The 115,159-nt window shown below is 39.3% G+C and overlaps 2 protein-coding genes and 1 long non-coding RNA gene across 4 annotated transcripts; 2 read left to right on the forward strand and 1 right to left on the reverse strand.

The window, feature by feature from the left end:
* Nucleotides 1-34,964: 34,964 nt before the first annotated feature.
* On the reverse strand, nt 34,965-97,265 carry LOC311068744 (uncharacterized protein). The gene is made up of 24 exons (XM_084091373.1): nt 97,188-97,265; nt 54,508-54,839; nt 52,780-52,898; nt 52,577-52,661; nt 52,237-52,369; nt 50,506-50,624; nt 48,585-48,703; nt 48,374-48,458; nt 48,055-48,166; nt 46,282-46,429; nt 44,869-44,924; nt 44,621-44,770; nt 43,551-43,617; nt 43,346-43,463; nt 42,594-42,733; nt 41,459-41,543; nt 41,140-41,251; nt 39,367-39,514; nt 37,964-38,019; nt 37,716-37,865; nt 36,646-36,712; nt 36,441-36,558; nt 35,689-35,828; nt 34,965-35,227 (listed from the first exon to the last, which is right to left on the reverse strand). Exons 2-24 carry the CDS (start codon nt 54,810-54,812, stop codon nt 35,097-35,099), a joined length of 2,763 nt encoding a protein of 920 aa, XP_083947499.1. The 5' UTR covers nt 54,813-54,839; nt 97,188-97,265; the 3' UTR covers nt 34,965-35,096.
* Nucleotides 87,021-92,875, forward strand: LOC311069180. Its single transcript, XR_014603490.1, has 6 exons — nt 87,021-87,066; nt 91,290-91,385; nt 91,481-91,816; nt 91,988-92,121; nt 92,271-92,350; nt 92,488-92,875. It is a non-coding gene; the product is annotated as an uncharacterized lncRNA (long non-coding RNA).
* gopc (golgi-associated PDZ and coiled-coil motif containing) lies at nt 97,246-114,364 on the forward strand. Of its 2 annotated transcripts, XM_084091374.1 has the most exons (9): nt 97,270-97,750; nt 101,193-101,357; nt 106,319-106,342; nt 108,670-108,845; nt 108,966-109,131; nt 109,603-109,698; nt 109,809-109,973; nt 110,822-110,996; nt 111,974-114,364. In XM_084091374.1, exons 1-9 carry the CDS (start codon nt 97,469-97,471, stop codon nt 112,090-112,092), a joined length of 1,368 nt encoding a protein of 455 aa, XP_083947500.1. In that variant the 5' UTR covers nt 97,270-97,468; the 3' UTR covers nt 112,093-114,364. The 2 variants fall into 2 exon arrangements, with proteins under 2 accessions (XP_083947501.1, XP_083947500.1); XM_084091375.1 differs by lacking the exon at nt 106,319-106,342 and having other exon boundaries at nt 97,246-97,750.
* Nucleotides 114,365-115,159: the final 795 nt, after the last annotated feature.

Here is a 115,159-nt window from a genome sequence, read left to right on the forward strand (position 1 = left end):
TTACATATAAAAAAAACTGTGTTATCCATCACCACAGATCGTCCGAAAACACAAATCTCCCCTCGGCCCACCGTCTAATGGTTGTTTAAGAAATGGAAAGCTAAACACTCCATCAATTAGAGTTAGAAGAACTGTGGCCAAACATATAACATGCTAGAAACAAAATAATCACTGCAATAATGATCCAATCAATGACTCTTTAAACTATTTAAATCCAAACAGTGACTTTTTTTATTTATTTTTTGGCAGGACAGTGTATTTTACCAGAAGAAGAAAAAGTGATAGGCTATGTAGGCTACATTTTTTGTGAATTGTATATGCAGTTCCGACTATGACCACCAGGGGACACACACTCACCATAATCCAAAGCTTCTGTGGAAAAGCTGTCTAAAGTTTGGGTAGTTCATTTTCTTCCGTCTTTAAAGCAAAATGCAAAGCTACACTTACACAACAGGCAGAGGAAGACCTAAACGTTTGCCGTGTCAGTCTCACTCTCTGCTCTGCCAGTAAATGCAAAGGAGGAGCACAAAAAAGTGTCAGAGGCTTCTTTCAGAGGCTTACCATCTGATTAGCCTTTAGCTTCATTTATTTCGCTGCTTTGCCGATCAATGGGAGATTGATTGAGCTTTTTGTGCTCTTCGTGTTACAATTATCTGAAATTGGAGCCAGACAGGTTAATACCAGGAAATAAAAGACTTCAGACAGTTCGGGGATTGAAAATGGACCGCTTTTTACCCTAATCTCATCATTACAGCTTCTTACACATATTGTTTAGAACTTTTCATTTACTTTGCATAGCCTACATTATCAGATAGTAGACTGCATTCAGTTTACTGCACACCGAGACCAAAAGCTCCATATACACCACTATTATAATTGTTTTATATCAGTAACACTTTACAATAAATATAGAAATTAAATTGAATTGTGATTCAGAAATGCTATAGTCTATAATATTGTTCATTGAGAGTTCATGTTATCTTGTAGTTAACTAATATCAACAAATGAAACCTTAATTGCAATGTGTTCGCCTTGCATTGATAAGATCAGTTATATTAATATAATTTGTAGGGATGTCCCGATACCACTTTTTGCAGAACGAGTCCGATACCGATACTGTAATTTTTGGTACTCGCCGATACCGATACCGTAACCGATACCTGAATTTTCACTGCATTTGTAATTTTTAAATGTATTAGTAGATAAACCAAAAGATTATAAATCATATTAGTTGGCTTAATTTGTTCATCAAATATATATATTTCTTTCAGTTATTTTCATGCTTAATTAAGCCTGCTAAAATGCATTGTATGAGCTTCTGTACTGTACTTCTGTACTGTCATTGTTCATTCTATTGCTCTATCATATTTTATCTTTCATTTAATAGCACAGCACATATTTAGAGCTGCTTCAGCAGGGCTCAGTGCTGAGGACTGGGTCAGCGGTTCAAATGTTTGTCAAAACCAGTGAAATATCAATTATTTAATCCAATTTTGAGACTACAACAAAAACTAGCAGCCTAATTAATGTGAATTTAAAACAAGTAAGCAGTCAGTAACAAAATAAAAACAATCAATCGAATTACAAATAGGATAAATATATACAATACAACAAAGAAAGGCTACAAATGAAATAAACAGTGTTTTTAGAGTTTTTTCAGGTAGATCTAACAGGTACAGACATTTGAATAAAGTAATCAAATGTGAAAAAAGCATATTCATTACTGTATAAATTATATATAGATGGATATTTTTGTAAAGTTGAAAAGGGTAGCCTATTTAGTCAAGAGCAGTGAGTATTTCTTTGTCCTTTGTTTGATTAACATTAAAACACAGAAGCAGGTTTATCAAACTGCTGCCCCTTTAAGACCGAGCGCACCAGAGCTCATTTGAACATGCTACGTTCATTTGAGATATAACCGACTTTGTTTACTATAGGATACTCACCAAGACGGGCGTTATTACATAGTTGTGTGTGAATTCGTCCGTACAAGCGCAAGACGTGAAAGACAATTTAATTCAGCATTCGCGCGCTGAGACGCTGGTTTGTGAGGCGCGCGCTTCGGATGTTTGCGTTCATGAAACTTCTTAACCTGCACACGTCCTGTAATTATGTAGGGAACCACTCGTTATACTTCAGTCAGGTAACAGTTCATGTTTTACTTTACTTACATATACGATTTAGTTTTCATCCAAATAACATGTGCTGAGTCGATCAGCAAAGAGCATTCAACAAAAGTGCGCTTCTCGCTCTCTCTCTCTCTCTGTCTCTCTCTCGTCAGTTAACGTCAATAATAAGCTAAAGCTACATGCCTCGTTTAATTTCTTTGCCATTGACATCCGACTGAACAAACTTTCCACTAATGTCTGTTTAAACTAAGGGATGTGCTCGACCAGCTCGTGCGTCTTTGACTCAGTTCACCTCGACAAAGCACTTGCGGCGGCCAGTTTCGTTTCGCAAAATGTACGTGGTATCGGTGCGTGGTATCGGCGAATTTTTATGAGTACGAGTACGAGTATATGAGGGCAGTATCGACCCGATACCCGATGCCAGTATCGGTATCGGGCCATCCCTAATAATTTGCTATTTACAAGTTGGCACAGTCTAGCCTACACATTGTGAAAGAAAATGATATCAGCCTCCTAACCATTTCCCTTCAGGTCTCTAACCACCACAGTCCCTCAGTAGCAGTAAATCTGAGATGCAGTAGGCCCTACGCTGGTTCTGCCTCACTGGGAATCTGATGGATCACCTCCACCCTGCATATAAGCCATGATCAAGAACGCTAGCCCACACAACTCCCTGGAATACTGATAGGATTACATTCAGATTTCAAAACTTTAGTTTCTGCAAAACTTCTTACACTTTATTCACTTGCAAAAAGCACCAAAACATGGTAGGGCTCCTATTGTAAACTTGCATACATAATAATAATAATAATAATAATAAATATAGCTGCGAGCAGCGATTGCGGGCCCAAGCCGGTGGCACCGCCACCCTGGTGCCTTTAGTTACACTAAAGCCACCGGGGTGGCGGTGTCACCAGCTTGGGCCCTCCATCGCTGCTCGCAGCTATATATATATATATATATATATATATATATATATATGCCAGTTGGTGGCGCTATAACTTTGACTCACAATAGTTACATCCATCTGTTCGGCCTCTTACCACGAACACACTGCTGAAGTTTCATCAAGATCAGTTAACGTATGCAGAAGTTATATTACTTCGTGTTTCTCTTTTCTCGCCATTGTTTCCTCGCCACGGCCAAACCGTTCGAGATATCAAAAATCCGTCCGGAATTTATCATCCTCAATGTCTTGACTTCATGCTGACCGAGTTTGGAGGCGATTGGATGAATTCTCTAGGATGAGTACATTAAATTCCACAGCATGCGTTTTTCAAACAACCCATAATAGCCGACTTCCTGTTGGGCGGAGCTAATAACTTAGAGTGCGGAAGTTGTTCGGCCCGATGAGATCTGTATGTGTACCGAGTTTCATATTAATTCATGCAAGCGTGTTTGATATATGGACCAAGTTTTCAGACCGTGTCCAAGGGGGCTCTGTTGAGCCCCCCTGCCACGCCCGGGTACCAGCTTCAGCCCGGCTCTGATGACCGTGGGTTCTGACCTGTGTGGAAAGTTTCAAGAGTTTTTGAGCACGTTAAGGGCCCCAAAAGCCCCTGAAACCTTGAAAAACAAAAATTAAATGGAATAGACAAATCCCCCCCCCCCCCCCCCACACACACACACAGAGAGAGAGAGAAAATTCTCCAGAAAATCCACATTCAAACCAAAATATCTGACTTCCTGTGGGTCTGAGGTTATGACTGTAAATTAGAAAGGTGTCCTGCTTGATGAGAACAATACACCTACCAAGTTTTGTGATTCTAGGAAAAACTAAGCCCCCATTTTTGACTAAAGGTGGCGCTACTGAGCCATTCCACCACGCCCATTTCTGAAACTTTGCACGTCTACTGGATAATAAATGTGATGTGTCTGTCGAGTTTCATGCATTTTCAAGCATGTGAAGAGTCTCAAAAGCATCCGAAAAGAATATTAAAGTTTGATGCGTTGCCACGGCAACAGTATCTAAGATATCAATAATCCTTTCACAGGTCTACATCTGCCCTGTGTCTACATTATACACATAAAGTTTTAAGCAAATCGGGTAAAAATAAGAAAGTGATTTCAAAGCATTTTGAAAGTGACACACTTCCTGTTGCCAGTTGGTGGCGCTATAACTTTGACTCACAAAGGTCACATCCATGTGATCGGCCTCTTACAACGAATACACTGCTGAAGTTTCATCAAGATCAGTTAATGTATGCAGAAGTTATAACACACTTCCTGTGTCCCATTATTCGCCATAAATTCGTTTCCTCGCCACGGCCAAACCGTTCGAGATATCAACAATCTGTTCGCAAGAATTCATCCTCAATGTCTTGACTTCATTCACACTGAGTTTGGCGGCGATCGGATGAATTCCCTAGGAGGAGTATTTCACATTCCATTGTATGCGTTTTCCAAACAACGTATAATAACCGACTTCCTGTTGGGCTTTTGTAAAACTTAGAGCACGAAAGTTGTGCGGCCCGATGAGATCTATATGTGTACTGAGTTTCATATTATTACATGCAAGCGTGTTTGATATATGGACCAAGATTTCGGACCCCATTCCAGGGGGCGCTGTCGAGCCCCCCTGCCACGCCCGGGTACCAGCTTCAGTCCGGCCCTGATGGCCGCGGGTTCTGACCTGTGTGCAAAGTTTCAAGAGTTTTTGAGCATGTTAAGGGCCCCAAAAGTGGCAAAAAGGCAAAAAAAAAAAAAATCCTTACGAAAACAATAGGGCCTCCGCCCTTTCAGGGCTTGGGCCCTAATAATACCAAAAAAATGTTTCAAAACATTTTAGAATAGGCTACTGTAAGACTGTTTAGACGACATGACATGTAAAGGGTTGGAATCTGATAATGTCTGTTTCTTTTTGTGTTTTATGTAACAAAATATTGTATTTCTATTTGGATTTAAATAGGCAAATGCTTAAGAGTCTATGACTGGATCATTATTGCAGTGATTGTTTCTATCATGTTATATGTTCGGCAACAGTTCTTCTAACCCTTACTGCAGCTTTTCATTTCTTAAACAACCATGTAGGAAGACACATTATGCTCATATTCCAGGATGAAAATGTCAAGATTCATCAGGCTCAAATTGTGAAAGAATGGTTGGGAGGGAACATGAATAATCATTTCTCTCATGAATTGTCACCAGACCTTAAACTCATTGAAAGTCTTTGGGATGTGCTGGAGTAGACTATATTCATAATCAAAACATCAGTTTGTATGTCCGCTGAGGAAAGTGATATCTTTGTCCTTTAAACACTTAAGGGGATTTCCCATGACAGCGCTTTTCAATGCATTGTCAACTGTAAGTTGCATCTTATTGTTTACAAGTCCCCCTTGTTTCAGTCCATTTCAATATAAAAGTCTTCGCTACTGACTCACTCATAAAGACAGTCTTTGCTGCCATCTAATGGTGTAATAATGTAGCTAACTTTCACTGAAGTCGAAATCACAATCACTCACCAACCAATACCAATTACTCAATACCAAATGAAATGGTGATACTGGTAGATTATCGCATGGCTGGAAAAGGCTGTCAGCCAATCAGATTCGAGAACCAGAAAGAACTTGTATACATATTTTATATCAATTATTAAAGACAAATGTGAGTGAGTCAAAAATGTGAAAAGGATAGACATTGATCGAGTGGAGAATGTGTGTGTGTGTTGGCATGGTTAGTGGGAGGATGGGAATCCAAGGCTATTTTGCGAGTGGAGAGATTCTGTATTAATAATGCAATGTTGTGATTGGATGCACTCAAGCCCCATTACTCATCGCTGAGCTGATATAACTCGCCAGTAGTGTGAAGGTCACTTCACATAATGTGCTGGCTACTTTTGGTGATAAAATGTGCTGTTTTGTCACCTATGGCCAAACTGCATCTTCTTTTTCTCCTGGGGCCTATACCAAGAAACCGGTTTAGGTGGATGATAGATAGCTATGTGTCAGTTTAGTTTGCGCCAACCCTGGTTTTCATGTACCAGGAAATTGGCTTAGCTTTTAGCAGTGTTCATCGTGCAACTTACAGTCCACGGCTAACCTTCTCCGGGGCAGGTTATGTTCTGTGTAAGAAATCTCAAACCCAAATTGAACCAATCAGCTGTGAGCAAAGTGACACATCTCTGATGCAATAAAGTCACTCCCCCAGTTACTCTTGCTCCAAATTACTTATGTTGGGTTTTCATGTTTTATGGGCTTTCCATAGACAGTGATTTTTATACTGTACAAACTGTATATTCTATCTCCTAACTCGGTACCTGTCTCTGAAAACTTTCTGCATTTTTGCATTTAAAAAAAAAAAAGATTTATAAGCTGTTTTCCACATGGGGACCAAAAAAATGTCAACACAAGCTCAAAGATTTGTCGTGTTGCCATCTTTGTGGGGACATTTTGTCATTTACACACACACACACACACACACACACACACACACACACACACACACACACACACACGCACGCACACACACACACACACACACACACACACACACACACACACACACACTCACTCTCACTCTTCTGATTTTTAAATCTCAAAACTGACAATAAAATTGGTAATTTTTGTTTAGAAGGAAGCACTATATTCAGTCACGTAATATATGCAATGACTCCTAGATAGAGTCATGGCATATTAAAACTGCGGCAAATAATTTCCTCACATGCAGGTTCAAATAATGTTGGGAGTGGAAAATGAAATGTATAAGAGCTGAAGTGTTTTATGACACTTTTTAAAAAAATGGATGAAAATGCTTCAGGCCTCCTTTTTAAGAGACTCCAATACTGTAGCCTATATAAAATGATTTTTGCTCTGGAAGATAAAGTAGAATAATTTAGAATTACTTACACAGTAGCGTTTTATAATCTTCAGATATGTATTGTAGATCAAGGCTCATTTTTTGACGTATGCATATACGCATAAGCTTTGATTTGAATTATACAATAGAAACATGTATATATAACAACTGTGTATATTACAATGGCGACATTAGTCACCATCAAATCAAAATGGGCAATTCTTTTTTTATGCAGTTGCAGTATTTATTATAAGTTACTTATCCCTGCACATCATTACTATTATTTTTAATTCATCTGTCTTTGTAATTTTTAATCAAAATAACTTCCCCTCCCTCTTGCAGCATTGGTTTCAGACATCTCTTCTCTGATGGCCTGTTTACTGGCGTGAGGGCGGGACAACCTGTCACTCATATGACATCATAGCAGTAGCAAACCCCAACCATCTAATCAGTTCCTGATGGACAAAATCAAAAACAAACAAACATTTTTTTCTTGTTCCATCACAATAGGAAATAAAAGACTATCACAACTCCCGTTTAATGCCTCACTTTAAAGTGTCTCTATTCCTGTATTAAAGTATGCATAGTTCTCTACAACACAATCAGCTGGGAATATATTTATTTTCCTTACCTGCACACCTATAATACTTCACTAAATACATCACAGACTTTGAAAGTATGATGATAATTTATGTGTATTTAGGCATAGTCCCCTTTGAGATTGCAGCTGTGCAGAGCAGTGTCTCTCTCCCATCCGCTCCATTCAGCTGCTTTGAATCATATCATTAGAAACCATTAGAGAGGAAAATCTGTGTCCATAGACCATTTCAGCAGTTCAGTCCCTCTGGCTTCTCCTGAACTGATATGCATCACTATACTGTTCTCCACTCATACAGAATATCCTCATCTCTTCAGTCCACTGCAGGATTTCATGATTTATTACTCTCACAGCTTCAATGCTAATTCCCTGGTGCTTCGCCACTGAAGCTCTTCATATTCTTCTTCCATACACATCCCTTGTAGCAGCTCTGGTCCTCTGTGTTTTATGATGATAAGCCAGACTTTGACTGCAGGAATAAAAGAGAAATTTTGAATGAATCTGATGAACGAAATACTTTATCTAAACTACAGTACATTACTACATATAAATCTACAGGATCTAAATGTCTGAGACCACATCGAAAATCTGGGATGCAAAATCGAATTTAAAACTTAAAAATTTGACACAATTTAAAGCTGCAGTCCGTAGCTTTTTTGGGTTAAAAATTATCCACAATAATTTTTTGAGCAAGTACATAACCATTGGTGCAGCCAGTGTTCAAAACCATCTGCTTGCCATAGCTCGATTCTAAACGGTAAGCTTGTAATAATGTTTTTAATTCCAGTGGTACTGGTGGATTTCCGCGGGAAATTCGAGCATGTCTTTGCGTCATTACGTCACATCTGTACACATAAAGAAGGTGTCTCGGCTCGTAGGCTATACTGCGTGTGAGGATGTTGGTGGTGGAGTGACAACTGGAGATTCACCCGTTGTAAAAAAAAAAAAAAAAAAAAAAAAAAGAGACTGCAACCGGGCCCATGCGAAAACAAGGATAAATATCAGAAGGGCATTAAATGTAGTCACGCAATGCTTATGTTGTTAACATTAACAATTTGAGAACAAAGTATAATTTGCACGGTATGACGTGATATGATCGGCGCGATTTACTGAAATGCTTTTTTCCCATTAGTTGGTCAGAACAAAAGTGGATATTACTTACTTGTTCAGACGACATTTTCTGTTGACAATTCTTATGTTGGTCATACTTCCAAAAAGTAGAATCTGTGATTGCGAATGACAGTATCCACACCGGCGCGGCGATTGACAGCCGCACATTCTCCTCAAAACATTGGATTCATCCGCGCTGTGCCATGCCGAGGTACAACGCACGTACAGTTGATAATTCCGCGAATAACTGCAATTGCAGATTTCGAACAGAGATGGCGACAAAGAGGAAAAACTGCGGACTGCAGCTTTAAAGGCACAATATGTAACTTTTTTGCTTTAAAAATAGCAAAAATCACTATATCTATGTTATATTTTTTTTTTAGTTGTGTACTTACATTATCCTGACTGTTTCCAACAACTTTCAAACCAGGAGAAATTTGTAATTTAATTCGAAGACACGTCCCGTTTCTTTATTTCTTTATTTTGTCGCCGTCAATGGCGTCATATCCGCGTTGTCCCTGGTTTCCGCTCGTACTGCCATAGCAACCAGAGCCCTCTGATAGTAACCAAGGCGACTGACGTGGACAACTGTGTAGTTCGCAATGTCTATTTGCACGCTGTTGTTGTTTCATTCAAACATTATGGACCATGGCAAGCAGACTTTGGATAAAAAAGGAGAACTAAAACGAGAATCAATACATGGATTTCTCAGCGACGTCATCACTGCTTGCGCACGCAACCAAGAGGCAAAAGACCCGCGGTCTTCGTACCGGAGTAAAGGGTTTAGGCTAGTAACAAAGTGGTGGTGTTGTCGCTAAGTCAAAATGCCAAGGAGTTGTTGCGTAATTTATTTACACGCAGGCCTATCTGTTGTGTTTTATCTGCTCATTTAAATTATACGTGTTGTAAGTAATTCCAAATCTAGGCGAATGGAAGAGTGGGACAGAAGGAGGAAGTTGTATATTATATTCTTTCTATTCATAATTTGACGAGCTGCACATGACCGACCACATAGCGTAGTTATATGCATCAAGGGATTTGTACGCTCTAATCATTTCTCTTGTATACACACTTGGTGTCTGAATAAGATAATTATATATATCAGGCCATGCATTTGCTGGCCACTTCTTGTCATCCACAATCCAAAGATCGTCATGTATTGCGTAGGGATCCGGCAAGATCTCACCACTGCTGAGAGTAAGTTTTTTAATATAATCGCCACGGTCGGAGGTACTAATGGCTTCCCACATAATCCATCGTCAAATCTTTGATTTACAGTAAAGTAATGTTATATGTGTCATGAAATGTTGCAGGTCGTAAAGTAACGTAAACAAGGTTAACTTATATAAAAGCAAATTCGGGCTAAAATAGATGCTGCACTGCTAACATTGGCTATTACATTACTAACTTAGTCTAACATGATAATTCATACATGCATCACAGTATGTCCGGATTTTGATTCGTAAACAGTTGGACGTTTTACATAATGTTATATTAATATGAGACACAAACAAACAGATCCAACTCTGAAATTGCAGTTTATTATTGAGTCAACAAGAAATTACAAACAATGCGAAATCTACGTTAATTACAATGTTCTTTTACAGAACTCGGCATAACAGCTAGCGGTTTTCTGCCTCCTGGATGCGCGCGCATCCGGTATTGTTTGTATACAAGAAACCCGTGTATATCAGCGCGGTGTTTTCGAGATGCCGAGAGCTCCCATAGACAGTATATAAACGAGAGCTCCACGTCCGAGACTTCGACCGCTCCTACATGTACTTTATTAAACAGGTGAGCACATTTACATAAAACTAATCAATGTTATATAGGTCAACAATGATACAATTTTAGAATATGATCTGTATGTTATTCTAATGTTGATCTAGCTCACTGCTAGTCTCATACAGACAAACTAACACATACATTTCAACACATTCAAATGCAGTTTAGTGTGATAGTGTAATGTTAGACCAAGTGAAACAGCGCTGCGTTACCTCACAAGTTTAATTTGTCTAATAAACTGACCTGTGAGTTGTAATTCTGCATTTGTGTGTAGTTCGGTAGAATGAAATGTCCTTATTTCTTTTATATCCGCGGGACTCGCGTCGCGTGTGGAGCTGATAGCTGTCTCTTAGCAATCCCGACCTGCTTCATATCACAGTCATGATAAAAGCATCTATGTATTCAGTCATCCATAAACATTATTAGATCGGTCGGCTTGACGTTGACGACAAGATCCATAATTCTTAGCAAATGCTGCGTCATCAAACTACGCCTTTGTTATTGTAAGAGGTTAGCGACCCCTAGCGGCGAAAAATTCCATATGGTACGTTTAAGCAAAGAACATGAAATAAAATTATTAAGAAATGAGTAAGATTCTGCAGTATTACATGGTCTCTATGCCACATTCACACTGTCAGTTTTTGGGATTGACAACCGCATTTACTCGAAGGTGTGAGTCTCGAAATGTCCTGTTTACACAGCAACTTAAAGTAGTGTCTCAAATACTGTCTGTATAGACATGCAACAGGAGTCAAGCCTGTATTCTTTTATTTTTTTAAAGGGCTCTTAACAAAAGTTCATCCGTCAAATCTTCATTAAAGAAACACGCCGACTTTTTGGGACTTTAGCTTATTCGCCGTATGCCCCAGAGTTAGATAAGTCCAGACATACCCTTTTCATCTCCGTGCGTGCCGTAAATCTGTCTGACGCACCCACCGCTAGCCTAGCTTAGCACAAAGACTGAAGGTAAACGGCTCCAGCTAGCATACTGCTCCCAGTGACAAAATAACGCCAACATTTTCCTATTTACAATTTTTGTGCTTTGTATAGTCACAGCGTGTACAAATAATAAGGTCGCATGAGACACAGCCATCTTCTAACCGTATACATACTGGGAACTATATTCTCAGAAGGCGAAGCACTGCTACTTCTGCGGAGCTCTCTCGCACTGTGTGATGTGACAGACAACTAGTTTTGTTCACACAGCACACGTTTTTCAACACACGTAAGACCTGAAAACGGGTGTGAGTTCGGTTATAAAATGTGGTTGTCACTCCTGTAAATAACCAAATTGTGTGTGAACGTAACTGTATTAAGGATTAAATCCAGGACTGACAACCGTATTCTGTTGCTGTGTAAATGTGGCCTTAAAACAAGTTAAAGTGTGATGTTCTTGCTTCCAGTGAAGCAGAAGATTCTCTTTGGGACATTCTCAGATCATGCTGGAGAATATGATCATCATTTTGTTTATGAAGCTGAAATGCTGTTGTTATTAATTAAAAGGGGAACAAAATAAATACTAAAACATTTTGAAATTCATGTCAAATTGTTATGCTGATAATATAATCAGAAATTATGTTTTATTAACAAAGTTCAGGAGGAACACGTTCCAATTATCCATCCAATCAGCAACAATATGCAGCCTTGGTGAATATAATTCTTTCAAAAACATTTAAAAAGCCACAAATTTGTAATGGTATCTTATTTTCATTTCTGGGTGAATTTCTCTCAGGTCCAAAATCAACCATATTTGAATGCATAATGTCTATCAAAGCTATAACAAAACAACCTTTACACAAACAATTAGGAATTTACTTCAACAGAAAGACATTTTAGTTGCTCAAGGGAAGAGAGAGTAAGGTTGAATGGGCCTCATTCACGAAACATCACATTCAATTAGTGTAAAAATGGTTTTGTGAAAGATTTAGACTGAAATCCATTCTGCTCGTGCTTCATGACCGAGGCCAAATTAACATAAAAAGTCCCACAAAACTTAATGGCCCACATGCAGGGTTTTCAACCAAGGATCTGTAGAGGTACATAAAACATGAATTGTCTTAAACTTGCATGAAATTTGTATCTATTTGATTGAACATTATCTAATGTACCAATAAGCATTATTTAAGGCAATTATTTTAGTGTCTGTTTTTAATGAACATTATAACACGCTACAGTGAAAAAATCTAGATTTTTTAATATTATAAAATAAAGGTTGAAAACCCCAGCTCACATCATTGCATCTATATGAGAATGTCAGTCAGTACTAAAATGCATCAGAAATCATCATCATCTCCACACTGATTTTCTATCATCTTTTCTCATTTTATGCTGCCATGCAGATGTGACAGTGCAAAAGCTACAGTTTTCAAAGCATCTCTATAGATTTCAGAGTTCTGTTCATTTATTCATCAGCACTGCTGGGACTCACTTCACAGAAGCAAATCACTGCTGGAGGAGGACATGTGAAGACTCTTTTTCAAAGTGTACCGATCGGGTGCACCAATGGTCCTATCTTAGATGCTTTTTAAAAGAGATTCTAAACTTTCTTATTATGATTATTTTTTATTTTTTTTTCACACAATTTCAGGATCATTTGTAAATTATAGATTTCACATCTGGAAGAGAATCACGTGTACGCACATTTGAGAAATGATCTTAGATCAAATGTAGGATGGTTTCTATGCACCTTTTTATAAATATATACATTTTATAAATACACCTATGCAAACCCGACAAGACTTTGTCTCCTCACAAACATCTGCAAGCGAGAACGAGAAAGGTGTGCGGGTGTTACAGCAGCAGACAACTGTGACAATTGACTTACATTATGGAGTTGTACAGTATGTGAGCATATATGAGTGTGTGTGTTCCTTTGAAATATTATAATCAAAACAATTCTTCCAATAAAATACTTAAGTACTTTGAAATTGAAAACAGAGAGAGAGAGAGAGATCTCAGAGGAGGTTTGTGGAAATCTGAGCAACAGAGAAAGAGCAAATGAGAACTGATTCTCTGTCTCATTCTGTTTTGAAGTTGTGTTCCTTCTATAATTGTTCATTCCTCCTCATCATCCACGTTTGACATTGCTTTTAACTTGTCTCTTATGTAGTTAATTTTTTTTTAATATATAGAGTATATCTCCACTGAACAAACCCTCTTCCAGCTACTACTTATTTGATGAAAAAAAGCACTTTTCATTTATACAGCACCATCACATCTAAAGTCAAATTATATGGTATCAAATGAATTTGAACAAGGGCAGTTTGAGCTGTGGGAAAGTTTAGAAGGCGTGTAAGAAGGCTTTTGACATCGAATAGGTTTTGGTGAGGGGAAAGATAGCAGTTTCTTAGATACGCTTGATTGAATCTTAAAAATGGATTAATAGTGAAAGAAATGGAATTTCCCTTCACTATAATAAAACTAAAATCTTTGCTGAGCAGTAAAAGTCTTTTTTAATGGACCAAAGGTGGGGGAAAAAAATTGAATATTGAAGACCTTGAGAAGTGGTACATTCTCTAGGCGATATCTTTTTATTTTATTTCAAGGGATATAAATGTTGTGGAGTGATGTCAAGATTTCATTCCCCTGTTGAATTAAATGTTGCACCCGTGCACCTGTTACCGTTGCCATGAGCAACGACATTAAAGATAGTTTTGCGGTTTGATATTCTTTATTCTTTTGGCTATGGTACCGTCGTGCGGTGTCGTAGACATGCAAATAATATCTCATTTCGTTATTCATGATTTGTGAATTTGTGTGACGCGGTCCTCCGGTCTATTTTTTTTATACTGACTTTAATTTTTAAATTGCGTATAGCTCCAAAAGTCGGTCACTTAGAAGACTGAACCCAGCTTCATCTTGACCTGCTTGATTTGTGAATTTTTTCACAGCAAAGCTCATGTCCATAAGCGGTTTGGTATGTCCACTAGACAGGAAGTTGGAAAATAGCCATTCTTTCATGTTTAACATCAATTTATTGTAAACACACAGACCGCTGGTTTACAAAAACACTTGTTTTATATTGAGCTTGATTTGTGAAAACATTTACAGTGCAGTTTGGGCCAGTTAACCCTTCCCTTAGTGTTTAAATGGCCCACTCTGATTTGTGAAAGGTTCCACAGTGCAGTTTGGGTCAGTTAACCCTTCCCTGAGTGTTTAAAATAACCATTCCGATTTGTGAAAGGTTCCACAGGTCAGTTTGGCTCAGTTAACCCTTCCCTGGGTGTTTAAAATAACCATTCTGATTTGTGAAAGGTTCCACAGTGCAGTTTGGCCCAGTTAACCCTTCCCTGGGTGTTTAAAATAACCATTCTGATTTGTGAAAGGTTCCACAGGTCAGTTTGGGTCAGTTAACCCTTCCCTGAGTGTTTAAAATAACCATTCTGATTTGTGAAAGGTTCCACATGTCAGTTTGGCTCAGTTAACCCTTCCCTGGGTGTTTAAAATAACCATTCTGATTTGTGAAAGGTTCCACAGGTCAGTTTGGGTCAGTTAACCTTTCCCTGGGTGTTTAAAATAACCATTCTGATTTGTGAAAGGTTCCACATGTCAGTTTGGGTCATTTAACCCTTCCCTGAGTGTTTAAAATAACCATTCTGATTTGTGAAAGGTTCCACAGTGCAGTTTGGACCAGTTAACCCTTCCCTGAGTGTTTAAAATAACCATTCTGATTTGTGAAAGGTTCCACAGGTCAGTTTGGGTCAGCTAACCTTCCCTGGGTGTTTAAAATAACCATTCTGATTTGTGAAAGGTTTCACAGTTCAGTTTGGGTCAGTTAACCCTTCCCTAAATATTTAAAATAACCATTCTGATTTGTGAAAGGTTCCACAGGTCAGAATGGGTCAGTTAACCCTTCCCTGAGTGTTTAAAATAACCATTCTGATTTGTGAAAGGTTCCACAGGTCAGTTTGGGTCAGTTAACCCTTCCCTGAGTGTTTAAAATAACCATTCTGATTTGTGAAAGGTTCCACAGGTCAGTTTGGGTCAGTTAACCCTTCCCTGGGTGTTTAAAATAACCATTCCGATTTGTGAAAGGTTCCACAGGTCAGTTTGGCTCAGTTAACCCTTCCCTGGGTGTTTAAAATAACCATTCTGATTTGTGAAAGATTCCACAGTTCAGTTTGGGTCAGTTAACCCTTCCCTGAGTGTTTAAAATAACCATTTTGATTTGTGAAAGGTTCCACAGTGCAGTTTGGCGCAGTTAACCCTTCCCTGAGTGTTTAAATTAACCATTCTGATTTGTGAAAACTTTCACAGTTTAGTTTGGGTCCCTGAGTGTTTAAATGGCCCACTCTGATTTGTGAAAGGTTCCACAGTTCAGTTTGGGCCAGTTAACCCTTCCCTGAGTGTTTAAAATAACCATTCTGATTTGTGAAAGGTTTAAACACTTAAACACATTTAAACACTCAGGGAAGGGTTAACTGGAACCTTGCACAAATCAGAATGGCTAATTTAAACACTCAGGGAAGGGTTAACTGACCCAAACTGAACTGTGGAACCTTTCACAAATCAGAGTGGTTATTTTAAACACTCAGGGAAGGGTTAACTGACCCAAACTGACGTGTGGGACCTTTCACAGATCAGAATGGTTCATTTAAACACTCAGGAAAGGGTTAACTGGCCCAAACTGCACCGTGGAACCTTTCACAAATCAGAATGACTAATTTAAACACTCAGGGAAGGGTTAACTGACCCAAACTAAACTGTGAAAACTTTCACAAATCAGAATGGTTCATTTAAACACTTGGGGATGGGTTACCTGCTGACCAAAACTGAACTGTGGAACCTTTCACAGATCAGAATGGTTCATTTAAACACCCAGGAAAGGGTTAACTGGCCCAAACTGCACCGTGGAACCTTTCACAAATCAGAATGACTAATTTAAACACTCAGGGAAGGGTTAACTGACCCAAACTAAACTGTGAAACCTTTCACAAATCAGAATGGTTCATTTAAACACTTGGGGATGGGTTACCTGCTGACCAAAACTGAACTGTGAAAGTTTTCACAAATCAGAATGGTTCATTTAAACACTCAGGGAAAGGTTAACTGACCTAATCTGACCTGTGGAACCTTTCACAAATCAGAATGGTTATTTTAAACACTCAGGGAAGGGTTAACTGACCCTAACTGCACTGTGGAACCTTTCACAAATCAGAATGGGACATCTAAACACTCAGGGAAGGGTTAACTGGCCCAAACTGACCTGTGGAACCTTTCACAAATCAGAATGGTTCATTTAAACACTCGGGGATGGGGTAACTGACCCAAACTGAACTGTGGAACCTTTCACAAATCAGAATGGTTATTTTAAACACTCAGGGAAGGGTTAACTGACCCAAACTGCACTGTGGAACCTTTCACAAATCAGAGTGGGCCATTTAAACACTAAGGGAAGGGTTAACTGACCCAAACTGACCTGTGGAACCTTTCACAAATCAGAATGGTTATTTTAAACACCCAGGGAAGGGTTAACTGGGCCAAACTGCACTGTGGAACCTTTCACAAATCAGAATGGTTCATTTAAACACTTGGGGAAGGGTTAACTGAGCCAAACTGACCTGTGGAACCTTTCACAAATCAGAGTGGGCCATTTAAACACTCAGGGAAGGGTTAACTGACCCAAACTGAACTGTGAAACCTTTCACACACCAGAATGGTTATTTTAAACACTCAGGGAAGGGTTAACTGGTCCAAACTGCACTGTGGAACCTTTCACAAATCAGAATGGTTATTTTAAACACTCAGGGAAGGGTTAACTGACCCAAACTGACCTGTGGAACCTTTCACAAATCAGAATGGTTATTTTAAACACCCAGGGAAGGGTTAACTGAGCCAAACTGACATGTGGAACCTTTCACAAATCAGAATGGTTATTTTAAACACTCAGGGAAGGGTTAACTGACACAAACTGACCTGTGGAACCTTTCACAAATCAGAATGGTTATTTTAAACACCCAGGGAAGGGTTAACTGGGCCAAAGGGTTACCTGCTGACCAAAACTGAACTGTGAAAGTTTTCACAAATCAGAATGGTTCATTTAAACACTCAGGGAAAGGTTAACTGACCTAATCTGACCTGTGGAACCTTTCACAAATCAGAATGGTTATTTTAAACACTCAGGGAAGGGTTAACTGACCCTAACTGCACTGTGGAACCTTTCACAAATCAGAATGGGACATCTAAACACTCAGGGAAGGGTTAACTGGCCCAAACTGACCTGTGGAACCTTTCACAAATCAGAATGGTTCATTTAAACACTCGGGGATGGGGTAACTGACCCAAACTGAACTGTGGAACCTTTCACAAATCAGAATGGTTATTTTAAACACTCAGGGAAGGGTTAACTGACCCAAACTGCACTGTGGAACCTTTCACAAATCAGAGTGGGCCATTTAAACACTAAGGGAAGGGTTAACTGACCCAAACTGACCTGTGGAACCTTTCACAAATCAGAATGGTTATTTTAAACACCCAGGGAAGGGTTAACTGGGCCAAACTGCACTGTGGAACCTTTCACAAATCAGAATGGTTCATTTAAACACTTGGGGAAGGGTTAACTGAGCCAAACTGACCTGTGGAACCTTTCACAAATCAGAGTGGGCCATTTAAACACTCAGGGAAGGGTTAACTGACCCAAACTGAACTGTGAAACCTTTCACACACCAGAATGGTTATTTTAAACACTCAGGGAAGGGTTAACTGGTCCAAACTGCACTGTGGAACCTTTCACAAATCAGAATGGTTATTTTAAACACTCAGGGAAGGGTTAACTGACCCAAACTGACCTGTGGAACCTTTCACAAATCAGAATGGTTATTTTAAACACCCAGGGAAGGGTTAACTGAGCCAAACTGACATGTGGAACCTTTCACAAATCAGAATGGTTATTTTAAACACTCAGGGAAGGGTTAACTGACCCAAACTGACCTGTGGAACCTTTCACAAATCAGAATGGTTATTTTAAACACCCAGGGAAGGGTTAACTGGGCCAAACTGCACTGTGGAACCTTTCACAAATCAGAATGGTTATTTTAAACACCCAGGGAAGGGTTAACTGAGCCAAACTGACCTGTGGAACCTTTCACAAATCGGAATGGTTATTTTAAACACTCAAGGAAGGGTTAACTGACACAAACTGACCTGTGGAACCTTTCACAAATCAGAATGGTTATTTTAAACACTCAGGGAAGGGTTAACTGACCCAAACTGCACTGTGGAGCCTTTCACAAATCAGAGTGGGCCATTTAAACACTAAGGGAAGGGTTAACTGGCCCAAACTGCACTGTAAATGTTTTCACAAATCAAGCTCAATATAAAACAAGTGTTTTTGTAAACCAGCGGTCTGTGTGTTTATTATAAATTGATGTTAAACGTGAAAGAATGGCTATTTTCCAACTTCCTGTCTAGTGGACATACCAAACCGCTTATGGACATGAGCTTTGCTGTGAAAAAAATCACAAATCAAGCAGGTCAAGATGAAGCTGGGTTCAGTCTTCTAAGTGACCGACTTTTGGAGCTATACGCAATTTAAAAATAAAAGTCAGTATAAAAAAAATAGACCGGAGGACCGCGTCACACAAATTCACAAATCATGAATAACGAAATGAGATATTATTTGCATGTCTACGACACCGCACGGCGGTACCATAGCCAAAAGAATAAAGAATATCAAACCGCAAAACTATCTTTACTAGTGCTTTACCGCGAGCTTAAAAGAGCGCGAGCGTCATTAATGTGCCCAGATGAATTTGCATCGAAATTTCATTTGCATTTCGTCAACATAATGTGCCCGCTTTGAATTTGCGCGTACAATGAATAACATCGCGTCGGGAGCTGACTAGTAAAAAAGCTACAAAAGTAAAAGACAAGATGTTTGTATTCAAAGTTAAAAAGCCAATTCACTACAACATTTTTAAATGTTTCAAATAAAGGATCTCATATCTATGGGTCTATCTTCTAAATGCTGCTGATGATTAGATTATACCCTGACATCATCATAGCCTACTTACAATAATATCAGTCTAGAATTTATTTTTTCTGCTCAGTGGCGATCGTGTCTTTCTCTTCCACTTGATTTGTGTATGGCATATTTAAGGTAACAATGCAATACATAATATCATATTACTGATATTAATAATATGACAATATCTGCAGTCAATATTGATTAAATGGGAGGGAAAAATCCTGCCCAAACCGCAGAAAAAATTATGAAAGCACTTATGTTCATTTACTGAAGTGGTATTCTGGAACTGTGAATAAATTGAATAAAACAGAAAAATAACAACAACAACAACAATAACATCTTCATTAAACAAAAAAGCATTTATTTGATCAAAAATACAGAAAAAAAAACAGGAATATTCAGCAAGGATGTGTTAACCCTCTGGGCTTCTTCGTAAAATAGTCACACTTAGCTTCCTCCCGCCCGAAAACGGTCGAAGCCTTAAAATTTTACTTTACTTTTTCCCAGGATAACCAATCAAATATATTTTTGGTCTATAATGTTTTCTGATTATTATTTTGAATTTTTTGAATTTTTTATGATACTTTGCATTAATTATATCATTTTTATGAGCTATTTTTTTCCATTAGAATTAATATATATATATTTATTTTATTTTATTTTTCAATAAATGCAACATTTCACATCAAAATAGAGTGCAGGCCTAAAAAAAAAAAATATTCAAGTGAGAAGAGCGCCATCTAGTGGCTTCAAAATGTATTAATTTGTGTCATGTCCTATAACCGCCTATAGGCGGCCTATAGCTTTTTTATTTATTTATTTGATTTATTCCCATTTGGAAAGAAAAAAATGTATTACTAAGCAACCACTGAATGGAACAACACAAATTATATATCATTTTAAAGCTTAGGATCTCAGCTTTTTAATGCATCTAATTACATTTATTAACTCCTAACGAGTGCTGAGTAATCCCTCTAAAACCGAGTGTACCGCCAGCAGGCGCCACCTAGCTGCGAAAATATTCATTACCATATTTAAAAAAAATCTTGCCTTGATTAACACAAAGTTGATGTCATTTGAAAGCTTAGAGTCTGAACTTTACAGTGAATGTATCCACTTTGAAAAACTCTTTAAGTATTGCTGAGTTATTTGCTGATAAATAGAATTTCTTTTTTTTCATAATCTATAAAATAATGTACTGCAATGTGTCAAAAACATCATACAGCTCATGAAACATTCTCAGATAATTGAAAATGGCATTTCATTTTTTACAGCATATTATTACAATTAAAATGAGCCCAAAATTAACATAATCTATTGCTTTTATGACAAGATATTCTTCATGGAGAAAAAATTGCCCATGAGGGGGTGTCAAAGACTGTACAAAAAGGCTATCTCTTTTCCAAATGCTGTAACTTTTGATTCCTTTATCCAAAATTTATTTTTTTTTAATCCAGATGCAGCTAACATGTAAAAAAGAATTTTCCTCCTACCTTATTTCCTTCCTGAGTTATTACATGACAAATAAGAAAGATATGCAAAATCATAATAAAAATTATATATATATATATTGTCTTTTATCCGCTGTTTCTTGGCAGGACAATGTCCAAATGTAATGTAATTTATATTTTCAAAAAATTTAAAAAGAGTTCTTTCAAACGATACCTACCTTTTGACTCTCCTTGCTATAGTTTTGGAGTTATTATGATTATATAATTTTTATATAGTTTGGGGCAAAATTTGCTGTTTCAGTCTTACCAGTTCATTTCTCTCTGTGTGTGTGTGTGTTTGTGTGTGTGTGGGGGGGGGGTGTCTTATTTGCACTCTTGATGTTTTAGAGTGTCACCCCTTCATTGCTGTACACTTTTTTTCAGCACAGTGGCTGATCTGTAGCTTGTACCACCAAAAGTTTCTCTGAGTTTTCCTATTTTTTCGTATTTCCCATTCATTTCCTATGTCGCCCGTTTTCGGGCGGGAGGAAGCTAAGTGTGACTTTTTTTTTACGACCCTTTAACATATCAGAATCATCTCCTTGATTTTTTTTGTGTGTTCATATAGGTAATAAAACAAAAGTCACCAAGTTTCACCCCCATCCGATGAAGCAAAAAAATTCAACAATTCGAAACATTCAAGTTTTCGCCCGTTTTCGGGCGAAGAAGCCCAGAGGGTTAAATATATAAAAAGTGATAGTGAAGACTTTAAAAAAAAAAGTTTTTAATAATCAAAAAATCCTGAAACAAAGTATCACAGGTTATAAAATAAATATTAAGCACCATTTCTAACATTTGATAATAAATCAGAATATTATAAAGTTTTCTGAAGGATCACGTGACACTAAATTCAGCTTTGCATCACAGAAATATATTTTAAAATAATATATAGTAAAATAGAAAACCATTATTTTAAATTTTAATAATATTTCACTATATTATTTTTCTGTATTTTTGATCAAATAAATCCAGGCTTGATGAGCATAAGAGACTTCTTTCAAAAACATTAAAAATAGTAATGTGTCCAAACTTATGTACTGTGTAAGTAAAAATATACTAAATTCAAAATGAAATGTTGTATAAATAAAAAGGCTGAACGTCTGCATATATGTCACACAAAATAGGAAACACTTTGGGGAGTTGTCAACTAATTGGTTCTTTAACGTTCCGCCTTGAAACAAAGCCGTTGTGGAGCCAAACCCCCTTATGGAAGAAGAAAGCCGGCGATGTGTTTCGGAAATGAGCATTCATTTGGTCAAAATAGTGTAGAATTAAAATGTTTATCGTTTATCGGTTATCAGCAATAACATAGAATTATCCGTATCATCCAGAATTTTAATAACAATGCATCCTCTGTCACACTTTTCATCAACCTACTAATGGTGTACTTCTATTTCAGTTTAATATGCATAAACTACAAACTATAAGAAAGTATTTTGACATCAAACAGATGACTATTTCTAATATTGTGTTGATTATGTGATCATGAACACACAGAAGCATACTTGCTGTTATTGTTACTACACCTACTGGTGTGCACATTAATCGCTTACTCATGAGTCACGTGTTCCATGACTCGTGAGCCTTTCAGTATCATTCCATGCAGGAAGCATTTTACACATGGTGGTTCAAGCTCACATATTGCCTTCACAGAACTGCCAGCCCTTCCCTGTCAACCAGTTTGACAAGACGTTTATTCAGCACAGCTCCACTGCACTATCACAAGTCGGATATCAGCATTGTCATTCAAGTCACGCCCAGAGAGAGTTGCAAAACTGAGACGAGTCAGTCCCCTCATCAATACTTTCTCTGTCCGGGGCTGTGATGGAAAGATTCACTAATTTAACTACCAGAGTGTCATTTGACATTTAGCCAACTGCATTTCTATGGAGTACAAGCTCAAATTTGCCATTTAAAAACATACACTATTTTAAGGCCAGTAATGTTTCTTAGTCTTTAATGGAGGTTGTGATCTTGTCCCTCCTCTACATGGCCAGCTTTGTGGTCACAGGACTCTGTGCATAAGCTTTACTACCATCATGTGACAGACACATGTTCAAGTCACTGTGATATTTAGATAACTTGAGTAACAGAAAATATAGTGCCATTGCCATATAGGCAAAGTGAAAGCACAGTAATTTAAAGAGGCTGTATTATTTTCATTATTTTACTTTATAGGTTTAGTTTTCTTTTTTTCCTGGAGATCCACTTGTCATGTTTGTCTAGGGTTTTATTCCAGCAATCATTAGTTAATTCACTTCATGATCATTTTCCAAAAGAAAAGAAAGTGGCAAGCCTTGTAGGTGACTCTAAATTGAAATGAGAGCACAGGCATGTAAAGGGGACATTTATTTTATTTTAACGTTTAAATTCTATATTTTATATTAATTTTGTATTTTTATCTTATTTATTTATTTATTTTTTTTATGTTATTTCTGTGTCTTTAAGACTTCTATATAGACTGTAAACACCCTCTTTGAAATTTGTGATGGCGCTTTGCTGCTCACATACTCGCTACAGGTTTGCTATAGGCTTCCCATTGTTTAATAACAGCCTCTTTGCAATGAATTCCACACTTAAATGTGCCAAATGAACTTTTAAAGTCAGACTAAAATGATCAGTTCTCTTGTTAAAAACTTTACCCACTTGTTTCTAACATTGGGATCCTTTAAAAGTAGATGCAGAGCTGTAGGTGCTACACCTAGTCAGGAACGGCACCAGACATTTCTACTTTTTATTGTAATTATTAGTTCTTCTGGTGTAATAGTACAACCCCAATTCCAGAAACGTTGGCACATTTTGTAAAATGCAATAAAATCAAGAATCTGTGATTTGTTAATTTTCTTGAACCTTCATTTAGCTGACAAAAGTCTATGTTTTCACTGGCCAAATTAATTGTATTTGGTAAATATACACAATTTGAGATAAAAGTGAAAAGGATTTACAGAATATCCAATTTAATCTGTTTTGAAACAGTCCACAATAAGCAGGTGAATTAGTAATAGGTGTGGGTATAAAAGGAGCATCTCAGTTATGGCTCACCACTTTGTGCCAAATTTCATTAGAGAATTGTATAACAATTCAAAAATCATATTTCTCAATGCAAGATAGCAAAGTATAGGTCCACAGGGAATCCATAGAAATCTCAGTCCATGTAGGGCAAGGCAGGAAACCTCTGTTGAATGTGTGTGACTTTCAAGCCCTCAGATGGCATTGCATGAGAAACCATGCAGGTTTATCTCATACATGCTGAAATGTACTTCAGAAAACCGTTTCCACTTAACAGTCTTTAACTGCATCAAAAAAATGCAACTCAAATCTCTGTTACGCAAGGAGAAAGCTATACATCAATCAATTCTATGCAGAGATGCCGCCAAGTCTTCTGAGTCCAGGCTCATCTCAGATGGTCTAAAAGAAATCTGTGCTGCGGTTTCAGCTAGTTTTGGGGAAAAACAGACCCAAAGATGAAAGGGACCATCCAGACTTTCATCAGCGACAGGTGCAAAAGCAAACATCTGTCATGGTATGCAGGTGCATCGGTGCTTATGTGTAAAGGTACCACCGCTTCCACTCTCTTTACCCACAAATGAGGTGCCCTTGAGCAAGGCACCTAACCCCCAATCGCTCCACGGGCGCTGCAGCAAAAATGGTTGCACTTTGTTCTGGGTGTGTGTTCAATACTCACTGCTGTGCGTGTGCACTTGGATGGGTGAAATGCAGAGCTCAAATTCCAAGTATGGGACACCATATTTGGTGTCACGTCACTTTCATTTTACTCTTATACTGCCATTAAGATGACATCTTTTCTGGGACGCAGGACAATGCCAGGCCTCATTCTGCACATGCTAAAACTGAGTGGTTTCTTGGCCACTACACCAGAGAAGGGATGCAATCCTGTCTCTTATTGAAAATGTATGGCACATCATGAAAAGGAGAATCCGACAACAATGACCACAGGCTGTTGAGCAGCTGTCTTGTATCAGGCAAGATTGTGCAAAACTGCAACAATTAGTATCCTCAATTCCCAAATGATTCAAAAGTGTATATATTTAATGTTGGCAAGTTGTACAGTTTCTCTCACCATTCCATTTCGAGCTAAAATTAGTGATGAAAAGAAAGATGATCGGTTCGCGCTCGCTTTACTTGCAGTTTGAACTAAAGCGGTTAGAGATGTCACATTAAAGAGCGATACGTTTAAATTTGCCATTTTGAAAGCGAGGTGTACTATCACAAATAACAAATTAAATTGTGACCTTTTTTGCTATAGTCTAATTTCTCCACAAACGACGCATTTTGAGCCGTTTGAAAATGACGGAATGATTCCAGCATGTATTTCACAATAGTCAAGAAATACAGGCTGGAAAACGCTACACTATTTTTAAAGTCACCATGAAATAAAAATAGACAGTTCCTTTTTGTAATGGAATATTCCACCATTTGTGCTTTTTAATTCACTGTGCCCTCGTAATCAAAATAATTTCCGCTCCCTCTTGCAGTCTACAGACATCTCTTCTCTGATGATGTGTTTACTGGTATGAGGGCGGGGCAACCACATCCTATCGACAAAACAAGAGTACAGTCATTCAGTGCAGAGTCTTTGTGGATGCATTCAATAAAAAAAAAATACTAGCTCCGTTCCAAAACCTGATGGAAGGCTTCTAAAGAGTAGGCAGGCTTCAAAGATACCTTGTTTTAACCAAATTCTAAGGCAGACTGCACATATTCTTTAGCAGAGAAGACAATCGCTAGTAGTAGAGATTAACAAACAAAAAACTTGCTTGTGTAAACCGTATTTAAACAAATTAATATTAAATTATTAAAGTATCAATATACTATTTTACACAATATTTGTGTGCCATGTTTTTATTTTTTTTATTAGAGGATTACTCCAATGGAATCAACTGTGAGTCGAGATGATACAAAGTTTTGGAACAACGCTAATGACTTTGCCTCGGTCAAGTGAGGATGTAGTTGTGCACAACAAGGGTCTCTTACACCAGACACGTATGCCTTCCTAACTGCCGGTCTCGCTCTCTGGTCACGCCTGGATTGGAGATGGAATGAATCGCCACTGGGGTCTGTGTACAAACAACTGATTATACTGTTATACCAGAAAATACTGGTTATTTACAGCCGACAAACGTTCGGCAACAGCAGGCTCTGCAGTCCTTCCTCTCTCTCGAGATTCTCTCTAGCTCAAACATGCACGATTCAAGCAATCAAAGCTTGGTAATTGAAACTGAGCAAATGAAAAGGCATTTAATGAATGAGACCGAGACTGTTTTGGGAACTCATTTACAAGGTGACTGCTGATCTCTCTGGGGCGCTGCTGTGAAGACAGGCATTAGTCAGTCTCTCTTCTGTCTGGTGTTCATAGCTGTCACACTAGCTGTCATCCGTCTCTGGTGGCAGTGACAGCAGCTGCTCAAACTGACACACACACACCCCTATACTTCCCACAGACGCCTATTGTTTCTAAATTATGTTAATCGATACGCCTCAACTCTAATGTACCCCTTAAGTGTTTTTTAAATTACATATCACATTATATTACTAAAGCTAAATGGTCAAATAAAAAATGATCTAAAGAACTAAATATCACAATAATGTGATTTTTGACAGGCATTGAGGTAGGATACAATTTGCATGGGGAATAGGATCTTGCATATTATTGAGACTGTTGCAGACAACCAATGTAACTCAACTTATGTGTTGAAGCCCTGGCGAGATTTCATATCAGTTTCTGAAGACCTTTTTGGAAGTATGGGCTTTACAAATATATCAAAATAATTAATGGCAGAATGTTAGTATACTTATGTATGACGTCCTTTCTTCACACAAAAGAGATTTTGAAGAATGTTGTTTACCAAACATTTTTGGTTACCATTGACTTGCATTCTCTCAAAACTATTTCTTTTATATTGAAAAAGGAAAAAGTCATGCAGGCTTGGAACCACACGAGGGTCAGTATTTTTTGAGTAATCTTACCCTTTATGTATATATGCTGGTGGGTGTAATTTAAATGTAATCTAGAAGTCTAAACTTCAGGTGAAAAAGCATTTGTGTCACGCTGGTGAATAAAACGCTTCTCTCCGTTTTTTCATTTTAGAGGAACTTACAAATAAAGACGCTCTCTGAGTCTAATGGCAAGCGTCTGCCTGGATCCTCTGCAGAATTCAGCCTCTGGGGTGATAAACACATCAATAAAGACGTCAAGTCAATAGCCAGAACCGTCAGACAGTGCTAACGGAGAGGCTCAGAAAAAAAACACCAAAAAAAGTAGACCTTTTCGTACATACCTGCTTATGATGCTGCTGTCCTGAAGACACCACATCAGAGTAATCTGCCCAGGGGAATACAGGTATGAGTTCACAATTTCTTTTAGATTTAATTAAAAAAATGTATATCAATATATTCAGTAAATGCTAAAAACATATATGTAATGTCACTTTTGATCAATTTAAAGCTGCAGTCCGTAGCTTTTTTGGGTTTAAAATTATCCAAAATAAATTTGTGAGCAAGTATATAACCAGCCAGTGTTCAAAACTATCTGCTTGCCTTAGCTCGATTCAAAATGGTAAGCTTGTAATAATGTTTTTAATTCCAGTGGTACTGGTGGATTTCCGCGGGAAATTCGAGCATGTCTTTGCGTCATTACGTCACATCTGTACACGTAAAGTAGGTGTCTCGGCTAGTAGGCTATGAGTGTGAGGATGTTGGTGGTGGATATTTATTGCCTTTTCTCGCAGCACTTGATACAATTAAACTTGTCAATTTGATGGCGGATCCAGAAAGGTTCAAACGACAATCACCAGTGACAACTGGAGATTCACCCGTTGTAAAACACGAAAGACTTCGGACTTTGGAGAAAAAAGAGACTGCAACCGGGCCCATGCGAAAACAAGGATAAATATCTTGAGAGCATTAAATGTAGCAATGCTGATGTTGTTAACATTAACAATTTGAGAACAAAGTATAATTTGCATGGTTTGACATGATATGATAAGCGATCGTTAGATTTAATCAGCGCGATTTACTGCTATGCTTTTTTCCCCTTAGTTGGTCAGAACAAAAGTGGATGTTACTTACTTGTTCAGACGACATTTTCCGGTAAAAATTCTTATGTTGGTCATACTTTCAAAAAGTAGAATCTGTGATTGCGAATGACAGTATCCACACCACCAGCGCGGTGATTGACAGCCGCACATTCTCCTCAAAACATTGGATTCATCCGCGCTGTGCCATGCCGAGGCACAACGCACGTAAAGTTGATAATTCCGCGAATAACTGCAATTGCAGATTTCGAACAGAGATAGCGACAAAGAGGAAAACTGCAGACTGCAGCTTTAATGCATCCTTGCTGAATAAAAGTATTAATTCCTGACCCAAAGATTTTGATCAGTAGTATATATATATATATATATATATATATATATATTATACATTTCTGAATGAATCTGCGTTTTGAACGAATTAATCAGGTGAACCAATGATTCAATGGTGCATTCATAAAGAGAGCAACTGACTCAAATGTACTCTTAATTCTTGAATGAATCAGCTGTTTGAATGAATCGAATTAATTAATGACTCAATGACTTAGTCATTAAAACATTTACCGCCACCTACCGGCAGTTTTAGTTTCTTATTTAGAGTATCACTTCATTTAAACGTACAGTATGTAATTTTTTCCGCCGCTAGGGGTCGCTAACCTCTTACAATAACAAAGGCGTAGTTTGATGACGCAACATTTTCTAAGAATTATGGATCTTGTCGTCAACGTCAAGCCGATCGATCTAATAATGTTTATGGATGAGTGAATACATTGATGTTTTTATCACGACTGTGATATGAAGCAGGTCGGGATTGCTTAGAGACAGCTATCAGCTCCACACGCGACGCGAGTCCCGCGGATATAAAAGGAATATGGACATTTCATTCTACCGAACTACACGCGAGTGCAAAATTACTACTCACAGGTCAGTTTATTAGACAAATTAAACTTGTGAGGTAATGCAGCGCTGTTTCACTTAGTCTAACATTACACTATCACACTAAACTGCATTTAAATGTGTTGAAATTTGTGTTAGTTTGTCTGTATGAGACTAGCAGTAAGCTAGATCAACATTAGAATAACATACAGATCATATTCTAACATTTTATCATTGTTGAACTATATAACATTGATTAGTTTTATGTAAATGTGCTCACCTGTTTAATAAAGTACATGTAGGAGTGGTCGAAGTCTCGGACGTGGAGCTCTCGTTTATACACTGACTATGGGAGCTCTAGGCATCTCGAAAACTGATATTGATTCTCGGTTTAGTTCTCCTTTTTTATCCAAAGTCTGCTTGCCATGGTCCATAATGTTTGAACGAAACAACAACAGCGTGCAAATAGACATTGCGAACTAACAGTCGTCCACGTCTGTCGCCTTGGTTACTGTCAGCGGGCTCTGGTTACTATGGCAGTACGAGCGGAAACCAGGGACAACGCGGATATGACGACATTGACGGCGACAAAACGGAAATAAAGAAACGGGACGTGTCTTCGAATTAAATTACAAATTTCTCCTGGTTTGAAAGTTGTTGGAAACAGTCGGGATAATGTAAGTACACAACAAAAAAATAATAATAACTTAGATATAGTGATTTTTACTATTTTTAAAGCAAAAAAGTGTCACGGTTCATGAATTCACTGTTTTCTTCGTGTCTCGTGTTTTTGTTGTTATGTGTGTGTGGGTGTGTGTGAGTGGGCGTGACTGCTCGTTCCTGCTGATCAGCGTGCCAGCTGATCTCATTCCCCGCACCAGCTGCTGCCTATTCAGATCTATTCAGATATACTCTCTTTGTCAGATCGTTGTTTTGGTGTCCTCAGTGTGTGTCATCGTGTGCCGTCTCCAGTCCTGTTCCTGATTTGAGTTCCTGTTCGGTGTCTTCGTGGTGTTCATCTCTTCTCGTCTGGATGTTCACCTTCACTGGATTCACCGTCACCTGTCTTCACCAGCACGCTGACCATCTAGTCCCTGCGCCACCAGCCCACCCGAGTTCCCGCATAATTTTGTGTCTTTTGACCCCACAATAAAGAGTTACTTGCATCTTTGCTTCCGTGTGATTCATCATGACAGAACGATCTGACCAACCGATGGAAGCAGCAAGCGGATCCACTTCTCCTCTGGAGGAATTCATCAAGTCCAGCATTTCACGGATGGATGCCCAGGAGAGGAACATGAACGAGTCGGGTCGGGCTATTCAAGCTCTTGTGGCGCAGGTGTCCGAGCTCACCCAGCAGTTACAACATCTACGAGTTCCCACTGCGCCACCCACACCGGCCGCTCCCCCTGTACCACCAGAGAGCGTCTCCCAGTCAGAGCCCCGCCTACCTGTTCCCGAGCCATACAGCGGTGAGCCAAACTTTTGCAGAGCATTCCTAACACTCTGTTCAATGCACTTTTCTCTGCAGCCCAGGACCTTCGCTACTGAGAGAAGCAAGGTGGCGTTTGTGCTCACGCTACTGACTGGGAAGGCAGCTTTATGGGGGACTGCGGTGTGGGAGAACCAAGATCCATGCTGTGCCTCGTTCCAGACACTCGCCACCGAGATGAAGAAGGTCTTCGACCGCGCGGTAGCGGGAAGAGAAGCGGCACGGATTCTTGCGGACCTCAAGCAAGGCGAAAGATCTGTATCTGATTACTCTATTGAGTTCCGGACCTTGGCGGCAGAGTGTCAGTGGAACGAGGAGGCGCAGTGGGATATGTTCCTGCATGGGCTGGCTGACCGCGTCCAGAGGGAGATTTATGCCCTGGACTTACCCACTTCTCTTCATGGATTGATCGAACTGGCGCTTCGTGTAGATTCCCGTCTCTCCCGAGTTGAACGGCTGAGACTGCCCGCTCGGGTCTCTGGACCGACTGAGACGACGCGAGCCAGCGGCGGGGACGCGGTCAGCCCCGTCTACGATCACGAGCCCATGCAGGTCGGGCGAGCTCGGCTTTCCCGGGAGGAGAAGGAAAGGCGGAGATCCCAGGGCCTTTGCCTTTACTGTGGGACTGCAGGACACTTTGCGTACAACTGCCCGGTAAAAGGGCAAGCCCGGCAGTAAATCTGAGGCTACTGTCGGGTGGGATCTCCGCTGAGAAGACCTCATCAACATCTACACTCCTCCCGGTAAGACTAAGATGGTCAGCCAACACTCACGACTGTCGAGCACTGTTGGACTCCGGGGCAGAAGGTAACTTCATGGACTGCACATTTGCACACAAGATTCAGATTCCCCTGTTACCTCTCACCCGCACCATTGCAGTTCACGCCCTTAACGGTCAAGCTCTTCCTACCATTTCATTCACCACTGGACCCATTACACTCACAGTATCCGGCAACCACACAGAGACTACTTCATTTTACATTCTGGACTCCCCCCTTGCACCCATTGTTCTCGGACACCCCTGGCTCATCAGACACAACCCCAAGATAGACTGGCAGCAGAGATCAGTGTTGGAGTGGAGCAGTAAATGTCATGAGTCCTGTCTTGTGTCTGCTTGTTCGTCTGTTTCTGTTTCTGCGTTTCAGGAGGAAACAGTGGATTTGTCTAACGTGCCCACGGAGTATCAGGACCTGAAGGAAGTGTTCAGTAAGTCTCGGGCTGCTTCTCTTCCTCCGCATCGTCCCTATGACTGTGCCATAGATCTACTGCCAGGTACGTCTCCGCCCAAGGGCAAGCTTTACTCTCTGTCTGTTCCCGAGAGGGAGGCCATGGAGAAATATATTTCTGATTCTCTGGCATTCAAATTCATCCGACCTTCCTCTTCTCCAGCGGGGGCGGGGTTCTTTTTTGTGGGGAAGAAGGACGGTTCTTTGCGACCTTGCATTGATTACCGAGGGTTGAATAACATCACGGTGAAGAATACTTATCCTTTGCCGTTGATGTCTTCAGCCTTCGAGAGGTTGCAGGGAGCATCGGTCTTCACAAAACTGGACTTACGTAATGCTTATCATTTGGTCCGCATCAGGAAGGGGGATAAATGGAAGACCGCTTTTAACACCCCCAGGGGGCACTTTGAATATTTGGTTATGCCTTTTGGCCTTTCCAATAGCCCAGCGGTCTTCCAGGCACTCGTCAATGACGTGCTGAGAGACATGGTCGATCAGTTCATTTATGTCTACCTGGATGACATATTGATTTTTTCTTCGTCTCTCCAGGAACACGTTCAGCACGTCAGACGAGTGCTTCAGAGGTTGCTAGAGAATGGGCTTTTTGTCAAGGCGGAGAAATGCGCTTTTCATGCACAGTCTGTTCCTTTCTTAGGGTACATTGTGTCGTCTGAGGGAATGCGTATGGATCCTGAGAAGGTTAAGGCTGTGGTGGATTGGCCAAGTCCAGATTCCCGTAAGGCCCTACAGAGGTTTCTGGGGTTCGCCAATTTCTACCGGCGGTTCATTCGCAATTTCAGCCAACTAGCCTCACCTCTGACCGCCTTGACCTCCCCCAGAACTACGTTCAGGTGGTCAGACGCAGCTGAGGCTGCGTTTGCCAAACTGAAAGGCCGCTTTGTTTCTGCCCCCATCTTAGTTACCCCTGATCCATCACGTCAGTTCGTGGTGGAGGTCGATGCGTCAGAGGTGGGGGTAGGTGCAGTGCTATCCCAACGTTCTCCTGCAGACGACAGAATGCATCCGTGCGCGTTTTTGTCTCACCGTTTGTCCCCTGCCGAACGTAATTATGATATTGGTAACAGAGAGTTGTTGGCAGTCAAGTTAGCATTGGAAGAATGGCGTCACTGGTTAGAAGGGTCGGGGGTACCTTTTATCGTTTGGACCGATCATAAGAATCTGGAATACATTAGAACCGCTAAAAGATTGAACTCCAGGCAGGCTTGGTGGGCACTTTTTTTCGGACGTTTTGACTTTACTCTCTCGTACCGCCCGGGCTCCAAGAACATCAAGCCCGATTCTTTATCGCGCATTTTTGACCGCTCCGATCGCCCGTCTACTCCCGAGTGCATTTTTCCGGAGACCCTAATTATCTCCACACTCACATGGGAGGTCGAATCGAAGGTCAAGGCGGCCTTACAAGGGGTAATGCCTCCGATCGGTTGTCCACCGAACCGTTTATTTGTGCCAGAGGGATTAAGGTCCGACGTTATTCAGTGGGGGCATTGTTCCAATGTGGCTTGTCATCCAGGAGTCAGTCGCACTACATCTTTAGTCAAGCAACGGTTTTGGTGGCCACGTATGGCTCGCGACGTTCACAGTTTTGTTTTGGCTTGCTCAGTTTGTGCCACTGGTAAGACTTCCAATCGACCCACAGATGGGCTCCTCCAACCGCTGCCGATCCCTTCGAGACCCTGGTCCCATATCGCACTAGATTTTGTCACCGCCCTCCCACCCTCCCAGGGTAACACGGCAGTTTTGACCGTGGTGGACCGGTTCTCGAAGGCGGTCCACTTCATTCCCTTGCCCAAATTACCCTCAGCCAAGGAGACAGCGTTAACAGTCGTTAACCACGTCTTTCGGTTACATGGCCTCCCGACGGACGTGGTTTCCGACAGAGGACCCCAATTTGTGTCCAAATTTTGGCAAGAGTTTTGTAGATTACAGGGTGCGACTGTTAGTCTGTCCTCAGGGTTTCATCCCCAGAGCAATGGCCAAACTGAGAGAGCCAACCAGGATTTAGAGAGAACGTTGCGATGTCTGGTCTCCAAGAATCCTTCCTCATGGAGCCAACAACTGTCAATGGTGGAGTACGCCCACAATTCGTTACCAGTATCATCTACGGGTCTATCTCCGTTTGAGTGTAGTCTAGGTTACCAGCCACCAATTTTTCCTAGTCTGGAGTCTGAAGTCGCGGTCCCCTCCGCTCACGCCTTCGTCCAGAGGTGTCATCGCACTTGGACTAGAGCCCGCGAGACTCTACTCAAAGCGGGAGCGCGCACCAAGGCCAAAGCCGATCGCCACCGGTCTAGGCCTCCCGTATACGTCGTTGGTCAAAAAGTGTGGCTTTCTACCAAGAACATTCCTCTCCGTTCCGTCTCTAATAAACTTGCTCCCAAATTTATCGGCCCGTTCACTGTCACCAAGATCATTAGCCCGGTGGCAGTCCGCCTCAAACTCCCTCCAGTGTACAGGAGGATTCATTCCGCCTTCCATGTTTCCAAAATAAAACCTGTGTTTCATTCTCGTATTAATCCGCCTGTCCCGGTTCCCCCCCCGCCGCGACTCGTAGAAGGGGAACCTACATATTCGGTTAATCGTATTCTGGACTCAAGGCGGAGGGGACGAGGATTCCAGTACTTGGTGGACTGGGAAGGTTACGGTCCGGAGGAGAGAAGTTGGGTTCCTGCTAGAGACATCCTGGATCACTCCCTTATTGATGATTACAATCGACAGGTAAGGGAGTCTGGGGACGCCACGAGGCGTTCCTAGGAGAGGGGGTACTGTCACGGTTCATGAATTCACTGTTTTCTTCGTGTCTCGTGTTTTTGTTGTTATGTGTGTGTGAGTGGGCGTGACTGCTCGTTCCTGCTGATCAGCGCGCCAGCTGATCTCATTCCCCGCACCAGCTGCTGCGAGGTTTAGTCATTTTGTTATGTTTGTCGTTTTTATTAGTATTTTTTATATACAGAAGTCAACATTTGAAGTGGATCAAAAAAGTTCATCAAAGTTGTCCTAAGACAAGAACGGGTATTGCTCAAAATTCATGTATAACTTTGATGAAAGGTTTTGATCCACTTCAAATGTTGACTACTGTATATGTTTCTATTTCTTTCATTTATAACCATTTCAATTTTAGTTAAGTAATTTTGGTACTTAACAGCATCATTTAAGTTAGCTTCCAATGCTACATTTCTAATTTTCTTTTAAGTTTTTTCATTTTCTGCTTTATTTCAATTAACAAAAACAATTATTAGTAGTTTTAGTTAACTAACAACACTGAGTGATTACCAAAGGATACTTTTTTATTAACTTCATCCATCCATTCATTCATAAGACCCATCCATCCATAAGATCCATTTATCCATCCATCCATCCATAAGATCCATCATTCTGAATCTAAGTTTAACTTAAAAGGCTAAAACCTAAAATCCATTTCTACCAGAAAGACTCGGGAGACTAAATACTGTGACAATTAACCATTTATTAGCAACCCAGCAAGCAATAAAGTTCTTTGGCGTAGGCCCCGTCCGTAGCTCGTAATCTGAGGGTCCGGACTCTGCATATCCTGCCTGAAGATCAAGGCAGGGGCGCAGCCAACCCCCGTGAGGTATGGAAGGGACCATCCTGGTGGTGGTGGTGAGGAGGATGAGGGAAGGATTCAATTTGGAGGAGGTGGGGAGGATGGTGGTGAATTGAAGCGTCAGCATCTGCGAACTCAAACATGAGTAAGTACCGATCTTATATACCACAAGTGTTGGAATGTGATTGGATAGATAAAAAGTAGAGTGACGTAACAATTAAGTCTTCCTGGCAGAACTTAATGCTAGAGCTTTCATTAAAGGCAAGTCAGTCAACATAGCGGCCATCTTGGCAAGTAGTATCTCGCTGAACTAATTTAGCCAGTGTGTTAAAGTGTGACTTTACAAGCTATTTGGAGAGCAGATGGCAGTTTTTTGCTGTTACACTGAAGCTAACAAAGGATCAGACTGTGGGCAACAGGAAATGAGTGCGGCGGTTGGTGGATATGTGAAGGTAATAGAGGCTGGTGAATGGGATTTTGGGAGCCATCACGGCTGTGATGAGTCTTTTTGAGTGAAATTACAGGCCCATTGAAGAGTTCTGCAGACATTTTCCAAGCAAAAGACAGGAAACTCGGTGAGACATTTACCTCTGTACTTCAGATGATTCAAATCTTTTAGGTTGTGCATGTTGGTTGCTGCAGTGGTGTGGGAAGCCGGCCTCCTGCTGGGTATTTGTCTGCGAAGTCTTGCCACTTCAAAAACATCCTCCCGGAGGTGTTCTCTTGGCCTGTTCAATATGTAAGGCATAATGCACGGTAAGAGGGTCATGATGACAAGACAAACCATGACAGGATGATCAAGTACATCATTCTGAAGGGGTTTATTTTGAAATACTGACTGTACATTATCCCATTGTGGCGAGCAGGACGAGGCCGAGGGCCGTGAGAGAGCGGCACGAGGCCGGTGGCGTGATTACTCTGATGAGCGACACCTGCGAGACGCACCGGTCTCGCATCTCTCACGGAGGAGCGGAAGCATAAAGGAGGAGCGACGACAGTGAAGAGCGAGAGAGGAACAGGCCTGAGTTTTATTTAATGTTTTGTTTCTGTTTTGTGTGGCCAGCAGTCGTCCGCGAGGGGCTGCTGGCTTATACTTTCATTTTTGTATTGGTTTATTTATTTATTAAAATATTTTAATGTTTGCTGGTTCCCGTCTCCTTCTTCCCGTAACATCTGAACTTCGTTACACCCATTTACTACATGGCTACTTACCAAATAAATAGGAACACCAGTGAAATATACATAAATATGTTTGTGGAGGGAAATTAACTTCATTAAAGGGTCTAATTGACACACGTGTTCTGAATGTGTCTGTGCAGGATGGTTGTTTATTACCGTACATGCCATGAACGGGAGGGAGGTGGTAATTTGATTGCATTAACTGTCCCTCCAGACGTCTCTGTTCGCTCCGCAGCTGCCTACGCAAGGCTGATAACTCCCTGATCACTGTCTGCTTTTCTTATGAAATAAAAAGACAGTATACAGTTCAGGGATTTTGTCCTTCATAGCTCCGACGGCTAGAGTACAAGCGGTGATGAGAGTTACCTGTGGCCCTGATCTCGTTCCTGCGGGCAGGCACCGGGGGAGAATGTGGCGCTGACATCGAGTGCATCTAATTGAAAACAGACAGAAAAAAAAAACTCTGTGATTAGTCACTTTAAATGTCATTCACTTAGACGTTCAACCGGTGGTTGATTTTAGTTATCAAAACTAATTTTGATTTATTTTTGTTTTGTGAAATCACAGTAAAATTGTCTTGTTTAAAATGTCATTTCCACCACAGAAGGCAGCTAAACATGATATTGTCATTTGAGATGTAGCGGAAATGACAATGAGGTGGACATTTTCAAGACTTTCAGAGAGAGAAAAAAAGACAATACTCCTGTGATGCATGTACATATATATGGTTGAACATTGTTAGAGGACTAGTGAGAGTGTGAAAAGTGTTTATTTTCTAGTGTGCCCATAATTGAAGAAAACACCCAAGCATTGCCATCTAAACGGCATGTGAAGCATGATGTAACTGTGTGCATGCGTGTCACTCACAGACACAGACACGCTCTTCGGCTTGCCTGATCAACTCCCCATTTTTGGCTATATGCTGTAAAATAGATGACAGGAAGGAAGCACATCCTGTGACTCTGCGAAATTTTGCATGTGAAATCCAGTCATTCCAATAGGAATATTCACGATTTGGAGTTTCACATAAAAGTTCCCCACGCAGATTTCTCTTACTTTCAAGTTGGCCACATGAATTTGTCGAGCTGGCCAACTGCTTGCTTTGTGTGAGCTGTGCTTTATATATCGCTACACTATTGACAAATAGAAGTTTGTTTTGTTTTTTTTAGGTCAAGGGCTAAGAGTTAGCAAGCATGCTCCAGCTGGTAGATGCTGTAACACCTCCATAATGGGGGCAAAAATCATCTTTTTCCATTGACGGCCTCAAAAGTAGCTGTTTGTTAGGGATTATAAGGGTGTGTTAAAGCCTTTAGAGTATTGACTATTTCATTACATACTCATATGTTCAATCTGGGTGAAGACCAGCACTTCAAAGTGAATACATCTTCCTTTCAGCAAGCCCTTTTTGGGATTCATGTAATATAAGATCAAAGAACCTCTTTCTCTTTCTGACGCTTCCTCTCCTGCTTTTCCTCAAACTCTCTATCGATCTGAGCTCGCTGTTCGGCAAACCGCCTCTCTTCTTTCTCGACCTCGAGCCGGATCCGCTCCCTCTCTTCTGCCTTCTTTCTCCTCTTTTCCTCGATCTGTTCATCCCAAAGATGATGACAAAGTGAAATGGCAGGCCAAAAGCACAGACAACATTATATACAAAGGTGACTGAATGAGGCAAGTGAGTCCGTACCTGTTGCTTCAAACACTCCTTGTACAATTCCTGGTCACGGAGCTGCTGTGGAGTCTCTACAGGGGTAGAAAGGATATGGATGGAGTGTTCGCAATTTTATTCAAAGTCAGAAGCTTTAAGATTTTTTATACATTTTATATTTATTTTTAATTAAATATAAATAAATTGTACAATTTAAAATTAGATATATTTTACAAAATTTCTATATATATTAATTTAGAAGTGCACAGACCCTATGCAGTACCTTTATTGACCACTGGCTGAAAACCAACTCTAAGTGCATGTTATTACAGATATTTAAAAGTTCTATTCCACTTATAAGTTCTGATTGTGAGATAATAAATGGAGTGGAGGTGGACATTTTAAAGGCAGACTAACAGGTCTTTGAGGGTCAGAATTCTAGCTGATAGACAGGTGTTCAAATACTTATTTGCAGCTGTATCATACAAATAAATAGTTAAAAAATCATATATTGTGATTTCTGGATTTTTTTTTTTAGATTATGTCTCTCAGTGGACATGCACCTACAATGACAATTTCAGACCCCTCCATGATTTCCAAGTGGGAGAACTTGCAAAATAGCAGGGTGTTCAAATACTTATTTTCCTCACTGTATATACAGTATATATATATATATATATATATATATACACACACACACACACACACACACACCTATATGATGTAAACTTTACATCGTGTGTGTGTGTGTGTGTATTAACAAAGACTTGACTGCACTAGTTGTTATATTATAAATGTCTTTACTGTCACTTCTTATCAATTGAATGTGTCCTGGTTGAATACAATTCTGTCCAAAAATGTTATTGACACCAAACTTTTGAATGGTAGTGAATTTAAGTTACATAACTACACTATATAGTTGTGTTCATAATTTGACATACCCCCCTTGTTGCATTTACATGAATATAAATTAGCATCTAAAAAAAGATTATATTCACTATTGCCCTGAAGAAACTGAATAACAAATATTTAAGTATATTGAACCCTAATTTTACAGTCATTCATGATTACTGGGTGAGGTTTTCACTCACAAAGAACATTTCTAGCTGATGAGATATTTCTGAGTGGAGCAAAGCCAGAAAAAGAAAATCATATTCACTATAGGAATACTCATGATTATTCCTTGATTTTCTAGATTTCCATGACCATAGGACCACTGATACATATACTATCTGTGTCAAATGTCAAATAACTTTAGAGCTAAATAAAAAATGCATTAGTATTTGATTAATACCTTGCAAATTCACAAAGGGTATGCAAACAATAAAAAAAGGTTTTTGTAATACTCCCACTAGTGGTCCACCATTTGTGGATTGCACTAATTAAAGCCTTATTAAACTGCAGTGACTGGACTGAGTGAAGTGTGAACTCTGCATGCGTACTGATGAGATTTCCATGATCGTCTCTAAGAGGGGCTCCTCCTCCTGCTCGTCCCCAGGGCTCGTAGGCCTTCATCTCAGCCTCTATTTTAGCATCATACAGCTCTTTTTCCACCTTCTCATGATACCGTCTCTGCTGTCGTTCTTGAATCTGTGCTCCATAAAATTCAGACAATTAGGCTTTGTTCAAACAGTGCATCATCTGGTTTGATTTTCAGACAAGAGAAAAAAGTTAAAACCTTATCTGCCGTATTTTGACAAATGAATGTGTTTGTTTTGCTCTTCAAACTACAAATAAACTAAATGGAAGAGTTGGGTACGGGGAAAATTGCTGCCTACCTGAATGAAGCCTTAATGTCAAATATTGTAATTGTAACATCAAAATCTAAGTAGTATTACTCAACATATAATCAGACTTTAAAAGTAACCTCTGAGAAGAAAAGTTCAAACTTTCAGTTAACCACTTCTGATCGTAACCCTGATCTGCCTCTAGATTCCCTTTACCTTTGGAAATAGTATAATAGACTGCTGAAGTTCTTGGGGAACTCAGTAGCATTCAAGGCCATCCGTCTTCAAACCCCTTCACTGCACTATTTCAGACTCAATGATCTTGCAACCAGGCAGTTAAACAAACATCTTTCCAGCTATCTGATATATCTTTCAGTATTAAGTTCCCCTGAGGAACTTAATAACCGCCTCGGATTTTATTAGAAATATATTCATTTGTGTTCCGAAGATGAATGAAGACTAAAATTTCATCTTTTAAATTTATAATTTCATTATTTAATATTATGTATCTGTATTATTATTCTTTATTCGTATTCATAATCAGTTCTATTATCTTATGAAGTTCAAAATACATGAGTTAGACTATAGATTGCATGGACACGTGTTTAAGGATCATATTTTAAAAACAAGGAGGGGAGCTGGGAGAGTTATATATTTTGCTTAGAGGTATGTGTGCAATGTAAGATTCACTGAGCAGAGATGTTCCACTAATGATGATACTTCAGTTGGCATGTTCTTTGGAAAAAGGAAAGGAATGTTTCAACTGATGCAAATGTACCACTAATGTATATACAAAGTGGATTGTACCATGTGTAAGCATGAGGTATGCTTTCCATTTTTAAACATAAGCAACATGTTTTTCTATCTTACAAGGAAGTTGAAAGTCACTCAGTGGTGTATATAAGCTCAATCTTACTGTACTACGGCAGAGAAACATTCGGAACACATAGACCTGACACGAATACAACATCTTCTCAAGTTTCTCTCCTAAGCTGACGAATAAAGATTTTTCTTGGCAAGATAACTGGTGTCCGGTTCCATGAATCAAATAATAACGGGGGAAAAGGCTTAATTCTAAGTCTACAATGAACAAAAGTCTTACAGGTTTTGAAAGACATGAGGGTGAGTAATTATTGACAGAAATTTCATTTTTTGGTGAACTAACCCTTTAAATGACTTAATGCTTTTGGCTTGTCCCATGTTGTAGTTTTTGATTTTCTAAACTGTATATAACTCTGTACAAGCCTAGAGTGGCTTCGTTCCCTCCTTGCATAGTTTTGTACTTGTACTAAACATGTGCTAAACAAAATAACAATTAGAATCCTACAATGTACAACATACAGGTCATGTAGTCATTTAATTTATTAAATCATTAAATGTAAAGCTGTGTAACCCTGTTACTGATAAGGTAATTTAAATAATTAATTTGGACCCTTTCTATGGCATGACAATTAAAAAACCTCATACCATAAAATATTGTGAAAGTACCTGCTGCTTAAGGGCTTCCTGATAGCTAACCATACTTTCCTTGGGCTGCTGCAGCCTCTTGGAAGAAAAGAACGCTGGTTCTGAGGGAACAACTCCAGCACGGCTGATCGGTCTATGGAGAGACAGAGACGAGCATTATGTTATTCGATTATATTCTGGTATATCTGAATAAATGTTTCCCCAACTGATACCTCAATTTAACTTGCCATTAAAAAAGCAACTAAAACATTATAAATCTATTTAGAAATTCATATTTCCACAGTATTTATTTTGTTTAGTCATTTCAATATGGAAGTTAAGTATGAAAACATGTGTCTACCGTGTAAGGCCTCCAGAGGGAGGCTGCAGAACGGGCCAATGTGCTTCTGGAGGGATGTGTGACTGTTGACCCCCTGCTGGTCCATCTAACACACACACACACACACACACACAAAAACATCATATTAAACAGGGATTCAACAGCTAGATTTATCACAAAATAGTCAGGGAATCCAAGCTAGAACGCTAAAGCAAATATAGGCCACTCACAGTAGGCCAGATTGGGGTCTAGAGGATTTCTGGCTCCATAATAGTAATACGCATTATCATAAGGCGTTTGATAGGAGTCAGGGATGGAGGGACCCAAAGGAGGATGCACACCTGTAATTTCATCCATCCATCCATAAGATCCATCATTCTGAATCTAAGTTTAACTTAAAAGGCTAAAACCTAAAATCCATTTCTACCAGAAAGACTCGGGAGACTAAATACTGTGACAATTAACCATTTATTAGCAACCCAGCAAGCAATAAAGTTCTTTGGCGTAGGCCCCGTCCGTAGCTCGTAATCTGAGGGTCCGGACTCTGCATATCCTGCCTGAAGATCAAGGCAGGGGCGCAGCCAACCCCCGTGAGGTATGGAAGGGACCATCCTGGTGGTGGTGGTGAGGAGGATGAGGGAAGGATTCAATTTGGAGGAGGTGGGGAGGATGGTGGTGAATTGAAGCGTCAGCATCTGCGAACTCAAACATGAGTAAGTACCGATCTTATATACCACAAGTGTTGGAATGTGATTGGATAGATAAAAAGTAGAGTGACGTAACAATTAAGTCTTCCTGGCAGAACTTAATGCTAGAGCTTTCATTAAAGGCAAGTCAGTCAACATAGCGGCCATCTTGGCAAGTAGTATCTCGCTGAACTAATTTAGCCAGTGTGTTAAAGTGTGACTTTACAAGCTATTTGGAGAGCAGATGGCAGTTTTTTGCTGTTACACTGAAGCTAACAAAGGATCAGACTGTGGGCAACAGGAAATGAGTGCGGCGGTTGGTGGATATGTGAAGGTAATAGAGGCTGGTGAATGGGATTTTGGGAGCCATCACGGCTGTGATGAGTCTTTTTGAGTGAAATTACAGGCCCATTGAAGAGTTCTGCAGACATTTTCCAAGCAAAAGACAGGAAACTCGGTGAGACATTTACCTCTGTACTTCAGATGATTCAAATCTTTTAGGTTGTGCATGTTGGTTGCTGCAGTGGTGTGGGAAGCCGGCCTCCTGCTGGGTATTTGTCTGCGAAGTCTTGCCACTTCAAAAACATCCTCCCGGAGGTGTTCTCTTGGCCTGTTCAATATGTAAGGCATAATGCACGGTAAGAGGGTCATGATGACAAGACAAACCATGACAGGATGATCAAGTACATCATTCTGAAGGGGTTTATTTTGAAATACTGACTGTACATTATCCCATTGTGGCGAGCAGGACGAGGCCGAGGGCCGTGAGAGAGCGGCACGAGGCCGGTGGCGTGATTACTCTGATGAGCGACACCTGCGAGACGCACCGGTCTCGCATCTCTCACGGAGGAGCGGAAGCATAAAGGAGGAGCGACGACAGTGAAGAGCGAGAGAGGAACAGGCCTGAGTTTTATTTAATGTTTTGTTTCTGTTTTGTGTGGCCAGCAGTCGTCCGCGAGGGGCTGCTGGCTTATACTTTCATTTTTGTATTGGTTTATTTATTTATTAAAATATTTTAATGTTTGCTGGTTCCCGTCTCCTTCTTCCCGTAACATCTGAACTTCGTTACACCCATTTACTACATGGCTACTTACCAAATAAATAGGAACACCAGTGAAATATACATAAATATGTTTGTGGAGGGAAATTAACTTCATTAAAGGGTCTAATTGACACACGTGTTCTGAATGTGTCTGTGCAGGATGGTTGTTTATTACCGTACATGCCATGAACGGGAGGGAGGTGGTAATTTGATTGCATTAACTGTCCCTCCAGACGTCTCTGTTCGCTCCGCAGCTGCCTACGCAAGGCTGATAACTCCCTGATCACTGTCTGCTTTTCTTATGAAATAAAAAGACAGTATACAGTTCAGGGATTTTGTCCTTCATAGCTCCGACGGCTAGAGTACAAGCGGTGATGAGAGTTACCTGTGGCCCTGATCTCGTTCCTGCGGGCAGGCACCGGGGGAGAATGTGGCGCTGACATCGAGTGCATCTAATTGAAAACAGACAGGAAAAAAAAACTCTGTGATTAGTCACTTTAAATGTCATTCACTTAGACGTTCAACCGGTGGTTGATTTTAGTTATCAAAACTAATTTTGATTTATTTTTGTTTTGTGAAATCACAGTAAAATTGTCTTGTTTAAAATGTCATTTCCACCACAGAAGGCAGCTAAACATGATATTGTCATTTGAGATGTAGCGGAAATGACAATGAGGTGGACATTTTCAAGACTTTCAGAGAGAGAAAAAAAGACAATACTCCTGTGATGCATGTACATATATATGGTTGAACATTGTTAGAGGACTAGTGAGAGTGTGAAAAGTGTTTATTTTCTAGTGTGCCCATAATTGAAGAAAACACCCAAGCATTGCCATCTAAACGGCATGTGAAGCATGATGTAACTGTGTGCATGCGTGTCACTCACAGACACAGACACGCTCTTCGGCTTGCCTGATCAACTCCCCATTTTTGGCTATATGCTGTAAAATAGATGACAGGAAGGAAGCACATCCTGTGACTCTGCGAAATTTTGCATGTGAAATCCAGTCATTCCAATAGGAATATTCACGATTTGGAGTTTCACATAAAAGTTCCCCACGCAGATTTCTCTTACTTTCAAGTTGGCCACATGAATTTGTCGAGCTGGCCAACTGCTTGCTTTGTGTGAGCTGTGCTTTATATATCGCTACACTATTGACAAATAGAAGTTTGTTTTGTTTTTTTTAGGTCAAGGGCTAAGAGTTAGCAAGCATGCTCCAGCTGGTAGATGCTGTAACACCTCCATAATGGGGGCAAAAATCATCTTTTTCCATTGACGGCCTCAAAAGTAGCTGTTTGTTAGGGATTATAAGGGTGTGTTAAAGCCTTTAGAGTATTGACTATTTCATTACATACTCATATGTTCAATCTGGGTGAAGACCAGCACTTCAAAGTGAATACATCTTCCTTTCAGCAAGCCCTTTTTGGGATTCATGTAATATAAGATCAAAGAACCTCTTTCTCTTTCTGACGCTTCCTCTCCTGCTTTTCCTCGAACTCTCTATCGATCTGAGCTCGCTGTTCGGCAAACCGCCTCTCTTCTTTCTCGACCTCGAGCCGGATCCGCTCCCTCTCTTCTGCCTTCTTTCTCCTCTTTTCCTCGATCTGTTCATCCCAAAGATGATGACAAAGTGAAATGGCAGGCCAAAAGCACAGACAACATTATATACAAAGGTGACTGAATGAGGCAAGTGAGTCCGTACCTGTTGCTTCAAACACTCCTTGTACAATTCCTGGTCACGGAGCTGCTGTGGAGTCTCTACAGGGGTAGAAAGGATATGGATGGAGTGTTCGCAATTTTATTCAAAGTCAGAAGCTTTAAGATTTTTTATACATTTTATATTTATTTTTAATTAAATATAAATAAATTGTACAATTTAAAATTAGATATATTTTACTAAATTTCTATATATATTAATTTAGAAGTGCACAGACCCTATGCAGTACCTTTATTGACCACTGGCTGAAAACCAACTCTAAGTGCATGTTATTACAGATATTTAAAAGTTCTATTCCACTTATAAGTTCTGATTGTGAGATAATAAATGGAGTGGAGGTGGACATTTTAAAGGCAGACTAACAGGTCTTTGAGGGTCAGAATTCTAGCTGATAGACAGGTGTTCAAATACTTATTTGCAGCTGTATCATACAAATAAATAGTTAAAAAATCATATATTGTGATTTCTGGATTTTTTTTTTTAGATTATGTCTCTCACAGTGGACATGCACCTACAATGACAATTTCAGACCCCTCCATGATTTCCAAGTGGGAGAACTTGCAAAATAGCAGGGTGTTCAAATACTTATTTTCCTCACTGTATATACAGTATATATATATATATATATATATATATACACACACACACACACACACACACACCTATATGATGTAAACTTTACATCGTGTGTGTGTGTGTGTGTGTGTGTGTATTAACAAAGACTTGACTGCACTAGTTGTTATATTATAAATGTCTTTACTGTCACTTCTTATCAATTGAATGTGTCCTGGTTGAATACAATTCTGTCCAAAAATGTTATTGACACCAAACTTTTGAATGGTAGTGAATTTAAGTTACATAACTACACTATATAGTTGTGTTCATAATTTGACATACCCCCCTTGTTGCATTTACATGAATATAAATTAGCATCTAAAAAAAGATTATATTCACTATTGCCCTGAAGAAACTGAATAACAAATATTTAAGTATATTGAACCCTAATTTTACAGTCATTCATGATTACTGGGTGAGGTTTTCACTCACAAAGAACATTTCTAGCTGATGAGATATTTCTGAGTGGAGCAAAGCCAGAAAAAGAAAATCATATTCACTATAGGAATACTCATGATTATTCCTTGATTTTCTAGATTTCCATGACCATAGGACCACTGATACATATACTATCTGTGTCAAATGTCAAATAACTTTAGAGCTAAATAAAAAATGCATTAGTATTTGATTAATACCTTGCAAATTCACAAAGGGTATGCAAACAATAAAAAAAGGTTTTTGTAATACTCCCACTAGTGGTCCACCATTTGTGGATTGCACTAATTAAAGCCTTATTAAACTGCAGTGACTGGACTGAGTGAAGTGTGAACTCTGCATGCGTACTGATGAGATTTCCATGATCGTCTCTAAGAGGGGCTCCTCCTCCTGCTCGTCCCCAGGGCTCGTAGGCCTTCATCTCAGCCTCTATTTTAGCATCATACAGCTCTTTTTCCACCTTCTCATGATACCGTCTCTGCTGTCGTTCTTGAATCTGTGCTCCATAAAATTCAGACAATTAGGCTTTGTTCAAACAGTGCATCATCTGGTTTGATTTTCAGACAAGAGAAAAAAGTTAAAACCTTATCTGCCGTATTTTGACAAATGAATGTGTTTGTTTTGCTCTTCAAACTACAAATAAACTAAATGGAAGAGTTGGGTACGGGGAAAATTGCTGCCTACCTGAATGAAGCCTTAATGTCAAATATTGTAATTGTAACATCAAAATCTAAGTAGTATTACTCAACATATAATCAGACTTTAAAAGTAACCTCTGAGAAGAAAAGTTCAAACTTTCAGTTAACCACTTCTGATCGTAACCCTGATCTGCCTCTAGATTCCCTTTACCTTTGGAAATAGTATAATAGACTGCTGAAGTTCTTGGGGAACTCAGTAGCATTCAAGGCCATCCGTCTTCAAACCCCTTCACTGCACTATTTCAGACTCAATGATCTTGCAACCAGGCAGTTAAACAAACATCTTTCCAGCTATCTGATATATCTTTCAGTATTAAGTTCCCCTGAGGAACTTAATAACCGCCTCGGATTTTATTAGAAATATATTCATTTGTGTTCCGAAGATGAATGAAGACTAAAATTTCATCTTTTAAATTTATAATTTCATTATTTAATATTATGTATCTGTATTATTATTCTTTATTCGTATTCATAATCAGTTCTATTATCTTATGAAGTTCAAAATACATGAGTTAGACTATAGATTGCATGGACACGTGTTTAAGGATCATATTTTAAAAACAAGGAGGGGAGCTGGGAGAGTTATATATTTTGCTTAGAGGTATGTGTGCAATGTAAGATTCACTGAGCAGAGATGTTCCACTAATGATGATACTTCAGTTGGCATGTTCTTTGGAAAAAGGAAAGGAATGTTTCAACTGATGCAAATGTACCACTAATGTATATACAAAGTGGATTGTACCATGTGTAAGCATGAGGTATGCTTTCCATTTTTAAACATAAGCAACATGTTTTTCTATCTTACAAGGAAGTTGAAAGTCACTCAGTGGTGTATATAAGCTCAATCTTACTGTACTACGGCAGAGAAACATTCGGAACACATAGACCTGACACGAATACAACATCTTCTCAAGTTTCTCTCCTAAGCTGACGAATAAAGATTTTTCTTGGCAAGATAACTGGTGTCCGGTTCCATGAATCAAATAATAACGGGGGAAAAGGCTTAATTCTAAGTCTACAATGAACAAAAGTCTTACAGGTTTTGAAAGACATGAGGGTGAGTAATTATTGACAGAAATTTCATTTTTTGGTGAACTAACCCTTTAAATGACTTAATGCTTTTGGCTTGTCCCATGTTGTAGTTTTTGATTTTCTAAACTGTATATAACTCTGTACAAGCCTAGAGTGGCTTCGTTCCCTCCTTGCATAGTTTTGTACTTGTACTAAACATGTGCTAAACAAAATAACAATTAGAATCCTACAATGTACAACATACAGGTCATGTAGTCATTTAATTTATTAAATCATTAAATGTAAAGCTGTGTAACCCTGTTACTGATAAGGTAATTTAAATAATTAATTTGGACCCTTTCTATGGCATGACAATTAAAAAACCTCATACCATAAAATATTGTGAAAGTACCTGCTGCTTAAGGGCTTCCTGATAGCTAACCACACTTTCCTTGGGCTGCTGCAGCCTCTTGGAAGAAAAGAACGCTGGTTCTGAGGGAACAACTCCAGCACGGCTGATCGGTCTATGGAGAGACAGAGACGAGCATTATGTTATTCGATTATATTCTGGTATATCTGAATAAATGTTTCCCCAACTGATACCTCAATTTAACTTGCCATTAAAAAAGCAACTAAAACATTATAAATCTATTTAGAAATTCATATTTCCACAGTATTTATTTTGTTTAGTCATTTCAATATGGAAGTTAAGTATGAAAACATGTGTCTACTGTGTAAGGCCTCCAGAGGGAGGCTGCAGAACGGGCCAATGTGCTTCTGGAGGGATGTGTGACTGTTGACCCCCTGCTGGTCCATCTAACACACACACACACACACACACACACAAAAACATCATATTAAACAGGGATTCAACAGCTAGATTTATCACAAAATAGTCAGGGAATCCAAGCTAGAACGCTAAAGCAAATATAGGCCACTCACAGTAGGCCAGATTGGGGTCTAGAGGATTTCTGGCTCCATAATAGTAATACGCATTATCATAAGGCGTTTGATAGGAGTCAGGGATGGAGGGACCCAAAGGAGGATGCACACCTGTAATTCTGACATCAGAGAACAGAAATATTTCATTAAATATGCAACAAAATAGTGCCTATAGTATTATTGAGGCATATTATAAAATACTTTCACTTTTGTTATTTCTTTTATCTTTGTTTTGTTGTTTCAGTGCAAAATCTAAGAACATAACCAAGCGGCAACATTCTAATCTGAAAAATGAAGCCTACCCGGAAGTGCGAAAAACTGCAATACATCGAAAATCCGCTAGAGCAGGGGTGGGCAACTTCGGTCCTGGAGGGCCACTGTCCTACAGAGTTTAGCTTCAACCCTAATCAAACACACCTGAACAAGCTAATCAAGGTCCTCAGGATTACTAGAAAATTACAGGCAGGTGATTTTTTCAGGGTTGGAGCTAAACTCTGTAGGACAGTGGCCCTCCAGGACCGAAGTTGCCCACCCCTGCGCTAGAGGGAGGTCCCAAAAGGGAGCAAATGTCCATAGACCACCATATTAAAATGTCCGTTTTCACAGCATAAATACATGTTTTTACAGGTTGGTCCCATGGACTTTTATTGTATTTTTCGATAGGTTCCGAGGGCCTGACAACTGTGAGGGGGGTGAATTTTTTTCTAACTCGTTAGTTTAGATCGTATTTAGATATAAAATGTATGACAAATAAGGGCGTGGTTAACTTTGATTGACAGCTTGATTGACAGCTGATAGCGAGCATAGGCTCGTTCCAAGGAGAATGACAACATAAGCAGCGCCATTTTTTAACACAGTTGAAATATAATACTACTGTTTTTGAATCATGAAATGTAGTTTTAAGAGTTTTTCAGGCGAGAATGTAGTTGTTTAAAGCTCAAATCTGTGGTTTATTTATAAAGATTTATGAAAATTTTATCCAGGTTGTGAGATCCAGCGATGACCGGGCGCTCGGCGCTCATGTACCCCGCCTGGAACAGCCTTTCCTCGGCTAGTCGTTCTGACGTTTGCCGCCGACTCTGGCGTCTCTGTAGTGGTTAAACATAAGATATAATTCGTCTTGTGTATTTCTAACGGGCGATTTTTGGTCTCGTGAATCTATAATTTGTTCCCTGGCCAATCGTTTTGGCTGAGGGGAAGTTTCATAACTTTATAAGCTATTTAACTTTACCGTTGTATGGTTAGAGAGCGCTGACTTTGTATGTTTGACTGAATTGTTTGCTTTATTTGTATAGCTTCTTGTACCTTTTACTTATACTTTTATAATAGCTAATATTGATAAAACTGAAGTTTAACAAAAAGAGACTGGGTTGAGTTTTGTCATTTTAAATTTTAATACAACGAAGATGATCTGTAATGTTGTTTACTGCAACATCTGTTACAAATGCACATATTGCCTGGACCATATTAAAATGTTTAATATTTTTATATTATATTTAAAACGAAAAGAGGCAGGTTTGTGTTTTATATTTCGTGTTGTTATAAATAGGCAAATATGCAGTGAATATAATCAATACGCGTTGCCTGAACCACATTTGTGTGGCTATAATGTTTAAGATTTCTTTAAATGAAAACGAAAAGAGTTAGTATGGTGTTTTATAACATATTTCGTTGCCTAAAATATACAGAGATAACCGGAGTAGCAGAGCGAGCTGAGTGACGCTGCGTCCTTTACCCATATATGGATTGGCCAGAAGGTGGGCGGGGTTAGGATTTCCCAAGATTTTCCAAGATGGCGCCGCCCATACCCCCCCCATAAACGGCTTCAAAACCGTTCTTCAGAAAGTCTATGGGTGACGTCACAGACGCTTTGTCCATATTTTTTACAGTCTATTAACATAACACAAGATCTAACACAAACCTTGGGCCAACTATCTCCCCCAGGGTTCTTGAGAGGCTTCTGTATTTGTCTTCAGTAACAGTGGTTGCACCTGGTTTTTCCACCTTCTCATGATACCGTCTCTGCTGTCGTTCTTGAATCTGTGCTCCATAAAATTCAGACAATTAGGCTTTGTTCAAACAGTGCATCATCTGGTTTGATTTTCAGACAAGAGAAAAAAGTTAAAACCTTATCTGCCGTATTTTGACAAATGAATGTGTTTGTTTTGCTCTTCAAACTACAAATAAACTAAATGGAAGAGTTGGGTACGGGGAAAATTGCTGCCTACCTGAATGAAGCCTTAATGTCAAATATTGTAATTGTAACATCAAAATCTAAGTAGTATTACTCAACATATAATCAGACTTTAAAAGTAACCTCTGAGAAGAAAAGTTCAAACTTTCAGTTAACCACTTCTGATCGTAACCCTGATCTGCCTCTAGATTCCCTTTACCTTTGGAAATAGTATAATAGACTGCTGAAGTTCTTGGGGAACTCAGTAGCATTCAAGGCCATCCGTCTTCAAACCCCTTCACTGCACTATTTCAGACTCAATGATCTTGCAACCAGGCAGTTAAACAAACATCTTTCCAGCTATCTGATATATCTTTCAGTATTAAGTTCCCCTGAGGAACTTAATAACCGCCTCAGATTTTATTAAAAATATATTCATTTGTGTTCCGAAGATGAATGAAGACTAAAATTTCATCTTTTAAATTTATAATTTCATTATTTAATATTATGTATCTGTATTATTATTCTTTATTCGTATTCATGATCAGTTCTATTATCTTATGAAGTTCAAAATACATGAGTTAGACTATAGATTGCATGGACACATGTGTTTAAGGATCATATTTTAAAAACAAGGAGGGGAGCTGGGAGAGTTATATATTTTGCTTAGAGGTATGTGTGCAATGCAACATTCACTGAGCGGAGATGTTCCACTAATGATGATACTTCAGTTGGCATGTTCTTTGGAAAAAGGAAAGGAATGTTTCAACTGATGCAAATGTACCACTAATGTATACACAGAGGGAAAGTGGATTGTACCATGTGTAAGCATGAGGTATGCTTTCCATTTTTAAACATAAGCAACATGTTTTTCTATCTTACAAGGAAGTTGAAAGTCACTCAGTGGTGTATATAAGCTCAATCTTACTGTACTACGGCAGAGAAACATTCGGAACACATAGACCTGACACGAATACAACATCTTCTCAAGTTTCTCTCCTAAGCTGACGAATAAAGATTTTTCTTGGCAAGATAACTGGTGTCCGGTTCCATGAATCAAATAATAACGGGGGAAAAGGCTTAATTCTAAGTCTACAATGAACAAAAGTCTTACAGGTTTTGAAAGACATGAGGGTGAGTAATTATTGACAGAAATTTCATTTTTTGGTGAACTAACCCTTTAAATGACTTAATGCTTTTGGCTTGTCCCATGTTGTAGTTTTTGATTTTCTAAACTGTATATAACTCTGTACAAGCCTAGAGTGGCTTCGTTCCCTCCTTGCATAGTTTTGTACTTGTACTAAACATGTGCTAAACAAAATAACAATTAGAATCCTACAATGTACAACATACAGGTCATGTAGTCATTTAATTTATTAAATCATTAAATGTAAAGCTGTGTAACCCTGTTACTGATAGGGTAATTTAAATAATTAATTTGGACCCTTTCTATGGCATGACAATTAAAAAACCTCATACCATAAAATATTGTGAAAGTCCCTGCTGCTTAAGGGCTTCCTGATAGCTAACCACACTTTCCTTGGGCTGCTGCAGCCTCTTGGAAGAAAAGAACGCTGGTTCTGAGGGAACAACTCCAGCACGGCTGATCGGTCTATGGAGAGACAGAGACGAGCATTATGTTATTCGATTATATTCTGGTATATCTGAATAAATGTTTCCCCAACTGATACCTCAATTTAACTTGCCATTAAAAAAGCAACTAAAACATTATAAATCTATTTAGAAATTCATATTTCCACAGTATTTATTTTGTTTAGTCATTTCAATATGGAAGTTAAGTATGAAAACATGTGTCTACTGTGTAAGGCCTCCAGAGGGAGGCTGCAGAACGGGCCAATGTGCTTCTGGAGGGATGTGTGACTGTTGACCCCCTGCTGGTCCATCTAACACACACACACACACACAAAAACATCATATTAAACAGGGATTCAACAGCTAGATTTATCACAAAATAGTCAGGGAATCCAAGCTAGAACGCTAAAGCAAATATAGGCCACTCACAGTAGGCCAGATTGGGGTCTAGAGGATTTCTGGCTCCATAATAGTAATACGCATTATCATAAGGCGTTTGATAGGAGTCAGGGATGGAGGGACCCAAAGGAGGATGCACACCTGTAATTCTGACATCAAAGAACAGAAATATTTCATTAAATATGCAACAAAATAGTGCCTATAGTATTATTGAGGCATATTATAAAATACTTTCACTTTTGTTATTTCTTTTATCTTTGTTTTGTTGTTTCAGTGCAAAATCTAAGAACATAACCAAGCGGCAACATTCTAATCTGAAAAATGAAGCCTACCCGGAAGTGCGAAAAACTGCAATACATCGAAAATCCGCTAGAGGGAGGTCCCAAAAGGGAGCATATGTCCATAGACCACCATATTAAAATGTCCGTTTTCACAGCATAAATACATGTTTTTACAGGTTGGTCCCATGGACTTTTATTGTATTTTTCGATAGGTTCCGAGGGCCTGACAACTGTGAGGGGGGTGAATTTTTTTCTAACTCGTTACTTTAGATCGTATTTAGATATAAAATGTATGACAAATAAGGGCGTGGTTAACTTTGATTGACAGCTTGATTGACAGCTGATAACGAGCATAGGCTCGTTCCAAGGAGAATGACAACATAAGCAGCGCCATTTTTTAACACAGTTGAAATATAATACTACTGTTTTTGAATCATGAAATGTAGTTTTAAGAGTTTTTCAGGCGAGAATGTAGTTGTTTAAAGCTCAAATCTGTGGTTTATTTATAAAGATTTATGAAAATTTTATCCAGGTTGTGAGATCCAGCGATGACCGGGCGCTCGGCGCTCATGTACCCCGCCTGGAACAGCCTTTCCTCGGCTAGTCGTTCTGACGTTTGCCGCCGACTCTGGCGTCTCTGTAGTGGTTAAACATAAGATATAATTCGTCTTGTGTATATCTAACGGGCGATTTTTGGTCTCGTGAATCTGTAATTTGTTCCCTGGCCAATCGTTTTGGCTGAGGGGAAGTTTCATAACTTTATAAGCTATTTAACTTTACCGTTGTATGGTTAGAGAGCGCTGACTTTGTATGTTTGACTGAATTGTTTGCTTTATTTGTATAGCTTCTTGTACCTTTTACTTATACTTTTATAATAGCTAATATTGATAAAACTGAAGTTTAACAAAAAGAGACTGGGTTGAGTTTTGTCATTTTAAATTTTAATACAACGAAGATGATCTGTAATGTTGTTTACTGCAACATCTGTTGTTTAGTACAAATGCACATATTGCCTGGACCATATTAAAATGTTTAATATTTTTATATTATATTTAAAACGAAAAGAGGCAGGTTTGTGTTTTATATTTCGTGTTGTTATAAATAGGCAAATATGCAGTGAATATAATCAATACGCGTTGCCTGAACCACACTTGTGTGGCTATAATGTTTAAGATTTCTTTAAATGAAAACGAAAAGAGTTAGTATGGTGTTTTATAACATATTTCGTTGGCTAAAATATACAGAGATAACCGGAGTAGCAGAGCGAGCTGAGTGACGCTGCGTCCTTTACCCATATATGGATTGGCCAGAAGGTGGGCGGGGTTAGGATTTCCCAAGATTTTCCAAGATGGCGCCGCCCATACCCCCCCCCATAAACGGCTTTAAACCGTTCTTCAGAAAGTCTATGGGTGACGTCACAGACGCTTTGTCCATATTTTTTACAGTCTATTAACATAACACAAGATCTAACACAAACCTTGGGCCAACTATCTCCCCCAGGGTTCTTGAGAGGCTTCTGTATTTGTCTTCAGTAACAGTGGTTGCACCATTGCCCCCAAACCCTGCTCGAGCTTCCAGACCCAGGCCTGATGTGTTAGCCAATCGGCTTAAGACAGTGCTGTGGTCCAGAGTCGGGGACTGGAAAGCAACACGAGGTCTCTCGGGAGCTTGTGGAAGTTTCTCTTCTTTGAGCCGCCTGGCAGAGTCATCCCTGAAGACCCCAAGACCCAGCGATGGTTGGTAAGGCACATCCCTTCTCCTGTCCTCGTATTCCTGGGTCATGGCACCAAATTGTTTGATTCGGTCTGCCTGTGGGAAACAAGGTGATATGACTGTAAATAGGAGCACAGCAGTTGTTGCATAGCTATGGTTGCAGTGAAAATGTGTGTCAAAGCCCAGGACACTGGGTCAATCTCAAATTCTGTCAAGTTCCGAAGTGAAAGAAGTTTTTTTTTTTACTTGAACGCTATATTATAAGTCTTCTAAAGCCATACAATAGCTCTGTGTGAGGAATAGGACTAAATTATTCATAATCTTAACCAATTAAGATTATGTAAAACAAAAGCTGCAGAAAGCTTCTGTAAATATTTTAATTTAATAATTTATTTTTTTCTATTTCATTATGGAAGCACATTTTTAAACAATTACTTTTTATGACAATTTAAAGGATTTAAAGACAAAATTAAAAATATACTATATAATAAATATTTACACCAATCAATACAATCCCACTGATAGAATGGACAATAAATCCAGTCGATACAACTTTCCAACACAGCAAACTCAGCGTTTCCTGTCTCTGCATTGTTAGAAACCCTCAGACTTAATAGTTAAATTCTCATTGACTCAATTGTTAAATCTACAAAATGAAGGCTGAAAACCATCACAACTTTTGATTTTTTTTTTTTTTCACAGGCAGACTCAAAAGCCAGAAAATTGAAAGGAGGGTTTATATAATACAGACTCCTGCTAGAGTAATTACCACTTTAGCTACTTGATTCACTGCAGCTTTATTTTCACCGAAAGTAAGGTGAAATAAGTTACTTTCACTGAAAGTAAAGTTGGCTTTACACCCCAATTACTCTAATTGCAGATCAGTATAAGTTGATGTGCTGTCAGGGTCTGTCTATTCTTCTGGTGACAGCTGTCTGCATTATCTGTGTCTAGAAGGTAAGATGTCAAATTTAACATATCTAAAACTGTGTGCAACCCTTCTACTTTCTACACTGGTTTATATTTGGCTCTTCATCTGTTTAAGCTATTTTTATTCGAATGTTGCTATGGTGATAGATATTTTTCACAGATATAGTCAGACTGTTAATTTCATGTCTTCTACAAGAAGTTGTGAAAAACACCATCTGCAAGTGTTTTTTTTATTATTATTTTTTATAGCAAAAACAACTGTAAGCTTTTTTTCCTGCTTAAACCATCTTCTTTCCATTTATGCATTATATTGCATAAAAAATGTGGGTCAGTAAGATTTATTTATTTTTCAAAAAAAAAAAAAAACCCTATTCAGCAAATTTAAATTGATGAAAAGTGACAGTAAAAAAATATTTCTGAAGGACCATGTGACATGGAGACTGGAGTGATGGCTTCTGGAAATTTAGGTTTTCATAATCACTGGAATAAGTTACATTTTAAAATATATCAAAATAAAATGAGCTACTTTAAATTATAATAATATTTCACAATATAGCTGTTTGTAATGTATTTTTGATCAAATAAATGCAACCTTGTAACATAAGACACTTCTTTCAAAACCAATTTTTCGTTTAAAAATCATACCAAGCCCAAACTTTTGAACAGTAGTTTATGTTAAAGACAATGGTGAGGAGGATGGACATTAAATATTGATTAGAATTTTTTTGTTAATTATTCATATGAACTAATTATTTAGTCTATATAATTAATTTATTAACTAAATCAAAAATCTTTTACTTTTTATGTAAGCAACATTGGAAAATTATTAAATGAATGCATGGGGGGGGGGGGGGGGGGGTGCGCTGAATTACATGGTACATTTTGTTAATGACAAGCACTAATATTGTGTGTAGGGCTGGGCGGTAAATGTAAACGATGTCATATCGAGATTGCGATTAAATTTACATCGATAACGATAATACGCTCTGGACATTTTTATTTGATATGGATTAAAACAGCCTATCACAAAGCAGAAATAAACGTGACAACAGCCGGTCAGTGCATTTCTGCGTGTCTTTGTGTGAATAAATGGCGTGGTTTCGTCTGATACACAAACTCACACACGTGACGCTCACTGTGTTTTCAGTGTCTGCCGTCTCAATATACGAGGACATGAACACATGCTTTGAGAGTCACTTCACAAGCTTTTCACCTTTTCATTTGAGGAAAAACAACCGTCATTTAACCCTTCCCTGAGTGTTTAAAATAACCATTCTGATTTGTGAAAGGTTCCACAGTGCAGTTTGGCCCAGTTAACCCTTCCCTGAGTGTTTAAAATAACCATTCTGATTTGTGAAAGGTTCCACAGTGCAGTTTGGACCAGTTAACCCTTCCCTGAGTGTTTAAAATAACCATTCTGATTTGTGAAAGGTTCCACAGTGCAGTTTGGCCCAGTTAACCCTTCCCTGGGTGTTTAAAATAACCATTCTGATTTGTGAAAGGTTCCACAGGTCAGTTTGGGTCAGTTAACCCTTCCCTTAGTGTTTAAATGGCCCACTCTGATTTGTGAAAGGTTCCACAGTGCAGTTTGGGTCAGTTAACCCTTCCCTGAGTGTTTAAAATAACCATTCTGATTTGTGAAAGGTTCCACAGTTCAGTTTGAGTCAGTTACCCCATCCCCAAGTGTTTAAATGAACCATTCTGATTTGTGAAAGGTTCCACAGGTCAGTTTGGGCCAGTTAACCCTTCCCTGAGTGTTTAGATGTCCCATTCTGATTTGTGAAAGGTTCCACAGTTCAGTTTGGGTCAGTTAACCCTTCCCTGGGTGTTTAAAATAACCATTCTGATTTGTGAAAGGTTCCACAGTGCAGTTAGGGTCAGTTAACCCTTCCCTGAGTGTTTAAAATAACCATTCTGATTTGTGAAAGGTTCCACAGGTCAGTTTGGGTCAGTTAACCCTTCCCTGGGTGTTTAAAATAACCATTCTGATTTGTGAAAACTTTCACAGTTCAGTTTGGGTCAGCTACCCCATCCCTGAGTGTTTAAATGAACCATTCTGATTTGTGAAAGGTTCCACACGTCAGTTTGGGCCAGTTAACCCTTCCCTGAGTGTTTAGATGTCCCATTCTGATTTGTGAAAGGTTCCCCAGTTCAGTTTGGGTCAGTTAAACCTTCCCTGAGTGTTTAAAATAACCACTCTGATTTGTGAAAGGTTCCACAGGTCAGATTGGGTCAGTTAACCCTTCCCTGAGTGTTTAAAATAACCATTCTGATTTGTGAAAGGTTCCACAGGTCAGTTTGGGTCAGTTAACCCTTCCCTGAGTGTTTAAAATAACCATTCTGATTTGTGAAAGGTTCCACAGGTCAGTTTGGGTCAGTTAACCCTTCCCTGGGTGTTTAAAATAACCATTCTGATTTGTGAAAACTTTCACAGTTCAGTTTGGGTCAGTTACCCCATCCCCGAGTGTTTAAATGAACCATTCTGATTTGTGAAAAGTTCCACAGGTCAGATTGGGTCAGTTAACCCTTCCCTGAGTGTTTAAATTAGCCATTCTGATTTGTGAAAGGTTCCACGGTGCAGTTTGGGCCAGTTAACCCTTTCCTGGGTGTTTAAATGAACCATTCTGATCTGTGAAAGGTTCCACAGTTCAGTTTTGGTCAGGTAACCCATCCCCAAGTGTTTAAATGAACCATTCTGATTTGTGAAAGGTTTCACAGTTTAGTTTGGGTCAGTTAACCCTTCCCTGAGTGTTTAAATTAGTCATTCTGATTTGTGAAAGGTTCCACAGTGCAGTTTGGGCCAGTTAACCCTTTCCTGAGTGTTTAAATGAACCATTCTGATCTGTGAAAGGTCCCACAGGTCAGTTTGGGTCAGTTAACCCTTCCCTGAGTGTTTAAAATAACCACTCTGATTTGTGAAAGGTTCCACGGTGCAGTTTGGGCCAGTTAACCCTTTCCTGAGTGTTTAAATGAACCATTCTGATCTGTGAAAGGTCCCACAGGTCAGTTTGGGTCAGTTAACCCTTCCCTGAGTGTTTAAAATAACCACTCTGATTTGTGAAAGGTTCCACAGTTCAGTTTGGGTCAGTTAACCCTTCCCTGAGTGTTTAAATTAGCCATTCTGATTTCTAACTGGGCCAAACTGCACTGTGGAACCTTTCACAAATCAGAATGGTTATTTTAAACACCCAGGGAAGGGTTAACTGAGCCAAACTGACCTGTGGAACCTTTCACAAATCGGTTCCACAGGTCAGTTTGGGTCAGTTAACCCTTCCCTGAGTGTTTAAAATAACCATTCTGATTTGTGAAAGGTTCCACAGGTCAGTTTGGGTCAGTTAACCCTTCCCTGGGTGTTTAAAATAACCATTCTGATTTGTGAAAACTTTCACAGTTCAGTTTGGGTCAGTTACCCCATCCCCGAGTGTTTAAATGAACCATTCTGATTTGTGAAAAGTTCCACAGGTCAGATTGGGTCAGTTAACCCTTCCCTGAGTGTTTAAATTAGCCATTCTGATTTGTGAAAGGTTCCACGGTGCAGTTTGGGCCAGTTAACCCTTTCCTGGGTGTTTAAATGAACCATTCTGATCTGTGAAAGGTTCCACAGTTCAGTTTTGGTCAGGTAACCCATCCCCAAGTGTTTAAATGAACCATTCTGATTTGTGAAAGGTTTCACAGTTTAGTTTGGGTCAGTTAACCCTTCCCTGAGTGTTTAAATTAGTCATTCTGATTTGTGAAAGGTTCCACAGTGCAGTTTGGGCCAGTTAACCCTTTCCTGAGTGTTTAAATGAACCATTCTGATCTGTGAAAGGTCCCACAGGTCAGTTTGGGTCAGTTAACCCTTCCCTGAGTGTTTAAAATAACCACTCTGATTTGTGAAAGGTTCCACGGTGCAGTTTGGGCCAGTTAACCCTTTCCTGAGTGTTTAAATGAACCATTCTGATCTGTGAAAGGTCCCACAGGTCAGTTTGGGTCAGTTAACCCTTCCCTGAGTGTTTAAAATAACCACTCTGATTTGTGAAAGGTTCCACAGTTCAGTTTGGGTCAGTTAACCCTTCCCTGAGTGTTTAAATTAGCCATTCTGATTTCTAACTGGGCCAAACTGCACTGTGGAACCTTTCACAAATCAGAATGGTTATTTTAAACACCCAGGGAAGGGTTAACTGAGCCAAACTGACCTGTGGAACCTTTCACAAATCGGAATGGTTATTTTAAACACTCAGGGAAGGGTTAACTGACACAAACTGACCTGTGGAACCTTTCACAAATCAGAATGGTTATTTTAAACACTCAGGGAAGGGTTAACTGACCCAAACTGCACTGTGGAACCTTTCACAAATCAGAGTGGGCCATTTAAACACTAAGGGAAGGGTTAACTGGCCCAAACTGCACTGTAAATGTTTTCACAAATCAAGCTCAATATAAAACAAGTGTTTTTGTAAACCAGCGGTCTGTGTGTTTATTATAAATTGGTGTTAAACGTGAAAGAATGGCTATTTTCCAACTTCCTGTCTAGTGGACATACCAAACCGCTTATGGACATGAGCTTTGCTGTGAAAAAATTCACAAATCAAGCAGGTCAAGATGAATCTGGGTTCAGTCTTCTAAGTGACCGACTTTTGGAGCTATACGCAATTTAAAAATTAAAGTCAGTATAAAAAAAATAGACCGGAGGACCGCGTCACACAAATTCACAAATCATGAATAACGAAATGAGATATTATTTGCATGTCTACGACACCGCACGACGGTACCATAGCCAAAAGAATAAAGAATATCAAACCGCAAAACTATCTTTACTCCGGTGCCGGGCACACGGTTTATCTGGTGACCGTGTTAACTGGTGACCAACTTCCGTTCATCCGCTACAGATGTGAGCAGATTCGCCGATTCTGAAAGCACAAACTGACGCGATATTAAGCTGTCTAATAAACGCAGACTTGCTCGTTACATGCCTTTCGTATTCTTGTAAAGATGACAAAGTATTGCTATGATCTAAAAAAAAATAAAAAGTAATCTTTCCACGGGTTTCGAACGCGCGCAGAAAAGAGCTCCGTGAGAACACCGTGATAAACATGTTGAGCTATCTTACCTGTCCGAATCAAAACAATGTACCCGTGTTAACTTGTGACCTCTGTGTGTTTCCTATTACAAAAACTCACCATGGCGTTATTTTAGAAAATGTATACTACATGGTTTATGATTTCAAAGCACATTACATGGACTCTGTAGTCAGAAAATGGTACATAATTGTGGCTACTACAGTTGTATAACAACTGCTATGGTTAAACTGGTTATTAATGAAAACATGGTTCTGTGTCGTCAGATACTAGCTGATGTCTCAGGTGATGAATATAATAACGTTATTTACATGTTGCTTTCAACGTTATTTTATCCTAAAATTAATTTAGAAACATATGTGACTTCATTTACTTTGTCGTTTTAATACTGAATGAAATGTAAATGTCATATTGTAGTCGCTTCTAAAGATTACATTGTAAAGTTAACTTGTCAGCTATGTCATGTGATGTGATTATAGCAGTTAATGGAATGTCAAGTTTATTCTCAGGTCAAAATACTACTTGTTATTATTGTAAGTAAACAATTAAATTTTTTTGTACAATTGATAACAAGCGTTTATTAATTAAAGTACCTTTTCTTATACACTCCATTTAGGTCAAACAGCCTACTTTTGTTTCTTTACACAAACACACCTGCATTACAGTTAGCACAATCTTATTTTTTCCCGCCAAAACAACAATTATTTATTTTGTTAAATAAAGGGGGGAAAAAAACTGTTATATAAGCTAACTATCAAAATAAACAAACCCCGACTAAAAATGGAATCAGTCTGTCAAAACACAAGTTTCCGATTGATCATGACCATATAGGCTACTCAAAGTGCAATGTGTAAATAAAAAACAATTGATGGCATTATGAAAACTGCATTATTTGTCTTGTTTCACTTCTACCTGCAGACAATACGAAATCCATAGGTTTTTTTTTTTTTTTCTTTAAGCCTCTCCAGGGCTCGCAAAATTTCAAAATCGCTGGTAGCCCTTTGGGCAGGCACTCTTCAGATTTTGGTAGCCCGAAATGAATTTTACTAGCCCAGATAAAAAGACAATTTTATTAATGTAGAAAATTGGTTAGGAGTCAAAACAATGAATCAAAAACTTTTTCAAAACACAAAATATCAACAAATATGCATCTGGTTCTAACTGAACTGAAATGTGTGTGACCAGTATGGAACATGAATCAGTCTGTGTCGGTGGCTCAGCCCCCAATGAGGGTATGATTAAAAAAAAAAAAGTAACACTTTAGTTTAGGGTCTTATGCTCACTATTAAGTTTCATTAACATGCAAATGGCAGTGTTTTATCATCACGGATGTCCCGAATGTGAGATAGACTAGTCAGGGGGGTTCGGGGGCACCCCCGAGAAGATTTTGATTTCTCTGATCTACATGTGTGCATTTTAAGATGTTTTGAGGGCCAAAAAAATTGGATAACAATAGCTTTAAAACCATGTAAGTGGGCAGCTGATTATTTTTCTCTCCTCATCAGCATCACACTCCTATTCTCTTTGTTTTTCTCTTGCTCTGTCTCTTCCCCTCCTAGAGCTGAGCTTTGACTGATATAGGCTTTTCATTTTTGTCTGTCAGTGAAGTAAACTTAGGGTCAACTGATAGGTTGATTTATGAATCATTTTCTCAGACGCATTAATTTACTGAAAGCTACTAGGAAAGCTAGGTAGCCTAACTAAGTTTATTAAATTCATTCACAGTATGTGTGATAGAGTGGGACACTCTGAAGGGGGTAATACTGGTCTGACAGTTTCGTTTGACAGGGCTCCGGTCAGAGAGAAGGGCACGGAGAAATTATTCCAGCAAACTTTATTATTGAAGTTTGGGTACAAGCATTGGTGTTCAAATCGGTATATGTGTATGTGTGTGTGGTTTTCGCTCAGGTTACGCACACGAGAGCCACCATCCCACAGAATGCGGAGTCGGGAATGAGGATGTGATGCGCTCGGAAAGGAAATGACATCACTACAGTTTCAAAATAAAACGACAGGAAATAAAAGACTTTCCGACATAGCCGCCCCCAAATTTAGCAATAAATTTGAATCCCAAAGGAAAGTCTACTTAGTTGGCGTCGTCTTCATCCTCCCAGGCTGGCAACCGCACAAGGCGCACGACTGGCCGTAGGTAGGTCTGTCCCTTAATCTTAACTTCAGCTGCCCTGACTCGTCCATCCGAACCGGAACAGGTCTTCACCACTCTCCCGATAGGCCACTGAGCTCTGGGTAGCTGCGAATCAACCACCATCACCACCTGGCCAGCAGTCAGATTGTCTGTGTCCTTGTGCCACTTCGACCGCTTCTGAAGGTCCGGGAGGTGGCGACGGATGAAGTTGGACCAGAAATGGTCCGCCAGGATCTGGCTGTGGCGCCATCTTCTTCTGCTGAGAAGGTCACTAGATGCGTAGACAGCCTGTGGGAGTGATGCGTCGCGGCGTCCCATCAACAGTAGATTCGGTGTGACGGGATCTGGATCTGCAGCATCGGAGGAGATGTACCCAAGTGGTTTAGCATTGAGTATTCCCTCCACTTCAATCAGCACAGTTTGCAGCACAGGTTCGGCGACGGTGTGGTCCTGAAGGATGACTTGGAGAGCTGACTTAATCGACTTGATCTCTCGTTCCCACGTTCCCCCAAAGTGTGGAGACCCAGGGGGGTTGAAACGGAACTCGATTTGCTGTCTGGCCAGCTGTTCTTGAAGAGGAACTTCTAAAGCGGCAAAACTGGCTTGCAGCTCCACCTCGGAAGTTGGTTCCTCTGTCAGACAGGATCTCAAATGGCTTGCCGCGGCGAGCGATGAAGCGGCGGAGAGCCATCAGGAAAGCATCAGTGTCTATGCTCTCCAGTAGGTCAAGATGCACACAGCTCGTCGTCATGCACTTAAAAATCAGACCCCACCGCTTCTCTGTGCGCCGGCCCACCTTGACGTTGTAAGGGCCGAAACAATCGACTCCAGTCGACCAGAAAGGTGGCTTGTATAAGCGGAGTCTGGCAGGGGGTAAGTCTGCCATCCGAGGGACCACTGGAGTAGCGCGCCATTTCTGACATTCAACACAGCCGTGCTGATGACGCTTGATAGACTCTCTTCCCCGGAGGATCCAATATCTTCTTCTCATCTCGGCGAAAACCCGCTCGGGACCAGGATGTAGCAGTTCACTGTCATATTTCTTAATGAGCAGCTTCGTAACATGAGATTTGGGATCGAGGATGATAGGATGCATCGCATCTGGGTCAAGATCTTCTGCTCTGCGTAGTCTACCTCCCACTCTCACCAGGCCAACAGCTTCATCATACTCTGGAGCAAGCATGAGCAGGCGACTCAGTCTCGAGATGGACTTACCAGCAGCAAGAGTTTCCACCTCTTCAGGGAAGGACTCACTCTGGGCTTGTCTGAGGACATGTAGCTCTGCTGTTTGGACGTCAGCTGCTGTCATGGTAGGGCTGCTCTGGTCATCTGCCGCCCCGTGAAGGCTCTCATGGGTAGCCTTGAGAAGACTGTCCCAGTTGTCTATATCAGACCTGAGTGTCGTGGTCGGAGAGCAGGTGGTGGCTCCACAGAACAATGTCTTCCGAAGTTCATCCTCGTCAGCTTCTTGGGCTTCTATGAACTGAAGCACTGGCCAGGAGTCTGGATGTTGTCGGAGGAATGGTGGACCTTGGCTCCACCGGTTCGGCTGACTGAGCTCGAGCAAGGGTTTGCCGCGAGTAAGGTCATCGGCTGGATTGTCAGTGGTGCTGACATACCGCCAGGTCGAGTTTTCAGTGAGCTCTTGAATTTCTGCGACTCTAGTTCCTACAAAGACCTTGTAGCGACACGAGTCGGAATTGAGCCACGTTAAAACTGTCATCGCGTCAGTCCAGAGAGTGACTTGCTGGGAAGGAAGAGACAGTTCTGTCATAATAACTTTAGCCAGCTGGGCTCCGGCTAAAGCAGCACACAGTTCGAGGCGTGGCATGGATAGTTGTTTGCGAGGGCTCACTCGTGACCGAGCCATCACAAATGCAATGTGGACTTCACCTTGATTGTCTTGGGTGCGGAGGTAAGCGACGGCCCCGTAGGCTCTTTCAGAGGCGTCGCAAAAGATGTGTGCCTCTCGTTTGGGTGGCCCAGTGTCTGCTACTGATGGGACATAGCATCGGGGGATTTCCACTTGTGGAAGATGGACTAGTTCACTCTCCCATTGTGTCCAGATATCCAGCAGAGCCTCTGGTCTGATCGGTTCATCCCAGCCAACTCCCACTCTCCACAGGTCTTGAATCAGGATCTTCGCTCGTGTGGTGAATGGAATTAGGTATCCGATGGGATCATATTGCGATGCCATCACCTTATAGACATTCCTCAGAGTTGGCTGTGAATACTCTACTGGTCTGTGGCGGTACCCAAGGCGATCGGTAAGACAGTTCCAGCGAAGGCCTAAGGCTGGCTCTTCGGGATCTTGTCGAGGCTGAGAGAGCCACAACTCGGTGCTTGCTGCTTTCGCTTCCAATGGAAGATGCTCAACAACTGTGGGGGTGTTACTGGCCCACTGCCTGATGTCAAAGCCTCCAGCTGAGAGCAGTTTACGCATCCGGTTGATAATGGTCTTGGCTTCATCAGCGTTCGTGACACTGGTCAAACAGTTGTCGACATAGAAGGCAGTCTCCACAAGGTGTAGGATGTCCTCATGACCGCTGCTGTTATCCTTCACATGCCGCTGAAGGGCGTATGTGGCACAGCAGGGACTGCATGTCGTCCCGAATGGCAAAACTTGCCACTCATACACCGTTGGTTCCTCCTCCCTCTTCATACCTCTCCAGAGAAAACGGAGAAGGGGCTTGTCTTCTGGTAGCAGGCGAACTTGATGAAACATCGCTTTGATGTCACCACTGATAGCCACACTGTGTTCTCGGAACCGAAGAAGTACACCGAGGAGAGTAGGACCTAAGGTCGGACCGGGCAGCAGTTGGCTATTGAGACTTTGACCGTTGAGCTGGTAGGAACAGTTGTAGACAATCCTCGCCTTACCGTTGTGGTGGACAACGTGGTGCGGCAGATACCAGGACTCTGTGGAGCTGTCTACTGTGTCAGGAGATAGAGGTTTGGCGTAGCCCAACTGTTCAAGCTTCTGTATTTCTTGACAGTAGGTGTTGGCTAGAGCAGTGTCTTTGGCTAGACGGCGTTCTGTGCTCCGTAGCTGTGGGAGTAATGTGTGCTTTGGAGCCCAGAGCGTGAGGCTAGCTTTGCGCCTCAGTAGAGGAGTAGCATACCTTATTACTCCATCCACTTCTACCTTGACTGTGCGCTGTTCCAGCAGTTCTAGGGCCTGCTGATCTTCTTTGGAGCGGATCACAGTCTTGGCGTTGGCATACGGGGTTATGTCAACTTCCCACAGTCGTTCAACGTGCCGCTGCAGCTCTGAGTTAGGAGACATAGTGAGGTAGCAGTGAGAGTGCTCACCAGTGAGGTTGAGGTTGGCGGGGCCTTGCAATGTCCAACCAAGAGCAGTACACACAGCTACAGGACTCCCAGGAGGACCTGCTCGGACCGGTTGTTTGGGCAGCAGCAGATGTGGAAAGTCAGAGCCGATCAGCAGAAGCGGCTGGACCTTGTCAACCTTCGGCAGAGGAAGACCTTGAAGGTGGGGGTATCTGCGCATGAGTGACTTGACAGGATAGCTATGCTCAGACAGGCTCAGCTCACCAGCAGTGAAGGCATGAAAGATGTGGTATCTTTGTTTAGGAGAATGAGCTGGGGAGATGTCGAACGAGACAGCGGCTCCTTGTAGATGGATCACCTCATGGCGGACAGTACGCAAAGGCAAGCTTTCAGGCTCTTTGGCTAAAAGGAGATGCCGGACTGCTGAGGGAAGGATGAGGGTTCTCTCTGATCCGTCGTCCAAAATAGCGAAACCTTCCAGAGAGTGCTCGGCATTGTACAGGCGCACCTTAACTAGCTTCAACATGACTCTCTGTGGACGACTAGGACGATCAATGTATATGGTGTCGGGAGCAGTACTGACCATTAACACTTTCTTAGCCTCTTGGGAACACACTTCGTGGAGCACGGTCAGGTGTTGCTGTTTGCACACTTGGCAAGGCTTCTTGAGAGTACATGCCTCAGGTTTATGGTTCCTGCCACACCTCCAACAGCCTCTGTCTTTAATCCAGGTGGAAATCTCTGATGGAGTGAGCGTTTTGAATTTGGGGCATAAGCTGAGGTAATGCTCACGGGCATCGCAGTACGGGCAGTAAGGCTTCACACTGGGTTTAAATTTGGGTGACTTTGTGCTGCGAGCAGGATCTGGAGGGGCTACCTTAGCTTGGTTTTCAGTGTTGTAAAACACGTTGGATGAAGGACTCTGGGATTTCCTTTGGCCCTTGACTGGCTTAGGCTGGTCTTGGAACATCAGAGCTGCTCGAGATGAAATGCGCTTTGCTTGTGACTTTAACTGAAGCCAAACAGAGAAGTCTTCAAGCGTGTAGGTCTGATCAGTGCCGGTTCTCAGGATGCCTCGGTTTATGCTGTACTCCACAAACGCGTCTCGATAGTTAGTAGGCAGTTTGCTGAGCAGCCTGTCGACGTGGGAGCCGCATCGCAGTTCGTAGCCATTCTCACCCTCGAGAGAGCGGAGCATACCAACTAGACCTTGTACTGATAGGGCAAAGTTGTCAAATGCCTCTGGATCTCCAGATCTTACGTGAGGTGAGTTTAAGATGGCACCCAGCTCACTCTGCACGAGCTGACGCGGTTGCCCATATTTATCTTGGAGAGCCTGGAGGGCTGAGGTGTACGGCTTTGGATGGTACATGTAGGCTTGGGCTAGCTTGTAGGCGCTTGGCAGCTTCAAGTGATCGAGGAGGACTTGATATTTGAACTGCTCTGTGAGGTGAGCATGTGTATTGAGCAGATTGTCCAAAGCCATCTTGAGCAGGGCAAAGTCTGACTCTTTACTTGAGGTGAAGTGAGGTAGAGTAGGTCTAGGAAGGCCATAAGATGTGGCAACTAGAAGCTCCATGAGGTCTGCACCCGGCGCTGCCCTGTAATCTAGAGGCGCTGTGCCCTGTCGTGGAGAAGGTGGCATGCCTGGGTAAGGATAGGACAGCGTGTTAGCAGCTGATAGCACTGGCTGTAGAGGTGTAACAGGTGGAGGCACATATTGGGCCTGGGCTTGGCTATAGACCATCTGTGGCTGGCAAAGTGGGGCCATATACTGTTCTACTGACAGTGGCGGAGCACATGAGGTAACGGCACTCACGGCTGGCCTGGGAGCCGACTGCGAAGCTGGGTTGATGATGGCAGGAGGAGGAATCATGGTAATATGCGTAGGCTGCGACTGGGCGAGTACACTTGTAGTAGTATAAGCACTCACTTGTGAAGCGGGCTGGACTGATGGAAGACTGGTCGAGACAGGTGGACTAATGACTGCACTGGAGACTGGTGGCAGAACATGAATAGATGGAGTAGAATGAAGCAGTCCATGTCCACCTTGTGAGTGGAGTAGGAGAGGCTGAGCTTCTGATGAGGACCTTAGGTTGTACTCACATTCACTGAGGGGCCTGGAGGAACTGGAACTCTTAATTCCTTCTTCCTTCAGGAAAGACGTGATAAGAGCTGCTTGCGCCAATTCCATCTCTTTCTCTTTCAGTCGCCGTCGCAACATCTGATGCCTGGTGATAGCCTCTTTACTCTTGTATGCCATCTCTGCTTTCTCCTCCAGTCGACGTCTCTGCCGTTCTTGTTCTCTGAGAAGTTCCTCCTTCTCATCAAGGGCATCTCTGGCTTCTTTGTCTAGAAGAGTACACTGCTCGTCCACTAGTGTCTGCTCCATAATCTGCCGCTGCACTTCTGCTAATTCCATCCGCTTGACCTGTTCCTCCAACATGGCACTCTGTAGTTCGGATAGCCCGTCTGCAACGGACCTCTTGGTTGATGAGGCAGCACTGGCTCGAGATCTCGGTCTGCTACGATGAGAAGATACCAAGGATCGACATGACTCTGCTCTCACAAATGGCAGTGAAAGTGGATCAGGGATTGGGATGTCGTGAGCTGGGGCTGCTGCTCCGAGTTCCTCAGCTTCGGTGGAAGGAAGTACTGTGACTCTCGGTGTGTACCCAACTTCAAAGTTTGCAAGGGATGCTGGTAACTGTATCTCCCGCTGGGGTCTAGAACGCACTGCTGGATCTGCAGATGGTTGTCCTGGCTCCATATTGTCTCCAGAAAGCTGTCAGATCCGGCTCGAAGGACCATGTGATAGAGTGGGACACTCTGAAGGGGGTAATACTGGTCTGACAGTTTCCTTTGACAGGGCTCCGGTCAGAGAGAAGGGCACGGAGAAATTATTCCAGCAAACTTTATTATTGAAGTTTGGGTACAAGCATTGGTGTTCAAATCGGTATATGTGTATGTGTGTGTGGTTTTCGCTCAGGTTACGCACACGAGAGCCACCATCCCACAGAATGCGGAGTCGGGAATGAGGATGTGATGCGCTCGGAAAGGAAATGACATCACTACAGTTTCAAAATAAAACGACAGGAAATAAAAGACTTTCCGACAGTATGTACACATTCATTATTGATCTTATTCCTAATACAGGGCTTTATAATCAAATAGGTCCTACATTTAAGGTTAATAGGGGGTTCAAATTTTTTATTTCTCTGATATGTCCATTTGAAGATGTTTGAAGGCCAAAAAAGGATAAGAAATAGCTTTAAAAAAATGTCAGTGGGCAGTAGATTATGTGTCAATACCTGCTCTCACTTCTTATCCATCACTCTTTGTTTTTCTCTCAGTCTCCTCATCTTGCCCTGTCTCTTCCCCTCCTAAAGCTGAACTTTTTTAAATTTACTGAAGGCTACAAATTGTATATTAATTCTCAACATGTACACATTCATTATTAATCTTGTGTTGTGCCTAACATGAAAACGGCTTTGTTAATGCTAATGTCCCCTCACAATGACAGTAAACTAATTATTAGTCACATTACATAGGCCTATTTTCAGTTCAAAATGGCAAAATTCGACAAAAGTATATTCGTTTGTCTGATTATTTTTGTCATTCGTTTCACAATTGACCTAAAAAAGCTGTCAAATATGAAATGTTTAGTTTAGCTACTTACATATCTCGCACTTGATCGTAAACTGAAGTGTCAGTTGCTCGCTCTGCTCAAATTCGCGCACTGCAGCTTCTTGTGAACATAAAGCCCGCCTACTTTGATTTGATTGGTCATCTCAAATATTCTGACATTGACAGACCAATGAGACTCAGATGAACATTACAACACACACACACACACAAACACACACACCTTTCTGACGTGCGCTCTGCTCTGCGCCGCTGCGGATTGAAGATGAAGAACGCGCTGAATCTGATTATAACAAGACTGAAGCGAACACTATTTCAGATAGCCCGTCGGGCAGGCCGGTTATGCATTTTGGTAGCCCGACTGGAAAACACAGTAGCCCCGGGACGTCGGGCAGGCGATTTTGCGAGCCCTGCTCTCTAATTGTTTGTTGACTATTTAATGTGTTCAGCTTTACAACATACTATCTAAAAGTGAATGTGTCATTACCTGAATGTACAGTCCGAACCTGCTTTTTGGGGGTGTCGGAGTGTTGATAGGGCCCATATGGGTGTTGATGGTGCCCCCTTAGTTAGTGCCCTACACAGAACGCATATTCTGCATATGGGAGAAGTGGTACTGGAGTCGGTGTAGTAAAAGCTTTACATGAAGCTTTGACTTAAATGAAAACATAACATTGCTGCCTTTGATCAACAACAAATCTAACATAAATGGCCGTTGGTTACTATGGAAGCTATTTCCCGCCATGAATAAAAAATGAGTAATTGTGCATTTTATTTCAAAATTCTGACTTTTTCTCTCTGCTAAAAGAAAAACACCAGACAAAAGGCAGAATGTGAGATATAAAATAGGAATTGAGCGAAAAACAGTCTGAAATCTGACAGAAAAATATACAATTACCCTTTTATATGTTCAATTCAATAAAAAAGCTTTCATAGGTTCCACATAAGGGGGAAAAACATAAAGATGCAGTCTGGCACACATTCTTACTCCTGCCCTACAACTGTTCTTATCCCTTGTCCTGATCCATCTATGACTCTCCTTCTTAACCTATTCTTGTCTCTTACTCAGATGTTTCTCTCTTTGCTTCTCTGTCTTGTTGTGCATCCACGCTTAACAAAAGCAATTCAAAGACTGTTTTTTGTGTGTGTGTGTGTGTATGTCCAAGTAATGTAAAGAACTTCAGCACCTGACTATGTCTCCGACTGAGAGTGGAATCTTGTACAAACCCATTGTATTTTGTAGAGACACATTTTGTGGAGTATTGACTGAAAATGTTGGTAAATGTGACCATTACCTTTATGAAGCCTCTAAGTCCGTCTAACGTTTTTCTTTAATATTAACATTTTTATCAGGCTCCTATGTATAGCCTAGGTTTCTACCTAAGTACCGACATTTCTAAATGGGCTGAGGCTGGGATATAGTGAGTTTGAAGTGAAAGCATTTGATAAACGTATACTATGTGCGGAGAGCATTCACTCAGAATTATTATCTCATTAAGGTGGCTTTTAGAGGCTTTTGCATCGGAGGTGGTCATATGTAAACATTGTGGCTAAGAGGTTGCATGGGCAAAATAACCCATCTCACATTTGTGTCAGTTTACAAATGATGACTATGTAACAGTATAAAACGTTACTTGGTGTTGTATATGTTTTTTTGTTTTTTTCTTGAAAATGAGACATGAGCCGACGTGCGTTACCACTAGCAGCCACTTTAGGGCGCTAGAGGTAATAGATTACAGGATATAAGCCCGATCACAGACGAGCAAGTCAGTTGTTTTGGTAGAGGGAAACCCTGGTTAAACTCATGGCTACCTACCTTCTCATAAGTCCTGTTTGAGAACCTTAAGTTTACGCTCAAACGTGAGTATACAGTTTAATAAAAGTTTGAGATGTCATGTACTGTAAATTACAAAGGCTAATGTGAACTATTTGTTTTTTATATAGAAAGGACTTTTAGGACACTTTGGATTTGTTTGTTTGGTACCTTTGTTGGTCCATGCTGCATGTGTGATCCTTAATTGGTCACCATTTACCACTCGGTCTTCCATAAGCAACGTGGGTTTGCTGCTACGGATCTACAGGGCTGCCTATCTCCATTTCACACTCTTTTGGATTACTGGATTATAACATTGCATCGCTCTCAAATAATCGTTTGGATCTCAGTCATCTCATCTCCATCATTGTCCTATTCATCGAACTCTGATCAATCGTGATAAGTTTCATTTTATTGACTCTCTCTCTTATGCTCAAGGACAAAGACTGCTTTGGTGTTTAAATTGATTTATCTGTTGTGCACTTGGGAATAAAGCAAAATAGAAAAGTATTTGTTTGATGAAGTGGTTGTATTTTCAGTACACGTCGAATTCTGTTGAACCCCTCAGATGTATCATCTTAATTTAAGGGAGGTGTTACAGAATGGCGCCCGAACAGGGACCTGCTTGAGCTTTTGTGGGATTCCTTGTATTTAAAAATAAATTTTGACGGTACTGAAAACCCTTCACAAACAAATATTCCTAACAATCGTCTGCTATGGAAGAAAGAGAGCATATCTCTGATTATTCTGATGAAGCTTTCATTCATCGTAGGGATCCTGTGACAACTTTAATAGATACTTTTAGCGATTTGTACTTAGATTCAGAGGAAGAAAGGGAAGGTAGAGTTGAGTCACCAGACCATAGAGTTGAACAAGATGGCGAAACTGACGACTTACCCTTGCCTCCCCCGCCTCATGATTTTCAAGAAGATAAGTTACAATTCGGCAGTGATGAAAATGTCCAACGAATGAGTAGTATTGAAGAGCACCTTGTGGATCTGGAACACCGAGTCAGTGACTTTGTTACCTCAGAGACATTGAACACGAAACTGAGAGCATATGAAGACAGAATGAATTATCGTCTAAAAAGAGAGATAGATCGAGTTCACCAACAATGCTATGCCAAAATTGATGATCTAGCGAAGGGCATGGTGGATTGTTTGAGACGACGTGATAAACAGCTGGAGCAACAGTTCAAGGCTATCCAACCGGTCATGTCAACTCCTGTTCATGTCAGCACAGATGCATCTCACAGAAAATCTCACGCACCCTCTAAGATTACTCAATACCACAAGATACAACGAGGCAAGTAACACATCTTTCTTCAGCATCTCATCCACCTTCTGTTAAAATGGATTTACCTACCTTCAGTAATTTGATTTCAGAAGACCCCATTGAATTTATAGATCGCTTTGAAGAGTATAATGAATTGAGACCCATGCCCCACGAAGAGGTGTTGGCAGCACTATCTGTGAGTCTTAAGGGAACTGCTAAGAGCTGGTGGAGAGCAGAGAAACAGTATATTAGAGATTGGGATTCATTCAAAGAAAAATTCCTGTTTTCATTTTTGAATGAAGACCACAAGGAAGTTGCTGCACAGAAATTGGCAAATTACCGACAGAGGGTCAACGAATCGGTGAGAGACTTTGCTTTCAATTATAGAGCGATGTCACTGAAAATTAACCCTTTGCTGCCTGAAGCTGAATTAGTGCAGGCAACGTTAAGAAACTGCAATCCGCGGTTGGCATCACTGTTGAGGGGAACGGTGAAAACTATTGATGAGCTGGTTCGTCTCGGTACCCAAATAGAGAGGGACTGGACTGAGAATAAAAGAAGGTGGAATCAAGAGAAAGGTGAGGAACAGAAGAAGAGTTCTGCTGGTGAGAAAAATCAGTCTAATCGCCTGATGCTGCTTGATCCTGCTGCTGGCTCTCAGTGTAATAATGTACTGCAGGCACCCTTGGTTTTAAATCACTCATTCTTCAATGCGGTCATTGATACGGGAAGCACTTTTTCTTTGATGCAGCAGAAAGTATGGCAGAGACTAAAGAGAAAGGATGAGCTTTTGACCAAAGCGATCAGACATTCATGCTTGCTAATGGCCAGAGTCAAAAAGCTCAAGGTAAAATACTCTGGGAATGTGAGATGTATGGATCAAAACACGAGGTCACATTCTATGTGATGAATGATGAGGATTTGGCAGTACCTATCATCTTAGGTTTGAATTTCCTTAAAGAAGCCAAGGTCACCATTGATTTTAATACTTCACGTATATCTCTGCCTGATACTAACTCCAGTCATCCCATGAGTTTTAATAAAACGCACGAGTACCCTGCTGTACGATTTTATGCTGCCCAAGGAGAAGTTGAGTTGATGTGCGATGAGAAGTCGAAGTTAATCGATCAAGTAGTAGAAAACTCTCAGGCGGCAGTCAAGGTAAAGAATCAATTGAAAACTCTCTTGATGGAGTGGCCTTCAGTATGTACCACAAATATTGGACGTACAAGCCTGATCAAGCATGAGATTAAAACGATTGACGAACTTCCTATAAGAAAGAGACCATATAGAGTTTCGAAAATCAAAAATGATTTTATTGAAGAGCAAATTAAGGAGTTGCTTCAATTAAAAATCATCAAACCTTCTACATCTCCATGGGCCTCACCAGTGGTAGTCGTAGACAAAAAAGATAAGGGATCTAGGTTATGCATTGATTACCGAGGTCTGAATGCAAAGACACACCTTGATGCATACCCGATGCCTCAAATCACAGACATTCTGGATTCGCTCCAAGGAGCCAAAGTGTTTACCACGTTGGATTTAAAGAGTGGTTACTGGCAAGTCGAAATGGATCCTGCAAGTGTACAAAAGACGGCTTTCATCACAGCTTCAGGCCTATATGAATTTTTATGTCTTCCTTTTGGCCTGAAAAATGCTGCAGCGTCATTCCAACGGCTGATGGAACAGGTCTTGAGGGAGCATAAGAACAAATGTTGTATGGTCTATATTGACGACATCATTATATACTCACCAGACATTCAGTCTCACCTGCATCATCTCAAGCAAGTGTTCCAGAGTTTACACAACGCCGGTCTCACGCTTAACCTCAAGAAATGTAAGTTCATCTGTTCTTCACTGGACTATCTAGGACACACTATCACGGCAGATGGAGTTAAGATGAATGCAGGCAAAGTGGAGGCGATCAAGACATTTCCTACTCCTAAGAACTTAAAGGAGGTTCAGCGATTTCTGGGTCTAGCAGCTTGGTACCATCGTTTTATCCCTGATTTTTCTAGTAAAACAGCACCATTGCACGCACTGAAGAAAAAAGATGCAAAGTGGAATTGGACTGAAGAGTGCCAACGTTCGTTTGAGCTGATTAAAGATGAACTTATTAAGGCACCTGTTTTAAACACACCTAACTTTGAATCTTCTTTTAAAGTACAGACTGACGCAAGCGATGTAGGTCTAGGAGCTGTGTTAACACAGGAGGCTGATGGCCAGGAGAAGGTAATTGCCTACGCGACACGTTTGCTCAGAGGTGCTGAGAAATCTTATTCAACATCAGAAAAAGAGTGTCTTGCAGTGGTATGGGCTGTAGAGAAGTGGCACCATTACCTAGAGGGCAGAGCATTCGAAGTGATCACAGATCATGCTTCCCTAGTCTGGCTATTCCAGCATCCAAAACCAACATCTAGACTGGAAAGATGGACTATAAGGCTGCAGGGGTATCATTTTGCTGTACGGTACAGAAGAGGACAATGTAATGTAGTACCTGACGTATTGTCCAGAAGGTATGCAGTTGAGGCACCAGCGGTGGTGTTACATACACCAGCTAAGGGCGGTTTTAATCCTGTCACGTGTGATTTACCAGTGGATTTGTCACAAATTGCAGCAGAACAGAAACTAGACCCAGAGTGCCAAGAATTGATGGTTAAAGCAGAGAACCAGAAATCCACTGACTTGAAGAGAACGCACTATGTTTTCAAGAATGCAGTTTTATTTAGGAGTGTACCAGACTCAAAAGAAGGCCAGAAATTCCAAGTTGTCATTCCTGCAAAGTTGAAGGAAGCAATTTTAACTTATGCACATGACAATCCCCTGAGTGGACATTTGGGTAAATTTAAGACACTAATGAGACTTTTAGAGTTCGCCTATTGGCCCTCAATTCGCACAGATGTATGGCAACACTGTAGGAATTGTCAGAAATGTCAGCAATACAAGCCGACTAACTTAAAACCAGCGGGGAGCCTACAAAGTGTACCTCTAGTCGAGCCCGGTTATATGCTGGGAATGGACATCATGGGACCATTTCCCCGAAGCACCCGACAGAACGAATATCTGCTGGTTATAGTGGACTACTTCTCAAAATGGGTAGAAGTATTTCCCATGAGGGCTGCCAAGTCTGCTACCATTGTGCGAGTCTTAAGAGAGGAAATTTTCACGAGATGGGGAACACCAGCTTTTATTGTGTCTGACAGAGGTACGCAATTCACCTCCAACATTCTTGACCAAGTATGTAAGCAATGGCATGTAACCCAAAAACTCACAACAGCATACCATCCTCAGTCCAACCTTACAGAAAGAGTCAACCGGAACCTAAAAACGATGATTGCCACATATGTTGAGCAAAACCACCGTACATGGGATCATTGGATTTATGAGTTCAGATTTGCTCTAAATACTGCATGGCACGAAAGCACAGATTATTCTCCTGCAGAGATAGCTTTAGGCAGACAGCTGAAAGGTCCTCTGCAGCGAGCTTTACAGATTCCTCCAGACCCTGATCAACTGTCGTACAGTACTCTTGAACGCCAAAAAAGTTTGTATGAGTCAGTAAGGGAGAATGTTGAGAAGGCTCAAGCTAGACAAAGAAGGTATTATAACTTAAGAAGAAGGACTCAGAATTTCGATGAGGGAGATTTAGTATGGGTAAAAACTCATCCCCTCTCTTGAGCAGATGATGCCTTTATGGCAAAAATTTCTCCTAAATGGAAGGGCCCAGTAAGAGTGGAAAAAAAGCTAGGACCTGTTAATTACAAGGTGGCTATGTTGTCTGATCCGACTCAGATAGATACTTACCATACCCAGAATTTAAAACTTTACCATGGGAAAATTTAAGGTCACGGGGAGGGGTATGTAACAGTATAAAACGTTACTTGGTGTTGTATATGTTTTTTTTTGTTTTTTTTCTTGAAAATGAGACATGAGCCGACGTGCGTTACCACTAGCAGCCACTTTAGGGCGCTAGAGGTAATAGATTACAGGATATAAGCCCGATCACAGACGAGCAAGTCAGTTGTTTTGGTAGAGGGAAACCCTGGTTAAACTCATGGCTACCTACCTTCTCATAAGTCCTGTTTGAGAACCTTAAGTTTACGCTCAAACGTGAGTATACTGTTTAATAAAAGTTTGAGATGTCATGTACTGTAAATTACAAAGGCTAATGTGAACTATTTGTTTTTTATATAGAAAGGACTTTTAGGACACTTTGGATTTGTTTGTTTGGTACCTTTGTTGGTCCATGCTGCATGTGTGATCCTTAATTGGTCACCATTTACCACTCGGTCTTCCATAAGCAACGTGGGTTTGCTGCTACGGATCTACAGGGCTGCCTATTTCCATTTCACACTCTTTTGGATTACTGGATTATAACATTGCATCGCTCTCAAATAATCGTTTGGATCTCAGTCATCTCATCTCCATCATTGTCCTATTCATCGAACTCTGATCAATCGTGATAAGTTTCATTTTATTGACTCTCTCTCTTATGCTCAAGGACAAAGACTGCTTTGGTGTTTAAATTGATTTATCTGTTGTGCACTTGGGAATAAAGCAAAATAGAAAAGTATTTGTTTGATGAAGTGGTTGTATTTTCAGTACACGTCGAATTCTGTTGAACCCCTCAGATGTATCATCTTAATTTAAGGGAGGTGTTACAACTATTCGTAGCCTATAGTGTTTTTGGTGTTCTTTAAATGGGCTACACTTCAAGGGTTCTCCTGGATAGGTTTTTTCCTGGTTTTTTTTTTTTTTACAATTGGTAAAACAAATGTATGTGGGAAGCCTGCCAATGTAAGAATGTTTGTCAGTAAACCACTGGATCACAACATATGGTGTTATACTAGGCTACGGGGCGTCGCTATGCAATACCAGTGTTTAGCTATGTGAATGGGATTCCTTACTTGTGACAGTGTGATTTTTCTAATCATATAATCAAACCGTATTCATAATTTAGCCTAAACTATAGCATTAGCAACGTTGTTGCTGGAGAATCACGTTAATTATTTGTAACTGTACAATTATAATTCCAATCCTGCATCAAGCTGATGTTGTATTGTATTCTAATTGTATTTTCATATGATCAAACCGGTCCCTCATTTAGGCTACTTATCGACTGCTTTTGTGCAATATATTCCCAAACAGAAAATATCGATTTTATATATATATATATATATATATATATTTATTTTTTAATAATTGATATATCGCCTAGAACGTAAGTCACAAGGTAAAACGTTCACACAGTAGCATGTATGTGAAACGTTTCGACTACAGGACATAGTTTATATTGTTTATATAGAGCTATTGAACGCAAGTGACAAGTTACCAGTTAATGTGTATTATAATTGCGACTACAATGTGACGTTTACATTTCATTCAGCATTACAACGACAAAGTAAATGAAGTCACATATGTTTCTAAATTAATTTTAGGATAAAATAACGTTGAAAGCAACATGTAAGTAACGTTATTATATTCATCACCTGAGACATCAGCTAGTATCTGACGACACAGAACCATGTTTTCATTAATAACCAGTTTAACCATAGCAGTTGCTATACAACTGTAGTAGCCACAATTATGTACCATTTTCTGACTACAGAGTCCATGTAATGTGCTTTGAAATCATAAACCATGTAGTATACATTTTCTAAAATAACGCCATGGTGAGTTTTTGTAATAGTAAACACACAGAGGTCACAAGTTAACATGGGCACATTGTTTTGATTCGGACAGGTAGTAGTGAGATAGCTCAACATGTTTATCACGGTGTTCTCACGGAGCTCTTTTCTGCGCGCGTTCGAAACCCGTGGAAAGATTATTATTATTTTTATTTTTTTAGATCATAGCAATACTTTGTCATCTTTACAAGAATACGAAAGGCATGTAACGAGCAAGTCTGCGTTTATTAGACAGCTTAATATCGCGTCAGTTTGTGCTTTCAGAATCGACGAATCTGCTCACATCTGCAGCGGATGAACGGAAGTTGGTCACCAGTTAACACGGTCACCAGATAACGTTAAACCGTAACACCGGCGGAAGCGCTGGGCAGACAGAACAGCTGTATACAGGTTATATTTTCCGAAATTTTGATCTGATTGAAAGGGGAGGTGGCTCTGAATTGTCAAAAAACCTCTCAAAATACTGGCTGTGGATGCGAAAACCGCAGAAAATCGAACCCAATCCGAATTTTTTTATTACGGACGAAAGTTTCGTAGACAGTGTGCAAGCTTGATTGACATAACGTGAGGTCGTATTTTCTTTTTAACGTGCGAAAATTTCGGATGCGAATTTCGGACTCAGTGTGCAATGGCCTTTAGGCTTTTGCTTCGCAGCACCTGATGCGTTCGTTACACAAACGACCGTTACACAAACTTTCAGAACTCTGAAATAAGTCGAACACACGATGAACGTAGGCCATTCATAGCTAATTACAATATAATGCTGAAAAGAAGGTGTGCATGCTAATATTTACACGTTCACATGTACAATTATGTAATAAAAAAGGATTAAAGATATCGCAATGCTCACCGTCCGTCAACCGAAGTCTTGACACATCAAGGACAAAGGATGCTCTATACATGGGTTCTTGTATACAAACAAAACCGGATGCGCGCGCATCCAGGAGGCAGAAAACCGCTAGCTGTTATGCCGAGTTCTGTAAAAGAACATTGTAATTAACGTAGATTTCGCATTGTTTGTAATTTCTTGTTGACTCAATAATAAACTGCAATTTCAGAGTTGGATCTGTTTGTTTGTGTCTCATATTAATATAACATTATGTAAAATGTCCAACTGTTTACAAATCAAAATCCGGACATACTGTGATGCATGTATGAATTATCATGTTAGACTAAGTTAGTAATGTAATAGCCAATGTTAGCAGTGCAGCATCTATTTTAGCCCGAATTTGCTTTTATATAAGTTAACCTTGTTTACGTTACTTTACGACCTGCAACATTTCATGACACATATAACATTACTTTACTGTAAATCAAAGATTTGACGATGGATTATGTGGGAAGCCATTAGTACCTCCGACCGTGGCGATTATATTAAAAAACTTACTCTCAGCAGTGGTGAGATCTTGCCGGATCCCTACGCAATACATGACGATCTTTGGATTGTGGATGACAAGAAGTGGCCAGCAAATGCATGGCCTGATATATATAATTATCTTATTCAGACACCAAGTGTGTATACAAGAGAAATGATTAGAGCGTACAAATCCCATGATGCATATAACTACGCTATGTGGTCGGTAGGGTTGCAAAGGGGCGGAAAATTTCCGGTAAATTTCCAGAAAGTTTCCAGTAAATTTCCATGGGAAGTTAAGCTGGGGAATTTTGGAAATATTCATTACCACGGCAACCGCTTGCGCGTCCACTCTGAAAGTAACTGTACACATAAGAGACGGATAGATACATTATTTAAGGTTATTTCTATTCGTTAGAATATTGATATATGAACTTGTTGTCAAGTAAGCCCCGTTGCGAGCATGTGCGTCTCTCTAAACTTTCAGTGTGCTGCACTGCTCTAGTTGACTTCTGCACCTTCCCCCCCGAAAATATCACGTTAATTTTGAAAACGTAATAATTTTTGCGGATCCTCTTGGTCATTCTTCATGTTTCTTTGACAAATATCAGTGTCTCAGTCTCACGCACGCTGCACGTGAGTTAACCACGCCTACTTATTTACATGTCGCGGTATACACGGAATAAAAAAATCTGTTACGATTGACATTTTCTTCCATGGTAACGATATATACCGTCATACCGCCCAGCCCTACTTATGTGGTAAATAAAGTTATGCTAGCTTATTTAGCATCTAACTTTTCAGCTTGCTATCTACTAGATGAATACATTTGTATGTGATATTTGCAATTTAAACATTTAATAAATATATTTCCCCATAATATCATCAAAACTTACTTCACTTTGTTTAGTCCACAGGCTCAAATGTGTGCCTTCAATAGTCTTGTGCTTTGGGCTTCTGTACATGTGATGGAGGCATGCACAGTGCCAGCAGGGGGTGTGGTCTCAATAGCCATGCAGTAAGCAGTGTGCTATGTGCATGTGATTGAGGAATGGCATGGATATTCAAGTGTATTTGAATGGCATCTGTTTGTTTTAGTCAAGATTATGCTAAAATATACTTTCCTCAACTGTATTTAAGTTCCCTATGAAGAGCCAACCCTCAACTTTGAAAATTCCCAGTTTATTCCCATAAATTCCTGTTAATTCCCTTAAATTCCCATTAATTCCCATGGAAAGTTTCCATCTTTGAAAATTCCCAGAATTTTGCAACCCTAGTGGTCGGTCATGTGCAGCTCGTCAAATTATGAATAGAAAGAATATAACATACAACTTCCTCCTTCTGTCCCACTCTTCCATTCGCCTAGATTTGGAATTACTTACAACACGTATAATTTAAATGAGCAGATAAAACACAACAGATAGGCCTGCGTGTAAATAAATTACGCAACAACTCCTTGGCATTTTGACTTAGCGACAACACCACCACTTTGTTACTAGCCTAAACCCTTTACTCCGGTACGAAGACCGCGGGTCTTTTGCCTCTTGGTTGCATGCGCAAGCAGTGATGACGTCGCCGAGAAATCCATGTATATGGGGAGGCTGCAGACCTGGAGCCGGTAGATCTACGCCCCAGGCAGTTTTACGCCCCAGCAGTTTTACGCCCCTGCTGTTCCAGATGCATCCAGTAGGGGGATATACTGCGAAATAACACCATTAAATCGACGCTCAAAACTTCCACATTAATAACCTTCCCGTTCATAGACTTTGCCCAATTGTATGTTTTTTGTTAATTTAAATATAAACGTTACAGTGTTGATCTGCACTATCAATATCTGTAGATATTCAGTTGGGCTTCACTCTCTTCACTCAGCCTACAGATGACTGTTTGTTTTATTCAGCCTACAGATGACTGTTTGTTTTTGTAAATTAAAAAAATAATAATACACATAGTTGGATCACATGACAAGTAATGATATATGACCTACTGTAGAATAGTTATATATGACCTACTGTAGAATAGTTATACAGTGAGGAAAATAAGTATTTGAACACCCTGCTATTTTGCAAGTTCTCCCACTTAGAAATCATGGAGGGGTCTGAAATTGTCATCGTAGGTGCATGTCCACTCTGAGAGACATAATCTAAAAAAAAAAATCCAGAAATCACAATGTATGATTTTTTAACTATTTATTTGTATGATACAGCTGCAAATAAGTATTTGAACACCTGAGAAAATCAATGTTAATATTTGGTACAGTAGCCTTTGTTTGCAATTACAGAGGTCAAACGTTTCCTGTAGTTTTTCACCAGGTTTGCACACACTGCAGGAGGGATTTTGGCCCACTCCTCCACACAGATCTTCTCTAGATCAGTCAGGTTTCTGGGCTGTCGCTGAGAAACACGGAGTTTGAGCTCCCTCCAAAGATTCTCTTTTGGGTTTAGGTCTGGGGACTGGCTAGGCCACGCCAGAACCTTGATATGCTTCTTACAGAGCCACTCCTTGGTTATCCTGGCTGTGTGCTTCGGGTCATTGTCATGTTGGAAGACCCAGCCTCGACCCATCTTCAATCCTCTAACTGAGGGAAGGAGGTTGTTCCCCAAAATCTCGCAATACATGGCCCTGGTCATCCTCTCCTTAATACAGTGCAGTCGCCCTGTCCCATGTGCAGAAAAACACCCCCAAAGCATGATGCTACCACCCCCATGCTTCACAGTAGGGATGGTGTTCTTGGGATGGTACTCATCATTCTTCTTCCTCCAAACACGTTTAGTGGAATTATGACCAAAAAGTTCTATTTTGGTCTCATCTGACCACATGACTTTCTCCCATGACTCCTCTGGATCATCCAAATGGTCATTGGCAAACTTAAGACGGGCCTTGACATGTGCTGGTTTAAGCAGGGGAACCTTCCGTGCCATGCATGATTTCAAACCATGACGTCTTAGTGTATTACCAACAGTAACCTTGGAAACGGTGGTCCCAGCTCTTTTCAGGTCATTGACCAGCTCCTCCCGTGTAGTTCTGGGCTGATTTCTCACCTTTCTTAGGATCACTGAGACCCCACGAGGTGAGATCTTGAATGGAGCCTCAGTCCGAGGGAGATTGACAGTCATGTTTAGCTTCTTCCATTTTCTAATGATTGCTCCAACAGTGGACCTTTTTTCACCAAGCTGCTTGGCAATTTCCCCGTAGCCCTTTCCAGCCTTGTGGAGGTGTACAATTTTGTCTCTAGTGTCTTTGGACAGCTCTTTGTCTTGGCCATGTTAGTAGTTGGATTCTTACTGATTGTATGGGGAGGACAGGTGTCTTTATGCAGCTAACGACCTCAAACAGGTGCATCTAATTTAGGATAATAAATGGAGTGGAGGTGGACATTTTAAAGGCAGACTAACAGGTCTTTGAGGGTCAGAATTCTAGCTGATAGACAGGTGTTCAAATACTTGTTTGCAGCTGTATCATACAAATAAATAGTTAAAAAATCATATAGGCCTATTGTGATTTCTGGATTTTTTTTTTTTAGATTATGTCTCTCACAGTGGACATGCACCTACGATGACAATTTCAGACCCCTCCATGATTAAAGGATTAAAGATATCAGAGTATGATAAATCCCACATTAAGTGCACACAGCCTACATTTTAGTCCAGTTCAGTAAGCTATTTTAAGAAAAAATTATATTTAGATATAAATTAGATAGTTAGATCATCTCATTTATAAGAAACAACTCAAACCAGAAAGGAGTAAACATAGTCTTACCAGAAGAGGCCATCTCACGCAAGATAAAGACAGGCAACAAAAGAAAATTCAAAAAAATATTAATTTTGAAAGTGAGTAGAGAAGACTAAACTTACACGTGCTTAGCTAAGTTTAAGCCAGACAGAACATCAACCTGACCTTCCAGAACTTTTTGCTCTATCAAGCTAATCGTTTATAAATAATAAATGTTGCATCATTGCTAAACAAAAATAACTTAGATTATTTAATATACCTCAATTCGTGTCGCTGTACAGTCTCCCCCTACTGGACGCATCTGGAACAGCAGGGGCGTAAAACTGCTGGGGCGTAGATCCATAGATATCATATATAAACGCTAGATGTCTTATGGCGCAGTCACTTCCGGCATCATCGTTCGGCCATCTTGTGACAGTGCTCTGTGCATTAAGGTGAATGATCAGCACGCACACAAATCCTCTTATCTCGCTGAAATCTTGACGGATTTACAAACGGTTTGGTTTCTTACAAACGTTATTAACGTGGCTATAATTCCGAATGCTTGAAAATGTATGTTATAATTTTTCATATGTATGCAGTGTATGTATGCAGTGTCATAACTACATCTCTGACGTTTATAACAAACCAAACCGTTTGAAAATCGGTAGAAAAATGAGCAAGTTATGGTTATTTAAAAGTACATGCACCATTGAAGTAGTGAGCGAGTACACTGTCGCAAGATGGCCGCCACGTGCGGACGTCGACCTCCATTGGCCAGCAGTGCGCACGAGACATCTAGCCTTTATATATGATATCTATGCGTAGATCTACCAGGGGGGAAGGAAGTCGACCGGAAGTTGAAGTCGGCCGCGTGCCGCCATCTTGTAGCAGAACTTCACCTGCAGTTAGCATCCCATTGACTCCCATTCATTTTGGCGTCACTTTGACAGCGAATAACTTTACATCTGAGGCGTTTAAAGACTCCATTTGTCCATTATTTATTTCTAAAGAAACACGACAATGTATAAAATGCTCCATTACCTTGTAGCTTATGTTATGGCTCCGTAGAAGCAGTTTTTGTAAAAGTAGGCTAACGATTGCGTCATAACCACGCGACTCTCTGTCGCACAGTACCAAAGAGTATAGAAGTACCTTAAGTTACTTCTATACTCTTTGACAGTACAGAGATTACCGTATGGACGGGGGGAGAAGCTCGCGGGCAATCGGGGGGACGTGGAGGCAAAATGACAATATAATTAATCAGAATACCTAGCAAAAGTTGCTCCTGCTCCAAGCTCATGGACAGCTCCTACTCACACTCTCCGTCTCTGCAAGATTTGGAAGGGAATGATTCAGATTTCTCTTGGCACAGCTACTAGAAGACAGACGGGTTGCTCATGTGGTCCGTGTAACGCTTTGCTCGGTTTGAGTCTGCGCGTCAGGAAAGGAAGTGCTAAGAAATCGCTAAAAATGACTCAAGGTAGGGCTGGGCGATATGGATGAAAACTGTATCACGATATAAGTGTTTCATATCGGTTGATATCAATAATTAGTGATATTTTTATGACCTATTTAAAATAAGGACCAGGAGACAAATATACTACATTTAAACATTTTTTATTTTACAAAATTATTGTTCCCTCAAAAATAAAGATTTGGTCATTATTTATACCCAGGTGAAAAAAAGTGTACTTTAGTGCACTAAAAATACACTTAAGTACAAGAAAGTACATTTGTAGTACATTCATATTTTTTGTGCTAAAAACAACTGTAAAAATAATACACTATTAATACACTAATTAAAAGTATATTTTTACTTAAGTAGTACTTAAGTGTAATTAATAAAGTATACTAAATACCATTTATATTTTAAATGTATTTTTAGTGCATAAAAAAAAATATACTTTTGAAAAAATAGACAAGAGTTTTTTTAGTGTATTTCTTACAAGTACATTTTTAACGCATTAAAAATAGTTCATTGTTAGTGTACTTTTACATAGCTATCAAAGTACACTAGCAATGAACTATTTTTAATGTGTTAAAATGTACTTGTAAGAAATACACTAAAAAACTCTTCTGTCTATTTTTTCAAAAGTATATATTTTTTTAATGCACTAAAAATACATTTTTAAAAAATAAGGCTTTTAGTATACTTTCTTAATTACACTTAATTACTATTTAAATTAAGTTTAAGTTTAAGCCCCTTGGAAGTCAATGGAAGACTTATCCAGCGCTCAGATTACATCATAAATATAATATTTTGTTATGCAATTATAAATGGAAGCCATACGGGGTTAGAACAACACGCAGGTGAGTAAAAACTGAGATCATTTTGATTTTTGGGTGAACTCCTTTAATGCTTTTAGTTTAAGCTTGCCACTTGTGTTATTTTGTTTCCCAACAGTCTGTTTGGACTTTAATAATGTTTAAAAAAAATAAAGTGTTTTTTAAGAAAGAGATGCTTTTTGTTTGTACACATACCATTCCTCCTGTATCCTTTTAAACTATAGGTGTTTTCATTTACATGAATTACATTTACCGGTTATTTTTATCAAATGCATTACATCTAACTTTAAAATGATTATTGTATTAAACGCCTTCATCAATGGTGGACAATTGTAACATTTACATTTTAACAGTATAACTTCAGCATAAATGAGGCAGAAAATGCTACTGATAACACAGTAATAGTGTACTTGACTAAAAAAAAAACATTAACATTTAAATGTTTTATAAAAGTACTTTTGACATAGTTAAAATACATTTTTACAATAAATTAGTTTCCATAAATATAATATGATTGTATATTCTTATATTTTAAAGAATTTAAAGGTGTATTTAAAAATGTTTTAAAGATGGGTTCTATTGCTCTAAGGGGGAAAAAAAATTAAAGCTGAAATAATATTTTAAAATCATGTTTAAGTTCATCTTAAGTTTGTATAAAAATAGCACAGTTGATATATTCTTATATTTTAAATAATTTATAAGTGTATTTAAAAATGTATTAAAGATTTAATCTAAAGATAAAATTAAAGCTGAAATAGTATGTTAAAAGCATATTTAAGTTCATCTTCAGTGTGTCTCAAAATAGCACAGTTGAGTACACTAAGATGATCTTAAGTTTATATTAAGAAGTACTAAAGAACATTTTTTAGTATATTAACCCTTTAAAACCGCACGTATCATATTTGATACACGAGTTTCTAAGACATATATTGAATCAGTGAGGGCAATACTTTCTTTGAAAACCTGTTGTATCTATTTTGATACGTGTATTCTGCCATCTTGTGGAATTTCACTGTACTGCAGGCAGTAGAGGGGTGATTTTTTAGCTTTTCAAAATGGCGGCTGCGATTGGATCAAGCCAGACGCTTTCGGCAGGAAAATAAAACCTAATTTCAAGTTGTTAAGGTAAAAAATAATATTGGATTGCGCCTGATATAATTAATTTAACACTTTCTGAATTGAAATAATGCATAATTACTTAATAATTTAATCGTTAAATTACAAGTAAATCGTGTTGGAAATTGTGTATCAAATTTGATACTGCAGGTATTAATGGTGCTTTATGTCTAAACAGTAATGTCAAATTGTAGTAATGTTATCTACTTTATGACTACCACAATGCAAACACACACAATATTGGGATGATTCAATTAATGGCAATTAATGACTGAAATTCCATATTAACCCTCTGGGCTTCTTCGCCCGAAAACGGGCGAAAACTTGAACGTTTCGAATTGTTTAATTTTTTTGCTTCATCGGATGGGGGTGAAACTTGGTGACTTTTGTTTTATTACCTATATGAACACACAAAAAAATCAAGGAGATGATTCTGATATGTTAAAGGGTCGTAAAAAAAAAAGATCACGCTTAGCTTCCTCCCGCCCGAAAACGGGCGACATATGAATGGGAAATACAAAAAAATAGGAAAACTCAAGAGAAACTTTTGGTGGTACAAGCTACAGATCAGCCACTGTGCTGAAAAAAAGTGTACAGCAATGAAGGGGTGACACTCTAAAACATCAAGAGTGCAAATAAGACACACACACCCCCCCCCACACACACACACAAACACACACACACACACACACACACACACACACACACAGAGAGAAATTAACTGGTAAGACTGAAACAGCAAATTTTGCCCCAAACTACATAAAAATTATATAATCATAATAACTCCAAAACTATAGCAAGGAGAGTCAAAAGGTAGGTATCGTTTGAAAGAACTCTTTTTAAATTTTTTGAAAATATAAATTACATTACATTTGGACATTGTCCTGCCAAGAAACGGCGGATAAAAGAATATATATATATATATATATATATAATTTTTATTATGATTTTGCATATCTTTCTTATTTGTCATGGAATAACTCAGGAAGGAAATAAGGTAGGAGGAAAATTCTTTGTTAGCTGCATCTGGATAAAAAAAAAAAAATTTTGGATAAAGGAATCAAAAATTACATTTTGAAAAGAGATAGCCTTTTTGTACAGTCTTTGACACCCACTCATGGGCAATTTTTTCTCCATGAAGAATATCTTGTCATAAAAGCAATAGATTATGTTAATTTTGGGCTCATTTTAATTGTAATAATATGCTGTAAAAAATGAAGTGCCATTTTCAATTATCTGAGAATGTTTCATGAGCTGTATGATGTTTTTGACACATTGCAGTACATTATTTTATAGATTATGAAAAAAAAGAAATTCTATTTATCAGCAAATAACTCAGCAATACTTAAGAGTTTTTCAAAGTGGATACATTCACTGTAAAGTTCAGACTCTAAGCTTTCAAATGACATCACCTTTGTGTTAATCAAGGCAAGATTTTTGAAAAATATGGTAATGAATATTTTCGCAGCTAGGTGGCGCCTGCTGGCAGTACACTTGGTTTTAGAGGGATTACTCAGCACTCGTTAGGAGTTAATAAATGTAATTAGATGCATTAAAAAGCTGAGATCCTAAGCTTTAAAATGATATATAATTTGTGTTGTTCCATTCAGTGTTTGCTTAGTAATAAAAAAAATTATTTCCGAATGGGAATAAATCAAATAAATAAATAAAAAAGCTATAGGCCGCCTAAAGCTATAGGCCGCCAAAGTGCATCTTTGCACTTTGTTGGTGCAAAGATGCAAGCATTGCACCAACAATCACTTCTCACATGTGTACTGTGAGAAGTGTAAGGTGCATCTTTGCCTGAACAAAGACAGAAACTGCTATGTTTTCAAACTGTTAAAGGCATAATAGATTTTTTGTATCTAAAATCTACACTGTTGTAAGCAAAACGTTCCCAAAAAGCCTGATGTATCAATTGTGATACAAAAAATATATCATAAACAAAATGAGTTGGCAACATTTTTTATTTTATTTTTTTGATTCAAGGCTTAATAAACATCTAATTTCCAAAAATATATAATTTTCTGCCATTTTTTTAATGTGTCAGGCTTTAAAGGGTTAAGTACAAAATAAGTGCGTGAAAATAGAGCACTTTAAATACATTATGGAAGTGTATTAAGTGCACTTAAATAAAATGTATTTTAGTGTACTTTTTTAATCTAGGAATACATTATAAGTATAATTTGTATATAATTAAATATTATTATTATTATAATTTAAATAGTTTATTATTGTATTTAAAGATGGTTTCAATTATACTAAAACTGGTAACAAAATACATTTGTTGAAAATATGAAATAGTATATTAAAAATACACTTTAGTTTATCTTCAGTGTGTCTCAAAAAAGCACAATTGAGTACACTAAGATGATCTTAAGTTTATATTAAGCAGTACTAAAGGTAAGCTTTTAGTATATTAAGTACAAAATAAGTGTGTCGAAAATAGAGCACTTTAAGTACATTATGGAAGTGTATTATGGAAGTGTAATAAAATGTATTTTAGTGCACTTTTTTTAATCTAGGAATACATTCTAAGTATAATTTGTATATAATTTAATATTATTATTATTATAATTTAAATAGTTTATTATTGTATTTAAAGATGATTTCAATTATACTTAAAGTGGTAACAAAATACATTTTTTTAAAATATGAAATAGTATATTAAAAATACACTTAAATTCATCTTCAGTGTGTCTCAAAAAAGCACAATTGAGTACACTAAGATGATCTTAAGTTTATATTAAGCAGTACTAAAGATAAGCTTTTAGTATATTAAGTGCAAAATAAGTGTGTCGAAAATAGAGCACTTTAAGTACATTATGAAAGTGTATTATGGAAGTGTACTAAGTGCACTTAAATAAAATGTATTTTAGTGCACTTTTTTTTCACCTGGGTAGTCACTCCCATCTTCTATAGAAAACAAAATGAGAATTGTACTTAATGCTCTTCTCCATGCAGTTAGTCCTTGTGGAGACTAAAGTTTTCAAAATTCACTCACTTTTGTTACCTTTTGAATTTTGTCTGAATTACTTACAGTTTTGGGAACTAAATCATTAGGGATAGTTCACACAACCCTCAGAAGGTCTTCGGTCATTTCTGACCGAAAAAAAATCTGTTTTGAATTTCTAAAAATCACAGCTTCATCGGAATGTTATGAAACTTGGTGACTTTTATGGCATTAGGTATGTGAATACAAAAAAAAAAAATGGGGTCATGATCCGAGCATGAATTAATGAAAATGAATACACAAATAGACATGTTCATTAAATATTATTTCACATAAAGTGTTATAATTGAATGAATTGCATTTTTTGTTACAAATTCTGAATTAAAAAAATAAATAAAAAATAAAGAACAAGCTTCTCTTTCTAACACAATGTTTAGGTTTGACTGTAATCATAATGCAAAAACTAACACTTTAAATCACTATTTCTAAAAAAATATATATCCAAAACTTGATAAGAAATAGTTTTTGAGATTGTTTAAATATATATTCAAATCCACAAAAAAAAAAAAAAAAAAGTAAATGTGTCCATTCACATGCCATAGAGATTTGGCATAGATTTGGCTTCTCCATAGAGAGCTGTAGATGCCATCTAGTGGTTACACCATGGTTCTACGCGTCCAAATGAGATGCAAAATTTGCTCTCATCAGAAAAGAGGACTTTGGTCCACTGTGCTTTATTAAATCCAGAGTCAACGCAGCCGTCTACCAGGACATTTTCAGAGCACTTCATGCTTCCTTCATTTTCCAGCAGGATTTGCACCTGCCCACACTGCCAAAAGATCCAAAACCTGGTTCAATGACCATGGTATTACTGTGTAATTACTGTGTGATTTCATGTCATATTCAAATTTTTTGAAATCCTGTTTTCGTGGGTTTTATGAGCTGGAAGCCCAAATTATGTACAAATAAACAACTAAATACTTGAAATCGTTTAAGTTGTGGGCCCTGAATCTATAATCTATGGAAGTTTAAGTCTGGATTTTCACCTTCCAGTCCAATCAGAACCTGTGGAGGTGTGCATACAACAGCCAGGTAACATAAAACTAGGCAACAACAGGAATGGTCATTAAAAATGCAATGTTTTTGTTTGAGTTCTTAATTTTTGACATGTAGTTTAATAAAAATAATTTGCAGCATCCCCTGCTGACTTATTTGTCAATAATTAATTTTCAATATATCTGTCAATAATTAATCCAACATGCACGTATAATGCGTACAGAAGCACGTGTTCCAGGCGACTGGAGGGTGTCTACAGAAACAACATTGATAATTTGGTGAGATTCCTTGATTCAAAACACAAATCCATAAGTGGCTGGTGAGTGTTATTGTTACTGACGAACACAGCGACATTACGCATGGCTGATTAATTATAATTTAATAATAAAAAATGTTGTTGCAAATTAAAAACAGGAACCAGGAAGATGGCTTCGACTTGGACTTGACATACATTTACCCCAATATCATTGCCACGGGTACACCATGGATGTTTAGACTGGAAGCCTATAACCGGGTCAACTTGGTGCCGTCCCAGATGAGATGAGTCTTTTTTTTGCATCTCTATAAAATGTCACATCCATGTTTTTGTTTTACAGATGTAGATCTTAAAATCATTTCTTGAATATGAAGCAGAATATTTCTTGAATAAGAAGCAGAGGCCACTGACTTATTTCTGTTTTCCAGTGATTTGACCTGCTGAGATGCTGGACCAGAGGAGGACAGACATGCTGTACGGACACACGCAACCAGGTAAGGTCACACACACCTCCACAATGTATGTTTTGGCTGTACATAGCTGTTTCTGAGTTCTTAATGTTAAAAGAGTTTTTTTGAGTCATTCTGACTCAAAGTTCTGATGATGAAAGTGGCAAAGAGCTTTTTTGAGATGCTAAAAGTGTCTTCTGGTTCTCTGTGCATCAGCTCCAGAAGGAAGAGCCCAAAGCCGCGTGCTGCCCAGCGGCCCAGACTCGGAGATGTGCGATTTCGGAGAGGCGTTGCTGGGATGTGCTCCGCTTCCATGCCATAGTGAATGAAGGCAGCAGCCATGGCCTTATGTATGTTAATCTTTTATTTGATATTTGATCATTTGATGCATTACAGTCTGGCACCTGTGTCAAGAGGAGTCCAATATTTCAAAACATTATTATAGCACAGTCAGTGTGATATGTGATTACAGTTTTTTTTTTTTTTTTTTGTGGCTTAGGGCAAAAACCTCTACAGAACACAAATATGTTTGTGCAGTGCAACCCGCTGGAGTGCAGAGCAAGAATGAAGCAGATGATGGTGAGATGGATATCGGCGTTTATATTTAATATTGAAAGTGCAAAGATTTTTAAATGTCTTAAAAACATGAGAATGCAATTAGTACAACAGAGATTTGTTATATTGTTTGTGTAAGTTTTATCTGTGTCTGGCACAAGTGAGGATGATGATGAGCAGGTTGGTGAGGAAAGTGAAGACGAGCACACAGACGTTTCCCAGGGTGTAGGCGTAGACTGCAGCATTTGGACAGACCGCCCCCGTCTTCAGTGCTTAATTTGTGTGTTGTTGTTTAAGGCTCTGTAGTTGACATGTTCTTTTAACTGCTGCTATTTTAATTTCTCCTCTTACTCATTCCACTTCTTCTTTCTTTTTCATAGTCTCTGCCAGTTCATCAGTTTTGTTCTTTGTCTGTATTGTAACATATTGTGTATATACTTTGCTTTATTAAAAAATAAAGTTGTCCTCCGAAGAGGGGGGGTGGTGGCGGGCCAAAAAAAAAAAAGTTTTGTTCTTGTTGACATTATTTTATTTATTGTTCATTTTTATGCTGTGCTTTATTGTATATAGTTCTTTCTTGTTCCTGGAATAAAATGTCCCTTAACTCATTGTTTAATTGCATTCTTTTCATTAATTTATTCCAAAAAAGATTTAAAACAGTGACTCAACCCAAACTTTTGAATGATAGTGTATAGTGTGACAAAAGATGTCCTGTATTTCTGGCCAAATTAATGCAGGCCTGATGCCAAATGAACTCACCTAATGATATAGGCAGCTGAATGACTGATTGAGTTTGGTTGCAAGGCTGAAACTTAAAGGAATTGATGGAAGGGCATACAAGTATGCTGTACAATGAAGTGATGACGAAAAAGTTTAGCAACCAAGAGACGTGTGTGGAGATCGGTGAGAGTGTCCGCGGGGAGGATGTCTACATTGTTCCAGACTTTTTGATAATTTATTTATTTTATACCCTTTATTTATATTGTGCTTTTTACAATACAGATTGTTTCAAAACAGCATTTGTTTCAAATAATTTTCACACAACTTTTATGGGCCCATAATAATTTGTTGTATGGATACCTGGAGAATCAGAAATGCAAGATATGTAAGAAACATAGGGGAAACAGAATCCGACGGCAAATAGTTCAGCTGTCGAAATCCGTTCCCCCTCTCCCATTATGAGAGGTGTTGATGTAATGGCTTAAAATATGCTGATTTTATTTTTGTGTGTGGATGGAGCTTAACTTGCATCAGTTTAAAGAATATATTTTTTTGCCTTTTATTATTATAGGACAGTATAGTATCAAGAAAGTTTGACGACCCGGGACTTGAACTCGGGTCGCCCAAAGCTAAACAAAAATGTTGTTAGGGAACTGTCCACTAGGCTATTGGGTTTAGCAATCAGCTGCAATTTGATAAATATTAGAACCTCATTGTGTAAGAAATATAGGGGGAACCGAATCTGACGGCAAATAGTTCAGCTGTCGAAATCCGTTCCCCCACCCCAATGATGAGAGATGTTGATGTATCGGCTTAAAATATGCTTATTCTATTCTGTGTGTGGATGGAGCTTAAACAGCATCAATTTTGATTGATTAGATACTGAATTGCAATACAGTGAATGAGTGTCAAGCTGCGTTTACCTGTGCCACCTCTCTACAGCACAAGTTTTCTCTTGGAGACAGCCTGGTACAGTGACCACAAGTACACCTGTTGCAAAATTATACATTATGAATGTCGGACTTGTGCCTGCAGAAGAGCTAGCTATCATTCTGACACTTCTCCCATCCGCGCGGCCTCCGGTTCGTCCATGTTTTCCTCCACAGTCACGGCAGGGGCTAATGGTTCAAATAGATAGGGCAGAGGACCTGCACAGCCATCTATTAGGCTATGTCTCCATTTAACCCCGGGGATTCAGGAGGAGAGAAGTCCTCCGCCTCCACAGAGCCCTGCGTACTGCTGCCACTGCAAATGACTATGTCACTCTCCATCTTTATTATTGGGGTTCAGGGGGCGCGTAGATCTATGCTAAGTACACACGTTTTTTTTTAACCGGAAAATTATTATTTTTTCAAATATATCCTTTTATAGTGTGTATAAACAATGACATTATAATTATACATGTACGTACATTAATATGTTTTAAATAGAATTACGATTACTGTAGGCTACTATATGTAGCAGGACATTCAGTTCAGTGTATTTCATTAGACTTTAACTTTGCAGCTATAAAAAAAAATCTAGCATTTCCTCACGGTTTACCACAGATTTTTTGTGACAGTCGATATGCATGGGCCACTGCACAGCAAAATCCCCAGAGTTAAATTAACTCTGTTCAGAGAACATTTGGTCCCTCTCTAAAGAGAGTTAAAATAACTCTGAATCAGAGTTAAAGTTAATGAGATACTTAAGTGATTAATTAAGTGATGATTGGGCATTAATGATGAACACCTGCTGTCAACAAGTTCTCAGCAGAGGAGGATTCAACAACTCCATAAACAGCATTACCAGCTTCACTTATTACTAACCAGACTGACTGTATTTCTGTCATACGTCTACAGAAGTTCTTATTGAGAATTAACAGAGGTTTAGTTGGTGACAATTTATTGAAAATGTATGATCACCATTATGGTGATGAGTGTTTCCTTTAGTTGGGCAGTTTGACTCTTTTTGCAAGTTTGTGGTTTTTGTAACGGTTTTTACCAAAACATGTAATTTGTTTCAAAGAAAGCCAAAAACAATGATGATCAGGTGATATAGTTTTCAACAACAAATAATAGAAACTTAATAGAGCACTTATCTCATGACTGTCTAAAAGTGATTATTTGATGTTAATAGATTATATTCACTAACAATACTCTCTAGCCACAGATTGGACATTCTGAATTTAGATTTTTAAAATACATTATAGGGATTTTTTTTTTTTAGACAAAGACATCAAGTATCAGCATATGAATCTCAACAATGGTTACATGTTTCATGCTGCAATGCATGCTAGGAGCCACAATAGTATTAAACTCATGGCTCCCAGGATGCATTGCGGCATGAAACATGTCACCATTGTTGAGATTCATATGCTGATTCTTGATGTCTGTGTCTTGAAAAAAAAAAAAAAAAAAAATCCCCTATTATGTATTTCAAAAATTCAAAATGTCCAATCTGTGCAAGAGAGTATTGTTTATGACTATAATCTATTAACATTAAATGATCACTTTTGGACAGTGATGATATAAGTGCATCATTCTATTTTTTGTTGTTGAAAACTAGATCACCTGAACATCTTTGCATCTGGCATTCTTTGCAACAAATTACATGTTTTGGTAAAAACTGTTACAAAAAACACAAACTCACAAAAAAAAAAGCTAAGAGTCAAACTGCCCAACTAAAGGAAACACTCATCACCAAAATGGTGACCAACCATTTTCAATAAATCGTCAACATCTAAACCTCTGTTAATTCTCAATAAGAACTTCTGTAGACGTCTGACAGAAATAAAGTCAGTCTGGTTAGTAATAAGTGAAGCTGGTAATGCTGTTTATGGAGTTGTTTAATCCTCCTCTGCTGAGAACTTGTTGACAGCAGGTGTTCATCATTAATGCCCAATCATCACTTAATTAATCACTTAAGTATCTCATTAACTTTAACTCTGTTTCAGAGTTATTTTTAACTCTCTGTAGAGAAGGACCAAATGTTCTCTGAGCAGAGTTAATTTAACTCTGGGGATTTTGCTGTGTGGCGATGACAGTTTCCCCCCCTCTCCCCTTCCCTCTCCTCCCCTGCCGTGCCACACCACAAAAGAGATGTTTAATTTATTTATTTATTTATTTTTTTGTTAGCTGTTGAAAAGTACGGTGACTTCATGGATATTGTTCTGCCTGCAGTCTAAGATAAGAGGCCAACTTACCTGGTAGTATTCGTAGCTGGTTTCCAGCAAACTCGCACACAGACAGATTTGGGAGGAGAATTAACCATTCTAAATGGTTAACTAAAACTAAAAATTTAAAATTAATGTTAACTAAAAAAAAAAAAAACAGCTTCACAAACCTCTGTGCTGCTGAAGCTGCATTTTGAGCATCCAATGCTTAAATATCCGAGCCAGATTCACGCCTGTGAGAATAAGACTCCCTTGCTTTATTTAGAACAATGGCTGAGATCATTATCTTGCTTAGAAAACAAAATTTGACACCGGCAAGGAACTGACATATCAGCAATATATCGTCCTGCCTGTTTGCAAATAAGAAACTTGCTGATAAACTATTTACATCCTATTCTGTTGAACACATGCCTTTTTTTTTATGCATACATTCCATATAAATTGTTGCATTCAGTAATATTAACTTGACAAAACAAAGCTTTAAAACCTAACATGCATAAAAATGTTATATTTTAGACTATTGGTCAAAACTATTACGTACACATTTTAAAACTTAAACCTTTAATGCCCTGGAAATATGTATAATATAGGCCTATAATGCGTGTCTTTATAAGCTAAAAAATAAATATAAAGTTCAGTAATAATAATGAAAAATATATATTTATATATATGGTTTGTGCTACAAATAAATTATTGCGCATATTTCTTGAGATATGCCAGCTATAAGTTTTATGTCTTTTTAATGTTAATTAAATCTAATCTATGTTAATTTGTGTAAAAATGATACTGTATCACAATCAATTATATTAATAGTGGTAATTAGTTTGAATGCTTTTTCGTAATGCTTTTTAATGACAGCACTGTTAATGATTCATGTTCCATTATTTCATCATATTTTTTTCTAGATCAAAAAATTATAACAACTGTATTATGGCACAAACGGTCTATCTGCTGTAAATTCCCATGAAGCAAGCAGATCTGACTTACTTAGCAATCGATTCGCTCGTCTATCGACTGTCTTCCTCATTGACGGACCTCATCGTGTGGCAGACCAAACTAATCAATCCACGTTGTTGACTTGTTCGATCTCGGATTTCCTGGTCAGATGAGAGCACGGAAAACACCTCAACAAAGCATCACTCTCACGGTCTATCACACCAGAAGCCTCTTATTAATATAACTTGAACGGTCAAGTGATCGCGCCGAGTAAAGGACTAAACTGTAAAAGTAATCTGTGTGTTCTTCCTGTAACGTTACCCGTGTTGAAGATGTCTGCGTCCGCTGGCGGTGCTGGATCCCCGGGCTCGGCCCTCTCCGCCGGTTCGGCTGCGGCTCCCGGCCCCGGCATGTCCATGTTCCGTTGGCTGGAGGTGCTGGAGAAGGAGTTTGACAAGGCTTTTGTGGATGTGGATCTGTTACTGGGAGAGATCGACCCGGATCAGGCGGATATCACATATGAGGGCCGTCAGAAGATGACCAGTCTCAGCTCATGTTTTGCTCAGCTGTGTCATAAAGCCCAAACCATCTTCCAGCTCAACCACAAACTAGAGGTGAGGAAAAGAGATGACTATGATCTTTTAAAGGCTTTAGACAAAGTCTGTGTTCTTTTATTTACTGCCATAGAACTCTCTGTGGGCCATGTATTCTGTGTTGAATGTTTCAGTCTGAGTGTTTTGGAGTGTCAAACTGTGACTCATTTTGGAATTATGACTGTTAGTCTTTAATACCTGGTTTGTATTTTATTGTACAAAAATTGAAATTTTAATATAAATAGGTTTCTAATGTTCTCTAAAATTGTTACTTCATGTTTCAGATGGATTTTAAACTAATTACTACTATAAACTAACAAAAGTTACCATCTAAATACCACGGCATATAAATATTGCACTCACTAGGCCATAGTGTGTGTATGTGTGTGTGTACTTTCTGAATAGATTATGGCAAACGTCCTTTTGTGTAAACACTACAGAAGCTTTTCATTCCATGTAGCATACTGAAATCTTTTGTACAAGATTACACTAAATTTGAGATGGAATTAATTTAAAGTGCAGGGCTTTTGATCATTAAGTATCAAGTCAGTTAATGCACTATAAACTCGACAGGGTGATCAGGACCCTGACACGAAGCAAGATGTCATGATGGTAATGGAAAGAGGCAAACATACAAAACATCTTGTTCATATTTAGAGTAAACGTTCTAAAGTTGAATAGGTCAAATCTGGCTAATTATTTTGCCTGGAAAATGATTTGCATAAAACTATGACGGGATTTAAAAACCTGTTAAACCTGCTTATCTCAGTGCTAGACATGGTCTTTCTGTTTGAATTGACTGCAGTGCATCATGTAAAAGATCCCTCAACATTAACTGCAAAATAACATGCACTTATGTGCCAGCTCATGTTTGTATTAAGTATTGTTGCTGTTGATTTCTGGTGTCCTGTGATTTTTCTGTTACACAGTCTAGATAATTAGTGTTTTGTCTATGTGTTGATGGTTTCAGGCTTCTCAGGAGACCAGATCGTGTAATCTGCTTTTCCCACCACTTTTCAAATCTGTTAATGGCTCTTTATCAAAGCTCACAGTCCAATTTGAAAAGCAGTATTAGGCTACCTTCCACAGGGGAAATGAATCGTCTTTGCCATGGAGGAATCCCTTGAGTCCAGGATAGAAAATTCAAAATAACATGTTCTTAATGTTAGTGACTCACAGGTATATTTGTGTGGGAGGCTGAATTTCTTTCTGAGAAGGTAGTTAGCACACGGACCCACCTCTTCACCGGCGCAGCTGAGCAGAGCAGATTAACACAGCTTGATAAAAACCCTGCTGTACAAGAGGAGAGTAGGATGTGACAGTGAAGATCACATCTTCCTGTCCTTATAAAAGCACTGTGACGAGACTATGCCATTCCATGGTATTCATTTAAATGGTAAGATACTTAAAAGTACTGCAAAGAAGACCATGGTATTAACATGGTACTTATCCAAAAACCTTAGCATTGGAACGGTAACTATAACTATATTAGCGTCCACACACCAATGCCCTAAATTGTTCTGTGTATTCTAAGCGCGAGCTGCTCGTCTGGTGGTTTCTGATTGGCTGTCAAGTTTTTTAACATTCATCAGCTGGGAAATGTTTTTTCCTGAAAGTGATTCCAATGATAACTTTTCTCTGTCCTGTTATCGTTATAGTTGTAGTGTGGACTCTGCTATTTTTATATTTAAAACAATTTTTAGAACAATATCGATATTTATAAAAGCTTTATAGTTATCTTGGTGTGAATGTGCCTTAATATTGTAGTACATTTTTGTTAGTTAATATACCAACATTATGTCTCATCATGAAACTGCATTCTTAACCCATTTCACTTGCATAATGTGACACATTGTTGAAAGAAACAGGATATTAAATGGGTATGGGCCACTGTGGTCGATTAGTCATCCAATTGTTTGTCTTATATTTATTGTTGTTTTAGTGGCGGATAGTGTGCATTAGCTTCTAGAAAGTTTGCACAGCAGAAATCTTTCTAAAAATGGAAAGACTGGCAAACGCATGACACTTTGATTAAAAATTATGAGGTAAAAAAAAAAGGAAACATACATAGATGAATTGTTTACAATAAGTTCAATAACATGCATTTAGAACTTTTCAGTATTCAGTAAAGAGTCCATTTCGATTTTATGCTACTACTCCTGTGATGTCATTTTTCCAAAGTACCCACCCAAATATCTTTACTGAACACCCTGTCTGAAGGCCGATACTGTGTAAAAGGTCTCGGCCTGCGTTAATGAGCCATTTTTCTCTAGTTAAATGCTGCATCGCAAACACCACCAACTCTTTTGAGTTACTTTGGTGCCTTCGTTTCGAGTCAGTTACATTACATTTTTTATTCAAATGGAAGATATTCAGTTTTGCCAGCTGAAATGTTGTAATGTTGTAAAAGATTGGGACGGGAAGCGATGGGAATCTGAAGTATTCTGAAGGGCCATTGGGTTCAGATTCACCACTCTCGCTACTTTCGATTTGAGTACAACAGTACTGACAGATAAATGAATATTCTCTGATGCATTACTGCTAAATATGAGAGTCCCTCAGCTAACGTTGGCTATTCAGTAGAGGCCGGGCACATAAATAAATCAGTGGATTTTCTACAAGAGGACTTTTATTTCTGTCCTTGATGCCGCTTCACTACTTAAGAAGCTGCAATGCTGGAGGATTGAGCTGCTTTCTAATGGCGGTGCCTTCGGATGGGGGACGGGATCACATAATTCATTGTGGCTGTGGTTTTTAATGGGTGTGTCAGATGAGAATATGAAAATTAATGAACCATTTTGAAAAAAACGCTTGTTTATGTTTCGGATTAACTAAATGTCACGTGTTCTTTGTACAGATTGTTTACCATATCTGACTCAAATGCATTTAGTTATTTTGTTGTTCGAACAGGAAAAAAAATATTTTTACAAACCTAATCCGAACAACATTCATACACGTTTGAAATCCGAACTGGATTTCAAGTAGTTATTTTTAATTATCATTCAGGACTGAAACATCTTACACAAAGCCTTTCAATTAACTTACTATGTAGTGAATGCATATGCATTAATGTGATGTGTAAGATATGCAAATCCTGATGAGTTAAAGAAATATCATTATGGATATTTGCAGAGGCAAAGTGTGCAGTTTTCCATCCTCTCTTTTTAAAATGACACCTACAAGCTAGAGTCGTTCACATGGGAAACATGGCTCAACATGTAGGAAGACATGCACTGTTTGCTAGGCCACTGTCTAGTATTTTCCTTTGAACTTGAGTCTGTTGGGATAAACATTTGTCTTCATTGTCATGTTTTTCCCTCCATGTTTGTTGATCTGTATGTCTTTACTTTTCTAGATCAGTGAAGGATCGTGCAATACTTCATATGCAGACACTGAGTCAGTGCAAGACTCAGCATGATTCTTGGATGGCTAGTTAATAATACTCTGTGTGTGTGTGCTTTAGGCTCAGCTGGTGGACTTGCGGTCGGAGCTGACGGATGTCCAGGCGGAGAAGGTCGTGGTGGAGCAGGAAGTTCATGAACAGCTTCTGCAACTCCACGCCATGCAGCTCAAACTCCAAGCCAAAGGCGGCCAGGCGGTCGACTCAGACTCTATCAAGGACAGGATGGTGGGCACAGCTTCACATTACTACAAATGTAGCAGAACTGACTGTGTTTTATATATAGATGTGTTACTAAAAAACTACCCTGTGAGACACCTAGATATAGGGCCCTATTTTAACGATCTGAAATGCAAGTGTCAAAGCGCAAAGCGCAAGTAACTTTGTGGGCGGGTCTTGGGCGCTGTTGCTATTTTCCCGGCGGGATAAATGACTCTTGCGCCCGGCGCGAATCTAAAAGGGGTTGGTCTGAAGTAGCTTCATTATTCATAGGTGTGGTTTGGGCGTAACGTGAAATAAACCAATCAGAGCGTCATCTCACATTCCCTTTAAGAGCAGGCGCGCTTGTTCTAAAGCGGATTCCTATTATAACGGCGGATTTGCCAGGTGCGCGCCAGGAGCGGTTCACAGCCGAGGACGTTCTCGTCAGGGCCGTAAAACACAGAGAAGTGGCTTTGGGGATGGAGAAACACACCCAAATTAACTTCGGTTAAACAGGCGTATGATAATTTGGGTAAATGTGTAAGCTAGATGTATGCTTTTATAATTATAATAATTATTATCTATCTATCTATCTATCTATCTATCGTAATAATGTATGATTTTCAAAAATGAAAACTGCTGCTTCTGTGTAGATCAGAGAATTAAAGTGTATGCGCGTTGTGCACACGCTACATTGATTATAGCCAAGCATGCGCCCTTAAAATAGCATATAATAACATGCGCAACGCGCCACTGACTTTAAACTAGTTTTTTTCGGTCAGTGGCGGAATTGTTTTCTAAACCTGTAAAATAGCATGAGGGAACGTTTGCGCCGGAACACGCCTCCTCTTTGCGCTGAACCGCCCCCTGGAGCGCAAGTGTATTTCTTAGTTAACCGACGTGCGTCTGTGGAGGGAAAAGTCCGCTGTGCGCGGGTGCAAAATAGGAATGATACATGCGTCGGTGTACAAAGTCAATTGCGCTGGGTGCAAGATAGGGCCCGTTATATGTTAGCATTAAAAGGGTAGTTCACCCAAAAATGAAAATTCTGTCATTTACTCTACTTTTTCCAAACTTGTATGAATTTCTTCTGCTGAACACAATAGAAGATTTTTTGAACAATGTCGGTAACCAAACTGTTGATGAGCCCCGTTGACTTTCATAGTATATTTTCCCCCATACTATGGAAGTTAATGGAGTCCATCAAATGGTTGGTTACCGACATTGTTCAAATTTTGTGTTCAGCAGAAGAAATTCATACAGGTTTGGAAAAACTTGAGGGTGAGTAAATGACAGAATTTGTATTTTTGAGTGAACTATCCCTTTAAGGCCATTTGGATCTTCAACTTAGTATGTTTGCAAAAGTATGTGGACACCTGATCACTGAACATCTCATTCCACAACTATTGGCATTAATAGGGGCTTTCACACTAAGAAGTTCTAGGAACTTAGTTCTAGGAACTAGCCACCAGGATGAGAACTAAATGTTCCCCTAGGGCCGTTTTCCTGGTTGCATTTGCACCACCAGTAGGAACTCTGAAGTGATGTGATCCGTTCTTGTTGTTGTGACTTTTATTTTGACTGCGCTGAGAACACCAGAGCCTGAGCACACAGCGCTCCCATTCTCCGTCTTCGTTAGTTAATGATTTGTTCAACAGTCCTGTCTAATACGTTATTTATACAAAGAAAGTAAATAGTATATAAAAAAGTATTAGTGTTTGCTGTGTGGTTGATGTCCAGTGTTGCTAGTTGAGCAGAAATACATAATCATGCTTCGCTTGGTCCCCTCAAAGTCTCATTGGACTTTCTCCTTAGCATAAAGGTTGAGAGCTCTTTCTATAACTGTTTTCCATATTTGTAGAGATAGGTCTCGGAGTAAATAAATAGGCTATAACAATTTTTTTTTTTTTAATGGCGGATGCTGGTGTTTTCATCATGTGTGTTCGACCAATCAGCGTACATTTACATCATTAGTAGTTCCTATTGTGCTGGTTTAGATCCTACTCTGAAGTAGGAGCTAATTTAGCTCCTCCCAGTTCCTGAGGTGCAAACACGCAAAAAAGCGGTTACTCCTGCATCCTGCCATTAGTTTTAGGAACTATGAAAAGGTTCCTCCGGCGCGAAAGCCCCGAATGTGGAATTAGAACCATTATAATGGCCTCCACTCTTTTGGAAAGGTGTTTCATTGATGTGACACTGACTGATGGAGGAATTTGCTTCCACTGGGGTGTCAGTGGAGTCTAGCAATGATGTTTAGTGATTAAGACTAAGTAGTTGAGTGGGGTTAAGAACAGGCCAATCGAGTTCTTCCAGACCCATCTCAAAGGAGTATTACTAGACGAACCAGGAGCCTGTTTTGCAGACAGAAATGTTGTTATAGCATTTGGCAAACAAACCACAGACTATCAATGTGTGCTCTGTGCTGTAGGTTTCGTTTTCCATTCATTTGTTACTATGTTGCCTAGATGAATATGCATATTTCCATGATACACAATATGCAAATAGCAGATAAGATTTTCTAAAGATTACACTTAACAGTGTTATACATACATACATACATATATACAGTGAGGAAAATAAGTATTTGAACACCCTGCTATTTTGCAAGTTCTCCCACTTGGAAATCATGGAGGGGTCTGAAATTGTCATCGTAGGTGCATGTCCACTGTGAGAGACATAATCTAAAAAAGAAAAATACAGAAATCACAATGTATGATTTTTTAACTATTTATTTATATGATACAGCTGCAAATAAGTATTTGAACACCTGAGAAAATCAATGTTAATATTTGGTACAATAGCCTTTGTTTGCAATTACAGAGGTCAAACGTTTCCTGTAGTTTTTCACCAGGTTTGCACACACTGCAGGAGGGATTTTGGCCCACTCCTCCACACAGATCTTCTCTAGATCAGTCAGGTTTCTGGGCTGTCGCTGAGAAACACAGAGTTTGAGCTCCCTCCAAAGATTCTCTATTGGGTTTAGGTCTGGAGACCGGCTAGGCCACGCCAGAACCTTGATATGCTTCTTACAGAGCCACTCCTTGGTTATCCTGGCCGTGTGCTTCGGGTCATTGTCATGTTGGAAGACCCAGCCTCGACCCATCTTCAATGCTCTAACTGAGGGAAGGAGGTTGTTCCCCAAAATCTCGCAATACATGGCCCCGGTCATCCTCTCCTTAATACAGTGCAGTCGCCCTGTCCCATGTGCAGAAAAACACCCCCAAAGCATGATGCTACCACCCCCATGCTTCACAGTAGGGATGGTGTTCTTGGGATGGTACTCATCATTCTTCTTCCTCCAAACACGTTTAGTGGAATTATGACCAAAAAGTTCTATTTTGGTCTCATCTGACCACATGACTTTCTCCCATGACTCCTCTGGATCATCCAAATGGTCATTGGCAAACTTAAGACGGGCCTTGACATGTGCTGGTTTAAGCAGGGGAACCTTCCGTGCCATGCATGATTTCAAACCATGACGTCTTAGTGTATTACCAACAGTAACCTTGGAAACGGTGGTCCCAGCTCTTTTCAGGTCATTGACCAGCTCCTCCCGTGTAGTTCTGGGCTTATTTCTCACCTTTCTTAGGATCATTGAGACCCCACGAGGTGAGATCTTGCATGGAGCCCCAGTCCGAGGGAGATTGACAGTCATGTTTAGCTTCTTCCATTTTCTAATGATTGCTCCAACAGTGGACCTTTTTTCACCAAGCTGCTTGGCAATTTCCCCGTAGCCCTTTCCAGCCTTGTGGAGGTGTACAATTTTGTCTCTAGTGTCTTTGGACAGCTCTTTGGTCTTGGCCATGTTAGTAGTTGGATTCTTACTGATTGTATGGAGTTGACAGGTGTCTTTATGCAGCTAACGACCTCAAACAGGTGCATCTAATTTAGGATAATAAATGGAGTGGAGGTGGACATTTTAAAGGCAGACTAACAGGTCTTTGAGGGTCAGAATTCTAGCTGATAGACAGGTGTTCAAATACTTATTTGCAGCTGTATCATACAAATAAATAGTTAAAAAATCATATATTGTGATTTCTGGATTTTTTTTTTTAGATTATGTCTCTCACAGTGGACATGCACCTACGATGACAATTTCAGACCCCTCCATGATTTCCAAGTGGGAGAACTTGCAAAATAGCAGGGTGTTCAAATACTTATTTTCCTCACTGTGTATATATATATATATATATATACATTTGAAATAATTTTATTGTCTTTTAATCAATTGAATGCGCTCTTGCTGAATAATAAAATATAGACTAATACCATTATTACATAAAAAAAAATCACTTTTATTAACATTCTAACTCAAGCGTTCGATGGCAGTTTGTAAGTCAACAGTGAGTATCAAAGCTGCAGACAGTGTTTGTGCACTTCATGCTTCAGCACTCAGCTGTCCTGTTCTGTGAACTTCTGTAACTGACCTGTCATTGTTCCTAGACTTTTTCACTTCATAGCAGCATGACTAGCCGAGGGCAGAAATCTGCAGTAGCACCTCACTGCAGTACACGAGATCCAGGGGGCGGAGTTGGATCCAGATTTAAGGGGTGGAGATGGGTAGGTTTAGGTATATGTAAGGTGGGAGGAGTTGGATCTGGATCCAACTCCTCCCCCTGGATTTCATGTTCTGCAGTGAGGACCATCTCGAAATCTGAGGAAACGACTTGTATGTCTGTTGAGATTACATGTCTGTATGCTTGAGTTTATCCAGCCGTCAACAACGGTAGTGACTGGAACTACTTAGCACGTGTCCACATACTTTTGTCTATGTAGCGCAGCTGTGACATTTGATGGTGTAATTGCAGTATCTTTGTATGATCAGCTGTAATGAACACTAACAGGCTCTGGTTTGGTTGGCACTCTGCTGTGTCTTCCTAACTTAACCCTGTTGATGTAAGGAGAAATGATGAAGCTTCACAACCGGCTTTCCTGTTTAACCCTGCGTCTCTAACTTTTGACCCTCTGTTTTTCTTCTCAATCTTAAGCCTGTTCCCTCAGTGGAGGACAAGGTAAGTTTTGCATTGTTTTGAATCTGTGTGTCCCATCTAACTCTTCTATTTGCCTGTCAATGCTTCTGCTGTCTGTTTCAACCATCCCTAATGAAGAACTATGTTCTCTTTGGCCGCATTTGCGCTGCAGGTCTTGATGCCCAATTCCGATTTGTTGACTATATCCGATTTTTTTTGAAGAGCCAATCAACCCGGTCTTTCTTTTAAAAATGACCCATATCTGATATCTGCATCTTCACTATACACTTGGTGAAACAACCCAAGGTAGACATACTGACCCAGAAAAGCTTAGGCCGAAAATGAAGTGAAAAAGGTGCAATGGATGTAGACGAAATGATAGTTCAAGCTTCCTCACCATTTTTAAAGGTCTGCAAACATTGGTCTCTTAAGGTGGAGAAAAAAGAGGAGAGCCCTTGTTGCAGCCTGGGCATTGAAATGAGTCATGTGATCGCTACCGTTGCTTTTTCAATGACGTATGAATTGGCAAGGGGAATATCCGATCTGTTTAATGATCACATGAATGAGGCCTGAAACCGATCTGAGATCATCGGAAACCATGAACATTTTTCCTGCTTACACGCTCGTGGGTCATATCCGATCTGTGCCACATGTGGAAAATATCGGAATTGGGTCACTTGAACCATGTAATGCAAATGCGGCCTTGTGTTGAAGATTAACTTCAAGAGGTGCACAGTATATTTGAGGCCGATACATTATCCGCTGATAACTAGTAGAATTACAGCCTAAAATTTGAACTGATAATGTGATTTTTTTTTTGTAATGCGCACATAAGTCCTATCCAGAAAGTATTTTAGCCAAATAAATATGTAATGTCATTCTGTGCGAATTTCTACATCTATGCAACATGTTACAATGTGTTTGGGTTAGGGTTTAGAGCTGCACAATTTGGGGAAAAAATTAAAATGTACATTTTCCGATAAAAGTTGCGATTAAAAAAATTCCAGGTTTGCTGTGCTTGTTTGTAGGGCTGTACAATTTGGCCAATGTTTTGTGATTATATATAAATATTATTATTACTAAATTAAAATATGAAAATTAATAAATACAAATAAAAGAAGAAATATTGCTATTGTAATATTTCACTTAAAAATAATAGTAATAATTAGTTTATTTTACATTTCAACTGTAAACATACAATACGAATATTTATGGCTGTATTTAATTTCTTCATTTTCAAATGTTGAACCATTGTACATTTATTTTGACTGAAACTACAGGGAGCTTCTTTATTGTTGATAATTGCTTCCCATGTTTCGGTAGATGGTTGGTGCACATGCCATTCCCAAATTCAGGTTAAAGCAACCCAAACTCAGTGCAGATACAGAGATGCGCTGAGTCCGAAATCGAATACTTCCCTACTAGATAGTATGCGAAAAACACTACTCCAACAGAGTACTATGTCCAAATACATAGTATTCATAAATACATAATACATACAACAGTAGGCGAAAAGTACCTGGATGACCTACTACTTCCACGGGGACCACGGGAGAGGATTTATGAATGACATTCGTAACTGACGCTGGAAGGTCACATGATAATGACAACCATGTGACCGTGCCTTTAGTTATTGGCACAAGCTGCTCATTATCAGCCATAAGCTTCAGTATAGGTGCATAGCTACTGCTAGATGTTTTTGTTTTACTTCAGGGGTTGTAACAAATGAAGAGGAGCTTTCCTGATTGGCTGGATTCACGTCACTATTGGCAAACTTGCAGTAACTATGATGTTAAATCTACATTTGTTACAATTCTGAGTCTATAGTATGTGCACACATTAAGTGGTATTTTTTAAAGGAATAATTTACCCAAAAATATATTTTTCTTACAAAAACCCATTGCTTGGCTTCAGAAGGCATTTATTAACCTGCTGGAGTCGTATGGATTACTGTTATGATGGATGGATGTGCTTTTTGGAGCTTCATAAACTCTGGGAAGAGCCAGGATATTGTTTCATTTAAATCTGATTGTGTTCGGCTGAAAGAAGAAAGTCATAAACACGTAGGATGGCTTGAGGGTGAGTAAATTATGGGAGAATTTGAATTTTTGGGTGAACTATTCCTTTAACTAGAGTGTTTGTCTGGTGATCTCACTTCACCTGTGTGTTATTTGTACTGTTGTTAAGTTGTTGTTTTTGTGGTCATTATGGTGACGTAGGTCCTCTTGGGCAGCACGTTGACAGTGGTTTGATGTTACTCTGCTGGGATGACTTGCCTCAGTATACACACATGGTCAGACCACCAGCACACCTCAGAGTTTAGGTTCTCAACTGCTCACCTCTTGTCTTTGTTTGATTACATTTCACAGGAGAAGGAACTGGAGGCCAGTAAGAAAGAAAAAGTGAAGGAGGCTAAGTTGGAGGCAGAGGTGAAGATGCTGAAGAAAGAGAACGAGGCCCTCCGCAGGCACATTGCGGTCCTACAGGCTGAGGTGTATGGAGCCAGACTGGCGGCAAAGTACTTGGACAAGGAGCTGGCTGGGAGGTAAGGGACAGCATTGTTCTTCTGTTCGGGTTGACCACTGTGTGGGTTTCATGTGGCGATATCTTGCACACAAAGAGCCGAAGTGGTTGGTAACAGGAATGCTTTCTTTTTATTATTCAGGGTGCAGCAGATCCAGTTGCTCGGGCGAGACATGAAAGGACCAGCTCATGACAAACTGTGGAACCAGCTTGAAGCGGAGATTCACCTGCACCGCCACAAAACAGTGATCCGAGCCTGCAGGGGGCGCAATGATCCAAAGAAGCCCTTGCCATCACCTGTGGGGCATGTAAGACAGAACATTCATTTCATTTACAAGTTGGCGATATTGCATACAGAAGGCGAGCTAGTTATATCAGAGTAAACTTTGAATATTCAAGAGAATAATTTGCCTGTAGTGTATTATTTATACCTAAAATCAAAATCAGAAGTTAATAATGTAATTTCTTATGTTGTAATTACATTCTTATTTATTTGATTTTATATTTTAAAATAAGAAATAAAATGTGTTATATATTATATTTATATTATATTATATATTTAAGCAGTTAAGATTTTATTAAGATATATTTTAAATATATTAAATATAAATTTAAGATTTTTAAAAGTGAATGAAATAAGCTTAATTACCCATATGCAATATTTATTTATTTATTTATTATAATTATTATTATCATTATTATTTATTTATTATTTACTAACTATTATCATTTTCATGTGATTCACCCTTAGTGTGTTCTCTATATATTTACCTCTCCAGGAAACAGATTCTCTGAAAAAGACTCAAGGAGTCGGCCCGATACGCAAAGTTGTTCTGAGCAAAGAAGATCATGAAGGACTTGGCATCTCCATTACTGTGAGTTCAACCTTTGATCTTTTTGATTGTGAACTAGGCATGATTTTATATAATGTTTGTTCCAAATTCAAAGTCCTGATTTAATGTTTGCATCCCTGCAATTAATACAGGGTGGGAAAGAGCACGGCGTTCCCATCCTCATCTCCGAAATCCACCCCACCCAGCCTGCAGAGCGCTGCGGAGGACTGCATGTGGGAGATGCCATCTTAGCCGTCAACAACATCAACCTGAGAGATGCAAAGCACAAAGAGGCCGTCACCATCCTCTCACAGCAGGTGAGACACACACACACACACACACACACACACACACACGGACTCTCTTTCGGTTCAGTTTGCAGCTCGACGAAGGGCCTGTCAGATCAGGCTTAGCGTGTGACCTATAACTTATCATGAGAACCATTCTCCATTGGATTCTTTAATTGGGCTTGTGAGGTGCTTGCTTGAAAGGAATAGTTCACCCAAAAATGATAATTCTGTCATCATTGTTCACCATCATGTTGTTCCAAACACATTTGACTTTCTTTTTTCTGTTGAACACAAAAGGTGGCCACTCTTTTCAGTTCAATGTCAAGGGAATCAAGGGAATGAGGACTTGGTCTGTCAAGCTCTAAAATGACAACAAAATCCACCATTTATATGACTCAAGTCTTCTGAAATCACATGATAGTTTTGTGTGAGCAACCAACTGTTATATTTACTCACTTAAAGGGATAGTTCACCCAAAAATTTAAGTTCTGTCATTTATTCACCCTCAAGTTGTTCCAAATGTTCCGAATTTCTTTCTTCTGCTGAACACAAAAGATTTTGAAGAATGTAAATTGGTAAATTTTGAAGAATGTTGGTAACCAAACAGTTGATGGATCCCATTGACTTCCATAGTATTGTTTTTTTTCTCCATACTATGGAAGTCAATAGGGTCCATCAACTGTTTGGTTACCAACATTCTTTGAAATATCTTCTTTTGTGTTCAGCAGAAGAAAGAATCTCATACAGGTTTGGAACAACTTGAGGGTGAGTAAATGATGACAACATTTTTGACAACATAACTATCCCTTTAAGAAACATGCATACAGACACCCACACTTCCAGACACTAACACATTTGGGGGGTTTTCTCTGCAGAGGGGGGAAATCGAGTTTGAGGTGGTTTACGTGGCTCCAGAAGTGGACTCTGATGACGAGAACGTGGAGTATGAAGATGACAGCGGACACCGCTACCGTCTGTACCTGGACGAGCTGGAAGAGGGAACAGGAGCCAATCACAACAATGGCACTGCTGACCCCGCCTCTCTACAAGGCAAGTCCATTGAATTCATTCATTTTCTTCCTGGCAAATGGCCCAAAACTGAACAACAATTTGTTTTACAGCATTTATTAATACATGTAAATGTATAAATATTATATTATTCATTGTCAGTTCATGTTTGTTTATAATACATTCATATTTTAATCTGTCAGTTTATAAATATACTATTGTCCTATCTCAACTCATACTATTGTTTATTGTCAGTTCATGTTTGTTCATAATATATTAATATTGTATTTTTTCCCAAAAATTATATTTTTGATCTTAAAAGACAATAAGTAATTATTATATAAATTAATAAATAAATGATACTATAATAATAAAGTTGATTTAAATAAATCTTGAAAGATTAAAATGTATAGTTAATATTAACATAGATTAATAAATACTGTAATATTATTATTGGAAAGGGGGGAAAATTATATTAAAAATTATTATATAAAAATATACACTACTGGTCAAAAGTTTGAGGTTGGTAAGATTTAATCATTTTTTTGAAAGAAGTTTTCTGCCCACCAAGGCTATTTATTTGATCAAAAATACAGTCAAGTTTTATTTTGTAATATATTTTAAAATGTTACATTTTGTTCCTGTGATGTCAAAGCTGAATTTTCAGCATCATTACTCCAGTCTTCATTGTCACATGATCCTTCAGAAATCATTCTTATAGGCTTATTTGGTATTCTTTTCCAGGATTGAAATGAAAGTTTAAAAGAACAGCATTTATTTATGCTTTTGTAACATTATAAATGTCTTAACTCTCACTTTTGATCAATTTAAAGCATCCTTGCTGAATAAAAGTATAAATTTCTTTAAATAAATAAAAGAAAGTTTTGAACAGTAGTGTATGCAATCCTATTGTTACAGTCTATGCTGCAGTTCATCATTAAACCAAAGGTTCAGTTAATGGTTTAAAGGAAATTGTGCAGTTTATCTAAACTGGCCGTCCGTTTTCTTTCTCCTTCCAGCTGTAGGGAAGCACTTAGTGAACAACAGAACAGAGAATGGAGATACCGGCTTGTCCAGTGAAAGCCCTTCAGACGACAAGATCTCCAAGACAGCAGAGTCCGCAGAGAGCTCCTCTTAGATCTCCAGCCTACGAGAAGAGAGAGGACGGAGAGCTGAAAGAGATTAAGACTGCACATGTATAATATGTAACATACGAGATCCTTCTTGTTTTATGCCGTATGGAGAACAGACTGCTTCGACGTCCACTGGAGATGGATGAACCACTGAGAAACACTGAGAGAAGAGGACATAATATTACTCAGTGGCCACAAAGGATTGCTTGCGAATGTACGTCACCATGTTGGTTCATAGTTGTAAAGAAACACTTGACGGGACAAAATGACGATCTACGTAGATGACTAATGCGATCGGATGGAATTATATGGTATAAGAGTTTCGATTCTTGACTTCCTCTTTTGTGCAACCCTCCATAGGTGAGCCGAATCTGAGCTCGGATGTAGAGCTTCTACTTTAATGATTCACGTTTCCTCTCTCGTACTGAAGTAGTGGATATAGCAACGAGTTACTGTTTGCTCAAAGTGTATGTTCATGTAAAACATCATTGTTTTTAACCCTTCTGTTTTAACCTAGTGTGAGCTGGTCCTTCTCTAAATCAAAGGCGAACAGGATGATGTTACTTCCTGTTTTGCGCACTGGGTGGACAGTAGGTGACGGGAGAGAAACAACACAGCGTGTCGTAATAACAGTACACATCCACGTGTGATTACGTTTCTTTGCTTTCCACACATAACGGCTCAAGAACAGCAGTGGACAAGTTTAAATGTGCCATTTAATTGATCTAGAATGAGTTTCGTAGGAGAGATATCCAGGTCATATTTTCATATTTAACACCCCCATATATAGAATTTTTTTAATTCAGGAAAACTTTACCCTCAAAGTTTAAGTTTAAGTTCAGAAGTTCAGTTTAAAAATGTACAATTAAAACTAAAATTATTTGTTTATATATTTAGTGCTGTCAAATCAATTAATCATGATTAATACAGTATAAAGGCACACAAATATTTCCAAACTTTTTTTGATGCGAATAATCACAATTAATCAGTTTCACAGCCCTAATATATACATAGGCTACTTGAGTATTTTTTTTAAATATTTTTTTTTTTAACATTTGCATATGAGTAACTTTTGTAATGTGAAAAAAATTGTGAGCTACTGACAATTGGGGAAAAAGGGTGAATGTGCTTATTTCTCATAATAACAATATTAATTAATTGCCCTATTAATTGTCAAACCTCTTTTCCTTTATTTAAAGAAAATTACCTATATTTTTTATTTTTTATTTTAGAGTGAAATATGACTTGGACCTTTCTTGATTGTTTTTTTTTTAATGAGATATACCCATCTGCAGAAGTATTTATGAGTGTCTTTGCTGAACAATGTCTTGATAGTGCCATTGGAACTTACTGTATTAACGGTGTCTTTAGAAAAGATACTGATATTATCTGGTTAGGGAAGTGGACTTGCATTTTTACACCGCAATGTAGCATAGCGTTATTTAATCCAAGCCAATCTTTATATCCTGTCAAAAACATAAAAGGGTACAGAAATCAAGAACAACTATTCAGTCTCAGAATGCCTCAAATCATTACTGTATAGATGACTAGAAGAGGTTCCTATAATCATCAGTGTTGCTTTCCTATCATTGAGTTATTTAACATATCACTTTCTTCTCTCAATAGCATCTTCAACTTAAGCCATCTAACGCTCCAGTCTAAATGTCTGTACACTGATTACTATATATTTAACTGAAACGTGCTGCATAGCAATAAAACAATTCCTAAACACATGCTTTACTCTGTTGAAAGAGAAAATGCTTTAACAAGGTGGTTCGATTGTCTAGGCCGGTTTTCAGCAAGGAAGCATAGCTTGAGTGTTAAATATGAAATACTCATAAGGTATTTGCTTATATCACACATTTAGTCTAATATTAATCACCCAAGTGTAATGGTCACAGGTGTGTATAGCTGTTATGCAGATGAGGGCAGTCAGGACAATCTTATTAGTATGTGGGCTGGTTTAGTGGACTCATGTTACCTTCATTTTCTTGTTACTGATTAGTTGATCTGGGAGATGATGCTTTCCACACTGCCAGTGCATGGCACAGTACAGATGCAACTTTGACCTGAAGAAACATCTCCCTTTTTTTAGCCAATTCTTTTTTCTTTTCTTTTTTTTTTGCCCTTCTGGTTTGTGATTTATTTTTCTGTTAACTGTTTTTCCGGTGTCATAGGAAATGTGCTTCAGAAACATAGGAGATTGGGAATAAATGTTTCACATGTAGTTAATATATGACGTGAAATGTTTCAATAAACTTAAATTAATTGCCCAGAGCATTGTGTTTTGTTGAGGTGTTGATTACAGCGCGTTATTACAACAAGATGAGTTGCAGTACCTCATTTAAACATGAGGGGGCAGTACGGCTTGACAACAAATTCACAGCATAAAGTTTTTTCAAACTTGGGTTTACTAGATAGATTATTCAAATTTTTTTTTAGAAAATCATATTAAAATGTATGAAATATGATACATCAGGCTTTTGAGGAATGGATATTAGTATCTCTCAATCATTATTTTTCATTGCTTTAGGCCTATATGTTTAGCCCCCTGCAATAAAAACTACAGAACTTTCATAAAACTAAGCATTTAATTATCATTTAACCATATTATTGGAAAATGTAGTGACAACTGATATTTATGTATGTAGGGCTATGCAGTTTCCTCCTCGAGTATGAGCTGAGCTCCATATTCTCCTACATCATAGGCTACTAAATGAGCCATAAAAGTCTGATGTATTTTTTTTTTTTTACAGTCTATGGCTTAAACCCATTGAAACAGATTAAACCACGTGACCACGATATCAAAGGTTGTCGCAACTCTCTTTCATCGCAATGGCTCATGTTTTTAACCAGGGGCGGTTAAGGTCATTGGATATTCGGGTCAAACTAAAATTGGGTATTTTTATTTAAAGGAATTAATTAATTATAAAAGCGATTTAAGGGAATAAAGAAAAAGAAAGGCTTATTTTATTAGTGAAATAATTGTAACTATTTGCAAATAATATTTTATTTTTAATTATACATGCATTCTCTCTACATGAATCAAGGAAATTATAGCATATTTTCAAT

This window comes from Abramis brama (assembly GCF_963993115.1).
Source record: "Abramis brama genome assembly, chromosome: 18".
Classification (NCBI taxonomy): domain Eukaryota; kingdom Metazoa; phylum Chordata; class Actinopteri; order Cypriniformes; family Leuciscidae; genus Abramis; species Abramis brama.

Excerpts from the sequence above, each read along its gene's own strand:
- LOC311068744 (XM_084091373.1), bottom strand. The coding sequence starts at position 54,812 with ATGACCCAGGAATACGAGGACAGGAGAAGGGATGTGCCTTACCAACCA. Across the intron at positions 52,662-52,779 it reads AGACCCCAATCTGGCCTACT|ATGGACCAGCAGGGGGTCAA; the intron begins GTGAGTGGCCTA and ends TGTGTGTGTTAG. Across the intron at positions 52,370-52,576 it reads CCCTCTGGAGGCCTTACACA|ACCGATCAGCCGTGCTGGAG; the intron begins GTAGACACATGT and ends GTCTCTCCATAG.
- gopc (XM_084091374.1), top strand. The coding sequence starts at position 97,469 with ATGTCTGCGTCCGCTGGCGGTGCTGGATCCCCGGGCTCGGCCCTCTCC. Across the intron at positions 97,751-101,192 it reads AGCTCAACCACAAACTAGAG|GCTCAGCTGGTGGACTTGCG; the intron begins GTGAGGAAAAGA and ends TGTGTGCTTTAG. Across the intron at positions 109,974-110,821 it reads TCACCATCCTCTCACAGCAG|AGGGGGGAAATCGAGTTTGA; the intron begins GTGAGACACACA and ends TTTTCTCTGCAG.